Source organism: Serinus canaria, chromosome 1 (assembly GCF_022539315.1).
Source record: "Serinus canaria isolate serCan28SL12 chromosome 1, serCan2020, whole genome shotgun sequence".
NCBI classification, from domain to species: domain Eukaryota; kingdom Metazoa; phylum Chordata; class Aves; order Passeriformes; family Fringillidae; genus Serinus; species Serinus canaria.
The window spans coordinates 39,631,967-39,749,291 of NC_066313.1; the positions used below are offsets into that span (position 1 = coordinate 39,631,967).

Sequence of the window (117,325 nt, forward strand, 5' to 3'; positions counted from 1 at the left end):
CTGTGGTACTCTCAGAACTGATGAGTAAATTGCCCTGCAATATATTTTATTCAAGTAGATATAGTGGCAACATTTTACATGTGAAGTGCAGAAACTGCAGGTGCCTGGAGGAATGTCAATCCGGTTGACAAAAATACTCTGGACATAGGATCCTTTTAAAATCAATGTGTTTGGTCTGATCAGACACTTTCAGGGTATTCACACTGAAGTTCTTGCTAGGTGATTTTTTAGCTTGTCAAATAAACTAGTGCCAAGGTACTACTTCTAGCATGTAATTAATTTGTGGGAAAGAGGTGAATATTATTTTTTATTGCTTCCTCTTCTGTAATAATAAGTAGGCCAAACAAATAGAATAGAGGGTGAGTCATTTTAGGGACCATATAAACATGATGAAAGCACAGCTAACAACTGAAAGATTTACAACAGAAATTAGAGCTAAGAGATAGCAAGGTAATAAAAATTTCAGAATGACAGTGAGCAAAGGTTAGGATTAGTGCATTAAGTGATAGGGATGCTGGATTCCTAAGCACCTTTTTGTTGAAACCCAGTGTTAAACCAGAATATGAAGATGGGCATTGTAATGGGGGGTTGGAATTTGCATGGGCTTTTCTAAAGGTTGTATGAGAGAACATGGAGAAATTATTGAGCTGACCTGGCAAGCAGCTTAGATCTGCACAGCTGGCAGACACTTCCAAATAGGTGGTCTCATTCCTCATTTTGCATACAGGGAGTGTGTACAGAGCGTCCCACATCCACACTTCTGCACTGTAGACATCATATTGTGGGAGCAAATAGCTCAGTGGAAAATACTGATGTTAATTATCTATCCTCTTTTGATGGTGATTTGCAATGTGTATGAACTCTGAGCTGTTGGAACTATGGAAGTAGCCTGATAGTGATATGATACAAACATTCTGCTTCATAGCCATAGCAAACTTGAATAAGAAAAGTGATTTTTCCCCTTGATAATATTTCTTATTATCAGAAAGTATTCTATTCACTGCTAAATTAAAATGATTTATTTTTGAATAAGGACTGGATGATCACCTAATGGTTTGGAAAATTATCTCCAGAAGAACTCTTAGTGGTTTTGTTTTATTTGCAAAGTTAAGGCACACTTAAAAGAATATTGTGCCAAAATTAGAGTAGTGCCAGCATTTTGAATTCTTCTCAAATTACCTAATTTTTTGCTCCCAGGAGGTAAAAGCCTTAATATTTTTATGCAAAGAATCAATCCTCATTCCTATTTCTAGCAATGAAGGTAGGAATGAAGAAAATAACATAACCAGAAAGAACAAGTTAAATTCAGCTCATTATGATTCTTTCCCACCTCTTCTACTGTTCTTTCCATCCATATTTGGAACCCCTAGAAAACAGTGCAAGAATTTTGAGGCAAAAATCTCTCTGCTAAGCCAAATTACCAACAACAGCAGCAGCATTATATACTTTTCTTCTTCAAAGCAGTGTCAGTTCATACTGCATATTCTGCCAAATATTCAAAAATAGAGCAGCATTGGAAGCATTCACTAGGAAATCTTTTTGGGTATTTTGCAATACTTTTCCCTTTCATTCTTATCTGCTGTGAGTTGTTGTAACCATCCTGAGAAAGAAAGGCTCTGTTAGGCATAAATACTATGATTATAATGAGAGTGATTCCCTTTAGGGAAAGATGAGACAGTACTGATTCAGGCTGTTTATGATCCTATGTCCAGGCACAAATGACAAGAACATTGTTCTTGATCTTTTACAAATCTCATTTTTGTAATGCACAAATTGATTTTTAATTGGGGAACCATTCATTTCAGAGTACTGGTTGAACTTGGAGTGAATTAGTTGTCTAAAGTAGTATGCATTCAGGAGCACTACCATGCTGTCCTGTAATTGAAAATAAAAGATATTTAAAATTACAGATTCAGTTTTGCCTTCAGGATTTTTGCACAAACAGCAGTTAATGGAAAGGCATTCCCATGCTCTTGGCATTCCTATGAGTATGGTTACTCATACTGTAGTCTGTAACTCATGCCTGAGCTATGTCCTTTGGTGTTGAATGCAAACTGCTTTTTTGGCACCAAATTACTTTGCTCCTAGATATCTCTGCTTTGAGGCAAGAATTCATCTAGAGAAAGCTCACAGTAGTACCACAGATCCCTTTCAGCCTCATTATGGCCTTTAGAACAGGGTGGTGTGCCTTGCTTTTGGGACAGTGATTCTGTCCCAAGTGATTTCCAAGAAAACTTGAAATCTTGGTAGATAAATAGATCCACGTGATATTCTAATGCAAGGCAGTCACTGAAATGTTAGATGAACTCCTTAACCAGCCTTTGCTTCCTTTTCCCTATAGAAAGTCTTGCAATGTTAGCTCAACTGGGTCAATTTAGATGGATCCTACCTTTGTTATTCAGCAAAACAGTGAGACTCTACTTGCCACCATACCCTCATGCTTAGTAGCTGTTATGCTACAAAAATAGATCTAATCATTCCAAATTCCATTATGAATTTGGGTCACCACTGTCATTGAATACTCTATGTTAATGAATTCCATAAATTCCATAGCTCTCTGGCTTGTGGTGGCTCTTGCTGGAAAAATAGCCAAAACAGATAATATTTTTTCTAGTCCTTTGCTAACATTTTTACTCTAACAGATGAATCCCAAATAATTCCATTGATGTCAATGGTGCTACTACATGGAGGCATTTTTGAGACTGAAAACAGCACAATGATGCCATTAAGAGCATCCTGTTTGAGGCAGGTTTGGTTGAAAAACAAAAAAGAAAAATATATATATTCATATGCTTTAAATTTAAAGATTAAAGATTTGGAATTGCATTTTCAGTTAGCACTGTGAAGAAAAATTCAAGAGGACATCATTGGGGCAGGGCATGCACTTTTTGTAGCTCCTCTGGTCTTTCCCATCACATATCTGTGAACTTTTCATGTGTGACAGCTTTACTAAGCAATGCTAAGGCTGCTGATATCATTAATTTTATTTTTCTGAGTTCTTATTTCCTACTTCTTATTATTTCTTCTTTCTTATTCTTGTGTTTGTTATTTCTTGTTATTTCCCCCACCTTTTCTGTATTATTGAATTTTCTTTCTCTTCACCCTTTATTATGCCTTTTTTTCTGCATTTATCTCCCCATCCCACTGAGGAGGGGGGAGTGAGTTTGGTGCTTGGTTACCAGTCAGGTTAAACAGTGTCAATCCTTTTTGGCACCTACAGGAGGAAGGAAGGATTGAGATAGCAGAAGATCAGACAAGAGCATGTTAAACCAATTTGTTATAAGTATCCACTGCATTAGTTAAATAGTCACTGGTCAGAGTGTATATACATATTCTGTCAGAGGTGTTGTGTGTACTCCAGGTTCCATTGTGTAAACACCACGTTCCCTGCTGTGCTGTGCCACCTCTGGGGGCTGGCTTAAGGTGCTTCCTTGTACTGGGTAACACTGGTTTAGGAGACAGTGAAGATGCTGGCAGTGACACTGAGCTGGTGTTTGTGCTCCTCATCTCTGTGCACAGGGAGCCATCTGTCAGAAACTATTAATAAATACACCTTCTACCTTGCAAAATTTGAAGATTTTTAATGTCCATGGGAGAATCCCTGTGAGATTTTTTCCTTATTTCTTTCTTTCTTTTTTTTAAACTAAATTTAAAAATACGCAAGGGAGTTTGTCTATCACAGAGGACAATGGGAATGCCAGTCCACTGCTTCTCAAACCTGCTTCTCTGGAAAGCCAGGGAGGACATGATGATGAAAAGCTTTTCCCTTTGGGAAAATGTGCCAGGTCATACTGAAGGAAGCACTGTGGAGACCTCTTCTATGTGTGAGCCATATGGGAAGCACACTGATTCTGAGGAGTCAATACTGTGAAGTGGCAGGACATGCATGGGAATTGAAAGCAAGGCACTGATGTAAGAACAAACCCTGTTCTGCTCTGGCATCAGTCAATGCACAGGGTCTTCTTAGGTGTCTATAACCCTACTCACAAAGATACTTGTCTGACTGTCTATCATGCATGCAGGAGTAACTTAATCCCTAAGTGAAATCAGAAGAAAAAAGAAAATCTTAGAAAACACAGTATACTTTTTTTTATTATTATTATTTTTGTTAGGTGAAATAGTGTAAAGTGCAATTAAATCAACATAAAAATTCAGGGTGAGAAAGTGCAGCCCAGGAGTTTAGCATCTTAATTAGCCGGAGGATTAAAATAGTTTTGGAAGACCAAAACAATGAGATGTGAATTCCTTGATCTTCATTAGGCACTTTCTTCAAAAGTTTGATGACTTTTTACCTGTGGAAGAGGAAACATAGGGACCCTACTGAAAATTGTCAGTGCAGATAACAGTGTTAACTTCCCAGTGTTCCTCTAGCATGCCCTGAGTTGTGGGGTGCCTAAAGAAAAGCAAACCTGACAAATTCTTTCCTGTGGGTCAATTCTAGTAATGTTCCCCTGTTGCTGAGGAGTTTCTGCCTTTACTGAACTTGGTGAGTGGCACAGTAGCTCTCCTTTCCTGCCAGGAGCACCACTCACTGGAAGAGCTCATTTGCAGAGCAAGGGCCAAGGAATGCTTGGCAGAATGCAGGTGTGTGGGAGGACAGAGCAGCAGGCCATGCACTTCTGCTTTGTCACCTGTTGGCTGCAGTGGGAACAGGCTACAGAGGCAACATAGTGAGTGGGCAGAGTAAGCAGGAATTGGTTTTCCCAAGTTTGTTCACTTCCTTTCTTTTTGGGAACATGATGAGGCACTTGCAATCAGATAAAATAAAAGCTGTACCCCAGTAGATTTTGTCTAAAAAATCAAAGTAATCATGAGTTTACCATATAACTTCTGAATTCCTCTCCTGTCATCTGCTGGAAGTGTGAAGGTTTGTGGGTTCTGATATGAGTAGAAAGGGTACATCAGAGCTTCAGGGACATTGGAATGAGCAAGTCCCAAAGAATGGCCAAATTCATGAGCAGCAACGAGGAACAAATTGACATCTGCGACACAAAAGCACATAAATGGATATTAAATGTATGGCGTTTCTTTTTGAAATACAAGAGATTTACAATTGACTTTTTACAATTGATTTTCAATTGAGCTTTTACCATTAGTACAATTGTCTTTTTGAAATGTTGTTAATTGAAAGTGCAGAGGAATTTGTATATTTAAGTCCGTCTTGGAATGAGCCCACAGGCTTTTGATCAATTATTGTTGAGCCTTCTTTCATTACTGCAATATTTTATAAAAAATCTACTGATTCCTCGCATTTGCATCTAGAGACCCTGAGTCTCTTTTGGACTCTGCTTTTGGCTGACTGCATTCCTAGAAGCAACTCAATTTGCTTGTTCACAATTTTCGTAGGAATCAAGGGCTCAGAGTCCTCGTTTAGCCTGCAAGAAGTGCTTTAAATGATGGACAGAACAGGCATTCTGTAGGTGCTCATGGTAATGAAGCCCTAGTAGTTAAAAAAGTACATGATAAGGGTAGAAATGTTAGCTCTGAAGTAACACTGAAGGATGAAGAGGAATGGAAATCAGTTCCTGTGGCTGTATTCTTCCAATATGTACAATATTTGCCTTTCCCTTTCATCTACACATGTGAGCTTTACCTTGATTGACATCTGACCATTTTTCATCATCATCAAAATGAGCATCTCCACCAATTCCTCCTCCAGGTGCGAATGCATGGGCAAGCGTGCCACCTCTTCCATCAAAAGGAGATCCATCACCATGCTCTGCGTTTGAAATAAAGCAATGTCATCAGGTGAGATCAGTTGTCATATTTAACTACAACAAGTAGAAGCACGCTGTTGGTTTGTGCTCGTTTTGCTGGCTGCCAATCCATCAAATAATCTTACAATGGCAGCAAGGATGTGAAAATGAGAAATGAGGCTTAAGGAAACACTCTCCAAATTAATGACTGAAGTTCAAATCTTGTCTTTGACAATTTGCTTGGCTGCATGTTTCATGAAGAGCTGAATATTTTTTCCCTCAGCTTTTGTCAGAAGTGTGATCTTGGGGCCACAATCAAGGATGATTTCACAATAAATACTTAATACTTGACAACATTGTTGTTAATGTCTGAATGTGTTTGCTGTTGAAAAGTGCTGGGCAATATTAGTTGTAGACATTCTCACTTGCATGGATTTTAGTGTGGATGGTGATTTTGGATAGATAACCATGTTTCTGTAGAGATAAGGTTATTTATTCCCAGCCTTGAGGTATGGTCTGTTATCTACTCCTGTCATAGTGCAGGTGGAATATTGCTGTTTCCTACCTCGAGAGCAAGAGCTGGATCAGAGTTGAACCAACTTGGAAAATTTCCCTCTCCCTCATAGTGAGTCTCTGACTTTAGTGAGAAATAGCTGGGAAATGAGATGCCATCCTGTGTCCTTTCTCCCAGACCATGTGGATGGCCTAAGGGCACAACTAACACAGGCAGAAGAGATCTAATCCTAGTGTGTGACACAGGATTAAAATCCATTCCAGCTTGCAGGATCATTTCTGCCTTGGACCAGGACATGAGGTCACCTCTTTATGGCACCCTAATGTTCTTGCCATACGTGACACACAGGCTTTGGACATTTTGGTGCTCCTCTGGTTGCAGGCCAGGTGTCTGATTTGCACTGCCAGTCAATGGAGCTCTAGTGATTATTGTCAATGGATCTAGAGAACAAGCCAGAGAAGCTTAAAGGAGGCATTTAGTAAGTCTAAGCTGTCAGTTTACGTGCCAGCCACACATTCTAGGTAGGGCTATGCCCACAGACTCCAGATCACAGAAGGATTTCTGAAGTGACTTCTGCTCACCTCACTTACCACGCTTTGGCTGCTGCTGCAACTTGGTGCAATCTTGGGGTGCAACATACAATTCCTTCTTGGAACAAATCTACCTGAAGATACTTTCTGTGTCCAAACCTAATGCACCCCATCTGCCAAAGGGTATTTATTCTGGGAACCAGATTAGATCTGAGCCTAAGTAAATCTGCCTAAACCTGCAAGAGTGCAGCCTATGGAGGCTGGATTTTCAGAACCTCTTGATTTTCTGTACAGAGCTCTTCTGTGTAGTTTGCACATATTATCAAGGCAAAAAGAGCCTTGATAATAAATGTGAGCCTTGAGCCTCATTCTGGAGCCTAATTCTTTCTTCATTTCACAGCTTTGACATTTAAAGGTTTTTTATAACTCTTGTATATGAGTAAATCTGAAGAATGACAGAGAGTTAGTGGCATGATATAAAGTAGATAAAATTTCTGCAGACTTTGATTTAATTCCCAACTCTTTGTTCTTTCTTAAGCCTATGGCTCTAAAAATGCATGCTTTGAGTAAAATATGGATGTTAAAAGATTAAGGTATTCTCACCACGACGTGCAAACTAATCTTAATGTCTGCATGGCGCCTGTAGACTCTGTGGAAGCGTAGCGGAGTCACATCACTCCATACCTTCAAGGCTCTTCTAATTGCATCATTCACTTTCCATCTGGGTAGGTCACGTGTGTAACTGAGAATCCTGGTAGTGAAGAAAACAGGTTAATTTCATTTAGATTGTGAAGGAAACCCACCTAGTCAAATTCGGAGCCATCCCCTTCCCTAGAAAACCTGAAACATCACTTACTTGTACGTTAAATGTCTCTTTTTCCATCTTGGACTTCCAGGAAATGTTTGGTATTCTGCTACATCAGGCAAACCACATCTGGGCATTTTCATTATTCCTTCAGTTTCTTTGTCTACTTTTCCGGTTACAGTCAGGTGGAAAAACTTCTGCATTTCTTCAATCCTTTCTTCTATGCTTAGTTTTTGTCTTTTTGACAAAATTGGAAAGAATGTATCAAGATATCTCTGGAAGAAGAGAGGGAAACTAAAGATTAATACGAATATCTGTGATATTTTGGAAAGTGCACTTTACATTTGTTTGAATTGTTTCATCATCCTGCATCATCCATGTCTTGTTTTAGTTGTATCTTTCAATTTCAATTTACCAAATTCTGCTTTCTCTGTTATAGAGATCTGCTCTTATATATGTAAAGAATTATAACAGCAATGAAATACGATAAGTAAGAAATCTTTTCAAGTTACTACATTTTACTGAGCATTCAAATCTGCTGCCTTCTAATATAGTACGCTTAAAATTTTGGACTTATTGTAAAATTACATGCTCCCCTTTATTTACCAGATGGAACTTGGTCTCTTTTTAAAGTTAGCCTTAAGAGGTTTAAGTTAGTCAACAAGTTTAAACTGTTTTATATCACATTGGCAAAAACTATTGTAATGTAAGACAAGGACAATATGAACAAGTAGGAAAGGAATGTAGTAATTGAACCTAAAAACAGATTATTCATAATGTAGGTTTTTTTCCCCCCATGTAACATACCTTTAATTTCTCATGGTCTATGGTGCTCCATGCTTCTGGTCTTGATTGTAGTGGAAAAGCAGGAGTCTCAGGCAGGAAGATGAGAGCACAAAGCAGGAGGTAGTGCATGGTGCCCATCTTGATGAGGAGCCTTGCTGCAGCAGAAAGAGTTTGACTTTCTGTCTCCCAAGACCAGAGCTAAAACCCTTATATAGATCCTGACAGTGCCAATAAAGTGTGACTCACTTTTAAAATTCTAGTTATGAATTCGTGGCACCAGTTCCCTTGAATACACTTTCAATGAATTTCAGAGTTTTCTTGCTTCCTACGTAAAAATACATCCTTCTTCTTTTAAAATCTTCTGCAATGTTTCATTGGGATTGTGGGTTTTTTTGAGATGCTAGAAATAGTGACTCTCTCACTTCCCACAGTCCAGCAGCTCAGTCCGATCACTTCCTGTGGCCAAGTAGAAGACTGCTAATAATTTCTGTTTTCCTGATGTGGATAGACTTCCATATTTTTCTATATACCTGAGCAGCCTGCTGCTTCTCTCTATGATTTTTGGTTTATTGTCTTTAAACTTTAGGGCTGACAGAAAACAGTAACAATTTTCACCCCCTAATAATTTTCCTTAGCCTTGTCCAACAAAGAGTGATTACCTGTAGCTCTCTGGCTTGTGGTGGTTCCTGCTGGAAAAATAGCCAAAACAGATAGTATTTTCTCGAGTTCTTTGCTAACATTTTTACACTAACAGATGATTCCCAAATGATTCCACTGATATCAATGGAGCCACTTCATGGAGGCATTTTTGAGACTGAAAACAGCATAATGATGCCATTAAGAATATCCTGTTTGAGGCAGGTTTGGTTGAAGACATAATTTTACAAAAAACAAAAAGAAAAATATATATTCAAAAACTTTTAATTTGAAGATTCAATTTTGCATTAAATTTTCAGTTAGCACTGTGAAGAAAAATCCAAGAGGACATCACTGGGGCAGGGCATACTCTCATTTTTGTGGCTCCTCAGGTCTTTCCCATCACATATATTTGAACTTTTTGTGTGTGACAGCTTTACTAAGCATTGCTAAGGCTGCTGATATCATTACTTTTACTTTTCTGAGATCTTATTCCCTTGTTAATAGCAGGTATAGCAGGTATTGATTTTGCCCTCTCAGAATATCAGTCTGTGTTGATGGAGTGGGCTCAGGGTACCTAAGTGACTGGGTAAGTCCCCATAATAGCTTTTCTAGATAATGCAGGAGTAGAGCTTATCCTTTAAATGTCAAAGGACCCATGAGAAATGTTAACACCTTTGAGAATTCATTTGCTGCTTGTTGCACTATCTGGAAGAGCAAGGATGCATTTAAAGATCGTTTTATTGAAAAGAACAGTAGAAAAAGCAGGTAAGAATTCAAATCCCCAACAGACTAAATATATTGTGGTTTGCCATTTCTTCTTTGGTATGGAAAAGGAGGGAAAGTTGCTATTTGAGCAGCATAAGGTGCGTAGAGGGGTAGTAGAGAGAGCATGTAAAAACTGACACAGAGTGCAGTGGAATAACGGGAAGAAGGAAGAGGCAGGAGCAAGTTGGCCGCATTTGCTGTTGTCTCTGATTTCCCCCAGAGATGGTTTGTGTGGTAGTGCCTGCCCAGCCGTGTGCTTGCAGACGAGGCACACTTTACAACAGGGCACAAAGCCAGTGCAGTTTGCCGAGCTGTGCCACTAGGCGGAGGCAAATGCTGCACAGCTCCCACCTGCTCAGCGGGGTTAGGTGTGCCGATGGCAGCGCTTTTCCCCAAAGGAGAGGTCCCCTATGGGGATGGAAAGGCAATAGGAGCTCAACAGGAAGTAAAATGCTGCTGGCAGCCTCATCAGTGGCTGTGTCTGAGGACAAAATTCCTGGCTTCTATTTTATTTCACTTGCTGTGGTGACGCTAACTTGGTGCTGCTGCCTCTCTTGAGATGGATCCTTCAAGACACAAGGGTGCCTCACTGCCACCTGTGCTGGCCCTGCTGCAAACCATTCACCTCATGTGGTCTCAGGAAGCTGTCTCCCAGATGTGTCCCATTGTCAGGACCCTGTTCCTAGGACTACACTTCTGAGTTCTATTGCATTTTTCTCAATTCATAATAGTACTCTAGACAACAAACCTGCTACTTTCAGTCAAGTATTTCTTCTCCTGGCTTTATTTGATAGATCTCCAGCACTGTCCATGAATTGTTCTGTGTGGCCTTAGGAGTGTTTATTTTCTGCAAGGTCTTTGATAAAGCCTGTCTTCTCTGGCTGTTTTCTCTTTATGAAACTTACCAAGTGACTTGAGCTTGATAAAGAGCATGGTGTGTCACTGTTTCCTGCTTTGCTCTCTGTGGGGACTTCAGCCAAGGGAACAGAGGCTATTTTCTGTCAACATTGCGTCTTTCCAGGACCCCCAGGCCAATCCATTTGCAGTGAGCATCCACAAAGACCGTAGAGCCTTTCTTTGTAGCCTTTAATACAGATTGGATCTGACCCTCCATTCTGGGGCTTCAAGTTTTTTCTCATACCTACCTGAAGACAGTGGTGCCCTCAGAATGATATCCACACTTAGCCCCAGCTACTGCATCTTTGAGCTTTGTGTGGAAGAAATGGCTGGTAACTGATGGGAGCGTTTTCAAACTAACGTTGATATCGCACTGATGCTTTGGTTGTTGCTCAGCAGCCTTTACATTAAGTGAGGACTCCTCAGCTTCTCACAGCAGCCCAGCAGTGAGCAGGCTGGGAGGTATAAGGAGCTGGAAGGGGACACAGCTGGGACCCAAACTGGCCAGAGGGATATTCCATACCACAGGACGTCATATTTGGTGTATAAACTAGAGGGAAAGCTGGCCAGAGGTTTCTGCTTGGGCACTGTGTGGGCATTGATCTGTGGGTGGTGAACAACTGCATTGTGCATCATTGGCTCTGTACATTCCTATTTCTCTTCTTCTTCGTCTTCTTCTTCTTCTTCTTCTTCTTCTTCTTCTTCTTCTTCTCTTCTTCTTTCTCTTCTTCCTCTTCTTCTCCTTCTTATTTTTCTTGTTCTTCTTCCTCTTTATCCTCGTCTTTTCTTTAACTTTCTTTTGCTTTCTTCTTGTTGTATTCATTATTTCTTGTTATTTACTTTCGATTTTCTGTCTTATTGAATTTTCTTTGTTTCCACCCATGTATTTTACCTTTTTCCTGCCTTTCTGTCCCCATCCAACTGAGGGCTGCATAGTAAGTGTGGTGTTTTGTTACCTGTTGGTTGGAAAATTGTCAGTCCTTTTTGCACCAGGCAACAAGAGGCAGGAAGGACTGAGATTAAACCAGATTTGACAAGAGCATGTTAAACCATATTTTTTGTAAGTATCCACTGCATTAGTTAAATAGTCACTGGTCAGAGTGTTGATATATTTTCTGTCAGAGCTGTTGTGTGTTCTCCGGGTTCCATTGTGTAAGCACCACATTCCCTGCTGTGCTGTGTCATCTCTGGGGTCCTTCCTTGTACTGGGTAACACTGGTTTAGGAGACAGTGAAGATGCTGGCAGTGACATTGTGCTGGTTTTTGTGCTCCTCATCTCTGTGCACAGGGAGCCATCTGTCGGAAACTATTAATAAATACACCTTCTACCTTGCAAAATTTGAAGATTTTGAATGTCCTTGTGAGAATCCCTGTGGGGATTTTCCCTTATATCGCTTGTTTCCTTCTTTCTTTCTTTTTTAAAAACTAAGTTTAAAAATACCCCAGTGATCTTGACTATCACAGAGGACAATGGGAATGCCAGTCCACTGCTTCTCAAACCTGCTTCTCTGGAAAGCCAGGGAGGACATGATGATGAAAAGCTTTTCCCTTTGGAAAAACATGCCAGGCCATACTGAAGGAAGCACTGTGGAGACCTCTTCTATGTGTGAGCCATATGGGAAGCACACTGATTCTGAGGAGTCAATACTGTGAAGTGGCAGGACATGCATGGGAATTGAAAGCAAGGCACTGATGTAAGAACAAACCCTGTTCTGTTCTGTTCTGACATAAGTTGATGCACACAGACTCTTTAGGTACCTATAACCCTATTCACAAAGATACTTGTCTGACTGTCTATCATGAAAGCAGGAGTAACTTAATCCCTCAGTGAAATGTCAGAAGAAAAAAGAAAATCTTAGAAAACAGAGCATACTTTTTAATTATTATTATTTTTGTTAGGTGAAATAGTTTGAAGTGCAATTAAATCAACATAAAAATTCAGGGAGAGAAAGTGCAGCCCAGGAGTTTAGCATCTTAATTAGCCGGAGGATCAAAATAGTTTTGGAAGACCAAAACAATGAGATGTGAATTCCTTGATCTTCATTAGGCACTTTCTTCAAGAGTTTGATGGCTTTTTCCCTGTGGAAGAGAAGAAGAAAACATAGAGACCCTACTGAAAATTGTCAATGCAGATTACTGTGTTTTATTCCCAGTGTTCCTCTAGCATGCCCTGAGTTGTGGGGTGCTAAAGAAAAGCAAACCTGACAAATTCTTTCCTGTGGGGTCAATTCTAGTAATGTCCCTCTGTTGCTGAGGAGTTTCTGCCTTTACTGAACTTGGTGAGTGGCACAGTAGCTCTCCTTTCCTGCCAGGAGCACCACTCACTGGAAGAGCTCATTTGCAGAGCAAGGGCCAAGGAATGCTTGGCAGAATGCAGGTGTGTGGGAGGACAGAGCAGCAGGCCATGCACTTCTGCTTTGTCACCTGTTGGCTGCAGTGGGAACAGGCTACAGAGGCAACATAGTGAGTGGGCAGAGTAAGCAGGAATTGGTTTTTCCCAAGTTTGTTCACTTCCTTTCTTTTTGGGAACATGATGAGGCACTTGCAATCAGAGAAAATGAAAGCTGTACCCCAGTAGATTTTGTCTAAAAAATCAAAGTAATCAAGAGTTTACCGTATAACTTCTGAATTCCTCTCCTGTCATCTGCTGGAAGTGTGAAGGTTTGTGGGTTCTGATATGAGTAGAGAGGATACATCAGAGCCCCACGGACATTGGAGTGAGCAAGTCCCAAAGAATGGCCAAATTCATGAGCAGCAACGAGGAACAAATTGACATCTGCAAAATAGAAGCACATAAATGGAAATTAAAGGTATGGCATTTCTTTGTGAAATACAAGAGATTTACAATGACTTTTACAATGATTTCATTGAGCTTTTACCATTAGTACAATTGTCTTTTTGAAATGTTGTTAATTGAAAGTGCAGGAGAATTTGTATATTTCAATCCATCTTGGAAGGCGACTACAGGCTTTTTATCAATTATTGTTGAGCCTTCTTTCATTACTGTAATACTTAATAAAGAAATCTACTATTTCCTTGCATTTGCATCTAGAGACCCTGAGTCTCTTTTGGACTCTGCTTTTGGCTGACTGCATTCCTAGAAGCAACTCAATTTGCTTGTTCACAATTTACGTAGGAATCAAGGGCTCAGAGTCCTCGTTTAGCCTGCAAGAAGTGCTTTAAATGATGGACAGAACAGGCATTCTGTAGGTGCTCATGGTAATGAAGCCCTAGTATTTAAAAAAGTAGATGAAAAGGGTAGAAATGTTAGTACTGAAGAAGCGCTGAAGGATGAAGAGAAATGGAAATCAGTTCCTGTGGCTGTATTCTTCCAATATGTACAATATTTGCCTTTCCCTTTCATCTACACATGTGAGCTTTACCTTGATTGACATCTGACCATTTTTCATCATCATCAAAATGAGCATCTCCACCAATTCCTCCTCCAGGAGGGAATGCATGGGCCAGTGTGCCACCTCTTCCATCAAAAGGAGACCAATCACCATGCCCTGCATTTGAAATAAAGCAATGTCATCAGGTGAGATCAGTTGTCATATTTAACTACAACAAGTAGAAGCACGCTGTTGGTTTGTGCTCGTTTTGCTGGCTGCCAATCCATCAAATAATCTTACAATGGCAGCAAGGATGTGAAAATGAGAAATGAGGCTTAAGGAACACTCTCCAAATTCATCACTTAAGTTCAAGTCTTCTATTTGACAGTTTGCTTGGCTGCATGTTTCATGAAGAGCTGAATATTTTTTCCCTGAGCTATTGTCCGAAGTGTGATCCGTAGGCCACAATGAGGGATGATTCCAGGATAAATACTTAATGCTTGACAATACTGTTGTTAATGTCTGAATGTGTTTGCTGTTGAAAAGTGCTGGGCAATATTAGTTGTAGACATTCTCACTTGCATGGATTTTAGTGTGGATGGTGATTTTGGATAGATAACCATGTTTCTGTAGAGATAAGGTTATTTATTCCCAGCCTTGAGGTATGGTCTGTTATCTACTCCTGTCATAGTGCAGGTGGAATATTGCTGTTTCCTACCTCGAGAGCAAGAGCTGGATAAGAGTTGGAAAATTTCCCACTCCCTCATAGTGAGTCTCTGACTTTAGAGAGGAATAGCTGGGAAATGAGATGCCATCCTGTGTCCTTTCTCCCAGACCATGTGGATGGCCCTAAGCGCATGACTAACACAGGCAGAAGAGATCTAATCCTAGTGTGTGACACAGGATTTAAATCCATTCCAGCTTGCGGGATCATTTCTGCCTTGGACCAGGACATGAGGTCACCTCTTTATGGCACCCTAATGTTCTTGCCATCCGTGACACACAGGCTTTGGACATTTTGGTGCTCCTCTGGTTGCAGGCCAGGTGTCTGATTTGCACTGCCAGTCAATGGAGCTCTAGTGATTATTGTCAATGGATCTAGAGAACAAGCCAGAGAAGCTTAAAGGAGGCATTTAGTAAGTCTAAGCTGTCAGTTTACGTGCCAGCCACATGATCAAGGTACATCCATAGACTACTCCAGATGACAGATGGATTTCTGAAGTGACTTCTGCTCACTCCACTTAACAAGCTTTGGCTGCTGCAACTTGGTGCAATCTTGGGGTGCAACATACAATTCCTTCTGGAAGGAAATCAACCAGCAGACCCTTTCTGTGTCCAAACCTAATGCACCCCAGCTGCCAAAGGGTATTTATTCTGGGAACCAGATTAGATCTGAGCCTAAGTAAATCTGCCTAAACCTGCAAGAGTGCAGCCTATGGAGGCTGGATTTTCAGAACCTCTTGATTTTCTGTACAGAGCTCTTCCCAGTAGTTTGCACATATTATCAAGGCAAAAAGGGCCTTGAACATCTAAATTTAAGTGTCTCATTCTGGAGCTGAATTCTCCCTTCATTTCACAGCTGTGACTCTGAAATGTATTTTTTAACTGTTTTATATGAGTAAAACTAAATGAAATGACAGAGATATTTGGTGGCTTGATATAAAGTAGATAAAATTTATGCAGACTTCGATTTAATTCCCAACTCTTTGTTCTTTCTTAAGCCTATGGCTCTAAAAATGCATGCTTTGAGTAAAATATGGACCATTGGATGTTAAAAGAGTCAGGTATTCTCACCACGACGTGTGAATCTAATTTCAATGTCTGCCCGGCCCGTGTCGACTTTTCGGAAGCTCAGTGGAGTCACATCACTCCATACCATCAAGGCCCTTCTAATTGCATCATCCACTTTCTTTGTGGTTAGGTCACGTGTGTAACTGAGAATCCTGTCAGTGAAGAAAAACAGGTTAATTTCATTTAGATTGTGAAGGAAACCCACCTAGTCAAATTCGGAGCCATCCCCTTCCCTAGAAAACCTGAAACATCACTTACTTGTATGTTAAATGTCTCTTTTTCCATCTTGGACTTCCAGGAAATGTTTGGTATTCTGCTACATCAGGCATACCACATCTGGGCATTTTCATTATTCCTTCAGTTTCTTTGTCTAATTTTCCAGTTACAGTCAGGTGGAAAAACTTCTGCATTTCTTTAATCCTTTCCTCTATGCTTAGTTTTTGTCTTTTTGACAAAATTGGAAAGAATGTATCAAGATATCTCTGGAAGAAGAGAATGAAAATAAAGTTTAATACATATGTCTGTGATATTTTGGAAAGTGCACTTTATATTTGTTTGAATTGTTTCATCATCCTGCATCATCCATGTCTTGTTTTAGTTGTATTTTTCCATTTCAATTTACCAAATTCTACTTTCTCAGTAGTAGAGATCAGCATATATAAAAGGAATTGTAACAGCAATGAAGTACTGTAAGTAAGAAATCCTTTCAAGTTTCCACAGTTTACTGAGCATTCAAATCTGCAGCCTTCTAAAATAGTATGCTTAAAATTTTGGACTTATTGTAAAATTACATGCTCCCCTTTATTTACCAGATGGAACTTGGTGTCTTTTTAAAGTTAGCCTTAAGAGGTTTAAGTTAGTCAACAAGTTTAAACTGTTTTATATCACATCTGCAAAAACTGTTGTTGTAATGTAACAAGGACAATACGAACAGGTAGGAAATGATTGTAGAAATTGATTCAAAATCAGATTATTCCTAATGTAGTTTTGTTTCCCCCCATGTTACATACCTTTACTGTGGCAAGGTCTATGCTGCTCCATGCTTCTGGTCTTGGTTGTAGTGGAAAAGCAGGAGTCTCAGGCAGGAAGATGAGAGCACAAAGCAGGAGGTAGTGCATGGTGCCCATCTTGATGAGGAGCCTTGCTGCAGCAGAAAGAGTTTGACTTTCTGCTCTCAAGACCTGAGCTAAGATCCTTATATAGATCCTGATAGCTCCAAGCAGCAATTGCACATGTGACTCACTTATTGGTTTTGTTAGTGTAATGTCATCAATGCTTTAAGAAGTAAATGAAATCACGTTAAACAAATCTTTCCTGTAACTTCCCTGTTGATGTCACGTCACAGCTAGCAGCCAGCTTTGTCTCTCTCTTTTCATATTATTCCCGTAGTGAAACCACAGGGTCATAGGGAAATTCACTTTCTGTAACTTTATCGGTACAGTTACTGTGTAATCACTTCTGTGCTTTTCCCATGTTCCTTATACACAAAGGCATTTTGCAAGAGCCCTTTGGCTGCCTGCCTGTATCAGTTGATGTAGAGGCAGAGAGGATGGGTGCGAGCAGTGTCTCACTGAAACCACTGACATTACAGCCCAACACTGCCCAGTTCTGTAAACTTTCAGAGTTTCCTGCAGTTCAGGAGACAGCTCTTTAAAAGCACCCAGTAGAACTAGGAGGACATCATGAGCCTTTGTCCCTTTCCTTCCAAATGGGATGACCTATGAGAAGAATTTCTTCACATTTTAGAACTTTTTATAGCATACAAGAGTGGGTGAAAGCTCTCAGGGGAAAGAGTGGCGCTTTTCCTAACAAATATAGAGCTATATTAGACATACTGCTGCACTCGTGCAACCTCAGAAAGCTGCATGAAGCGCTGACAGGGCAGGGCAGCTGTAACCTCCCTGGCCCTCTGATACCAACACTGGTCCCAGCTTCACTCTGCTGAATTCCACTGGATGGGTTTGGGGCTTGGAAACAGCAGTCCATAGACTGATTTATGATTTTTATCTCAGGGTGTGCAGTTTTGTGACTGTTTTACCTCTAATCTGAAAGTAAATGTGCATAAATAGGAAGAGAAGTTTGATATTTCTCACACTAAGAGAGTTCTTTATGGCTATAGCTTAATGTGTATGGAAGTGTTCGTGGGTTATTAGCTTGTATCCAGTGTACTTCTGACTGATGTGATCAGAAAGAATTTCATTTCAGAGAAAGATGATCTGTACCTCACCCAGCTGAATTATGCAGGAGAGGACTACAGGACACAGCAATGTCTGAAACAGCTGCTAAAGGAATGATGCTGTCACCTACTATTGAAAACAGCTTAGTTACTGACACGTGATCATTTCTGTATGTATGAAAATCAACCCATGTCCAAAAGTTAAGGTTTGATTAAAAAAAATCTAAACATTTTATTGCTAGGAGTAGGTTCACCTCCTTCTTCCTCAACAGCTGCCTTATTACCACAGCTGACTGTGGTAATAAAATTGGATCTGGACCAGGTTCTGGGTTACAGGAGATGAGAATGTGTTTAAAACATGTTGAACTCCATGACTCCAGTGTGTGGGACTGGTTATTTCCTCATAGACACAAGAGGAATCTGAGGGCTTCAGAGCTGATGGACTGTTGAGCAACTTACATATATCTATCTTTGACTGGGCTATGAGCAAAACTAAAAAGGAGAGTTTAAACACAAGAGCCTGATGAAAAAGGACAAGCTCTATGCTGTATTTCATTTTCTGCTGTAAGCTTGCCATCTCTGATTTTTTTTTCAAAAAAGTGAGTGAAGAACTTTAGGCTTGAATTTAAAAAATTCAGTGAAAAGAATTTTCATTACTTTGGGCTCAAAATCAGCATGAATAAATCAAATTCTGATAAGCTCAATATCAAAAAGGAACAGATTCTGTTTCTTTAGATTTAGCTGTGTGAATTTTGCAGACTTTATTGCTTTGTCTTGGTCTTCAATAATCAACAATATTATGGGTCAGGAAAAATAATTTTCTGTACAAACATCAAAGTCATTTGACTCATATTCAGCAGAGAACCTTTGTCTGTGTTAGAGAGTATGACCTGTGTAAACAAAGGCCAAGGAGATCCAAAGTAACACTGTAGAGATATTTAATAATAGAAATTGCTGTAAATTCCATTAAGAAGACTTACAACATTGACATGTTGTAATTTTTTCTCCTCATGTTTTTGAGGAGAGTAACCCTGCTATGATCAAGAATGCTTCATAAAACTATGTCCTGTGTGGAACTCATTGATAGACACCAGATCTTTTGAGTTATAGAGAAAAATACTTCAGTATAAAATAATACCAGAGTCTCCTTTGAGCATGACTAGGATGAAAAAGTGAAGTAGAAATGAATGATTCAGTAGTGAGTGATCATTGTCTTGGTCATTTGACTTGGGCAGAAGGCTCAGCTGAATTCTGCCCAATCTGAATGCAGACAAGACTTCATACCAGTCAAGAAGTGTTCAAAAATCTTTATGAGTGTTATGGATCTGTCTGGGATAGATTAAATTTATTGATGGCAGCATGTATGGTACTCTACCCCCATGCTCTGGGTATTGGTGAAGAGTGTTCCCACAATGCGACAACTTTCTCTGCTCACGCTTAGCTCTCACACTGTATGGAAGAGGCTGAGTGGAAAAGTGGCTGGGAAGGGACACTTCCAGGACAATTCACCTGAGTTCTCCAAAGAAATATTCCATATGATAGAACGTCATGTTCATCAATAAAACTGGGCTAGCAGAAGAAGGAGGCGGAGTGAGAGTTGTTTTCCAAGGTGGTTATTGCCTGGAGGCTGGTTGGACATCAATTTGTTTGCAGCAGGTGGTGAGCCTGTACAACACTTCCCTCCACCTCCACCTCATCCTTTCATTTATTAAACTGTCTGCACTTCCTAATTTCTCCCACTGTGCATGGGGAGCGAGCAAGTGGCTGTATGGGTGATTAGATGTTGTCTGTTTTCTACCCACAATGGTGAATATCAAGCAAAAAAGAATTGCCAAAAATTCCTGAGAAATATTTTGTTTGGGTCACTTGTGAATTATGCAATATTATATTTAGAGTCCTACCAAACAGGATAGACCTGTTTTCTTAGGATCTGCAGGACACATGATTGGTTTTGTTCTGTTATCTGGTTATTCAATTTGACTAACTAAAAATAAAATTCAAACACAGTAAATATCTTTGCAGAGCAAATTTTTTTTTTTTTTTTGCATTGCAATTTCTGAAGCTAAGTCCTGCGAGGTGCAGTCTGATTCAGAATCTTCCTGGCTTCTGCAGTCCATTTCCATAGACTTTACCCAAGGGGTCTCTCTGCAAAGGAGTACCTTGGCACCTGTGATACAGGGCTGTGTATCATTTTTGCAAGCTGTGTAATGGCAAAACCCTCCAGTCATTCCTGCCTGAGCGCCAGGGTCGTGCCAGGGCCCCTCGGCATTGCGTCAGCTCGTCTCAGGAGAAAGACAAGCCAGTTCTTCTCTCCTGTTTGGCTAGATCAAGCTGCATTGAGATATTTCTCAGCAAGATCCCACTGCTTTAGGGAAGGAAAGGCCCGAGGAAGGGATTAGATGTTCAGATTCAGCACAAACAATGTGATGACAACTAGCACATCTATGTCACTAATAGTTAAGCAATCAAACTTAACACATCTCAACTTGTGGATTTACCATCTTCTCACAGTGTCTAGAATTGCTTTGCTTTGTTTCTCTAATTACTTTGTATTTACAACAACTTAATTGGGACATCTGGTGGGAAAAGATGCAAGTATAGAGATAAGTTTTTACAATAATAATCTTGAGCAACAAACCACAAGGGAAACAGCTTTCCTGTAAGTGTAACCTACCTTTGTGACCTTCAGACACCCTCAATTCTTTGATTTGTTTTATCCTTTAGTCAATGATAAAGAATCTCTTTCTTCCAGCTAACAGACATGTAGATCTCTCAAAAATGTCTACGTAATAATTGGATTTACTCAATTTAAATATAAGTCATAACCTTTAGATGTATGCTGTCATTCTGTCTTCCAGAAGCAGTGCACAGGACATGGAAAAGGGAAGAGGGCCAGAGGTCAGTCAGCTGCATTTCACTGCAGCATCATTTGAAACCTTCCTGGGTAGGAAAAGTTACATAACCTCCCATAGTCATTTTTCATTCATGAATTCACTTTTTGTAGTTGGCTATCCCCATCCATTTGTATGTCTGTCCCAGTACTTTAAATGACTGAAAGAAGATCTAAACTAGAATACTGCATACATCTTGGCTTGACAAAACCATATTACTTAGTGTAGGAACCCCCTAATTTAGCATTTGCACTAAGGCAAATGTACAGACTGCCTGTAATCCTGCAGCAGAACCCTGTAAATGAGCTGCAGAGTCCCACCTAAAACAGACTGAGCTTGTAGTGGTTTTCTCTGTCTGCAAGGACAGGCAGAGAAGCTGTGACAGCATAGGAGGCATGCTGGGCTCAGGCTGTCCACACTGATGTAACCCAAACTGAAGAGCAGCTGATGTCTGCAGCTCCTCCTGACTCATCCTGATGATCTGCAAGGGTCTGTACATGCTGGGACAGCGTGGTGAGTTTGGGCTTTGGTGGTTGTGGAGAACAGGGTTTGAAAGACAGGATAGACAGTGGAGAACTTGACATATGCTGAGCCTCACAGACTTGTATATCTCTTTGGAAAATGTGCTGGGAGTATAGATGATATCAACCAAAATTTTGCTTTTCGCCTGATTTGAAAAAAATCGTACTTCTATACAAAAATTCAATGGCCCTGAAATACCAAAGAGGTGATACAAGATTTCATTGCAAATTGACATGCAGTAGAGCAATTCCAGAGGAATTACAGGCTTACCTCCATGGTGTTATACTCTAGTATAGAAGGCGTGAGATTGAATTTGAATGTAGTCAATATAAAATCAGTGCAGAAGCTTGATTTATTTCATGTGTATTAGAACTGAGATTTGGCCATGAGGATTGCAAAAGACCACAACCAGATGTATGTGAACACAAGTGACAAAATATGTACACCATTTCTCTGGAAGTTGTCAGTTTCATCATGCTATTGTCACTATTGAAATGATTCCTGATTCCCAGCACTGATTCATGTCTGGAAGCTGCTTGCTACTCACCACTCCAGGTGTGGGACAGGTCATTTTCTGTTGCCCTGTCTAGTTTCCAGTAACCGAGTAAAAAGACAATAACATCACTTTGTAGGTAAAACTGGTTATATTACTGAGGTTCTCTTTCACCAAAAATTTCCTTCCTTGCACAGACTTGCAGCCTCTGTATCCCACAAATCACATTACACTGAGTTTTCCAACATGGTGGATTTTGACTTTGGCACCATTAAAAAGCAATCCAACCATTAAAAAAGCACAGCCAAATAAGGACTGTTAGCACTGGGATGGTGAGGAGTGAGTCACAAAGAAGTCTTGCTGATTTTAGAAAACTTTTTCGTGCAGCTGCTCACTAGCCTGAATGGTTGCTTAACCAAACCCCATTTGAGTAAACCAAAGTCTCTGTCTGTTCCGAGGAGTTTAGTGGCTGTAGAGGGTGAAACAGAGAGTGCTGAGGCCTGTGTGCCTGTGTGGGAGGGGAATGTCCCAGATCAGCTCAGGTCTGGTCCAGCAGGCTGAACATCCTCAGTGGATTGCTCAGGACCATCCCAAGGGAACGCAGTTGGCTCATGCCCAGCTGATCCTGGTGTGAACCCAAGTGCAACAAGTGCAGATGGTTACAAGGCTGGAAACACACACCTGGTCTGGTGTGGAACACTCCTGGAGGCACACCCAGCACCTTGGCCCTTTAAAATTTAACTGACATCATTACATTTTTTCCAGAGGCAATTTTCACTGCCAGGTGACTATGACTGATCACAGGTCAGGAACAATAGGCTTTTGTATATGTTAATCCTTAATTATCCATTACATTAATGTGTAACAACAGGAGATTGCACTTTGCAAGAGAACTCACTCCAGTCCTCATTCTATGTCCCAGAAGTTTACTGTAAATCAAATTTGTGCTTTTACATAATGCAAATTTAAGTTTTTATGAAAGGAGGAAACTAGCCTACTTGCCTATGTTTTTTGGGGGGTGTGTGTGTTAGTTTATTTGGTTTTGGTTTATTTTCTTTTTTTCTTCCTATAAATGAGCAGCACCTTTGCAGGCAAAATTAATTTGCACCAGCCTGCTGCCTTGATCTGGAGGTTGTTGTCAGTTGTTGTTCTGCAGAGGGTGGAAGGAGTTTGACTCCATCACACTAATAACTGATCCATGGCTGTACCATGACAAGGAGGCAGAAAAAAAAGCAAACCCAATGCGCTTTACACAGTTGCAATACAGCTGTTTTTTTTTTGTAGTTTAGTGTTAGTTGAAATTCATCTCTTGTGTACAGCAAAACCAGCAGTGCTGCCCTAGGGATGTGGTCTCTGTCCAGATCAGAGTAGGACGCTGAACTGTATAGGCTGTTTGTACCTGTTGTGCTGTGGATTATGACAGCTTCCCAAATCTTGAGAAGAAATATGTAATAATTTCAAAAATGTGAATGCTTTTGGCAAGTAAGGGTGACTTTTCCCCCACTTAATATAGGCAAAAGTGACAGATTTTTAAAGAGCAATTTCATTATGTGCTTGGTGATACCAGTATTTGTAGATTTAATAGACTTAATTCCTTGCCTTATTATTATTGTTCCTTGTGAAGAAATAAAAATTTCTTACTGTTCGAATTTCACTCAGGACATCTGACCTAAAACACTGAGGGCAGTTACATGAATTGCAAGAGCAGAAGTGGGCTTTTAGAGAGCTCTGCCATGGTTTGCAGCACTTGCCCCCAGGCTTTAAAAAGCCCCTAAACCATACAAGCCAAATCAAAACCTGCAGCTGATCATAAAACAGCTCTAGAGATGCCTAACAAGCCAAAGCTGTGAGCATTGTTGCATGAAAACAAAGTTCACATGCTTGTACCAGAGGTCATTAGGATGCAAATTTGGTTTAATGTTTGAGCAACTGTTTTTATGGTTATTGACCGCTTTTTCTGTTGGACCTGATGTATAGCTGGCCTGTTCTATGGCTTATAGGGTCTTCTTTACCTCTACATAATTTGGTTCTGTTGCAGTCAGCCATTTCCCATGATTCTTAATTTCTATATAATATTTTTATGAATTTTTATGTGCCTTATTTCTTTGCAGCTTTGTCTTGTAATAGGAGCTTGAACTGAGGAGAAACATGTGAAATTAGAAGTCATGGATATTTGCTTATTTTTTTTAGAGTGCATATAGACTAGCAGGCTGTTCACACCACGTAATTCTATAGTGGCACAACCCTAACTTTCAAGCCAAGTGTAAGAGAAAAATACAGAAAGACTTTCTGTCGTTAAGGACTCTATATGTAAGGGCAAATGAAATGGGTAGATTTTAATGCTATGAATGGAAGAAAGTTTTTAATGAGTATACCTCAGTATGGCATTACAGTTTTCATATGGTGAACAAGCAGGAAATGAATATACTGAGCAGGTAAGGGGATATTATGGTACTTGAATGATGAGATTTTATGGTTGGAGTTACACAGAAGGAGAAATTGTGGAGAGAAAAGACCTTAATGTGCCTATATCTAATGAGAAAAATGTTGTGAATTGCGAAAAGGAAAATTTCTGTAATGATGAATCTACTTGAAACCAGTTTCTGTCAACTTCCACTATAAGTTTGCAGCCTCATGCAGCTTTACTGACTTACCAATTGAATTGTGTGAATGCTTCACTTGTTGAGCTATCATGGGATGTAAAGCACCCTTGCAGAGATCAGGAAGCTATCTGCACTTCCTCAGTGAACTAGGAAGGCAACCCACTTGGACATGAGTGTGTATCCTCTTCAGCAGTTTTCTAGCCACTATCAGACAATGACATTGCAGTGCAATTTCTTTGGGGGGGATGGAGGAGTGGTTGACTTATTTCATCTGTACTAGGCAAGTGTACACTCCTGCCACTGACATCTTTTGAGTTTTACCAAAGAGAATAAAATACAGCTTTCATTTCACTGTCATGAATGGGAGAAATTCTTAGACTAAGGTTGATGACTAGATATCAGATGCATATTTCAAGCAGTTAAGGGTGATCTCAAATGTATGAATGAGATGACTTGGTAATTAGTAAAAGTCTGTGGATTTGTAGAAGCAGAATCTGAGAGACCTCAAAAGCACAAATCTGCTCTAGTTTGACAGGGAGCATAGCTGCAGCCTGGTGGTAAGGCAGGAGCAAAACAGGTGTGTTTTTCTAGGATTCATAGCAGTTTGTTTGGGTTTTTTCTAATACAACAATCTGAATATTTATAACCATTTATTCTCAAATTATGTTTACCTTACAAACAGAGGAGGGTTATAGCATGCTTACTGCTGCAGGAGGGGTGAGGATGGACAAGCACTTCAACTGGACTAGATAGGCAAGAGTTGCACTGATGTACTTAGATTGGTCTGGTGTGAACTAGGACTTTAATCAGCTGCTTCACAGATTCCAGCATCTTTCCAACAGCTTCATTAGCTTTTAAAGATTATAGGACATATTTATCTCCGTGGGACTGAAGGAAGAGAATCCTACTGTAGTAGATAGCTGGTATGAAGTCACTGTAACAGGAAATAAGACAATCATGTTGTCAAGTTCTGAACAAAATCAAGCAGAGAATTTTTAAATGAATAATGAATTTTAAATGAATAATTTAATGTGAAGCACAAGTATTATAGTTAGAAACAGTGAAGACTTGAGGAATCTGCTGATGCACTTTAAATCAGTGATACACATTTTAGTTGAAAACCTATCCTTTGACCTCCAAGATCCAGCCAAACAGTGCAGTTTTAAAAGGAATTAAAATCATGTGCTGTGATTGTGGTTAAATATTGCACATCACCAGGCATAATGAGTAACTGGTTAATAGTTGATCGCAAGTTGAATGGGAGTAAAAAGAGTGTTTTGCTCTTTTGAAAAAGGCAAACATTATTCCGGAAGTGAAACAAATGTAGTCATTGTTCTGCCCCAGGAGGTGCTGGTACATCTCTGAGGAGAGTTTCACACCCAGTTATGTGCACCATATATTGAGAAAGGTGGGAACCAGCTGAAGGGGGCAGAGACCTCAGCCACAGGAATGCTATTTTAAACATAACTTCCATGGAAATGATGAAGACAATGGGTTTGCTAGATCTAGATTAGAAAGGGTGGAAGAAAGATGTGATAATCACCCCACAGGTACATGGGTGATACTGGCAAAGGGGAAGGAAGTATCTGCTGTGAATAGATTTGGCTTAGCAGGTAGGGCAAAAGCTCTAACACCAAGATAGTTGAGGTTGCAGCAGATTGCTTGATGAGGCTGCTTGAAAGAAATGCAGGTTAAAAGACATTACTCATTTGTCTACCACTCTCTCTGGAGAACGGGAATTTCATTCCTAAGGGACACTTGTGTTTAAGGCCAACAGATGCAAGATAACCAGAACTACATTGTCTGAATTTTAGATCTGTAATACAAAAGAAAATTAGTGATTTTTTCAGGTACTGTCTTTCTTGACCAAATGTACTTTGCATGCTTCATTTTCTTGCAGTATAAGAGGTGAGAGTATCCTGAAAGAACCTGTGCAAACGACACAAGTCTGCATTTGATGCATTTGATGTCCATTTGATGCCTCTGGACATTAACATCCAGAACTTTTTCTAACAGGCAGAACTTTTTCCTATTTGTAATTGCATGTATGTTCATGAGAGTTGGGAATAAAAAAAAAAAAGAAATCTAGAAAAATCTCTGACCAAACCTTAACTGATTTTTACTTGGTCATAGTTCCTATGTAGAAGGAATTATGTAAGACTATGAGCATTGAACATCTATGAACATAGAATTATGTAAGACTATGAACATTTGTTGAGGTTAAGGAAATAAAGTGTGCTGGACCACGGCCAGCATTGATTTTCTGGACCACAAATCATCATGATGTCAATGTAAATGGCTGCAGAACATCTGCTTTTCCTTCCCTGTGTTCTGTAGCAACGATTGCAGCATGTTAGTAGCCTCAGCTTGTAGTTTTAAGACTCTACAGCCATCATAAAACAACCATGGTTTTGTTCCAAGCACAATGGAAGTAATTTACAGGGGTTACTGACAGTTGACTGATGGAGCCAGTTGGTTTATTCTGCAAAGTGAAGTAAATGTAAAAGTACATGTAAAAAAACTTACACCTTTTCTTTTCTCTCAACATTACATTTGCCAACCACCTCCTCTTTCAAAGCCTGACTTTTCTACTAATCCCAGAGAAAACTTACTATATTTCTTTGAAGTATTTTGTGAATTTCATCAGAACAATGAAATGTCTATATCTAGTTTTGCTTGAGAGAACTGGATCAAAACCTCATGGAAAAAGCTGATTCTGGAAATAAGCAGTCTGTAACTATTCCCATGGTATTTCTTACTAGCAAATCATCCAAGGGATCTTCAAATCATTTGTATTCTTCATTCACATATTACTGGGAGCATTTCTGAAGTGTTAGAGAGTGGCAAGAAGTGCTGGGGGCTTGCTGAGAGTGTTGGTTCACAGATGACCTAAAGAGTGAGGGCCCAGAGGTGTGAAAAACTTTGAAAGAATGATGAAAACACACTGAAAAATCACTGATTTGCCTTAAAAATAAAAAATAATAGGCCAGTTTTCACACATCTCTTTGTAAGCCCAAGACAATTTTACCAAAAGCAGAATAGGGATTTATTATTTTGGATCCAGCTTGTAGAGGTGGCATATTGCTTGTCAACAGTTTATTGAACTATTCCTTCCCAACAATATATAGTAAATATTCTCACCTAAAGGGGAGGTAGAAAAAACAGAAGAAAATAATACTGTGAAGAGGAATATGAACTTAATCTAAAGGTTTTCAGTAAGGTCACTCTGCAAGTAGTCATAGCAGCAAGACTTTTTTTCTTGCTGGAGCAAAAAATAACTGTATATAATTTATTCATTATGCTTCATTCTGGATTTTTGTTCAATCTGTTATATATGTACCAAAATACTTAGATTTGTTCCAGAATGTTATGCAGTGAAAGGTACTCTTGAGCTAATTTTCCAGAGGACATGTAAGTTCTCACTAGGCAAGTTGACTCTTACTAATTTTTTTTCTTAAATGAGGACTAATATTTTTAAAGAACATTCACATGTTCCATTTACCTTTAATTATTATATTACCTCCAGGCTTTAGCATAATATTCATCCATATGTAGATTAGAATAAATGCTGATATACTATGATGTGTTTGAGGGGAAGAGAAGTTTAGCCCTGCACATGGGGAGCATTTCAGTTCAACTTGCCATACAAGACATGCATTCTTGGCACAACAGAAAGGGTAGAATTTCCTCCGTGCTGAAAAATTCCTATATTGTGGACATGACCAAGGAAATGGTCAAATTCATATGTTATTTTAACCCACTGATTCTTTTGAACTGATTGCTCTTCAACCCTTTGGTGCATATTTGCAGTAGAAGACCTGTGGTGGAAAACCCCCAGTTTTGGCTGAAGGTCAGTGTGGACCTACCTGCTGAGTGACAGGTTTGTTGGTTGCTGAACACAAGTGCCTTTGGATTTTCACACTTCCTGGTTTGCCACTTCATCCTTCTGGACAGGATCCAGAGATTATGGAAATCATCAGAAAGGTTTTACTGGTAGGAGGTAGATGACGGAGCTTGTAGGACATAGTCTGTTGTCCAAAGTTTGTCTTCATCTCAGTGAGTATAGTCTCCAGTTCCCTCTCCTTCACATCTTTTTGCATGTGCTAGCACAACAGGACATCCATCAAATGGAAGGTAAAAGTTCTCTTGTTGCTGTCACTTCTTGTACTCAGTTCAACCAGAAACAAGAGTAATTTGAACCTAGAGGATAATAATCCTTGTATTTTAATTCCCTGTTAACTTACTTTCAAATCCCCTGTATGTGCTAAGACCGAAAATAAGTTGTCCTTCCTCAGCAGTGCTTGCATGAGAAGGTGACACTTGATGCCTTGAGAGGCTACCTAGAGCAGAGGCTAGACAGAGTTAAAGGAATAAAGTAGGGATTTATTAAAAAGGCCTTCAAAGGAAATACCTTGGGCAATACAAGAGCCCAGCTGAAGCTATACTCAAGTTGGATGCTGAGTCATGAATTTTCACACTTTTATAAATTTTGGTTCATTTACATATTTGGGTTAATTGTCCAATTAGAGCTTCAGGTTATGCAGTCCAAAATTGCTTCCAGATTGCTCTCCTCAACTCACTGTTGTTTATACTTTCTTGGGCTTGAAGTTGCAATGGTGTCCTTGGTTCTCAGGCTGGAAAAGGATTGTTTTGTCTAACTGAACTCTGAGGAGACCTTTCTAGCACTCTATTTGAAGTTCAGAGTTATCTACTAAAGCAGTACAGAATATGGAAAATATGAAAGCTAAAACTTAAGGCATCATAGCATGAAGATTCTCATCACTTCTCTAGGAAGAAAACCTTCTCTTTGAAAGCTGATACACAAAAGAAAAACCCCAACAAAACAAAACCAAAACCTGAGAACCAAACAACAAAAACAAACCACCAACACAGAGAAATCAAATATCTTTAGAAAGTGAGATATTGGTGTCCTCACTTTGCAGTTATAAGGAGTTTAGAGGTGTCACATCACTTGAGTTCCTTAGAGTTCCTTTTGTCTCTTTGTCACCTCTTCCATCTGTATCATTGTACATAAGGAAAGTTAAAAAATGTCTATAATGATGTACAAATATTTTATTATCCAGTCTAGGAAGTTCTGCTGTTTAAAGCCTCATATAAATAGCACTAAGTACGTCCAAAGCTGTTGACATTGCAATTTCCCTTTGTGTGGGGAAAATTGTCTGCTGATATAAGGAAGCCACAGGTGCTCATCACATCCTGAAGAGTTAGTGTAATGTACCTTTAGGTATTGTTTAAAGAGAATGAAACAAAATGTGTCCTCTTAAATATATTAAATCTTACATGTGTCCTCTTATAATATTTAAATTTATTTTAATATGCATTTATTAGTCTGAAGGTAATGCTGCATTACAACCTAAAATCAAGGTGACAAAGATATAGAGCATGCTCAAAGCCTACACCTATCATAAAGGAAAGGTTGAAATCTGATAATAGGCTAAAAAAATTGGCTTTTGGCCACATGCTTTGAAATCCTGTTTCTGTTCTCTAGTGACCATAAAATGGAGTGTATTAAAACAGCATTGCCTAATGGTCTAATTTCTCAGAGCAATGAAGGTTGACCCAGAATGAATTTTGACTGACTATGTGGCTTCAGGAAGCAGATTTTAAAAAAAAGTCAGAAGCTTTTTTTTCCCTAAAAATCCTCAACATCTCTATCTTTTACTATCCTTTCTGTCAAAGCAAAATTCTTAGTTAAATTTATTTCAAATATTTATTTTGGATGATAATAACAGCATTACCCTAGCTAGCAGAGCAAAAGGGTATGAAGGGTTGAATTATATGCAGTGGTATTTTATTGTTCAGACAATTCTGGGAAGATGTCTATATCGCTTTATGGACGTTTGGGGTAATGTCATCATCTTATGCTTTCAGAATAACAAAGTAAACAGAGATGTTGCTAGAGTGTCACCATCTCCCTTCCGACCAGCACTTTTGAGGGTTAAAACATATTTTCAAATATTAAATGCTAATAGGAATATGTGCTTTTGCAATGAAGGACCAGGAAGTGATGCTCAGATTGATTCCTAAGAAAAAAGTTCAGGGAGAAGGAAAAGTGCTGGGGAATGAGAGAGGTCCTAGCAGAGAGCTCTCTCACTGTGCTGCTCTCAGAGCAGCACAGCGATGGCATCACAGCATGAAACTGCTGACAGACACACTGCATAGTGCTCAGCTGGGCACCATGGTTATTCTTTCCTTTCTCACTTCCATTATTTAATGTGCATGTATGGTTTGACCATGTATTAGTTCATATTTCTTTGACATTTCAAAATAGGTAGTGTTATGTGAGTGTGACTATGGCAATCACGCTGACAGTGCAGAAGGCCGATCATACTCAATTTGTTGAATAGATTCTTTTGTTTCTAAAATTTTTACTCAATTAAGTTTTCATCAGTGTAAATCATTCCAGGTATTACCAAAAGAAGACACCTTTCTACTGTGTTACAATTCTACAACTCTAAAGCAGTACAGCCAGTATTAGCTCTGTAGCCAGTGTGTAAGGATGACAAAGAACAAGCTGTCACATTCATATGAAACCAAGAAGAGGGAGAAAATTGTTATGTGTCCACATCAGGAATTCCACATTGAGACTGTTTATCTTTGTGACTTTCTGAGCATCCAACTTTCCAGGGATATGAAACTGAAAGAAAGTTTGCATTAATTTGGTTGTATTTCTGACACACTGAACATAGCTCTTATCTCTCCCTGAAGAACTATCTATAAACCTATGGCAGATATTGCTGTTTGAAAACAGCAGGTTCAGAGGTTGTTTGTGGCAGGAACTAGATAGTCAAAACAAGAGGCAATACGTCTAGCCTCTGAAATAAATCCTAAGAATGATGATATTTTAGGCAAAAAATTCAAATGCAAATTCAGAAGCAAATTTATAGGTTTCATAGTTTCTATTTTCCATTAACACTGACTGAGTAGTGGTGAATAAGGAAGGCATCATGAGTGAAACTGCTATCAACACAGGCTGAGGAACAGAGGAAACCTCATGCCCAGACCACACATTTGCTACTCCAACCTACATCTCAGGCTGTCCTGTTGAAAGACACGAAGCCATTTCTGGATGTGAGTTGTTGTTCCCAATGAGCTTTGGAGGGAGCTGAAGGATACTGCAAGTACAGCAGGGAACTGACAGGAGCCAGTCTGCCTGAAAGGAGGCACGTGTCAGGGTCAGAGGACACAGAAGTCAGTCATTAAGAGAAAACCCTACCTGACTTATAGAATCATAGAGTGGTTGGGGTTGCAAGATACCTTAAAGATCATGTAGTTCCAGCCCACCTTGCCATGGCCAGGGACACCTTCCATCCAACCAGGATGCTCAGAGCCCCATCTAGCCTGGCCTTGAATACTTCCAGGGATGGGACATCCACTACTTTGAGTAACCTCTTCCATTGTTTCACTTCCGCATAGCAAAGAAGTTTTTCCTTATATCTAATCGAAACCTCCTCCCTTTCAGTTTAAAGCCATTCCTAAATGTCCCATCACTATGTGGCCTTGCAGGAAGTCCCCTTCCACCTCTCTTGTAGACCCCTGTAGGTACTTGATGGTGTCTCTCAGGTCTCCCAGGAGCCTTCTCCTCCCCAGCTTGAACAGCCCCAACTCTCTCAGGCCTGCTCCAGCCCTCTGACCATTCTCATGGCTGTCTCCTGGACTCCATCAGGTCTACATCCTTCTCCAGGTGGCTTTTTATGAGAGCACAGGGGAATGGGAGAATCACGTCCCTTGTCCTGCTGGCTACTCTGCTTTTGATGCAGCTGAGGATACTATAGTATCTAAGGTAATTCTTGAAAATAAAATTACATAGTGTATATCCATGGTTATTCCAAAATCAAACATCCAAAAGGATGATTAGAAACACTGTAGTACTACAGTCTGACAGTGATGCACATGTTGTTCTGCTTTTTCATGTCTGTAACATAACCACAGACTTTGACTTATGAGAGCCTCAGCTGTTTTGTGAATCAACTTGAAGTAACCCTTTGAGTCAAATCAATTCCTGGGAGCAAATTCACTACTCTTCATCTACTGTAGGCCTATTCACCTTCTGTCTGTAAAGAGATGGTCTGCCTGAGTAAGGAATATGGCACTGCATCATAGATATCATCAGCTCTTGTTGATAGCAAGTAACTTCTTTCTCTGCCCTTTTCCGCTAGCTTGGCTAGGGCTGTTTGCAGTCCTGCAGCTTAGCCAGGGCAATGAGATCAGGATCTGGCCCACAAAATCTGCAGCAGTCCTCAGAGCCTCACATAGCACTTGTGGGACCTAAAGATCCTGCCTTCTTTATTTTGGTGCCTTCCAGGCTGTGAAAGAGTTTGCTTCTCCTTTTGCTGAGGAAAATCATATTAAGTTATTCCTTCAGGTTTGTGTTGCAAGGTTAATCAAAACTACAGTCCAGAGTTTAACAAAATGAGGAAAACTGAACTACTGGCTTTTTATCTTCTGACAGATCTTCCTTCTCACAACCAGTTTCCCCCCACTGTCTTTCTCTGGCTCTATAGATGTGATTCAATCTTCCTGTAAATGATTTATGTCTACTTATATTTTGTGTAAGCTGGAGTCCACTTCTGAGCCCAAGACTATTATGGAGATGGCAGTATGACAATAGATGGATCAAATAGTTTAGGAATGAAGTTGTTGTGAGTATACTCAAAGACTGAAGAAAAATGCACTTCTCCATAACTGGTGATAAATAGCTCCAAGCAAAGATTCTGTCTAGTCAAATTTACACTTTGTCTTTCGTCACTAACAACTGGTAATGCCTGGATACACCTTGTGCAAATGTACCTGCAGTGCAGAAACAGAGGAGGGTGCATTTTGCTAAAATGTTTCAAATCACAGCAGGAACAGAATGGACTGAACTCTTCCAAAGAAATGAGACATCTCTTAAAACAATGCACTTTCATGTTCCATAGAACAGTTTCTGACCTCAGCCCCAATTCATTAAATAATTTCAGCCCTTCCCAAATATTTGGCTATTTTGCATCTTTGAGATAAAATAGTTTTATGTTACTCATGATATTTCAAAGCTATGGTATCTAATATTTTAAAAGAAGCAAATAAAAGACCAGCAGACCTACAAAAGTGGTTTTTTGAGTATTGACTGAAACCAGTTTGTCTGTAATCTGATGTCCAAGTGCAAAGTCTGTTAATGAGAGACTTCAGGTGAGATATATTGCTCCAAACACCTAGTGTTGATCACCCTATCTGGTAATCTTACTACTAATGTAGCTATCCTGACTGTAAATATTTGTGAGATTTGATTCCTGGACATTTGTATATTTGTGTTGGAATAAAGATGTACCTTCAAATATCTTCTTATGTTTGGAAAAGGAAAGTACACAATTTTTCTAAGGAGATCTGATTGAGACAATAGATATTTTGGCTGGAAACTGAGGTTTGTATAACCAGTTCCTTGTCTTTGAAATGAGATAAGGTGAATGTCAAAACTTCAAGTGGCTACGTCAAAACATGGCTTGAATGCTTAACTCCTTGTGATCTTATAGAGTCATTCCTGTGCATTAACAGGATGTACCCCTGGCATTGTCTTAAACCATTAGGAAGGATAGTTAGTGCAAGACTAACACCACAGGAAAGGGCAGTTTTTGGACAGTCAGCCTTAACTTGTACTCTCTGCAGTCTGGTGTAGTGGATGCACTGACACCAACACCTTTTCTCTTCTATAGCAATTTCTTTTGCAATATTTGTATTTACCATTTGTACTGGATGAACTTAATGCGGCTCAATGTGTTTCATGGCAAACAAGTGTTTTTGTTTGTGTTCCTCTACTCAGCCGACCCAGAACAATCCTATTCCTATTTTCTGGGTTGTCGCCAGGAGAACGTAATCTACAGAAACTGGGACACATCAATTTAGTGCGTTTAAATTCAAATTTAGTGGAAGAGTAACAATCCTTTCATTTTCTACTCTTCCTAAAAAGCCTAGTTAGGAGGAAACAAAAATAATTATATAGCAAAGAGTTGTTCATTAAAATCCAGTCCAGAAAATTCAATAGATGTGCAGCTATGTGTGTTACATGAAACAGTGAAGCAAGCACTTCCTCCAATTAGAACGTAATAATGCAAAACTCTGTTCCCTCCTGAGAAGTCCCATGACTACTTAAGTTAACCAGCATTTGGTGAGGATGCCAGCCTTCTGTAGTTGAAATGATAGATTTCTGCGTTGCATTTCCCACTGAATCTCTTCACATTCTCAAATCAATTTTTCCAGCCCAGTTCCTCAACTCTAGATTTGACAAGAGTTGCAGAAACATGAGGCTAGGGAGTTCTAAACGACCTTGTTATGGAAATGATCTCTATACAAACCTGCAGTGTACTTAGGCTCAACCATTAGATTGCTAATGAATGCATTCATTCTTCCTAGCTTGTTGAAGACTAGGTTGCAAACTATGTTTGCTTCAAAACTGTTTACTTTGACTAATCTGAGTTTGTCAAGTGTGATTTGTCTCACCCTCACAGTGCATGAGCTGTGCTTCCTGGCTTGGCAGTGAAATTTTGCATAACACAGGGATCCAATTATGCTGAGTTTTGTGTTCTAAGATGCAGAAGCTTAATTATGTGGAGTGTCTGATAAGCTGACCTCAAAGGCAATGAAGACAGGCACTTTTGTGTTCTCTGATTCACCATGAAAAATAACATTATTTTACTTTTCAGGTGTGCGCTCTTGTTTGTGTGAGGTGAACATTTGTATAATGGACAGCAATTAGTCCTTGAGCATTTACTGGAAGGAAGGATCAAGTAAGTAATCAGAAATGCTAATTACAGTGATTATCAAAACCTACAGCTTTTGATAAATTTCTAACAATGAACCGGAGATTACCAATTTCTCTCTAAACCCATTGTTTCTCATTTATGGCAAATTACCATGACCTCATCTGAGATCTACAGGGTCACTGATCTTCACATTCTCTGTCTTGTCGAACCTACTTACAAAACAACATAGAAATGTCTTTCTTCCCACTCTATACTATTCAATGAAATGAGCCAAAGAGTATTGCCCCTTAGTCCTGTGTGATTTATGCCACACCTCTATTTCTAGCAGCTCATCTTTACTCTTCTCCTGGAACTTTGATTCAGTTGTTCATGGGCAGTGTCTGAGATCCTTACAAGACACAAATTCAGATTCAGAAATTTCTAGAATGTTAAAGTTTTCCCAGTGGTACCTCCATGGGGTGGTTTGTGGTTTTTTTTTTTTTTTTTTTTTTTTTTTTTTTTTTTTGTCTTTTTGTTTGTTTTTGTTTGGGGTTTTGTTTATTTGGGATTTTGCTGTGTATTTTGTTTTGTTTTGTGTTTTTTTTCTTTTTTTTGTTTGTTTGTTTGTTTGTTTATATTCTTTCGTGGATGCATTAGAGGATAAGTGGGCAGATGAGTATGAATCAGTTGGCTGGGAAACTTCTCCCTGTCTGATTGCTACATCAGTGTCTACAAGTTCATGAGCAAGGTAGCCCTCTAATGCTGACTGGTGACATATGCTTTCTCTATGGAAAAGAATGACAAACAAGCATGACTAGGAAATTATTTATCCTGTCCTAAAATAGGCGATAGAAAGTGCTTCAGTCAGCTGAAAAAAAACTGTAGAAAATATTAAATCCTGGGTCCTTCCTTCTTCCATAATGAGGATTATATAATCCATTTCTGATCCTTAGTTCAGAAATTTTTCCAAGATTGTGACAGCTTCTACTTTCAGCTTCTACTACTGGAGTTACACTTTGACAGAGCAAAGTGTTTAATAACTACATTATTTTTTTTAAAAGAAAAAAGTTGCTTATTTTCAAGGGAGTTCCATGCCTTTGTAGAATCATTTAGGTTGGAAAAGATCATAAAATACGACTATTAACTCAGCACTGCTCTGTTCACCACTAAACCATGACTTCAAGGACCATGTCCATATATCTTTTAAATACCTCCACCGCTTCCCTGGGCAGACTGTTCCAAAGATTCACAATCATTTCTGTGAAAAAAAAATCTTCCCAATATCCAGACCTCCCTTGGTGCAACTTAAGGCCATTTCCCCACATGCTCTTACTTGTAGCCTGGGAGAAGAGAGCAACTCCTGCCTGCCCACCAGGCAGTTGCAGAGAGTGATGAGGTTCCCCCTGAGCCTCCTTGTCTCCAGGCTGAACACCCCCAGCTCCCTCAGCTGCTGCTCACAGGACTTGTGCTCCAGACCCTTCCCCAGCTCCGTTGCCCTTCCCTGGACACGCTCCAGCCCCTCAATGTCTCTCTTGCAGTGAGGGGCCCAGAACTGAGCACAGGATTGGAGCTGTGGCCTCAGCAGTGCTGAGCACAGGGGGACGGTCACTGCCCTGCTCCTGCTGGCCACACCCTGGCTGATCCAGGCCAGGATGTCATTGGCCTCCTTGGTCAACTGGGCACATGCTGGCTTCTGTAAGCTGCTATTGACCAATACCAGTTCCTTTTTTGCCTGGCAACTTCCCAGTCACTCTTCCCCAAGTCTCTAACTTGGGGAAGCTTGAGACATACCCATTTGGTGGTTTTGATTCCATTACCCTTCACGAGAAACTACTGCCAGATGATATTTCACCAATCTTAATCCATCTCGCATCAACCTCTTCTATTTTAAAGCTTACCATCCATTCCTTCTCCCCTTCTCTTCCTACAAGTTCTTTAGGAATTGCCACACTAGCCACAGGCTCCTTAAATAGATAGATGCTCTCTTCAAGTTTCCCATCCTCTTTATCTGCGTGTTCTGATAGCTTAAACATTGACATTGTTAATGGGCAATGAAGTAAAGGAGAAGGAATGTCTTCAGATGCAACATTCTGTTGTAGTTAAAACATTTCTCCATGGAAATTAAAATTAACAATAGTAGTCAAAATGATAAATTGACCTAGCACTTGAATTTTTAGTTTTGATTCTTTGCTAGTAGTGGAGGAAAGCACACATGAAATACTTAAATGATGTATTTTACGTAAATCACTTGTTTTTTCCTTTAACAGGGCATTTTGGAAACTTTTGCGTTTCTTGATAATTTCTGTTCTACAAGTGTTACATAAGGTGAGGTAGAACCCTTGTATTAAAAAATGTACTTTAATATGTTACATGTTCTGTAAGTTTCTCAATATAGCATGCTGAAGATCATTCTTAACAGACAGTTATTTACGATTTAAACAATAGATTATCTCTGTTTATTTAAAGTCTCAGGTAAGAAGAAATAAAACTACATCCTTTTCCTTTTGTCTATTTTGGACACAGATGAATATGAAAACCTTCAGTGGCTGATGAAAGTCATAGAACTTTATTCAGATCAGATAAACTTCTTAAAAACCTTCATCAGATACAAATGTACATAACTTAGCATTGAAGAGGTATCCTGTAGCCTTCTCTTGGGTGTAGGATTCTGTGTTCAGGGGAAAGTTCAAAGCAGGAGAAGGAAATTGCTTCTCCTTCATGCTCAGCTAGAGATTGCCTTTTCTTCCTTGTTACAGGTACAAATGAATCAGAATGTCCTGTTTCTGTTGTAATTAAAAAATTTTTCTTTCTGCTTTCCAGAATGAATGGTATAATATTTACTACACCCATTTTTGAAGAATGCAACACTTTTCTCCCACACTACTAACAGGATCAAGGTTAGTTTTACCTACAGACTTGGATTGATCATCTCTAAGTGATGCAAAATAGATGAAATCTTGAACATATTTTTCCAAACACTAAAGTTATTTGCCAGGACAGGGCCTATTGTTGACATGTTTTTCCTTGTACTTTCCAGTGGCTGTCTCTGGCTGTCACAGAGACCTTGAATCACATCAACTAAGGTACTGTCATTTGTATCTTAAAGTCAGTGTCAGTTTTGCTGGAGATTTTCAGTAGGCCTGGATTTCAACGCAAGAAAGATTTGATTTCTTATGGGATCTATCAAGAAAGAAGAAAAAGATTTCTTGAAGACACATTTCCTGTTGACTTAGCACAGCAGTCAGGAAGGGTAGGGGATGTCTGTTATGCTAATGTTATATAAATTGTGTTGTGTTTGCATCCTGAGGTGTTGTACAGAGGATCTATGGTGCATAGAATCTTGGGAAGAAACTATCTATTGAATTTGACATTTGTGTCCACTGTTCTGAGGGTGGATTTTATTCTTTTGGTCACTTTCACCTGTTTTATTTTAATTCCAGAGGGTATGCATGAAATTTACAGTGCCATGAACAGAGGGAGAATTAAGACAGTGTTTAAAAGAAAGTCTGTGTTCTTCACATTTCTTTGTGCTTGCTTAGCTTTGCACACTAAAGTATTTCCAGGAAAAACAGCGAGATGGCTCTGACTAAGCATGTTTTCTCTGTGAGTGAGCATTTGCAGAACTGAAGTCTAAGAAAGAGCACTCCCCTGCTTGAGAATGCAGCTATAAAGAGGTGTGTATAAGGAGGGATTTGCTGGGTTTGGCAGTCTCTATGGCTTCCTCAAATTTCACATTTGCTTTCAGAATGAAACCCTTGGGTTCACAAACATTAGCTTTGTAATCATGTTCCATCCACCCCCTAATGCATCCTCGCATTTCCGTATTAACACCTGGTGATGCTGCTGGCAGCAGGCCCTGTTGGGTAATGTGAAACATGCTCTAGTGCACGGAGTGCAGAACTGTGAAATGGAATTGATTCATTCATGCACGTAGATTCACATCATCAGAGAATGGTTGGGGCTGGAAAGGACCTTAAAGAACATCCAGTTCTGACTCCCTGCCATGGACAGAGACACGTTTTACTAGACCAGCTTTCAAACAACCTGGCCTTGAACATTTCCAGGGATGGGGCATCCACAGCTTCTCTGTGCAACCTGTTCCAGTGTCTCATCACCATAACAGTAAAGAATTTCTTCCTAATATCTAATTTAAAACTACTTCCTTCAGTTTAAAGCCATTCCCCCTTTTTCTATCACTACATGCCCCTGTGAAAAGCCCCTCTCCAGCTCACTTGCAGGTCCTCTATAGGTACTGGAAAGCAGCTATAGTGCATCCCTGAAGCCTTCTCCAGGCTGTACAACCCCAAGTCTCACAGCCTGTCTTCACATCCTCAAGGGAAAGTGGCAGCCAAGAAATGTTGTGATTTTGGTATGTGGGTGCTTCAGAGGCACTTGTTTTTGAATGGGGAAGTCAGAGTAGCACAACTCATGAGCAACAACAAAGTGCAAGTTCACCCCTGGATTTATCAGTTTCAAAAGTTGAGGTAAGAGTGAATCACAGGGGTGTAGAACATGGCTATGATCAGGAAGAAATATGAAGCAGTATATATCTGCAGTGTGTGTCTAGAAAGAAATTAATGCAAAATTCAATAAGTTTAAAGAGTGAGGACAAAATTATGCTATCCCCTTAAATACCTTTGAATGACTTTTCCTTTCAAAGCTTATCACTGTAGCAACTTGCATGGTATGGTATTATCTGTGGGGTAAAATTACTCAAAACTCTCAAAGCTGATGAAATGAAGTGTTATACAGTATATTTATCCATACCTTGTAGAAAATAAGACAAATATATAGAAGACAAAGGAATCTAGAAGTTTAGATGAAACAGTAAAAAAATCATTAAGAAGTTGAAGTTTTGGTTAAAGGAAGACATGGCCCTAATGCTAGTGATATCTTCATGCACATTAGTGACAGTTAAAATACACATTGCTGTAATTAAAAACTGTAGCCTACAGATATTTATATGCCCAAGTTTGCTGGTAGTCAAAGATGATTAATCTACAATGTGTTGCAAAGTACCTGATAACTGCATTGTTTTAACACAGCTATGCCTTAATTCCACAGATGTCCATCATATCTTAAGCTGGACTTCACCAGTTTCTTTCACTGTCATAATTACTGGTGTCAGAAGAGCTAAATCTGCTGAATTTTGATAAAACAGGTTTCTTGCTTTCTGCTCTGGAACAATTCTGTGTGTAAAAAAACTATGTAATGAGAGAGCAGCTGTTAACTTCACAGCTGAAGTCCAAAGTGCTGACAGTTGACAGCAGTAATTTGCATCTTTGCAATGAAGAGGGGACATGAATATTTAATTCCAGTAAATATCAGGGATGAAGTTGGAGGGAAGACAATTGAATTTACAGGATATAGAAATTTCTGTGGAAAAAAACCCAGAGAATTGCCAGGCAGGTTTCTAATCACCAGAGGAATGAAGCTCTGAAGCAGCTCTCTTGTGAGAAGAGGAGTAATTGGAGAGTCTTCAAAAGGGAGCTTGGTAAATCTTTGCAGGGGACTGCTCAATGTGTTTTCCAGACAGCTCTGAACTCAGTGAACCAGAATGTCTTTGACATGGGCCCTCTCCTTTAAGTTCTTCCTTGCTGGGTGTGCTCAGGTTACTTTGGAAATTCTTCATTTTCAGCATTTATCTTTCTCATTTGTGACAAGGTACTAGAGCAATAAAAAATGGGGGTGACAGCTGTGACAAAGACGTTGTCCCAAAATAGACCTTTCACTGTTATGTGGCAACATGAGTTCAGCACCCTCATTGTGCTTTGGTTTTCTAGAAAGGAGTGTGCTGTGCTGCAGCTCAGCTAGAGAGAGAGAGGAAATACTGAAGGGAGGGCCAACACCAAGTGCCAGGGCTCAGCTGGGACAGTGCAGAGCCTTTTTGCAGTACCTGAGTAGAGGTAGATTGCACAGGGCTCACTTTAATTTTCTCCGAGTTATGCAACTTTGTACTTTGCACAAATAACAGAGGAGCCATTATTGTAAACCACAGGTAATGAGAAACTTCAAAACAAGGAAAATACATCCATAATAGATTTATTGTGCTGTAATTGGGTTACATAAGCATGGTACGATGCCTTTCAAGTTACTATAAATCATGTGTGGGAGTAAGGTTTTGGTATCCTGGATTCCACAAGCCTTAAGTCTTGGGGTAAACCTCTGACCCCTTGAGGCCAATGATAAAAATCACTGATTTCAGTCTGGCCTGCATTTCCCTTCAAATCTCTTTACCCCGTTCTCACCAGCTGCCACTGTGTCACAACCCATAGAGAAAGAAGGTCAAGAACTGTTTCATTGTGACCTTTCCATAAATCACCTTTCATTTCACTATGGAAAAAATGTAACTCAAGAAGCCTGTCACAGTCTGTTTTGGTTTTTTTACTCCACAGAAATTGAGAGTACTTAAAAGAACACATTATGTTTTTTCAACAACACAATTAGGAATAGCATTTTTTTTTTTTTTTCAATAAGTAAGAATCCATTATTTTGCTGAAAACAGGTCTGATGGATGGGACCCTTTCTCAGACTGAAACGGTAAAGAAATTTCACCTCTCTAGACAATCTAGCTAATGCTTCAAAAGATTTTCATTGATAACATTAAATAAACTTACTGCTATTTTCATAAATCATGCTTATTAAAAACCAGAACATTTTCCATGCTTCTTCCAAAACAAAGTACCAGGGAAAAATGTATTCCTATTGTGCAAGTCTGAGTGTTTTGCTGTCTTTTTCTTGATTTAAATATTTTAATGTGAAAAAAATGGAGAATCATTGTGTCTGGATGCTTCAGATCTAATATGTAATGCTAAAGTTCACAAAGTTGCACTGAAAACCCCAACAAGAAACATTACATAACAAAAAAATAGATAGCCTCTAATACCCTATTTAACTTAAAAATTAGAAAAATTGCCATTTTTAATGGAGCATTAAAATTCAGTTAGTTCTCAAGTTTCTTGGTATATTTACAAGTCCATGCAAAAACATTTAACTACTACAATTTAAATGCTATGATTCTATGAAATACAAGAAGTATAGACGTTAACTAAATGTTTACTTATAAGTGCACAAATAAATAGATTTTGTACTGTGATAATAATGTCACTTAGAAAATGCATTTTGATTATTTGCAATTATAACACACATTTTTATTTATTTTGGTTTTTTTTTTTGGTGGTTTAAATTTTTTTTATTCAATGACCTAGAATGTGTACAAAAATCTAATCAATTATTGAGTGCATATGATCCCAGAAGTAGTTTTATTTTCCTCCACAGAGTAATTATTCCTCTCCTTTCTCTATCCACAAGGCCAAAATGTGATCAAGTGTACTGTTTCCTTTGTCTGACGGGATTCTGTTCTGGTGGACAGATGGTGGTATGGCTTCTCCAAATTTTCATCTAAGAGGTGTATTGCTGAAAATAATCAGACTCCCAATCACAGATCTTGATGTCACAGAGAATTCATCTATTAAAATGGCACCTGCTTTTCTTATCTTGGGAAAAGCAGTCTGCCTTTATCTTAGCCAGTCTGTTATGGATGCTGATGCACAGAGGTACTGTACTTGCTTATAGATTTGTGCCTTTTAACATGTCTCTTAAACTCTTGACACCTGCTTCCTTGTGTGTTTATCCTGATTTTCTGGATTGCTCACTGATGTCTGCTAAATTCAGTAACAGCAATAGATGTTTCCTTTTATCAGCATGTTTGACAAATTGTGTTTTCACTTTTTTGCTCTAAAAGCAAGAGATGAAAAAGATTTTGTTTTTCACTGATCGAAGTAGAAAATAAAGGGATATGCATGCAGGACACTCATTTGGATGTTCAAAACTGGAGGCTATGTGAAGCAGGGACAAATTTGTCCAAGTTTTGTATCATAGCTTTTTTCCTCTTGGTTTTGTTCTGAAGTAGATAGAAAAGGAGGATCCATTCACAAGAATTAGGGCAAAAGACTAAAAATCATTCAAGGACTTACAGATACTAGACATGAAATGTGTTTGTCTTCTGCATAGGTTCCACAGTTCTGAGGGAAGACATAATAGCTTTATAATCCATGTATACCTAGGTCTCAGGCTCTCCTGGGGGTCAAAATGGCTTATTCCATCTATTAGTAAAAGGAATAGAGGCAGAAATGCTCTTGCTTAAATTGCTTTGGGTGCAAGTGTCTTACACATTTGCAGGTTCTCTGCAACACAGATCCATTGGCCTGTCTTCTGGGTGTCATCTGAAGTGTCTTGGATGAAACAGTTTCTAGAAGAGAAAATTTGTGATTGGCCTAAAGAAGGTACAAAGGAAGGAGTACAAAACCTAAATATGTTTAAATACATATAATTTTTTTTTGCACCATGCAAACAACTGTGACAACAGAACAGAACAACAACAAAAGGCACCAGACTTCATTCATATCCATGCTTTAAACTATGACTCCTCAGTGTTTTAATGAGTGACATGCAAATCCTCTACCTCTGTTTTCAGCTAAATAATTGTGCAGTTACTGTGTTAGGTCCCATTCATAAGATCACACAGTAAGTTCTTTCAAAATAAAAATGGAAAGGTGGTGAGTCGTTTCTGCTCTGTCATCACCTTCTCCTTGATGAAACCAGATTGTATTGATAAAAGCAGAGGCTGAAGAGGCTGTAGATTGAATTCCAAAAATAGATACTGGATGGGAGTGAATATTTGTTTCTTTGCTCATCTGTCTTGCATAGGATCACTTAAATGACAAGATGGTTCTTCCTCCTGAGAGCTGTACTCTATAATATTTTTCTGGTTCTTTTGGGAAAGGAGAATGCCTTCTTCAATGGTTTCCCTTTTTGTCACCCTGTTCCCTGGAAATGCAGTTCTTTGATAAGAGGCTGGAAATTTTTTCTCATTGAAATGCATTAGAATAGATTTTATGTAAAAGAGAAGTAAAAATATTCTGTTTCCAGGAGTTTCTGAGGTGAGACTGAAGTGCTTCAGAATGCCAACACTGATTAAATGAAGATGTATTTATTGGAATAATGTTATATTGCTAGTTTTGGGATTCCTCATTGTGCCCTGTGTTTACATAAAAGGAAAAACCTTAGAAAAGGACCAAACCTGTTTCTGGATCTCATGGTCTAGTCTTCTACCTCCATCTGATGTTCTGGTGAATGCTGACATAGTAACCACTCTAGGAACTGGTTTTCATAATATTAGTCACATTTTCCTCCTCTCTGCATATTTATAGGGCTTTGGACCAGAAAAAAAAGTAAGAAAACCCTTAAAAATGAGGAAAATTGAAAAAAGGAAAAATTACTTGTTCATTAGAGGAACTGCAAATCTAGACTCTTCTTGGAGTCCTTCACCTAATCTTAGCCTGTTTGTAGATGATATGTTTCAAACAGAACAGACAAATTCAATCTCACGTACTTTTAATTTACTGTCACGAAGAAAAAATCTTGGTGAAGAATTTCTGGGATTGAGCTTCATACTTGCCACATCCTGTCTGCATTCATTAAATTCCCCCACTGCCCTCTCTAGGCTAACATGTCTGTTGGCAGAACCATGTGATTGGTGTTGAGTCACTGGGAGGAGTTTCGTAATCACCTCTAGACAGAGCTCCCAGAAGCAGTTCTTCTGTGGAAGGGTGTGAGATGTGAGTCCCAGTGAACACCATCAGCTGTTGACTGATACCACTGAACATCTGCAGAACTTGTCTTGTGCTGAACCCATGTCAGTAGCTAGTGCTGCCTGCCACAGGAAAAAACTGTTTGCCTGACTGTCACCAGCCTCTTTTCAGCTTTCTCATGCTCTAGAAAAGTTATTTACATTTTGAATAAAAGATAATGAACTGTTAGATAATTAACAATTGAATCACTAAATTAATCTTCTGAAACAAAAAAGTTTTCTGTATTTTATAGAGGTTTCTTTACCTATTTAGAATCATTAAGGTTAGAAAACACCTGTATGGTGATCCAGTCCAACCTTTAACCCAGCACTCCTGCATTTACCACTAAATCACGTTTTTATGCTCTGTATCTAAATGTCTGTTTAAAAATCTTCAGGGATGGTGATTGCATCACTTCCCTAGACAGCCTGCTCCAGTGCTTAATATCACCTTTTCCATGAACAAAATGTTCCTCCGATCCATAGAAACCTCACCTGGCAAAACCTGAGGCCTTTTTCTCTTGTCTTATCACTTGTGACTTGGTTGGGACCTTTGGTTGGGAGAAGAGACCAAGCCCCAACTTGCTATGACCTCCTTTTTGTATTGCAGTGGTGCTCTCCCCTCATCAGGATGCCTCAGAGACTAAGTTTGCATCATGAGCCAGCACTGAAATCTGTGTTACCCCAACTCCAGCTTTAGCAATACCTGAGCTGTTGACACACAGCGCCCAAAGGCAGCACAGACTTGGCTATCTGGGCTGCACTACGTGTAGAACCTCCATACATTCACTGCCAAACAAACCAAATTGATTGTCAAATCAATTCTAAAATACTGATGTCAGTACAGAACTAACATCCTTACTTGCTCTTGACATTCTTGGGGTCAGCATGAACTACTCACCTCTTCGTTATGGTAGGTTTTATGTAAAAATAAACATGGAATAAACTAGATTAGGCTAGATTAGAATAGTTCAGTTGGAGGGGTCTTACAGTGCTCATCCAGCTCAAGTGCCTGACCACTTTGTGGCTGACCAATAGTTAAAACTTGTTACTAATGGCATTGTCCAAATGCCTCTGAAACACTGACAGATTTGGGACATCCACCACCTCTCTAGGAAGTTACAGTGTTTGACCACACTGTCATAAAGAAATGCATCCTAATGTCCACTCTGAACATCTTCTGGTGCAGTTTTGAACTGTTCCCCTGTGTCCTGTCAGCAGATCACAGGGAGAAGAGCATAATTATATACTGGGATTTGAAATAATTAGATGATTACATGGCTTGGATATGGAGCTGATACATTTCAGAATGTTTGTTATAGCAGCTGGTAAAGAAATCCCATTCAGCTTAATCACAGAAATAAATCAATAAATGTGCTATTTTTGGAAACAGACAATGTGCTTATATTAACTTCCTTACCTCCACAAAGCACAGGCTGACTGGAAACAGAGTCTGTTTGCTGCAAGGATAAATACTCACCCTTTATTTTCAGTGTTACATCTACTTTGCTACTGATTCCTCTGAAGTCTTTATGAATACTATTTGGATGACTCTTTCCCATATTTCTTCAACTTTTTAAAATCATGCATTTGGAAGAAAAACAGATAATGCTGTATTTTTCATATTTTTGAAAATATATTTGAAATGGCAAGATTTCTTCACTGCAACCATATGATCATGGGGCCATAGAATGGTTTGGGTTGGAAGGGACCTTAAAGATCATCTAGGTCCAAGCACCCTGCCACGGACTGGGAGAAGTGAGATCTAAATAGTGCCTTTGCTAGAGAACTTTGAACATGTGATATCAGAAAATGGGCAGAGGCAGGTCTGTTTAGCCTGCTGGTGGTGTGTGAGGAGCAGTGAGATAATAAAAAATCCCCTCCTTCCTCTTCCTGTGGTTTCCCCCTCAGGAAAGCATGCAACTCAAACACTCTTACACTCCCAGCAGCCCTGCTGTGGCTGACTAACCTTGAGTCCTCATCTACACAATGGGGCTCAGACAATGTCACTTTGCTGTACAGTTTGCATAATATAATCTGCAGGGATTCAGCTAGACATTCTCATACCTTAAAAAAATAGAATGAATAAGCCACAAAACAAAATATTTGCGGATTTTGGTGTAATGTGTTAAGTAGAAAATCTATAGGGAGGCATATAAAACTGTTTGGTGTAAAAAGAAACCTGAAGAAACTGCAAGTAGAAACATCATTAGGAAATGAGGGAAGTTTCTAGGATTGGTAGAAAAGGCTCATGAACACCAACCCATGGCTGCTTTTCTCTAAGGTTAATATCCACTGAAAAGAAGATCTGAACAATCAGATTTAAATATTTGATGATACTTTTAGTGCTAGCCTTCAAGGAAAGTCAAATGTTCTCCACAGTGCCTTTGCTGAGTCCTAGCTGCAGTAGCACAGGCCTTTGGTTTAGTTCTGTATGTGTTTATTTTATTACCCACACCTTTGCCAGAAAACACACAATTCCTCTATTCACCAAGCCAAATGAATTCAATACCTCCTATGAAGATTTTATAGCTTTTTCAAGTGTGGTTTCTTTAGAATGAACCAATGTGTTTGCTTAGTGGTTGGAGCAGCTGTAATAACATTGTATTCACTGTGCAACCTTATTTAATTTGCTTAGTAAATGTGAGCTGATTTTAAGATAGGTGGGTCAGAATTTTCCAGGAAAGATTTCTTGTAAAAGTCATGGAGATTTTTTTTTTTAAAGTAACTGCCTCTTTCTTCAATTTTCACATAACAATATCTTTTCCTGTTTCATTAGGAGAAGAAAAGAGAACAAATTAAAATTAGTTAGATGAATCAGGAACAAGAAGTATGATAGATAAGAGACATAAATTATCAAAATTGATTGGGAGGGAAAAGGTGTGAAAACAACTCACTGCTTTTCCACTGATTCTTTTATAATTTTACCCATTTTAAGGTATTTTTATTATTTACGTCCTTAATTCATGTAAATATTTCATCTTTCACTTCTGTGTAGACAAAATGAGAGATTTTAAGAATTATTCTGGAGAGAGGATGAGCTGTAATGATGGTGGAAAATATATTCTAGGTGAGAAGGTATCTGCTACATGTATTTAATACCTTGTCTGCAGATTTAGTTCCTCAGACTTAAGATACCTCTGTGACAGCTGTTGTTTTCATCTGGTGTGGTTTGGGGGATATCTCTGTGTTGTCCTTTTCTCTATTCTTCTGTGTTTACAGATCTTTCAGATCTTTATCGGAACAGTTCAGATCTTTATCTGAACAGTTTATTTCAGGACTAGTTTGTGCCTTGTACTACGTGAAAGAATATGTAATAAATATTTTTTGATCTTCTAGACACTGTTACCTCTAAAACTGCAGGAGCCATGATTTGATGAACCATGCCTGTGCTTTATGTTTAACCCTGGCTTGAGTGTAGATCTCACCTTGGCTATGAAATTGGCAGCCTTGGGGAGGCTGGAGAGATAGCAGAGCAATTTTTGGCTGTCTTTAGCTTTGTTCAGTGGAGGTATCCACTAAATTACTGTCCAGAGATTGGAGTAATTCACAGGTCTGGACTGAGTATAATGATGCTTTGATGAATGGCACATGGCAGTGGCTTCCTTGACAGCTTCAGCTTTGTGCTCCCTTTAAACAGGGAGATTAAGAACACCTGTCAGAACTGTACCACTGGGCTAGCAGCAGAGGGAACACTGATGTAGGTTATGTATAAAGAAGCTGCCAAAAAGAGGTGATAGAAAATCTGCACTGGATTTGCTGCAACAAGGACTGCTGCCTTGGTCATGGTGAACCCAAAGTCACCTTGATGGAGGTTGTGTGGGGTGGGAGATGGAGCAGAAGAGAGTCAAAGGGCTACAGATCAGCCAAATTTAGCGTGCCCGTGTACAGTTACCACTCACAGAGCATCTCTGCAGTATGTTGCCTGAATTCTCCTAAAAGTTATGTAAGTACACACACACACACACACACACACACACACACACACACACACACACACACGTGTATGTGCTTTTGCTTGTGTATCTGAAAAGATTCTGTGCTATTTTACTGGGCCAGCTCTCCAGCATAGTCTTCTCTTTGTTCATCTGTTCATCCTGCCACTAGACCAATGGGCTTCACATCTGTTTTGAAGGAGCAATAGCAGTCTCCAAAGGATATCCTACTTTATTATTTCTTCCCATTTTATAATTGTGGTGTGGTGGCTGCTTACAAGTCACTGCTATGATGCCTCTTGTGAAATAGTTGCAGCAGCTGCAGCTCTGATTCAAATTCTTGTGAAAGTCATCTGAATGGTCTTGTCAGACATAAATTGCCCTGTCAGGCATAAAATTAAATGGAAACAAACAAAGCTGGGATAAAAATTCAAAGGAAATACTCCACAAAATATTTTGCCAATAAACCTCACTGAAAACTGCAGCACCAGCATCTGTGAGCCTGATGTTCAATGGACTTTGAGAGAGATGGAATAATGCTGAGGCTATGGTTGGTGTTGGTACATTTTGTGGTATTGAAAAACATTCCCAGGCACTAGATCTCAATCCTCTTTCCTGCTGAATTGCTGAAATGTCTCTTGCACGTCTTCATTTCACACCAACCCTCTGGATGGTTCCCAGGCGCTATTCAGGACACGTCATCTGTCGGGGACAATTCCCAAATAACCTGTTTGGAAGTAGACAAACTACCTGAGAGATTAAGAGCATTTAGCAGCCTGAGTGTGAGCTGCTTCACGTCTCTTGGACACCATGTCTGTGAATGGTGCCAATTGTATTCCATCTCCTGCTGGAGACATAGCCTTAGGCTTTAGGCTCCATTTTAAATGCTTCACTCTTGCCTCAGTCCTATGATTTCTTTTTGATCTGGTCATATCACTTATATCTACAGCTGGAGATCAATCCCCAGCACTGATTAAAGTATTAGCTGAGCTACAATCATGTCACCTCTGGTCTGTCAGACATTTTTGCAGGTGGTACTGTACACTGTGAGCCTCAGAATGATAGACTGAGTGGTAATAAAATTAGTCTTGTAACAGATCTAGGAGATGACTCACATGCCAGAAAGAATAGGGCAACCAGTTTATGAAACATTTTCTGGGGCTTTTTCTGATGAAAAATAAAAATCGCATAAATTGCATATTTTTTCAGGAAGTTTATTTTCCAAAGAATTTCTCAGAATTAGTTATTTTTGGCCAAGTGCTATAAAGGTACAAGTCCAGTGAAATCCTGTGTGACTTTCTACCAGCTTGTGGGAAGCTGTGGTGAAGGGTGGCTGCAGTATATGGGATTTCACTGGACTGTTGCTCCAAAATGGTATAAACAGGCTGACTGCTCCAAGTCTAGAAAGCCCAGCAGAAACAGTGATTGTCACAGCTTTAAGCACAGTGCTGATTGATTCTTGTCTGAAAGAACTTTCCATTTTTCACAGAAGAGATTCTCGTTTCCTAGGTCTTAGGTTTCACAGTAACTGAAGTGGCAGGCCAGTAAAGATCAGTGGAAGAATTAGGGTTTGGGATTTCTGCTGTAAACTTGGGCTGAAACAGAGCCAAACAAACATTGTCTGCCCTCTTCTAAGTGACAATTTGATTCATGCTCTTGCAGAAATAGTGTGCATCCATCTTCACCATCTCTAGCTGCTGAAGCATTTTCTTAGGGGGTAACAAGTCACGTGGGTCAGACATCTATGGCTAGAGTTGGACCTCTCTGGTAAATCTGGAGAAAGGATGTTGGATTTGGTTCCTAAATTATTCAGATGACTGTCTATATGGATGTTGAAATAAAACAGATGAAAGATAAGCTCCAGGGAAGATTAGAAAAAAGGTAATCTAGAGCATTGTGGAGCCTGAGGTTTGGCAGAGAGATCTGCAGTCAATGGCTTATCAGATGCCTTGGACATGGTTAAAGTTGGTTGTCTTTTGACTAAAGACCTTTTGACTAAAGTGGCACACTGATGAAATACTTTAGTGTTAACTCTGCCTTGTGGAGAAGGATGTTATGGAGTGTAGTTGGACAAACAGCAGACATTGAACAGGACCTCCCAATGGCATTAGATTGCAGTGGCACCATGAAGCAAACCCACCCAAACAGACTGAGATAATTGAAAGGATATGCTCTTAAAAAACTTGAAAACCAAGCCACAAAAACATGTTATGAAACAGTGGAATATTTAGGGGAAAAAGAGGCTTTTGCAATTTTTACAGGGTTCTAAGGCTGGACCTATGATTTTTATCTAACATTCAGATTTATTTTCCTTACCATCTCTCAAAATAAAGGCTACTAAAACTTGGATATGCTATCAGAGCACCCTGAAGGGAAAATAGGAGTAAGACCCAGCTGCATGACAGATGACTAGCTAGGAAGAAAGTGGGGTGATATAGACAAGAAAGCAGGCTTGGGTATGCTATGCTTATCCACATGAGTGTGGCAAGCCATCAAAGGTGCAAGGAGGACACACTGACTCTTGTTCTGCTATTCAAAAACAATAGGACTGAAACTACTCTCTTCTTATCTAAAGCCATCTATCAAAGCAGGGCAGATACATAAAGATTGCTTGATTTCTTCAGGGAAGTCTCTGCACTCTAGTGACTCCTGAAACACATTCAAATGCAAGTTTGTGCAGGACAAAATTATGCCAGGAATAAACATATTAATTTAACAGTATAAAGCATTAATTCTCTGCTGCTAGTCATTTTACTTCCCTGAAGACAAGGAACCAGTATTTCAGGATCTTTCTCCTCAACACTACAAGTTGACAAATGTTCCAGTCCTGATCTTGCAAAGCTCTTCAGGATGTGATTAGCATTAAAGGAGCAATTCCTCATGGTAAGGTCCTACAGCCTCTTCTCCTCACACAACAGGGAAACTGTTATCCTATAGCTCCTTATAGAAAACCACAACAAAAAAACAACATTATAAATTTATGTTAATGTTCATGTTGCTTCTTACTGGCCAGCACTAAAAGCTGTGACTTGTGGATTTTATTAAAATAATTTTTGCAGGCAATGATGGATTAAATTTTGTTCTTCCACCTCCTGTTTCACGATGATATGTCAGAAATAACTTCCTCAGAATTTATTGAGTCAGTCCAGTTTTGAAAGAGTAACGTTAGATCCATTCCTTTATAATTGTTTGAATTAGTTTGTTTGGGATTAAGGCTTATCAGTCTGTTCATTTAGTATTCACTTTCTAAACTGACCTCAAATTTATCCCCTAATGTAGGATTTTGTATTTCACACTTCCACATTTTAAAGTGTTCTCATGTCCCACATTGTTATGCTGTTCCTCTCCAGGTAGCTCAGGAATAGACTGATTTCTCAAAGCAAATTTCAAGAGTTGGTTCCAGGTAATCCTTGAATTTGCAAAGTTTATAAGCTATTTTCCACATACCATTTTTTTCCCACAGTCTATTCCTCTGTGGTGGCAGAATTATTGTCCCCTTCTAACCCTTCACTGGGGCAGAAGCACGTGCCAGGGTCCCACAGGGGCTATCAAAAGGGAGTGAGTCACAATGATGTAGCAAAATAACAGGAGAGGGAAGAGGAAGGGCACCCTGACACAGCATTCCAGAAACTCTATTTCTAACGAATAACTGAGGCACTTCTTTCCTGAAAGGAAAGATAACCCAGCATAAGCCTTGGAGGAAGATAAGAAGAGCAGGTGCCTTTTCACAGCTGTGACCATGAACAGTGACTAAAACACTGCGTGGAAATCAATCATTTAGTCACTTCAGGGAAGGAAATCAGATCTAGGAAAAAATGTTATGTTTCCACTAGTGCAAATACAATGCTTTGTGCTCACTTAGAGTATTCAACTGAAGGGTTAAGCTATAATATAGTGCTACAGCACCATTCTAAAGCAATTTAAACTCATCCCAAGTAATTGAATTCAACACTATGTGCATTATGTCCCATGGATTTCCCTCTCTAGCTGGGAAGGCATAAATCTGTCATCAGCTTTGGTTTTAGTATAATTCACTGTGACCAAAATCCCTTTGCATCATTCCACTTTATACAAGGTACTAGAAGAAAATGAAGTTCTCTGAAGCACATTTTTTCCTGGATAGAGAAACCAGATTAAACTACTGTAGTCACAGAATACAGAACTTGGCCTGTATGCTGATAAAAGTGGGAAGCTTTTTTCTTATGTTCTATGCAGAACATTGCCTTTTCCCTGTCCCTAACCTTTCTAGCTCTTGTCCTGGGAAGTTTTGATCATGATGGCATTCATGGTCCCAGGCTGGTGCTTCTGCTGTGTACCAGGATACGGTCCAGGGTTGTCTTCCTAGCTTGGATCTTTGCAAAAATTCCCTTAAACTACAATGGAGAGTAGTCATTAAGTGTGTATGTCATCAACTCCATGACACAACACAGAGGATGTACCAAGTCTCCTTTCCTTTACAGTGTCCAGTTTGAAAACTTCCTTGGGTGTAAATATGTTCACCACCAAACCCCAGAGTTATAGTGATTTAGCTGTGAGAGTGGGGCTGAAGGGCAAGGCCATGGAGCCAGCTGAGATGAAAATACAGGCAAATCTATACTGACTGAAGGAATTAGAACTGATAATTTATTTTTCTTTATCTCACTTTAATTTTCATTGAGTAAGCTCTGAGTCTCATTTTTCCATTTCTGTTTACTGTTTTCATTGTGATAATGCTGAAGAACTCCTGTAATGAATCGGGGTTCATTTTGAAAAATGCTCTAAAAGCAGTGTAACAGCCCAGAGAAAGAAGGTCACTTCAGGAGTTCTCCTGTGTTCTTGGGTGTCACAGCAGTGCAATTTGTCCTAGAAAACCTATAATTTAATACTACCAACGCTAAAAATCAATAGCTACCTATTTTAACATTGTGATTCCTCTTGCTCTGTGCAACACTTTTTTCCAGTTCATCTGCTGAGCAGACTCACTTGTGAGTCCAGTGGGACCCTTTCACCATCTGACATCTAGTGGCAGTGCTGTGCAGTAGGGACGAGGTCAAAAAGAAAGCTGGGGATGTCACACCAGGGAAAATTCAGGCCCTTCATGATCTCATATCGTGGGATCATTTAATTTCCTGATAGCCAACCTACCTTTTTAAATTTGCAGTCTTCTTAATGTAATGCTATGCATTTAGTGGTGCAGTGACAAGTGTGTGCTTCTCACTAAAGCAGCTGAAACATTTTGCATTTGAGCTTGCAGTGTGCCCTTTTATAATACAGTCTTCCTTAAATTTTAAGTACTTGCTATTTATGGAAAAAAATCTTAGAGACTTATCACAAAGTCTTTGCTGGGCTTATAACAGAGGTAAAAGGTTTGAAATACAAAATGAAGGCAACATTGACAAAAATTAAAAAGCCAAAGGTCCTTTTAAATAATCCAAATGATGCCTACTCATTTCCAAAGCCAGAAATTCCACAACTCACCACCTGTGTGTTCATGTATTCCTTACCCATTTAAGCTCTCCTGAAAAGACCTAGGACTTTGCTATGTCAGGAACACCACACCACGGTCTCTGAGTCCTTCATGCTCATAGTGCTGTAGCCCACATTTCTGGTCACCTGAAAAGCTAGGAATGCCTACATGACCTTAAGATTTCTTGTCATGCTGCTGCAGCCATCTTCACAAACCTATGCCCTATCTTTTGGATATAATACACATGAAAGAAATCCTAAAAAAACAGAAAAAATCAAGAAAATTTTGCTTATTGACCTGTTAATATTTTGATTGACAAAAATTGATTATTTTCCAATACAAAATTTGCAAATTTTAATGTATGAAATTGTGATTAAAAATAATCTAGATGAACATATGATTATTAGAAAAGTCTGGCAAAGCAAGCTGAGGTATTAGTTTATTAGTATGAGGACAGTATAATTATAGGTGTAATTATACTGAAATCTTAGATCTTATGTTGATTGAGGCTTGATTCAGAATGAAAAGAAATTATAATTTTGGTATTTTCTGTGATATCAAACATTCAGGTTTTGATGATTTTATGGTATTTGCATCAGCTTTCTCTAAGGCAAATAGAAATACGGCAAAGAAATCTAAAAAACAACTTCACTGCAATATGTAAAGGGTATATTATTTTGTAGATGGTTAGTGCTCAGCTTTTCTATTTTGAATAAACAGATTGTGCTGTAACATCAGGTATGACTTGTACAGGCCTTTGTCTAGCGTTAGCACCAGAAAAATACTATTATTTCCACTATTTTTTTCAAGAGAGAGAAGTAAAATTACTACTCTGCATGGAGATAAACTTACTCAGTGTATGTGGTAATGAAACAAGACCTGTGTCTCTTTGTCAGATACCACACACTGCTGATAATTCCAGCTGCTAGCCAAGGACTAGGGTACCATTGCTGGAGGAAGAAAATTGTATTTGGAGTAAGAGGAAGGATGGGAATCCCTCTGTCTTGCAAACCAGTGGCTCATACCTGTGCCATGTTACACAGATTCACACTTTGTTTTCTTCAGTGTGCCAAAAAAAGCCCCAGCAGCCCCTTATTTCTCTTACAGTGTCAGCCCAGCCTTAGTGATCAACAGTAGGTGCAGAGACCAAGATTTTAGGTAGTCCATGCTTCACTGAGAATGGTTCCTGGCCCCATGCTGAAGGAGGAAAAGGGTCTCGGAAGTTTCCTTCAGGAGATTACCAGATGCCTTTTTTTGCTAGATGTTGCAGAAAAACTTTCCCTGAGATCTATATCCATCTTTTCCTTAAGTCTCTGTTGTCAGCCACAAGAAAAGCACTCAGTAGCTGACTTGGACTGACTTCTGGTGCTAAAACACTTGCCTTTGGCTACTTTGTTTGAACGTGCCCAAAGGACCATTCGCTGCTCCGAGCTCAGATGTCTCCATTAGGCATTTGGACAGCTCTTACCAGGATTTTGGTTTTTGTGGCCACAAAGTGCTCTACAAACAAAAACCAAGCTAGGCAAGTGAATATAATGAAGAAATTGGCTTCAAAATTATTCTCATGTTAAAGTCCATAATTCATTTGTCTTTTCCCCAGATAGATGCTCTAAGAGATGAAATCTTTATTCCTGCCTGTTGGCAGTATGTTCTCTAAGCTCAGAATCATTATTTTTTCACAAGCATTTCATTTCACCCTCACTTTAAAGCTTTAAGAATGACACAATGATGGTCAATTTTGTCCCAAATTGTCCCAACCAGACACAAGGATATATGTGGAAATCACATACTTACATACCTAGAACTTGGCCCTCACAGTGTACCCAAATTCTTACAGAAAGTCTATGTCTGCAAAATATCTCACAGTATATTCAGGAATGAAAGGAAGACCTCTGTATCTCCCATTATACAATTTGCATTTTGTGTAGACCTCTGCCTTTTGGTATCACTGATTCCCAAAATGATGGCCTCCAATAATCTGTACCTGAAAATAAACTTTGCAAAACCAGAAGCAGAAGCAGAAAGTTTTGCAAGGTGGGGGTGAAGCTCTGGGAAGGAGAGTCAAGGGGCCTGCAAGGGGAAGGAACATGATGGGGTCCATTCTCATTTACACACAGATCACTTTAAACGTACTGTGTGCTGTGAATGCACATTTCTTCAGCCAAGTGTTTGAGGAGTGGCCATGCTTTGTGTGAACTTTACTGGGATGGTGCATTTTCATGCGCTTAATGAGCACAGATGTCCCATTAGGGCTATGACTGCACAAAGGATTTCAAAAGTAGTGTTACTTAAATACATGTTGGAATTTTGGCATGAGCTTGAAGGCTTTGCTGAATCAGCACCTTCTTCTCTAATTAAATCCTGTCCTCTGGCTCACAATGTGCACAGGCTGTACTGTGTTCCTGGAAATGAGGGAAGAGTTTATCACACTTAGAAATCAAAAAGACATCTTTACTAGTAGTCATTCTTCTTCCATACTCTGTACATCTCCATAAACAAACAGCTGTTGACTTGCAGAATTTTACTCCAGAACACACCTGTACCTGTTTGGTCTCCTCCTGAGATCAGTGTAAACTTTCCTTACTTCCTTACACCAAGTGTATTTGTTTTACACTAAAAGCCTGGTCTGTTGACAGTAATCCCGTTTGCAGTAGTGGGAAGTGATAAATGTGCTGTTCAGCTGCTTGGAAAATTATAACCAAAGTTGAAATTGCATCAGGATTTAAAGAGTTCATATATTTATCGTAAATCATGTCCTGTATAATCTTTGGTGAAAATCAAAAGTGGTAGTTATAAAAGTAATAGTAAGGCCTGAAGCATAGCTAAAGTTAAATATATGAATATATATTTGCATTATATGCACACACAGACATTCGAAAAATGCTTTTCCTTGTTTTTTGTAAACTATGTATTTTTCATCTTTATTACCAAGTTGTTCTGTTTAACAATGACATTTCCATATGTCTCTAAGTATTTATTTAATGAAAATACTTGCATTTTTAAGTATCAATTTTTCATCCTAACCACTGTAACCCTTTCAGTTTAGGGCAAAACAGCTTTTACCAGTTCCTATAATAGTTACTGATAATTTAGGGGACTCAGTCCTTCAGAACATAGTTTCTAGTACCCTCTTAGTGCTTTTCTTTATGTTTTCCTTTTGGTGACTTTGAATCACCACCAACATGGCAAACACACAGTTCAGCTTATTCAGTTTAAATAACCCTATTAATATATTTAACAAAGCATTTTTTTGTTGTTTTTAAATCTGAGTGTTTCTCCTCACATACTTTTCTCTCTATAAAACACCTTTATGCAAACTTTTGTTTAGAAAATTCTGAGCCGCGCAACTGATATGAAACATCTGAAGAGCTGAGCTGCCGGGAGCCAACCTGGAGCAGATGCTGGGGCGGCTGTGAGCGCGGGGTGCCAGATGTGACTGAGTGCCAGCTGTGAGCGCGAGGTGCCAGCTGTGAGCGCTAGGTGGCAGCGGTGACCGCACGGTGGCAGCGGTGACCCAGGGCGACAGTTGTGACCTTGGGGCCGCAGTGCTGAGCCCCCACCCCCTGACCCGGGGACCCGAAGCAGGGGCAGTGGGCAGTGCTGGCGGGTTCCTGCGGGCTGAGAATTGCTGGGATCGGCAAGGTGAAGCTCTTAACTCCAATCTCTTGCAAGAAGCAGCACTTTCTTTGAGAGCCTGTGCTAACCTCCCATAGCAAATGCTCCAAAAAAAATCACCACCTTCATCAGTCCAAGGCCAAACAGACACAATATCCAGAAGCTGAGTTACCCACCCCAGACCCGGACCTAGTCTTTAGGAGACTATGTTGGATTTTTATCTGATAGTTTGGAACCTTGTCCTGCTCATTAATAATGAGATTGTATGGCCCTTGGTTCCACCAGCAGCATTTGTTCCTATCACACAGAGAAGGCATTTCAACACCTTCCCTGCTCCTTTAGCTCCTGCAGGCTGCAGAGCCCCACAGAGCCTGTGCAGACCCACATGCACCCATATGGGGACAAGGTACTTTAAGGAGCACACAAACACACACATGGATCTATGTCCACTAACTTATCTGAAGTTAGCAAGATACAGTGCTTACAGACCATAAAACACATGAAGCCTGGGATGCCTGAGGAAAAATCCAACAGACATTCCTTATCCCAAGTTGATTTTATCAATGAATGCAGACAGACCATGAAAAAGTCTGATTTACAGCCAGAATCACAGAACACATATGTAAGATCTCTAGATCTTTTCTGCAAAGTACATGTGCAAGGTACACTCAGTAAGATCACTGAGATGGCTCCCACTAAAAGGGTTCACCCTGCAAGGCTCTCTGCCTGGGTGTGTAAAATTCAGAAGAGTGCTCTCCCTGTTTTGGCCAGGCCCCTCACCTGCACTGTGCCACTCGCCCTCAGTTCTTGTTGATGTCCTGTTTCAGCACCTGCAATGTCTGTAGTGGGTTTCAGTTCTCTGCTTTGGGTGTGGCTCTGGTATGTCTGATGAAAAAGGTTCAAACTTCATAAGCTGTTCAAAGAGCATGTTGGCTATCAGCACTTAAACACAACCTTGCACCTTCCTTTCCTGTTATTGGGATATCTGCAATTTGCAGCAAGGGGCATGGAGTTAGGAGAGAGTGCAGGGAAGAATGGTTACGTACAGCCAGGCACTAACAAGCTCTTTCTTTATATGTTAGCTCCCATGCTTGTCTTTCTATTTCCTTTAAGGCGCAAAACCCTTAAAAAAATTCAGTATCAGTTTCTCAGGGCTTCTGGTGTATCTGTCTGTCACCTGAGAGCAAAGGGGAGAATTGCTCACTTGAAAGGGTAAGATGTGGCTTTTCAGCTCTGCTCTAGCAAATATTTAATCATACACAGCTCCTGCCTCACTCTGTTAGCTGAAACACTCCCTCGCCAGTGTCAGGAGACTGGGTTCCTGTAGGCAAAGAAGTGAGCAGGACTTTTCAGGAAAATCTACCAGGAATGCTGTAGTTTGTGTGCCCCAGGAATACATTACATTAGGATGTTTAATTTCCTCATTTCAGTTCAGGCTCATCTTCTTAGGACCTTATTCATTTGAAAAGCAGCTGTAGAAAACCATGAATTGGATGAGAAGCAAATGACCATTTTTCTTGATGACAGGAAACAACTGGAAAGACAAATGTGGATTAGCTGTCTCCTTGGTTTTATATGTAATTTCTGCCTTTCCTTGTCTGCCCTCTCAAACTCCTCTTGTCAACAGTAGGGGGAATACAATATTATAAAACTGAATGGAAATCTGGAGTGGAAAGCAAGAAGAATGTTTAGTTAAACACTAAGAACATTATTTCAGCTTTACCACATGGGATCCTGGTTTTTGTGTGTCCATCTGGTTCCACAGCAACTGGAAGTACTGGCCAATTTTTCCAAGCCAAACTGAAGTTCCACAGTTCTTCCTGGTTTTATGGAAAATAGCAGCTGGCTAGAGGAGAAAAACCCCTTTTGATGGGAAGACAGATTATTCATCCCTGGGCCAGGCTGTGGGGCTGGTGACTGGTCACCCCACGGGTAACTGGTAATGCACAGGATTTCCCAGCTAAATACCTAAATATAGTATGGGGAGCTCCTAAATATAGTATAGGAGTATACCTAAATATAGCATTATGAGGAGCTATAGGAGGCATAAGAGAGGGGGAGAGGTACTGGGAACTCTCTGGGGCTGTGGGAGGATACAGTGAGCTGCAAGACATAATCCCATGTTGTCCAGAGATGGAAGGATAGGATCACCAGTAAGCCCTCTTCTGTTCTGGCACTCCTATTCTGGTTCCTACTCCTCCAAAGAAATGACAATCAGAGAGGGAAAACTGACTGACCAAGCTGTTACCACTAATCAGAAATCAAGTCTTTCTGTGTTGGGAATGACCTTTTAGGCCTTCATTGCTAATAAAGGAAAAGCAATACTGTTTGCTTTATTTATTTTCACAGGTGACCTGTGAACATGAGCCCCTCACTGGTTTAACAGAATGCCAGAGCTGCCAGTCAGAAAACTTCATTAACTACATTCCACTGTTAAAGATTAACTTGCCTTAAAACCAGGGATTTTTTTATAAATTATGAAACAATGTTTCACCTAAGAAAAGAAGGAGCACAGGATAATGTGATGTTTGTTTATATATCTGAAGACAGGGGGACTTGCCTAGTTATTGTAAAGAACTGAATAATCTCCTCTATGACTCAATGATTAAACGTTTCTTGAAGTTAAATTTACAATCATATTACACACTGAGCAGACAGTGTGTTAAAGAGTAATCTTGCTATGAGTATAAACACCTGGGTGTAACTTGGCAGCTTCTGTGACTGTGCTGTTAAACTGTGCTTTCTACTACACAGCCATCAATTTAATTGAATGCTGGAGAAGTGTTTAAGGAACATGAAAAGACAGAAATAGCTAAGGAATTGTCGCTGTTCCACCTGCCTCCAGCATGTTCTGCTCTTTTTGTGTGGGCTATCACAAGTGCAAGCAGGTGCCTTCAGACAACGTTATCACTGGCTTGTGGTGATAAGCTGCTGTTGTAACTTACATACAAAAAAAGCAAATATCACAGAGGAGAAATGTAGGATGTCCCATTCTGAATAAAAACTGAGAGATACCCATCAAAGATACTATTAATTCCATCCAGCCTTATCTGTCTGAAAGGCAGCTACTCTAAGCAAGTTGGGTAGTGTTCTCCTGCAAAGAGATGTTTTCTCTGGAGGCTGAAGACACTAGTTTGCCCCAGCATAGTCTTTGAATGAAATAGATGAGATGAGATGACATGAGATGAGATGAGATGACATGAGATGAGATGAGATGAGATGAGATGAGATGAGATGAGATGAGATGAGATGAGATGAGATGAGATGAGAATGAGGTGAGATGAGATGAGAATGAGGTGAGTAATGTTGTGAAAAATTTCCTCCTCTTTTTTCAGAAGAGGGATCTTCCCTAACTCATCTAGACAGAAAGCTAAAGCAGCCAGATGAATCTCCCTCAAATGTCTGCTGTACCACCCTACTTTAGGCTTACATTTTCTTAGGGATCTAAATGGTGATGGTGTTCCCCATGATTAGACTTGCAGATTAGTGAAACATCACATTCGATCCTTTACTTTGATTTCCTGGTGGGAACAAAGCCAGTGGGTTTCTCACAGCAATAGCAGCAACACGGTGGTACTGCTGCTGTTTACAGCAAGTCAGGTAGGCAAGGTTCATGCTGGGGTCATTGCAGACAGACCATGAAAAAGTCAGACCATGAAAATACACAGCAAAAAGAAATATTTTACTAAATCATGGGACAGGTGTGTAAAACAGTCAAATATGTGAGAACTGGGGAACAGCAGGACAAACCAGCATTGAGAACAGATTCCCAGGTATCCCCAGCCATGCACACAGTATGGCCAACAATTTCACAGTGTGTCCTGGGCCTGTTTACAGAACTAAAAGTAGAAGAAGTACCTGGAGATGATGTAACTGTGACTCTACAGATTTTGTGTGATTTGGTGAAGAGTTTGCATGGCAACAGGCAATAAATGTCAGATGTATGTAAAGCACATACATCTTTGTATGTTTGTATCAGCAGAGCAAAGGTTGTGCTCCATGACAGGGTAGTTGAATCTGTTCTTGAACAGGGCAGGGCTGATGTGTGAAGGATGTAATTCATAGCTTCAGACAAAGTGGAAACTGATGAAATGTTAATTGTTATGCTATAAAGACTGATCAGGGTGATTATCTGGTGAGATAATTTATTCAGACATTGGGACTTCAGGGTGATTTTGGTGTCAAAGTACTGTTGTGATGTGAAAGGAACAAGGCTGCAACAGCCAAAGAAGAGCAGGAAAAGATGCAGGAAAATGGATCTTCTGCAGAATGCAGAAAAGCAAGTGGCTAATGAAAGCTTGTATCTTGCAGATGGAGAGAAAAGAAGCTTGCTCTTTGGAGAGAAAAGAGGCAAAGTACAAAAATTGTATGCTGCAGGGATAATAGAATGTCAACCTGCAGCCTTTCACACCTCAGAAATGTAGAATGCTTTCAACAGATGAAGCAGAAAACAGATGCCATCAACCTAAAACTCTTTATTGCCATAATATTAAAAAAATCCCCAAACCATCTGGAGAATAAAGTAATAACTTATTTTGTATAATTTCCACTTATGGGAAAAATGCAATTTTGTTCTAGTCTTTGAAAATGAAATTTAAGCTGACATGTTTATTTAATAAAATACATGAAAAGTATTTTTGAAAACTAGTCCTGTTGTATATTCTGTAGAGCGGCATACATGCAAACAATTTCTGAGATCTCTGGAATGGTAGCTATTGTCTTGCTGAATGTAAGAAAGTTTAATGATGCTAACAGTGAAACCAGCTGTTACTCTTCATTTCTCTGACAACTTTTTTAGCAATAGGGTCATACTCCCGCTGTTTTGGTCCATGAAAGAAGTAGAATAATCCTGGAAATGAAAAAGCAAAACATTATGTTTTGGATACAAGAAACAACTTCATTCTGACAAATCCCCTTCATACACACAGGAGAGCATCTCTTAATTTCTGTCTTTTGCAGGATGCAGCAATAACGACATTCATCATAGTTTCAGAACTTCTGATCTTTAGAACTAAACTGATTTTACATAAAAGCTTATTTCATTTACCTTTCTGTTGAAAAACAGCATCAACCCTCTGACTAATTCCTGGAAATTCATCCACTGTCACTCTAGGATAACCCTTCTCCATGGACTGCCTCTTTTCATCAAACCTAAATCATATGAAGGGAGACATGCAATTTTCCAGAGTTGACTTAAATTCTGCTCAGAGTTTAGCAGCTTTAAAAATATGCCCACCCATCTGCAATATAGTTGGTTTCACTGGGGTTGCAAGAGAAAGTTGTGTTATTTACTTGCACAAATGGCTGCAAGATGCTGGCCATTGTGTTTTCCATGAGGTTGTTTTTTGTTTGCTGATAAAGGTAAACAGCTCCAAAGAAGCATCAGAAGCATGCATTAGAAGCATTTCTAAGTGAGAAAAACTGAAGTAAGATGCACATTTTTGACTCCAAGGATGGGATTTCCCTCCTCTGATGATAACAGAGTGACAGACAGTGCATGGACACTGGAGAGATTAATTCCTGGTATAGCACATATTTATAGCATGAATTTTGACTCCTCTCAGACTTTGATATGATATTGTACATAGTCCTCTACTAGCTGGACAGATTTAGATGGAGGCAAGGAAGCTGGCTTATTTCTAATACATCAAGTTCTTCCTATGTGAGCCAGGACAATTTTTATGAGATAGGGCTAAATTAAGGGGACCTGAAATGTTCTTCCAGATTTGAGGAACCCTCTCAGGGGAAAAAAAAAAAAAAAAAAAAACCCAAAACAAACCAAGCAAACAAAGCATTTGTTTCACTTCTCCTTGGATACAAGAAATATTTTTCACAGGCATCTGAGGCTGGGAGAATGAGTTACTAAGTAAGAAATGCGTGTTGCGGTTTACTTGCATGCTGTTGTCTTGTGACCAAGGCAGTAAAATAACAATGCAAGATACTGTAAATACTCTAGCCTAATTAATCAAAATCAAAAAACAGGAAACCACAGGAATCTCAAAATCCAGATGACACTGTATGTATCACTGAGGAACCCCACAGTTAGTCACAATAAAATCTGAGTGAACCATGCTTACCCTGGTTGCCTGAGGAAGACCTTTGCAGCCACTGTGCTTGCACACAGAAGGAATCTTGCAGTTTCCCAAAGCTGACTTCTTTCTTCCCCTGTCTGCTCTTTGGGTATCAAGACTCACTCATGTCAGTTTGGGAACAGGATTTGGAGGGAACCTACAGTTACCTAGAAGGTCTGCTGTCTCTTTTATAATGTTCACTTTAATTTTTATTCAGATTATATTGGAGTTATTAATAGGAAAACATTTGTCAATTCTTCTTACCTCCAGTACTTGTCACCTATGAAAAAGTCTGTCTTCCCTGTATTTTTATTACAAACAGCTGCATCAACTTTCTTGACACCTTTAGGGAAGCCCAGTGTGTTGATGTTCTTTGGATAACCAAGCAGCACCTGATATCCACTGATAACCCAGAATTTGTTGCCTGTTAAGACAAATTAAAATATTTAGTTTTGCCAGTCATTTTCAGACAGTAAATTATAAAATGTTCCTTTATTGTAGGTTGTAGGTAAAATAGATGAAATATTCTGAGTTTTTATTTTACCTATTTGAAAAGTGTATTTTATGCACACGTTCCTTCTGCCCACATAATTAAATTAAGAAAAAAATTAGAGAAAATCTCATACTTCACCTTTGAAAAGTAGGATCTGATCTTTTGTGTTCTCATATGCAGCTTCAATACCAGGAGGCAGATTTGGCCAGAAGGCAGAAATTAACTCACGTTCAGCCTCTGAGTTATCAGGATATACCCGCCACAAGTGCCTGATTTAAATATGAAACAGGTTTGTAGTATATAACAAACCACAGAAACTTCTGTGTGTGCAAAAGAATGTGAGCAACAATGTGACTTACAAGCTCTTTCTTGTCAGTGGAGTTACCTGGCTTGATGTGTCAGAAAGGAAATAAATCCCTGCACTGGGATGTGTCTGGTTTTTTATTCTATCTTCATTCTGGCTTTTCATTGATACTGATTGATAAATGATCAGTTATGAGCTGCTGAATATTTCAAGTAGTTCCTGTACTGTATAGTGAGAGGGTTATAGGAGCCTAGGTAGGACTTACAGTAACCTCTTCAGCAGATGAATTCCACAGATGATTTTGGGCTTGCAGAGGGGATTGGAGGAGAGATTGGCACAACTGTATGGTCAAATGTACTTATTTCTTAGTTCGTTAGCAACTTAGATTAGTAATTAAATGTTCAAGGCCAGGTTGGATGGGAGTCTGAGCAACGTGGACTAGTAGGAAGTGTCCCTGCTTGGAACTAGGTGATCTTCAAGGTACCTTCCAAACCAAACCTTTATGTGATTGTCTGGAAATACTGCATCATTAGGTCAAGTCACTACTCAGTGTAACCATCTATATATTTTGGAACAAGGTCTCATTGGGATTGAGGTTTTTTCTGGAAGAAAATGAAGCATTTTTTTCAGGAGATCCTGTAAAATATTAATACAACTAATATCTGCTAAAACTTTTATTTCCGTGAATTGAAATCCATTTGTCTCGTAAATCTTTGTAGACATGTAACATGTTTGCATTGTAAGCAGGTAAACCACAAAAGTATTCAGTCTTTGTATAGAGAAAAATTAAACCCCATGCAGACTAATGTCCCATCAGTATTTACCTGCCCTTTAGAAAAATGACTTCTTGTCGGAGTGTAGTTACAGCATCAAAAGAAATCTGGGAGCCACAGATTTCAGATGAGGTAGGGGTGGTTGGCCTTTTATCTGGGGCATTTGGTGGGGATCCTGAGAGAGAAATTTTGGAAAGAATACACCAAATTGTAGAAATATTAAGTTTTCCACACCTTGCTCTTTTTTTAATAGTATGTGAATGTTATTAAGTTTATGGTGAAACTTTGTGAGAGAGATTATTTCTCCTCTGCTTACCTTTTTTTTACTAAGCCACGGATTTTACTCACCATAAATGGACTGAATGCCACTTATATCATCTGGAGGGAGGGGAGATTCACTGGGTCTGATATACGCATAATTGGGGAACATGAGAGCCCTCTGATCATTAGAATGGGAGAGACCCAGGGCATGGCCAAACTCATGAGCAGCAACAAGGAACAAGTTGAACCCTTATGAAATGGATAGAGAGAAGAGACCAGTCAAATTTCCCTCAGTAAATGGCTGATATGATCACAGCATCAGGCTATTGCTCAGCCACAGTTTTCATACAATATATTGATGTTCACTAGGAATGCATCTAGGTGAACATATTTTTGTATAGGACAAGATTGTGGTCTTCCCCCACTAGAAGGGAAAGACTTTTAACGCTCTTGCTTTCTGTTAGCTACTGGAAGTGTGTGTTTGTCATGAGTAGATATCTGGGGGTGAGTGTGGGTGCAGCTCTTTGGAATGTCCTGGCAGGGTTTCCTGGCTGAGGTAGAACAGATTAGATAGTGAGTCAGATCAAACTAACAGCTCTCCAGGGCAAGGCAGGAGGACACACTCTGTGCTCACCACAAAGTGTCACTCTGTGTGTCGCTCTCCCTCCTATACACCTGAGAAAAAAAGGTGAGGTCATGAATAGACAAGGAAAAATGAAACATTAGCAGAACGCTTTGCCTTTCTACCATTGGGACTTTACTGTTTCTTTAGAGATTTATGCAACAAAATAAAATTTTAATATATTATGCTTCTGCATACTTATTCCCAGTGAAATATGTTAACACAAGAAAGAAATAAAAATGGAATTTCCTTCAACATGCGATCCTCCAAGTAACATGCCTTTCTGAATTAGGGAAGAATGATCATCTGTCCTGCAGACCAAGACCCAGAAATGTCAACAGATTTAATGAAGATCACAAGTCTGTGGCAGAGGAGAGGACTGGTCATCGATTGCCCAAGAAAGGCTGGCTGAAGCCAAGACATTCATTTCTCAAAAACCCAAACAAAATAAAGCCTCATTTTTTCCACACATATTTCCAGTCAGTCCTCCCCTCTCACGATTCTTCCGAGCGCTCCAAGTTCTGCAATGTCTGGCTGCTGGAGCTATGCTGCTGAGGAACAGCAGAAAGCTGTGGTTGACCCATTCAGTCCCAGTATGGGAAACATCACATTTAATCATGTGACATGTCCAGCACTCATCCCTCTCTTTTTTTTCCCACCACAATAAACCACAGTCTCCTCCTTGTGCAGTGGTTTTACAGCACTTTTCTGTTCATTAGCTCCTTGCTCTTCCTGACCTCAGTTCTCTCTTGTTGCAGCTTTCCATCTCAAAAAGTGGATGAGAAGAGGGTCTAAAGTAGCGGAGGGTAATGTGCCTGTGTGCTGACAGACCTGTCAGAGGCAGTATGTGCTGTACGGCCAGCCTGGAGGCTGAGCGGAGCAGACATTCCCCGACAGATTGAGCCTGGGCACTCAGTGTTCCCCTCTCTGCTGCCTATTGTTGAACCTACCCTGGAATTTTTAGTGAAGACTCTTCATTATCCCTGGTGGCTGTATTGATTTTTAGGTGGTGGGGGTATCCTCTGAGGGCTGCTGCAAAGCACGGCCATGGTAGTGCCAGGCCTGGTGTGCATCAGGAGGGGAAAAGAGAAAGGTTTTATCAAGGCTTGTGAAACTCTGGGCCACCACCAGCCCACAGGTAAGAGTGGCTGTGTCTCTGGCATTCCTACCTGGAAAGGATTTTCCTGTTGGTATTTTTATCAGGGCTAATTAAGGACTAGAGTAGACCAAGGTGTTTATGTCTATGTTGTTGTAAGTATCCCTCTTGGAGGACAGCCTGAAATATCCTCAAACTGCTCTTATAGTTAGTGAAGTGTTTAATATCAGTCTCTTCCTTCTCTTAAATAAAATCAGAATGAAATTTATTCATCTGCATAACACTTTATAAACCTTGTTAGCACCTACCAGCTGAGCCTGTGGTCCAGTCTTCATCCTCATCAAAGTGCACATCACCGCCTAAGCCATTGCCAGGTGGAAAGGCGTGAGCGAGAACTCCAAGGGGGCCATCAAAATAGCGAGGGCAATGTCCATGGACTAAATAACATGAAGTTGATACAACACTAAGCTTAAGTTATGACTATTGAAAAATATATTAATTAATTTTATCATTGAGTGCAGTATTCATTTTACCTTTGGTCCCAAAAGCAATCATTATATCTGCTATTCCCTTATGAATGCGAGTGAAAATCAGCGGGGTGACAGCACTCCACACTTTAAATGCCTTCTCAACTGCTTTATCCACATCCTCTTTGCTCATATCTGGTGTATAGTTCACAATTCTACAGTTATGAGAATTCAAGCATAATATTTAGTATTTGCAGAAAAAAGAAAATCCCTAATATGGTTAAGAAGATGAACAGAATACATAAGAAACAATGTAACCTGTAAACAAATAGTTCCCAAGATTCATCGTGGGCTGAGTGAGTTTGATATGTGAAAACTGACTGTGTTTGAGTATGTGATTACTGTCCAATGTGTCTTTTTCATAATAGTTGTGTACACATTATGGTTTTTTTTTTCTTAAAATGGGCCTTAGCCAGGAGGTTGCCCCTTGAGCATGAGGAAAGTTACCTCCTCAGGTTTCTGTGACTACCACAATGTTGTCTCAGCAAATGTCAATGAAGCTTGTACAGGGGGTGCAGTTGACATTTCTGTTTGGCTTACAGAATATTTGTCAGGAGTGATACATGGCAGGCAAAAACTGTGGTTGAACCAGTAAATGTAAAATATCCAGCTGGATTTTCAGAAATTCCTCTCAGAAGCATGCATAGCTAACAGCTGTGGTGAGAGAAACATTTTTGTATTCCCAACTGGAAACAATTGCTATAGAATTTTATTTATATATAACAAATTTGGATACCCACAAATCTAAAATTTAAACTCAAAAAGTATTATACTACCTGTATGTCAGTTTGGTTTTTTTCCATCCAGGCAGGGTAAAGCCATAGAGACCCACATCGGGAACTCCACACCTGGGTTTCTTCATCATTTCCAATGTCTCATTATCCAGTTTTCCTGTCACTTTCAAACCAAAAAATTGTTGCATTTTCTGAAGTTTTTCAGCTGCAGATTCAGCATTTATTTTCCATCCAAGCTGATTTGGATCTGGCTCAACAGCATAGAATTTATTCAAGTAGTTCTAGTAAAAAAAAAAGCGACATGTTTCATATTTTGATCTGTTTCTTGAACAAATAAATACCTTAGGAGTGATGTTGTTTGTGTAGGTTGCTGGCAAAACCTTCCTGTGATTTTGTAGCACAACAAATGTTTTCATGAGGATCATAGCTAAACAGAAACAGACAACATTGTCCTGACTCTTATTAACTTGACATTTACGGCTTGTACAGATTTATCCTACTTTAATAAAATTCGAGCAGCAGAGTTCTATGCAATAGCATTCTCAGAAATGCAGCCAGCTGCTGTGCAACTGGAACACACAGAATAGGTCTAAAAATAGATAGCCCAATAGATCCCAGACATGGACAATGCAGTTACCTGTACAAGCTTTGCATCTTCTTCATTGTCTTTCTCTGGGTGGAAGGGAAGAGCGCTAGAAACAGCTGTGCATGTCACAAGCCAAAGTGAAAGAGCCTTCATTTTTACTCTCTTCCCTGTCCTGGTAGGAGAGCTGTCTGCCTTCTGCTCCATGTGCCTCCTTTCTCATGTCCCAGTTCGTATGGTTATGGGGTGCTTTGGAGAGACAGCTGTAGACTGACTCAGAGCTCATCATGCTCTGATTCCCCCCACACAAGTTATAACACTGTGCAGACTAACACAATAAAACTTAATTGAATCCATGCAACTTCACAGTCATCTGAAACAGAGGGGATTTGAATCTGTCTAACCAGCTTGGCTACCCTTTTAAAACTGGCACTCAATTTCAGTTATTTTACACTGACTTTGACAAACCTGGGCAATTTCATGCCAGATTAAGTGGTGGACAAATTCAAAACCTTGTAATATGTTCCAAAACACCCCTGTGAAGTGGGACCATCAAATGTCAGGCTACTCTACATTCTCCACCTAGAAAATGGGAATTGTGCAGGAGGTATGAATCCCATAAAAAAGAAAAAACCCCAGACTTTGGGAGAAATGAATGTAAGCAGAATATTTTCTTTTCAAATTGATTTATGATGGAAAATGCCAATTCCTTACCCACCTCTTTCTGGCAATTTTTTAAAGCAGTGTGTTTCTTTTAAATTCTTCTGGTGGAATCCAAGATATACATAAATGAGATTGATTTTACCTTATAAATTGAGCCTAAAGAATGTGAATAATCTTATATCTCTATCTATCTATCTATCTATCTATCTATCTATCTATCTATCTATCTATCTATCTATCTATCTATCTATCTATCTGCCTTTTCATCACTAAAGGCTTTTTTCAGTTTAACCACATTAGCCACAGGGCAGATGATTATTTCCTGTCTTAAGTAATTCAGAATAAGGGAAGTTTCGAGAGTCACACAAGCTATGACAAATTATGGGATTTCACCCTGTTCCAGCCAAGCGCCTTCCTCTTCCACTGGCAGCAAAGAGAGATGAAGGTGTTTAGCACCTCAGTGGAGCTCTCACAGTGCATATTCATCTTTTACAATACTGTTGAAAGCAATGCCTTCATGTTGGACCATGGCTTTTTCTGAAGTCCATGCTTCTGGTTTTTGGCTTTTTTGCTGTGCCTTCCAGCTAATTTTTCTCCAGCTGGAGGCATTAATGGTGAATTGTTAATCCCGATATCCTCCTTGTTAAACTTGTTAAAGGCATTTCTCAGCTACTTAAAAAAAACCCAACAAACCCTTCTCTTGATTATTATCATTGTGTTGTATGGGTCCCATTCAGTTCTGTATGTGTTTGACTGTATTGATTAGATTTTTGCTGATATAATGCATGTTTAGACAGCTACCTATCAGACACCCATGTTGTGATCAGTTAAGAATGTTGAGTCCCTCTGTTATAGGGTTAAGGTCATGACCATGCTGCAACACTATTCCTGGTTCCTGGGATGCTCTGTGTAACATCATCAGTACTACTGATGTGGTAGGCAGTCAACTTTCTCAGTTAAAACTGGGGTCATGTTGCTGCTGCCTTCTAAGAGGAGAAAAGAAGTCATGGGATAGTTCAACATCCACCAGCTCTAATAAATGACAAAGATAAGCATTAGGAAACCATAACCAGAAGCTGCTTGTACAGCTTCTTCTTTTCCCAGACCCCAATTCCAGCTATAGATGAGCTTGTGAAACATCACTTGTGAACCTCTTCCGGTCTCTCTCCCTTGGGCGGTGGGAACTGGCTGCTGAGTTGTGTAGATGGCCGTGTTACAAAATCCTGGTAGTGTTTTCTGTGATGTAGATCTCCATCATTTGTCACTCAAATGTCTTCTGAGCAAACACAATGTTAGCTGAAACTAAAAATGTCATCTAAATTAGAGATTTCAACTTGTCTAGATTGTATGAAGCCACTGTAGAGGTCAGATGACCGTATTTTAAGTTAGTTGGTTGAATCACTCTCCAGAGTTAAGTATTTCTCTGTTTTCTGTGGAAGTAAGCTTAATTAATAAATGCATAAAGTTAGATGCAGCTGATCTTAACCTAGCTGCTCTTATTGTCTCTATCCTGCACTGCTACATGGCAGACAGCTGAGGGGATCTGATAGCCAGCCACAGTGGGAAGCAAGAAAAACACTTCTCCCAGTTCCTATTAAATCTGCCCATAGTTCTTGATTTTTCTATAAAATTGCATTCATATCAGCTGAAACATGTTTTCCAAAAATGTATTCTAGTGCTGTGGGAAAATATGTTTGGTGCAAAAGCCCTGAACAGCATTTGTCTTTTGTGACATATGCATGAACATAATCAGACTGTAGCACCTCTCGCTTTGAAATGTTTGAGACAAACACATATATCCATTTAAAAACATAAGACAGATCTCTAAAAAGAAAGCCACACTGATGGCTGGGATCCAGAACCTAGGGGGAACCTGTGGCTTCTAGATGTAGTTGGAAGTCAGCTGGAAACCTTTAGGCACCTTAATGGCACTAGAGAGCTGTTCAGGCAGAAAAGTTGTGCCACTGCTCTTCAGGCTCAGTCTTTTCACAGAGCCAATGAAACTGAATTGGTACTCAGCCTGAGTGAAAAACATGGGGCAAAGGTCCCCATGCTGTCTTTGACTCTTGATGGACTTTTAACAGACTGCAGCGTGTGAGGGCAAGACCCAACCATGCCAACACGGGTCCCTAGGGACAGTGTAGTCTCTGTGGGCCTTTGGGAAGGGATGGGCTCCCAGGAGTCCTGTTCCATGCCTGCATGGGTTACTAGGAGACCTTACAGAACTGCAAGTGCACTAAACACATTTAGGGAATGGAATTCCTGGCTGGGCAAATCTGTTTTACTGATGATATGGGCAACAATCACACAGCACACCTGTAGCAAGGCCCTGGGCAGGGGTACAGTACTTTAACATAGTACAGTAATTGGCAAATAGAGGTAAACTTTTCAAAAGGGAAAAAGAAAAAGACAAGCAATTTTATGGACAAAGCACCCTAATTCCTAATTCTGGAAAGCCTGCTTTGTGCCTGAAGGAGGACAAGAGTGGCTGGCACCAGAGGGCTGTGCTCTCCTCCTCATAGTGTGGCTTGGATGGAGCAATCCCTGCGCTCCCACAGCAGAGGAAATGTGCTCTCACATAAGCACGGGGCAGATTTCTCACAAAGGAATCACTTCATGTTGAGCTCTCATCTTCCTGCTCATGGGAAATTCACAAAGTGAATTTTAAAACTGCATGTGGCAACTAAAATTTGGACAGGGTATGAAAAGGCACGGACTAAAAATATTGCATTAGAAACTTCATCCTATTTTTAACTTCTTCCATGGTCTGTAAATCACCCTTTATCTCTCTTTCCTCTAAAACATAACCACCTCCTTACTGTTCATCTCCCATTCGACTTTTTCACTGCTCCTTGAGTACTCACCACTATTTGCTTCTAGAGAGGGACTAGCATTCTGCTCTAAATCTGAGAAGCTCTTTTGACATCACCTTGAGATTCTGTGCTTTTACTTCCTATGTGCAGGGAGAATATGCCCCCCTTTTTTATTTTTAATATAAATTGTTCTAGTAAGAAATATTATCTTTGCTTGTAAATCTCGTGTTATATTTGTAGACAATTTCTGCTAAAAAGCAGAACACAACACAAACAATTTAGATTCATATAGTTCTAAAACAATTTTTGGTCTAATTGTCATTCAGTAGCACTGGCTTACACAAGAAAATCCGATTCAACAGTATTGTTGGTGAGGTTAGATATTAAAGAACAAGTACCTAAACCACCTTGTGAGAATTGGATTCACATAAATTAACTTCTTAATGAAAGCTTTTGATTTGCTGCAATTTATTTTTATGATCTTGTAATATTTTCTTAGGTTTTATAAAGTGAATGAACAAATTAATTTTCAGTTATACAATTTCTTATCTTTGAATAATATTGAGACTGATCTATACTGAATTTAATAAAAATAAGAACTGCTAACTCTTTTCTGTATATATGAAAGATAAAATTTAATAGCCTTCTAATACAGGCAGATAAGTAATGAAAAAAATGAAACAGATATGTTTTTATGAGACTACACAATATTTCCTCAAAATATAGTTTATTACCCTAACCTTAAACCTTCCTCTGAAGCCTGTTGAATTATGCAGATATAAAATATAATAAATTTTGTTCTGTTCATATGGCTTCTAATGATATCAGCTGAGCTATATAGACTGAAGAGAATGTGAATAATTCTTCAAACACCATTTTAATTGAGGGCTTTTGCAGAAAATGTGGTTAAGCTGGAAATCAATTTGTCCTTTTTATGAATCTTTGTATCAGTGGTATTTTTGGCCAAGAATTGTAATCTTTTAAGCAAACTGCTTGATTCTCTAACCCACTGGAATGAGGTGGGATTTAGTAACTACTAGAGTAGTAAGAGAGTAGAAAGAGCCTTGATTAAAGAAGTTTATCTGTTTATTATATGATGTGGCTACCTTTGAGAGCAAGTGACTTGTTTCTTGTCTCAGAGGTCCTTTTTAATCTACATTTCTGCATTTCTGGACTTGAAACTAGTTCTTAAACCTAAAAACATGAGAATATTCCTTCTTCCCTGCCCCCTGCCTTCTCCCCACAGTTGTAAAGATGAACACCCTAGAGAGAAGTCTAAGAAGGGAAGTAGGGGAAAGAGGAACAGAAAGTGGAAGTAGAGCTGTACAGTGATGATAGTGAACTAGTTGACCATCATATTTTCACCAGGGTTTGTGAGGAGTAGGGGGTTCATAGACAAGTGTGTCCTCCTTTCTCTGTCTTTGTGAAAAAACCTCACATTTTCCTGCCAGAATACATTTTTTAGTGTTTGAAAGCTAGACTTGGCTCTTGAGCATCAGGGCAAAAATGACATATGGAACAAAATTATATGTGAAATATAATTTATTAGAAAACTTGACCATAACAGGAGAAGTTGTGATAAATTATATAAATTTATTTGGCTTAAAATAAATAATTATTAAGACTATACTGTCATAGAATTTGAACAGAAATCCGTTCTGACCTGAGAATCATGAAATGCTGAAAAATACAGCAGATAAAAATATACAGTGTGCACATGGGAAAACATTGCAATTAACAACTAAACCAGCTGGTGCTCTTCATTTTTCGAACAATCCGTTTGGCACGAGGATCAAACTGGAACTGGGTTGTTCCATGGAAGAAATACACATAGCCTAGAAGTAAAATTTAATCCAATTATATTTCATTTGAAAAAAAAAAAATCCCCATTATAGACAGTCCATGTATACCAGGTATTTTTAATTCCTTTTCATTAAAGTTATAACAGCATTTTGAAAAAGATTATTCTATCTGTAGAAGCCCAAATACACACATAAACAGATTAAAGGTAAGTTTCTCTCACCATCTTTCTGGAAAGCAGCATCAACCCTGCCAATGTTTCCAAAGTCAGAGACAATTTTCCTGGGATACCCATGATCCATGGATTTTTTCTTTTCATCATATCTTAGAAGAAGAAATGTCATTACAATTTATGAGGAAGCAGACATTATTTTGCAAGTCAAAAGCAAATTCTTACATGTAACTCTACTGTTCCTAAGAAGTCTCATAGAGATTTATTTAGTAGCTTTTGATTCTTATTAAATTTCTCTTGGAGATTTCTCTGAGATTTGAAAATTTTACCTATGTTAAAGTTTGTCACAATGTTCCCAGGGACCTGGGAAACACGGCTCAGAAATTTATTTATGTATTTCTGGACTAGCAGAGCCTTGGCCATCTGTTGCACATAAAATGAATTTCTATTTCAAGGAAATCCATTCAAACATAAAAACAGAACATAAAACTTCAAAGAAGACAATTGCACAGTCCTGAACCATAGTTGAATTAGTGTCACTGATGGACTTCTTGAACAAAATTGCTCTCTGAAATTTGTCATGAGCTTCAATTAGAAACACAAGCAACATTAAAATTGGAGAATACTTATAATTACTTCATAGAGGAATTAAATTACAGCACTTTGCACTGATTCATTTTGTTTGGAAAGTGAATTAGAAGTGGATGCTATCACAGCATAGCACAAAAAAGCAGCACTGTTGTGGAGCAAAAGTGAGTAATCTACTAGAAAATTACTCTTTTTTATTAGGTAGCTTTTCAATCAGATGGAAGTACTTATAATCCTGCTACAGGAGTCTAATGTTTGGGGGAAAAAATCCTGATGAAAGGGTGATATTTTCTAGGAAATTCCTATTTTTTTTTTTTTTTGTTTAAATCCAAAGAAACACATTTAAATTTCTGGATTTTGCCTGATTTAAACATTGACCCACTCAAATTGTATAGTAATACATCAGACCCCAGGCAAATGAAAACTCATCTTCTGCTAAATGAACATTAAATCTTACCTCCAGTATCTGTCAGCTACAAAGAAGAATGTTTTCCCTGTGGCTTCATCGTTGTAAGCTGCATTAACCCTTTTGACAGTCTTTGGGAGCCCAAAGCGATAGATTGGTTTGGGATAGCCAGGCAGAACATCATATCCCCTGATGACCCAATATTTATCCTCTGAAAAATAGGAGCAAGTTTCATTTGGTTTTGTTATTTATAAAAATATTTACTTGTGTTTTAGATGTCTGGTAAACAATGTGTCTAGATGTCAGTATTTTTCCTTTCAGCTTACTACTTTAGAAAATGTTTCTAATTCTTACACTGGGACTACATAATGAAGACAGTAGAAATGGCTTTTCTTTTTATTAATAAAACATTGGAATAATGAGGTGGGTTGGATAGAGCTTTTCCCAGAATTTAAAAAAATGAATATAAGGTATTTTTCAGGAAAACAACTTGGTGAGGCTGGAGGTTGATGAGTTAAACCATTGACCTTGGATTAGGATATTGAATTTGGTAAATTCCTGTAATTTGCTCTTTGATTATAGAGCTATGTAATGTTTTGAAAACTAGGCAATGTGCATCAAATTAAACTATTAAGGAAAGCATATGTCTAATCAAAATGCTTTGGCAATTTTAGATGCAATGAACATATGGTAATAGGTAATGAATATGGTAATAGGTCATGTAGTATAGCAATTGCATACTGAATTCATCTGAGGTAGGTAAAGGGTATTTGAGACCTTGAAAAAGAAAGACTGATTGTTAGTTCAGTGAACAATTTTCCTCTCACAGTACAATTTTCCACCAACATATTTTTTTTCTTTTTTTTCCAAACAACAACAAATACTAATAAATATATCAGTAACTGTAACATAAAAATGCCTGGATTTGACAAATGAGTTCAGTAAAAATCCTTCTGCACAAAATGAAGTGCTGTTACCTGAAGAGAACTAGATCTGAAGAAGGGCAGCTCTTTTCATAACTTGTTTTTTCAGGGCATTAACTATAACAGAGGGGAAATTTTTCTAGATTTTGACGTCTGGAGATCTGTTACAGCAATATGATCCTCGGGTAATTATTTTCAGAATTGTAAGATTATCTGTTCAACTTCCTTAAAAACACTTTAACTTCTGTAACTGCATAGTTTATAAGAAGCAGGAAGTAAAAGGTCAGAAAAGTGGAGAGTGGAGACCTTCTGATTAAATTACCTTTGAAAATTGTAATTTCATCTGTCTCAACGTTTTCATAAGCAGCTTGAATTCCTGATGGTAACCTTGGCCAGAACAGTGAGATAAAATTGAGCTCTGTCTCTGTCCTTTCGGGATGCTTGCGCAGCATGTATCTGTTTAAAATAAAATTTACGTCATAAATAATTCCACTCCTATCAAAAATTCAAAATAATTATTATAGCATCTGGAGTGTAACAGAGAAATGTGAATACCCCTGTCCACTGAGTGTAAAAGAAATCTAGAGCAATGACATTGGTAATTTTAGCACCTCAGTTATGTGCTTAAAGTTTAGCGAATTGAATATAAGACCTTCTACTTCTCTGTAGGGCAGTAAGGCTCAGACATCCTTCTCCCTGGCAGTGCTTTCACTTCTGTCCCTGCTCCTGTACTGAGGATGAGTGTGGGACCTATGGGTACACTGATAACAGATACATGAGTGCTCTTGCTTTGCTGTTTATTTGAATAAATTTCAGAGATAAGTGTGTGACAGTGGTGGGTGCAGTGATAGAATAGTTGGTAAACAACCTACAAGCTCCTGTCACCTTCCCTGCTCATGTCAAATAGGGCTCTTCTGATTAATGATCTGAGAAGGATCTTCTAGTATTCTTCTCTTTGTATTACATTCCAAAAGGACAGTTTTCACTCATGGATTTTTTCAAACTACTGAATATTTTAAAGAAATAATGTGTATGCTGATTGCTGTTACCTGCCCTTGAAGAAGAATATTTCTCCACGTAGGGTAGTAATAGAATCAAATGTCAAATTTGGGTCACAAGCTTCTGGAGTCACGGGTCCTGTTGGCTGCACAGCAGTATTAGACCGTCCTGTAGGATGAAGAGTTTTCTTTTAGAGTGGAGAAGTATGAGAAGACTGTTCAAAAGCTCTCTGAGGACCCAGAAAACATGTTTTATACAGAAAGAAAAAAGATATAATTTCAAAGTAAGAGTCTGTCATTAAATGCAGAATTCTAATTTTGATAAAGCCAGTTGTGTTCATCTTTTCAAAATGAGATTTTTGCAGAACTGGACTTCAGCTGAAGCTAGCTTCCAGGAATTTTCTCCCTTTTGTTATCAATTTTTCAGAAACTAATAAACTCATTTTGGTAGAATGCTAAATACCTTCATTTTACCATTTACCAGCCTCCCAAGTAGAAATATTAAATAAAAGTATTATTTCTTACCATAGATGGCCTGAATTCCATCAATGTCATCCTGAGGAAGACGGAATTCATTGGGGTCAGTGTAGGAGTAAGTTGGATACATCAGTGCTCCAGGATCATTTGAATGAGACAGGCCCAATGAATGGCCAAGCTCATGGGCAAGAACAATGAACAAATTGTAGCCTGCAGGATGAAAACCATAGGAAATACCATAAAACCTGTTTCAATACTTGGCACGACTGACTAAATGGGAAACTAATACACACTAGAGATACAAGAGCGACTGTAAGTAATTCTATCATCATAAAACACACACACGTAGTTACATAAGACCTGTATGAATATGTAGAGTGTGTCTGGCCTTAATTGTGTTCTCATTGTCATTTCTTTAGTGTCCTTTTGTCTTAAGCATGAGTTGTTTTCCCTGTTGTCACATAAACTGTTCACATCAAGGATCACGCCCATGATGAGGGATTGTTGGCAGTGATCCAACAGAAAAAAGAACTTAAAAACAGTGGGATTATAGTTTCCGTGGTAATTGGAACACCCTAGTTAGCACTAAACTTTGAAGTGTTATAAGAAAAAAAAAAGAATTTGCTTTCAGAAGTCTATCAACAGATTTCCCAGTATCCAAATTCTAACCTTCCTCATTTAAAGTGCTGACCTCAAAACCATTATAAAACATTATGATGTAAATATTTATATGACATTATAAATGCCACTATGATCTAAAAATAAAACTTCTGCCTAAAAGAAGTTCATGCCTAAAAGTGGCAGTAAAAAACAACATCAAAGGACAAGCAATTATAAATTAAAAGCTATGTCCCTTTTGCTCACTTTTCTGCCTGTAGCCAGGCTCCTTAAATAGTAAACGGCATGTGAGGTAAGACCGTATGAGGTTAAAACTATATAGATTCAGCTACAAAACTGACCTGTTCCATCTTTTGTCCAAGCTTCCTCCTCATCCATATGCACATCTCCACCAATACCTTCACCAGGCTGGAATGCATGAGCCAGCTGTCCATTGGGACCATCAAAAGGAGAATTGTCGCGGTGGTCTAAAGTGAAGAGGAGAAAAAATTACTTAAATCCTGAATTACTTCCATAACTTCAGATGGGTATTTAATTTGCTGCATTATCATTGTTACCTCTATAAGCAAAAGAGATCATTATATCTGCTACTTTGTCCTCAACCCTTTGGAATGTCAACGGTGTCACGTTGCTCCAGACATTGAGAGCTTTTCTGATTGCTTCATCTACATCAGCTCGTCTCATCTTTGGGGTGTAATTCAAAATCCTTCAAAGAAAACCCAACACATAATACATTGCTTAGAAAATATTTGAAATGTCAGCATTTTAGCTGAAATATAATTACTTGTGAAAAACTAAAAAATCTTGGACATTATCTTTCATGAATGAAAATTAATAAAGGCTTTGTTTTAGATACTGCCTTCTAAAGTATCTGTTTTCTTCCAGAAATCACTAAATCACTCCATATGTCCATATATGGCGTAATATGATTCCTTCAGATGCCCCCACCCCAAAGTCGATGTGCTAGATTTACACCTTTTTGGACAAGATTAGGAAGGATTACCTGTATGTAAGATTATTTCTTTTCCATTTGGGATTCCCTGGTGTGAATGCATATCGCTGCACATCAGGTACACCACATCTGGGTTTTTGCATCATCTCCAATGTGTCAAGATCAGGTTTTCCAGTCACTTCTAATCCAAAGAATGACTGCATTTCCTTGAGCTTTGCAGCAAGGGGGTTTTCACCACCACTTCTTAAATGGGGGTGGTGATCCTTTTGAAGGTCATAGAAATTCTGTAGATAACTCTGAATCAGAGTTAAAAAAAAAAAAAAAGAAGAGAGCATTGTGATTTATCAGTACTGTCTTTGGCCACACTTAAAATTTACTAGGTAATCTTAAACTATTCCTATATTGACATGCCCTGTATTTACCAGGACCAACAAAAACCTCTTTTCTTCAGTACAGTTTTCCTATGGTTTTCTGAATTTGTTGTTTCACTGATGAAATATATCAAGAAGTGTCTTGAAAAATCTAATATTTACTTTTTTATCAATAACTAATTCTACATTATTTACACTGATCAATTACTCTAACAACAAAGCTTATAAGGAAGCTTATAACTGGTCTCATGGAAGGAAATTAAGGCTGGCAGTGAGACTCCACACATCTGGGACTCCCACCGAAGCAGCTGAATACTGCTAGAGTCAGACTTGGTGAATCATGCCTTTTATTTTTAGCTACAGAATATGATACTAGAAACTCATGCCTTCCTACTGAATTTCAAGAATTTTGTCTACAACAAATTATGTTGTGTCTGCGTGAGTTCCCTTTTCCCAAAATATTCTGCAAGAGATCTCTTCAGCCAAAACACAGAAAAACATGCCTGCTTCAAGCAAGTTTCCTTCCTTATATTATTAAGACCAGTGATATCACAAGTTTCAAAGCACATTCTGAAATGTAAATTGCTGCTGAATTTGACTGTTCTTGCTAGAACTCGCACCTCAGTAGTTTTGTTATTACTTTACTGGCAACACCAAAAATGGAGCATATAATATTCAGATGACTTGTGGGTGAATAGGTTCCACGTAATTTTCACATATTTTCTAGGCTGATAGGAAAAAGCAAAATGGCACATCTTTAGTTTCCACCCATATTCTGTGAATTGCAATTATAGTTATCTCTCAGAATACCTTATATGTTTCACTTAGATATGCACTGAAAAAATACTTACCTCTACAAGCTGTAGGGTTTTTCCCTCATCTTCTGCTTCTGGAGCTGCAGGAAACGCAGAGGAGACGGCCACATATAGTGACAGGAGAATTGCAAAGGTCTTCATCCTCATCTAAGGCTGTCTGCCTCAGTTTCACTCTTGAGCTACTGAGCACTCTTCTCAGCTGTGTTTATATAGCTGATAGTAAATCAGTGACAGCCTGACTCATGCTGTATAATATCCTCTGATTAGTAAAAATGATGCATAGCAGTTTCATCATCAGGTAGTGATGCAAGGTGTTTAACTAATATTTCTATCCTTATTTTGCCCAAGTCTTCTGGTTTGTGTAATTTTATAGCATATTTAGCAAACAAGGAAATGTTTTTCAGGTAAAATGTTGAGCTACATTTCATGGGTTTTTTGAATCATGAATTTAGACTATTTATGGCACAAGGTTTTGACAAACTGGAGAAGTAATGAGAAATAAGATTTAAGAGCAACATAACAAATTGTATGATAATCAAATCATGCTACATATGCTACATATGATTTAATCTTTAACAGACTATATAATATTATGTAGCAATACGTAATATCAAGATAAAAATGACAGTATAAAGAACCAATCTTTTTTATGGAATAACCAGCAGCATAACTCCAGGAGGACTGTCATCTAACAGTTATCTAGCAGTTCTATCTAAAGCAATCTTATGATATTAGCAGAAGTGAGTGCTAAAACGATTCAATGACTTTTTACCAATATTAACAATTTTGGTCGTATTACTGGAATGTTTAATCTAGGTTCCCATTTGCATGGTAAATAACATAGTAGAACTCTTGCCAGCATGGATAAGGTCTCTGCTGCAATAATGTGTTTTGATTTGGGCAGAGCGAGATGATAGAAAAGACACCATGAAAGTCAACAGGAACTTACATCAGTGTGGAAAAAGAAGATTAAAGTAACCATTTTTACCCTGTGATCACTGTTTCATGGAAGTAAGACTGAGATGAGCCATGATAAAAGATGGAAAGTATAAGGAAGTATTTAAAAAAAAATTAGCAGTCTATGATCTCTAAGACCCTAGTGTGGTCTTAAACGAGAGTGATTAAGTTTAGATATGGGGTTTGGGATTCAGCTGCCTGAACATTAGTGTTATTTGAAATTCTCTAGGGAATCACAAATGATCAGCATTTGCCCTGGAAGGATGCAGGTCTCCGTAGCTCCTGTGCCATGGCAGCCACCCCTGGGTGGTGTCTGAAGTACAGGCAAATGAGTAATGAGGAGGAATTTGCTTTAAGTGTTTTGTTGTGTTGATGTCTGTAAGTTATTAAGGTCTCTGAGTTCCCATTTTAGACCACGAATTCTAGAGTGATTCAACTGACCAATGACATGGACTTCTAGAGGAGAAGAATTGCTCTTCGTACTACATTGACTGTGTTGGCCAGGTCCCTAACAGTGGTAAGAAAAGTTTAAATATCCTGGACAGTGTAGACTCCTAAACTGAGGAAAACATTCCTAACTGCAAGCATTAGTGTAATTGGCCTGAAGAGGATGTGTGTTTGCTAACCCTGCAGGCTGTCAGGCACAGGCTGAACATCTTTCAGGATGGTTTTGATGTTTCTGTCCTTATTGGAGATAAAGACCTTGAAAGAGAAACAGTAAATGTTAGTGTGAGAGGGAGAAATACAAATAAATGTCATTATTTTAATTATGCTGGGAAATTCTTCACTTGATTTCCCAAATATAATGAAAAAGAATCTATTTCATATGAGATGCTACACTCACTGTAGTGTATCACCCCCTAATTACATCTAGGTTCAGCAGAGCTTAAACCACTCCTGGGAAAAGTAAATTGTCTTATACCTTCCAGTGTGAGTCACATAGCTGGCCTGGAGTGACTGATTGAAGCTAATACAGGACACTTCAAAAGCAGAAGCTGGGATTTTAAATGACTAGGAAAAGAATTCCTCAAAGGGTGCAGCTGTTGTAGACTAAAGAAATTCAACTTCATGGTTCATAGTCCAAGAAGATTTAATTACTGTTGTTCTTACTCCATCTGGATTCAGACATGTAGGAAAAGAATTTTGTGTGTTGGATCTTTCTCCAAAGACTTGGCTACAACTCAAAGGATTTTGGAATTTGTGAAATGCTGCTTAACTTCTCTAACTCTCTTTCTAAACTAGTCCTATGACCCTGTAAATTTTTCTTGTTCCTGTGTTTCTTTAGGATGGTTAATATAGTTCCTGATTCAATATCTTCACTTCTTATTTTTTCCCATAAGAAGAAGAGGTTAGCTTCTTGTTTCTTTTATCTTTTTGTTTTCTGAAGCCATCATAGACATGTTCAGACAGACACATACAAACAAGGGAAGCGCATTAATCATATGCATCTTGTGGCTGAGACAGGAACATAAAAAAATCCTGTACTGTGGCTTTCACAGAGACTTTCTTCTGCTTTGCAGATTTCTGTGCAGGGTCTGTGGCCATATTTTAATGTGATCAAGAGGATACTGAGCTGAGCAGAGGGTCAGAGAGGACTCCTAGATTTTTTTTTTTTTTTGACACTTTAAATAAATTACTTTCCAAGGCACCCAGTGGGAGGACTAGAAAATCCTGGGCTCCAGCACTAGCTGTGGGAGCTCTTTGTGCATTTGAGGAGTAAAAAACTGTAAGCAGCATCAGGAAAAGGAAACAGAAGCAGTGGGGTCCCCCTGTCTTGGGAATTTCCATGGTCACGGGTTACAAAGTCATCTCCCATTTCACCATCTGCTTTGACTTCCTACTGCGTGTCCTTCGGCACAGCTCCCTCAAGGGAAGGACGGGTTTCAGTCATCTGCTTTCCCGTGGTGTGGCAGCTAGCACAACACCACCTTCTCCTTCTCCAGCACTTGTCTTCAGACAAAGGCTCAACTCCCAAGAGAAGAAAACTAAGGAGACCAAAAATGAAAGCCAAAATGAAATTGAGACCTCCTCAGAGGATGAAGTCTCATGAGAGTTGTTACTGAGTGCCAATTGGGATCTACACAGTTCCTCATTTTTCTCACAGGACCATTGTGTTGCACCTGCATTCGACTGGCACTGTCCTGGCCTCTCACTAAACCCCATTTCAGATTATTCTTCTGTGTGAGGGGCTCTATCATGTCTGGGGGATGTCAGTGAGAGCCTCTGGGGTGGGGCTGTGACTGCAAACACACCAAGGTGCACACAAGTCCATTGGGTACGTATATACATGTGTATGTACCTGTTGGGATACAGGCACCACCTCACTGCTGCACCTGGGGTCAGGGAGCTGCAGCAGCCTTAAGTATATCAGGGTACCAGATCTGGACAACCCCCAACCCACTGTCCCTGCTTGGAATTTTTTTAAAATCACAGAAATTTAGAATCATGGAATGGCTTGAATTGGAAGAAATTTTAATAGCCATATTGTTGCAACCCCTTTACTACGGGGATTGGGACACCTTCCACTAGACCAGGTTACTCAAAGCCCCATCCAACCTGGTCTTGAGGACTTCCAAGGATGGGACATTCAGAACTTCTGTGGCAACTGTTCCAGTGCCTCACCACACTCCAAGCAGAGAACCTCTTCCCAAGATTTTATCTAAATCTCTCATATTTGATTTGAAACCATTTGCCCTTGTCCTTTCTATCCCTATCTACCTCTGTAAACAGTCCCTAAACTCTTTGTCATAATTCCTTCTTAACTACTGGAAGTTAGTAGTTACTAACACATTGATGTGTTCCTGAAGCCTTCTCTTCCCAGCTCTCTCAGCCTGTCTTCATAGCAGAGCTCTTCCAGATGTGCTTTCATGGAAAGTCTCCATGCAATCAAAGGAGAGAGGGAAGCTTTACACTTACCTATCCCCAAAAGTTCTCGCCCTGAATCACCCTGCTAGGTCTGGTGCCCATCTGCTAAGCCACTGCTAAGGAAGAGGAGGTGGCACAGATGTTAAGCCAGTGCATTCAAGGGTTTTTCCAGTGTACACCCAAGCAGTACAGATTTGTGTCTGCCTGTATTAGCAATAATTCTGCTTTATTTTTCACTTCCTCAGCAAAATGGCATCCTTGTTCCTTGTGTTGAGACAAGAGACCTCAAAATGTCCCTTTTCTAGGTGCACTACTGACTGCTCCTCACTCTCTAGGTCATGACAGAAATGTAAATATTGCTAGAGTTCTACCCAGAATTGTTTCCCTTTTCAGCATTAACTGAAAAAGACATTTAGGCAGAGGCATTAAGAGGAGACATATTTCCCCAGAAGAATTTTCCTGCTTTGAACAAGCTTCTCTCTCAGTGATTTCGATTTACTTTGTACCTCACTTACCCGGGGCTTGGATTTGACTCTTGATGCTATTTCTCCTTTACCCCATCTATCTCTGGTAGCATGTTCTAATGACTTCCACACACACCCCTGACTGAACAATGCAAAAATAAATTCACAGCGTGAATCATCGTGGGGTTTCCCTAAATCAAGTCTCTCACTGCAAAACTACTGTAGAAAAGGGAACATTGTTTGGTGGTTATGTAATTTTAATGTTACAAAAACGAGAAAACAGGTACCTCATAATTCAAAGAATTGTTTACTGTTACAATTTGTCACAATGAAGTTAGCAACTGCTTTCTCAATAGCAGGTGGCACTACAAAATAATCATCATTCCCACAGGAAGTATTTTCTTCCCATTCTGTGCTCTTAGTATATCCTAATCTTCTAACGTCTTTCCAATCTATTTTGAAACAACGAAAATCTTTCTGAAAACCTAGACTATTATCCTGAAACAAGCTATTTTCCTTGGAGGATGTCACTTTTCATATGAAGTCTAATGTGTCAAAATGTAAGTGGTGTCACTGTGCAGCAATATTCTACTGATTGCCAGATATTAGCTTGAAGTTAGAGGGTTCATGAGGAGTTTACCCTGAATGAACCAAGTACATTTTAATAGTGAGATGAAACAGCCAAAGGCAAGCCTCCAAATCAGCTGTCTTGAAGTTTGCACAAGCTCATGGCTTCACATCACTGAGTGTTAAACATTTCCTTTATAGAACTGCTGTTGGCACTGCTCCAAGGGAATGATCCAAGGGAATGATCAGTCACTCGGTTTACAAACCAGGGTGCAGTGCTGGGCAGTGTTAGGAGCACAATTCTATAGTTCAAACCACTCAGAAGGCCAAAGGCCACTGTGATAGGGCTTAGGATGACAGGTGCTGAATCAGTTCTAATTATCCCATGTAGAAAAGCAATTCAGTGTGACCAATCCCACAGTGGGACAGCACCTGTGTTACACCTCAGTGACTGGCACAGTCTCAGACATGGCATCATCAATGATTTCAGTAAAAGGAGAAGGGAAGGAGTGCCACTTTCCATGCCAAGCACCTGTTTCCTGAACACAGGGAAATCAAATTACATTTTTCATCTTTGCAACTGGGCTGTTACCTGGGGTGGGAATCTGGGCTGTTGTGTTCAAGTCTTGATTTCCCTGATGGCAGATAGGCCTTGGGATGCCCTGCAGAACCAGCATTACCAACTTGAAGTCCTTTGCCTCTAAACTTAGTGGTTATCACACAAGCTGTGCAGATGTAAACCTTGTCCTGAAAGACTCAGCAAGAAGAAATCAATGTGTCCACACTGATCTACAAACTAAATCTGCATATTTCCTGGGGATCTGCACCATTTGGGACATACTGGAGCTCCTATAGGCTCACAGTCCCCCAGTTGGATACATGGCACAAATGCCAAAACACTCCACCAGGCAGCTACTGCTTGCGAGCCTGCAAAGGCAGCTTTCTTCTGCCAGAGAATAATCTAGAAACAAAGCCTGCTCCTTTTCAATTTTAAAGTATTTTCTCTGTAATATCAATGGCACCTAAGACATGCATCGTTGCAGCTCTGGGCTGTCTTAAACACTCCTGAACCTACAAATCTGCATGTTTTGCTACTGAGAAAGGTTTCCCTACCCCCCAGCATTTCCATTAACCAAACTAAACATCTCACTAGGAACAAGTTCCTGCAGACAATATTTGAATGGACTTGTTTTAATCTTACTCTGCTCTGCCAGGCCTTATCAGTTACCTTAGTTTGGTTTACTGAGGTGTTAAACTCTCTGCTCTTAGTCTGTGTGTTTAAATCACTACACAATGGCTTTCAGTTCAGGTCAGCACTACAGACCTACCTTGTTTGATCATGTATTTGTAAACCTGCCAAGAACAATATCAAAGGTCATTCGTCCCTTGGAGGCGGGATGAGTGTGTGAAACCAAAGAAAACCAATAAATAGTGAGAAAAAGAACTTGTGAGCCAAACAGTTTTTTCCCTTGGATAGTGTTGGGACTTCTACATTGGACCCTCTGGATTGTGTATGATGGTCATGCTATGGGGTCCTTGAAAAGCAAAAGGCAAATATGTAGGCAAAATGTCCTCCAAGACAAGATGGTGAAAACTACAACAAATGAGACCAGTATATATAAAACACAGAAGAAAACAGAGAAATTCTTGTGATCTGAATTCTAGAGTCACGTGTTCCTTGTGAGAGATACTTTTGTCTTCACCCAAGTTTCTATGCACACAGGGTAGAATTTGGCTAGAACATGGAAAATCTGATGTGTTTAGAAGATGAGAAAACTATAACTGGAATGCCTGGACTAAATGTACCACAGACAAAGAATGTATTTATCTCTGAGCCTAGGTCTCAAAAGGTGTTTTAGAAGAGCCCAGGATACTGAATACAGGTCAATCACCTTCAGTTCAAAAGCCTGTATTCACTCAAATGGTCAGGCTGTCTGGTTAGTGATTCCAGAGATTTTTAAAGTAGGAATTGTGAAGAAACAATGATATCAACTAAACCAGCTAAACTGTACTGAGACAGACAGTACTGAAGTCAGCTAAGCTCTACTTCTGCCATAGATCTAAGACTTCATATTCACAATTGGTAGGACTATCTGTGGGCACAGAAATAGGTAAGGAAGGAGCTCCAGCTAATGAAAAATCTAAAACTCCCCAAAGAAGAACTAGTTGGATAAATATGTGACAGTCAGAAAACTACCAGACAATCATGAAAGGTCATGAAGCTCCCTCCCCAACACCCTTAGGGGCTCCCAGTTCCCCTTAGTTCTATGACCAACCAGCTCTGTTCTGAGAGCTGTAATCTCATCTGAAAGACAATATTTCCTAAAGAAAGTTGGATAGACAAGCACTGGAAGAGATTATCCCATTTAAAAGAACATGGTTTTCATGAAGCTATCCGCAATGGAAGTGATGTGCAAGGCACAGACACCATAGAAGAACATTAACAGTAGGAACAACAGAAGAAAACTATTCAAACCAGGACAGCTGGAAACTTCCTGAAGGAACTAAAACAAACAAACAAACAAAACCCAAAACCAAACCCAAAACAAGCAACAACCCCCCCCAAAAACCCCAAACAAACAAACAAACACTGTAAAGTGTGAGCCAAGCTGTTCATGCATCTTTTTAACTTTCACTGTTTTAGCTGAGACCATGGACTGATTAGGACTTGCAGCTGCAAGACCAATCAAAAAGCCATACCAGAAACATGAAGGAAATACAGAATTAGGATCATTACAAGGAGACTAATAAAAAAGACATAAACAAACAACACAGAAATATTTCCTGCTAAATTCAATAGAAACTTTCAAGTTACAAGGCTTGAACCTAATTCTCTGACCTCAACAATGTCAGACACTGACCAGAGCTACTAATTTCCTTTTTCTGAGGTGTTGTGATTAAAATGAATCATTTTACCTTTAGTTCTGCTTGGACAGCAAAGCCTTGTTTGCCACCTCTACAGCAGGTGTGGCAGCAGTATTTGTCTTGCAAATCTGACAATGCCGTTATACGTTTTTGACCCTGATAAAATTCAGATAAAGATTCCTCAGTCACCGGAGTGCTCCATTTGAGCAGCCCTGCTACCAGGGGTTTTAAAAATGCATCAGAAAAAAGGTTACATCAAGTGTGTTGAAATATCTCATTGCAATCTTACAGTACAATTGTATGCGTAAATAGAATACAATCACTTTATCCCAGCAGGACTGGAGACAATGGGCACAAACTGAACCCCTCCAGTGAGGTGGTGGAGTCTCCCCTTTGAGCAAAAGCAGTATCCCCTAAAGCCACCTAGAGACTCAGAACCCCACTCTAGGTGGGTTTGAGCAGAGAAGATTGAGATAAATTCCAGAGGGCAAACTAACCTCAGTCATTCAGTGATTCTGTGATTCGTGGAGAAGCAGAACCAAATAGAATATTTCTTCTCAGTTTTTCACCTTTTTGGAGGGATGTTATTTAGTGAGGAGGAGACCTTGGGTGCTGGGAGAGGTATTTTTACATGCCTGAAAGAGAGGATACCTCTCTAATACCTTGCATCTTGCTAGCTGTCCATGTGAATAATTGTGCGCCCCAAGCAATGTCTGGCTTCAGCATCAGGTAGGTGATATCAGCAGTATTGAAGTGGCAGCTGGTTCATGTCTGCCCCTGGGCCCAGAGAGCTGTGAGACTGGCCACAGAGACCATCACAGACAGAAACCATGGAGCACTTGGGCAAACATGAACAGGAGTTGTGGCTCCAGCCCACTGCTCGCTTCCCCCTGATGAGAACTGTCCCACGGTGAAGCACTGACATGGAAATACCAAAGAGTGTGGAGCCCTCAGGAGCTGCTTTTAGACACACAGCCCTCCCAGGAGAGCAGCTGGCCTTGCACCTCCTGCATCCCCAGGAGCATTCATGTCCCTGTTGCTTGCAGCCACGCTCCAGCTGCTGGTGTTCAGCTTTCTTAAGCTTCTCAGCAGCCAGTCCAGCTTGAAGCTCACCCAAACTCACACAGAAAGAGATCATCCACACATAAGGCGTGATTTACTGAGAAGGACCAAACATGCAAGGCATGGCCAAAGAAGCAGCTGACTGCAGTCTGTTTGCACACATCCAATCCCTTTTATGAACTCATCCCCCTGTTTTCCCTTTCTTCCCCAATCTATCTTGATCCTGGCATTTCCTTGCCTTTGTTCTTTCCAATAATCAACTCACAATAAATTTTGAGCATTCTCATAGTCCTCTTTGAACATGAAAAAATAAATTATATGAAATGCACCAATACTCTTACCTGGGATATTGATCCCTATCCCCCCACCCCCTAAGGTGAGGTGATGGGAACCTTCTCACTGACACATGATGGGTGTCCCCCAGACAATGGGGACTCCCCAGGGAAAGCTGGAGAGGAGCAGAGACATGTCAGTGCTGTCTGGGTTTGCCCTACATGCCAGGGTGCCCCTCTGCTCCTTAGTCTGTGGAAATGAGCCTTTGCTCACAGAATGGATAAGGTTGGGAGGGACAACAGTAGGGTCATCTGGTCCAACCTCCCTGAGAGCACACTGCACAGGAAATGACATCTTTCAATAAATAGTTTAGGGTAGAATTCATTACACTTTAATTAAGCCTTCTATAGTCAGGTGTGCAACATAAACTGCCTTTCCAGCCACTGTAAAAAAGAACTTCCACCTCTCAACACCCCTCAGTCTGGGAGGGGTTGCTCTCTGGGAACCCTGTATGTCTCACTGTAACTACAAGCACTAGCTAAGTCTTCTTGCTTAGCTCTGAAATATCTAAAACAGGCTGAAAGCAATCCTGGCTTTAGGAAGAGAGATGCTCTTCCTCATGGACTCCTGGCTCCATGGCAGGGCTCTGCACAGGGTGATGTATGGTAGGAAGAGTGAAAATAAGATGGCAGAAATAATAAAATCAACCACAATTTTATATCAAAAGTAGAAACTGCATTGTTGTTTGGTGGTAAGCTAGCCAGCCTGATGTTAACTACAGATGTATGTACACATCAATATGTTAAATACTGTTCTGTTATTTAAAGAAACAGGTGCTGAGGGACTGATATCTGCTGTCTGGTGCTGAAGTACCTTTACATTCTACATATTTATAAATGAAAATCTTTTCTAGCACAAGAGCAGTACATTCTTTCCAACACCATTACAGATTTCATTTTATTAGCATGGAAACCAAAAGTTTGTCTTTAGGAGGCGTGTAACTCTCTTCTTATTAAGGTCAAACTCAAGTTGCTTTCTTCCACTGAAGAAATAAAGGAAGTCTAGAAAAAAAAAACGAACAATAAAAATCCAAACCCAGATGAATTATGATATTGCAGATATAAAGGTTTGTACAATTTAACAACATCCTCAAAGAGCTCACAGCAACCTTTGGATACAATTATGCTGCCAACAGCATCTACTCCCAGGTGTAACCACTGCAGCACATGACCCAGCAGCATGGGGACACGCTCCACAGCAAACCAGCCATGCATGTGCTGCACTGTGTGCTTGATGAACCCCACAAGGTCACTCTGCAGAGGATGCTTCCTGTGTGTTTCTTTGGTTTAAAATATCTGCTCTTACACTCCAGCTGTGCTGAGCCCCCCAGCAGGGTGCATTTCTAGCCACCTGTGGGTAGGTATTGCACAGACCAGAGTGTGGCACAGAGCACATCAAGGTGTGAGCAGGTACTTGCTTGATGGGTGCTGCCAGATGCCATGCAGGGAAAGAGAGGTCCAGCCTGGGCTAGTCACATCCACACTGCCCTCTTGGGAGTGAGGTGTCTCAGCACCACGTGCAAGACTCATTTAGGATTAGGAAGTAAGATTTGCTGTGAAACACTTAACTTGCATGGTTTCAATGAGCAGCAGATGAGGAGCAAGGAGGCAACTGCGAAGCTGTGACGTGTGGCAGTGTGAACGTACCCCCAAGTCTAGTCCAGCATTTCCATGTCTAAGTAATGCTCACCCTCCTGCAGGAGAAGCTGATGCAGACTGTTTTATGTCAGAGGGACAGGTTGTGAGAGGTACACCTTATGTTGTTGGGATGTCACTGTGTTTGTTGAGTGTTGATCTTCATGGTGTGATGCGCCCATCAGCGTGAATACAGATATATCTCTCCCTTGGAGCAGGCCTTTCCAGATGTGCTGCTGTCACCAGAGGTGTACTGTCCCCATTTTTCAAGGGGGTAAAGTGAAGCATGGGAGTGTTATGTGACTGCTTCAGGGTCTTGTTGGTCATCCTGTGGGATCTGAGCAGCATGTAGAAGTACCTGTCTCTGCCCAAGCACTCTCAGCCCTATCATATTGAGCATTTCTTATAGGTTTTAGCAAGAATAGTTACTCACTTTCATGTTGAAAAACAGCATCAAGCTTCCCATTAATTCCTGGAAAGGCATCTCTTATCAGTGATGACTTCCTATCCACAGACTGACTTCTTTCATCATAACTGAGAAAAATTATAAACAAACAGGAGTCAGTGAAACCTGCAAACAACTCATTAATAATTCCTCTCAGCTCATTATCTTCTACTTATCAACAGATAACCAAGTTCATTAAAGATTTTCAGTGTCATTTGGTACTGTAGAAAGACACTATTTGCCCTAAACTAATTATTACTTTATTAGCTGCAATGGGTGAATTGGTTCTCTTCACTCCACTTAAGAATGCCTAATACTGGAACCATCATCATGAATCTTTTTTTTTTTTATTTTTCTAAGAGACCATGCCCAAAGGAGTGACAATAGATTATAAAAAGATTTCTTTGACATTGTATTTCTGTAAGAAAGGTTTATCAGGAAAAAGTCTGTGCTTTTTCTGAAGTTATAATATATTTTAAGTCAATTTACTGAAGTTACTAACAGCAAGATATTACATTTTTGGTGAAGTGAAGTTTATCTATCAATACTGGAATAAGAAGGCTTGTGAAAGCTTTTCCCTTCTGTAATTTCCTTAACAGGAGATTTAATGATCAAACTTTTAAACTTACAAGAGTTTGAACTAAAATATGGGAATCTTATCTTCTGCTCAAAAGTACACATATGTGGCTGAATAATTCTCTAGAGTGAACTTTGTATATACAATTATTTGGACATTGTTGTGGAAGGTAAGAGAAGCTTTGTTGTTCATCTAAAATAATTTGGGTTATTTACTGCTTCCATTACAGGAGCACCTCCTTTGGCTGTTAGAAATTTCTGTCCTGTAAGACAAACTTGAGCAGGAGGGATGGGATTGAAAAGAAAAAGATAATAACCATGCACAGCAGATAATTCTTTGCAGCACATGGCATCTATCAACAACTTTATGAAACTATCTGTTGGTAAATGGAAAGTGGGTGACATTCTCCTTCTTACTCCACAGAAACATATTGGATATGTAAATAGTGAACTTCTGCCTGATTTCCTGAGATGACTTGTGGAGCTGTACAATGACCAAGACAGCTAAATAAAAACAAACAAAGAAATAAACAAACAAACTGTTAAATTAACTAAAAGGAAAACTAAAAGCTCTGTTCTGCCTCCTTTCAAATATTTTTCCACAGACAGTTGTGACACTGAAAGAGAACACCAAAAGTGTCTGACTAATGCATCCTAAATCATGACAGGATATTGATCATGTGATTATGTTTGTTTCTATTCAGAAAAGTACCACAGGAAATATTACCTCCAAAATTTGTCTGCTATGAAGTAATATGTTTTCCCCTCCATTTCATTATGAAAAGCAGCATCAATTTTGGAAACATCCTTTGAAAAGCCCAGGGTGTAAAGTTTTTTGGGGTATCCAGGAAGTATGGTATCTCCTCTCACAACCCAGAATTCATTCCCTATTAACAAAAGTTGATAGCAACATGTTGTGAGAACCTTCTTCTGAGAATGACACAATCTTTTTCATGAAAGCTGATGGTTACTTGAAAATGACCATTGAATTTGAAAATAACTGGAAATATTTCTGTCAAAACAAATGCAATAGTTCTCCACATTACTTTTTTTGAAAACTGAAATTTCAGTCTTTCTTCACACTAATGCTAGTATCATTCTTAAATTCAATAGAAAATTTCCCAGAAGAAAAAGAATGAAATTTATTTTGGCAGGGAAAATTTGCAATGTGGATATTAAAAAATAAGATAAAAGTTATTTACTTTGGACAATAATTTTATTATTTCTGTGATTGAAACACACCAATTTATTGGACTAAATTCAAGATTGCAGAATCCCACAGAAAGAACTGAAGTGGTTCTGAAGCCAGATGCAAACTCTCTAGGCTACTTGGGAAGACAATATGGGAAAATAAAAAGACAACATTTTACCTTTAAAAATGACCATTTCATCTTTTTCAGGAATTTCATATGCAGCATCAACACCAGGTGGCAGCCGTGGCCAGAATGAAGATATCAACTCCAAATCAGCTGTTCTGACTGCTGGATGTTTGCGCCAAATATGCCTTGTGTAAGTACAGAACAGAATTTTATTTATTGTGTAAATAAAATTGGATGTTCACACTCACTAATGCATGAAACCACACCATGGCAACCAGGGCAGTATTTATCTGATTAAACCCAGCCATGTACCCAAGTTAATCCCACTACATCCCCTGTAAACTTAACGTAAAGGCAGTTATTTCCATAGCGGGATTGCTCTCTTCTTGATGCAGACATCTAAAATAGGTCAGATGAACTGTTTTGTCAGAACATTTATTTCCCCTTATGCAGAAGTGGAGCTTAGAGAGACCTGTTTCACGAGGCTCATGCCTGGTTAGACTTTGGTAACAAAAGCCCAATTTCCCTTTCCTTAAATTAGTGTACTAAATCCTCACTTCAGGGACTCTTCGAGTAGGTATTTTGCCAGGGCTGGGAAGCCCTCAGCTCCCTCAAAGCAAGGACAACAAAGAGGCTGAGAAGTGTTCCAGAGTTTGTGGTGTGTTTTGCTAAAGCTGAACTCTCCCAAATACTGAACATTTGGGACTTGCTTACAGCCTGAAGAGAAAACAGCACGTGCTTGCAGAGGAGCCGTTTTCCCTCACCTTATTCACAGCATCCCCTGTTCCAAAGGTCATCCTCCTCCTTACACCTATCCCTCTTCATTTCTCCACCAACCTCCTTGTTTTTGTTTTCCATCTCTTTTTCTGATTCCTTGTCTTGTTTGCCTGTCTATATTCTAAATAAAGTTATTTTTCTGTGCTGTGGGGCATAATTTGAAAAGTGACACTCAGGTATTTTTCTTTCAGAAGCTGACTTACTTGTCTTTAAAGAACATTAATTCTCCACGGAAAGTGGTGACAGCATCAAATGTCAAATTGGAGCTGCAGCTGTTTGGCAGTGCAGGATCTTTTGACTCAGTTGGGTTTTTTACCTCAGTAGATTCCGTTTGATCGTTGTTTGTGTTGGGAGATGGTCCTAAAAGAAGCAGTTTATGGAAGAAATTATGAGTGTGAACTCATTGAGGAATATCCACAACACGAAACTGTCACTGAAAAGTATCTGAAGTCTTTGAAATTATAAGCAGTAGTTGATGAAAAATTCTGAATTACCATAGAGGTACTGTATGCCAGTGATATCATCCTGATGAAGAAGGAGTACTGAGGGGTCAAATTTCCTGTAAACTGGATACATCAGAGCATTGGGGTCTTTGGAATGGGAAAGTCCCAGTGAATGGCCAAACTCATGGGCAGCAACATAAAACAGGTTTGTGCCTGAAAACATCAAACAAAGCACATTAGAGGAGAGCTGTGTCTTTGTATTTGTCCTGAATGACCTGAAGGGCATAAGGTACCTCAGAAGCTTTCAGATCTGCTTGTCCAAGCAAATTAAATCCTTATGGGAAATTTGGTTGGAGATGAAATCATGGTCAGAAGTAAAAATAATGGAATCATTAAAGGGGAGTACAAAGAGATAGCCTGTAGATCCTGCAGAATTCAGTATAGAAGAAGGACCCTGGGCCAGTGCAAGTGAGGTAACTGTGCAGGAAGAGGTTTGAGGAGTGGGAAGAAGTGGGCCACCCTTACAAATAAAGCTCCCCCCAGTACATGGCAGAAGCTGAACTGGGGCCTTAACTTAAAGCAGAGACTCAGAGGCTTTTTAGAACTATGCAAACCATAAGCTCCTTCAAATCAGACAGACACTGCACCCTTGATTCCATGTGCAACTTGCTTCAGGAAGGGCTTGGAGAACTTAATTACCTACCCTCTGTGCTTTTGGTCCATGTTTCATCCTCATCAAAGTGAGCATCTCCACCAAAGTCCTTGCCAGGTGCATAGGCATGGGCCAGGGAGCCTCCTGGGCCATCAAAGGGGATGAAGTCATTGTGACCTGAGGAGCAGACCCCAAACACATCTGACTGGGGGGTCATACACACACTGAGCAGCACACAGCAGGTATAGATCCAATGAACTACTGGCAGGTCCCTAAATATTTTTCCTCTTTCTCTTCATTTGCCTCTATGCCTTCCCCCAAAGCCTGTCAAGAGTTGTAACCATAGCACCTTGAGCAAGAACTGTATTTTTCTGTCTGCTTGTTCAACTGGGCACTGACCTCCACATGTGCTCTGTATGGGAGAAATCATTCCAGGTCAAGTGCTCCATGTAGGCAGTAACTTGGCAATAACTCATAATGGTTACATGGAGATTTACCTCTGGCTGCAAAGGAGATCATTATGTCTGCATCACCTCTGTCCTTCTGGATGAACCTCAGCGGGGTCACACTGCTCCAGACACGGAGCGCTTTCCTGATGGCTGCGTTGACCTCCACTGGACGCAGGTCTGGAGTGTAGTTTACTATTCTTTAAAACACAGGAGAGAACAAGCTGTGTTGCTGCCACTCACCCTGTGCTTCACACTGTCCTGACATGAAGAATTCCATTGTGATTACCTGTATGTCAGGACATGTTTTGTCCATTTTGGCTCTCCTGCAAAGGTGGAGAACCCGGCTACATCAGGGAATCCACAGCGGCGTTTCTGTACCAAGTCCAAAGTGCCAGAATCCAGTTCCCCTGTCACCTCCAGCCCAAAGAATTCCTGCATTTCTTTTAGTTTTTGGGTCATTGCATTATTACTTTTCCAAACATAAGGTTCTCCATCTTTCTTAAAGCCATAGTAATTTTCCAGGTACTTCTAATGAAAAAAAAACCAAACCCAAAGCTTAGAACAATCAATGATGTTTGCTTTTGAAGCTTACAAGGTAGTTAACAAACACCAGTCAGTCATGTAGCCTTTGCTACTTTTCTTTCTGTTCTATGGCAGCATGGATAATAGTTTATTAAAGCCTGCATGAATATTTTTCTCTTAATGCTAACTTTTTCCATTGTACCATCACTATAAATATTTTGTAGCCATTGAAATGCATTTAAAATTAGCATTTTTTTAATAGATTATTTTTGGATAATGTGGCCTCCACTTACCCTGCCCCCCAAGGTGTCCTAGAGTCCTTTAGAAGAAGTAATTTGAAATACATCACTGAATATAAAATTTTGGTAGTTGTATCCTGTTTCCCCACATTTTAGACAGTAATAGTTCAGAAAAATATACTATACTTACTTCATGAGGAGTTATGCTTCATCATATCACAAGTCAAATAAATAGCCACATTTCCACCCAAACTACAAACCAACCCTAGACTGATGCAGAAGTTTAATTATTTTTAAAATTAACACAGAGTGAATGCATCATCAAATTAAATCAGTCTCTAAAGAAAAGTAAAATAAGATGGTGCTGAACTAGCCTTTCTCATCACACACCTATTTGAGAAATAGTCAATCAGTTATTTATTCTACTTTCTGTTTGGCTGCTCTGTGCTAGTTACACAGACTGCTGTGGATACTCAACAGTAGCTTAACATCTCCCCAGAGCTCTACCTTCCTCACCTGGATAAGTTGCATGCCTTCTTCCTTTGTCTGCCTTGTATTTGCAGGAAAAGCACAAGAAAGTGCTGCACATAATAATAAGAGAAATGAGAGATTTCCCTCTCTCATTTCCACCAGCCTTTATAGAAGTCTTTTTTGTAGTCTGCCACACACCTGCTGCACCTTAATATAGTTTTTTTTTGCTTTATAAAGCTTTCCAATCCCTGACTCACTGATTCTCACAATGCCTAGGTAGCAACAGAACATGCAAAACAAGAGTTTTACCATAAAACAGATCAGTGCTGTCTTTCATCCGGTTCCACCCTTGTGCAGGTTTTGCAACATGGAAATATGATTAATGAGAAGATAATAGACCTGTAATTATTTTTAATGAATTTATTAACCTGTTAATTGTTAAAACGTAGCCTTACTCTCCAAAACTTAAGGCATATCTCTTTAATGTTTTCTATTCAAAGGTAATATTGATTTCAGAAGGGTGGTTAAAGTACCTAAAGGGACAAATAATCAGAGAATGTTACACGACTGTAGACTACAAACTGAAAATCAATCTTCTAGGGTTTTTTTCAGGGGGTTTTATACTTTTTGGTTTTTGAAGGCTGTTATAGTGCCACTGTCTTTCCCTTTCGTAGAGTTCTGTGAGTGCTCTAACTCCTTGCTTGATGAAGCAATATTTTGTTTATGCAGTTTTTTGAAAACAGTTTGCACATGGATGAAATGATCTTTTTTTCTGCAGGAAAATGTTAAATTAACACAAATAAATGAAAACACTTTTCCCAGCATATATAAAAATTATAAAGAGCCAAGAGGTTTTCATGCTACTTTTATTCAGCAGTTTTTCCAGTGTTCTCAGAGAATTGCCCAAAGACTTTATTTCACATTCTCCTTCTTTGATACTTACTATAAGATCCTAAAAATCACTGAGGTTTTCTGGATCAAACTGTTTGGTGGTTGTCCTTGTCAGAGAGAGGTTCCTCTGTTCTCCCTTTCTGCCATTGGTGCAGGAACTGCTGAGACTCAACAGCAGGCCCACTCTAGACTGGGTCAATTTTTCCTCCATGCCCAATCACACCCTCCATGCACTACCACAGATGAGGACAAAGCAGTGGGGATGGGAGTCCTCAAGAGAGATGTTCAGTCTTAAATATCCCAGACTTCTGTGTGGGGCTGACACAGGATTTTGGGTAAGCCTGCAGCACTGAGGAGCAGGTGAGACTTTGAATGTGCAGAGAGATAAACTCCCTCCCACAGAGCTGCTGGGATAATAGAGATGTGAAAGGAGAGTTTATAAATGTATCATACACTTGAGGTGTTTGCTGGAATTATTTCCTGCTGAAGAGCACTGTGTTGGTACCAGAAGGATCCCCAGAGCACAGCATGCCTGTGGCCATCCACAGGCAGGAGTTGAGGGATGGCTGGGTCTGGGCAGCTGAAGCAGCAAGACAAGGCTGGTGGGACTCCACAAGGGTTATCTGGTCACTGAGGACTGGATTCCTACCCTAGGAGCAGACATCTACCCCAGGCATTTCCATTAGGGAGAGAACCCCTGCCTAGTCCTGGAAGGAGATGGACAGGCTCAGGGAATGACCCAGAAACAGACCAGCTGAGTCAAGGGGAAAAAATCCCCAGAGGGAACTTTTGGTAATGACTCCACTCACACAGATATGTGAGGTGTACCAGAGTGGGTGAGATGAATCCAAAACTTGGTGCAGAGCTCTCCTGTGCAGCTTACACACTGACAGTACTTCTCTGCAGAAATAGCTTCTGGAACTTACAGCCCCCTACAGCCTTACAACTCTTTTTTCTCCTCCCTCACTGTCTCCATGTGTACTAGAAGGAAGAAGTAACTTTCCAGCCTGTAGTAATTAAATTTTCATCACTCATCTTTCTCTCTAATGAGAGGGCTACTAAAAGGCAGCAAAACCCTCTAGGAAGGTATGAATGAAATTTATATAGTTTTCTGATTATCAGCTTTCCCAAGCTTCTGCTACTCTGTCAGCCCTCTTTCTCACTTTTCTGGATACTATTCCTTATTTCTCTCAAGAGATCAATCACCTAGAATATGCTGTATAAAGAAAATTCCATAATCACAAAGACTTTCTTTGATGTCTGTCACCTCTTTGAGGTGACTTTACCTAGAAGTAGCACAATATATGATGTCAGTCTCTGGTTTTAACTTAAAGAAGTCAGTGTGAAAATTACTATGCTCTCCTTTATACAACCTGTAAAATTGTCTGGATAAGCTCCTAGGATTGCCCTCCCTCTTCTGGACTTAATCTTCTGCCGTGGATGCATTCCCATGGTCCCATCCTAAGACATATAACACAATATGTTTGTTGTTATTATTATTAACCTTAACAGAAAAGTTACTGCTAATTCACAGTTTATATATCTTAAAACTAACAATGTAGTATAGACAAAAGAAAATATCCTCTCATAGAGCCTCAATAAGATGAAACTAAGTTGTGTTGTTGTGCAAAGACAAGGGCTTAATTACTCAGAGCTTGAAATGGCTCCTCTCTGCTGCCTTGTGTACCCTCAGTGTCCTGGCCAGGCTGAACTCTGGTAGCAGTGTAGGACTCCTGGCCAAGCCCTGGGAGAGCAGGTCTGTGCAGGGGAAGCTTCTGAGCTGTAAAACTGCAGCTTCAGCCTGAGCTGCCACCAGCATTGCCTAACACAGTGCCTTTGGCACCTCCTTCCTGGCTGTGCTGCAAACCCTCAGACCTGGCAGCACAAACCTGGCCTCAAAAATCTCTTATTGCTGACAAAGTGTGACCTACTTCTGGCTTTTATATAACAGTTGTGGGTCCCCAGCATGGCAATGCTGATTCCCTGGCAGCATTCAGTGCTCCAGTTCCAGTCAACTTGCACATGGGTCACCCTCGCTCTCTGTCAGTGAAGTCATTCAGGGATTTTTGAGATTTCATGTGCAAGAGGTTTGGTCTAGGTCAACTGTTGTCGCAATCAAGAATTTTAGATGTAACAGGTTGTATTTTGGGACTCTAATTTGCATGCCTGCTCTTGGATTCCAAGCAAAGTTCCTATTCATACAGGACAAGTACTTGAAATTACGTTTGTGGATAAATTTCCCCTGCTGGCACCCAAGAGGTCTTTAATTCTAGCAATAATTTATGAGTTATGACAAAATCATGGTTACAAGAAATATTCTCTTTTTCCCTGCTCCAGCTTTCCTGCTTCCGATGTTTCCAACATCATCTGAGCTACATCTTCCATTTACCAGGAATTTCATGGCTTTTCCCAAATTGAAAGTAGTGCTGTTTCATTTCAAAGTTTAAGACATTAGCAAAGCAAAAATACAGACAGAAATTCCATGACTGACACATCTCACTAGTCCCCTTGTCTACGTGAAACCCATGGCATGTGTTCATCCGTTTCTGCTCCGGGCTACATTTTTCTTCACAGCTAAGTAAATATCACTCATTTTTCAGATATTGTGAGTTTAAGCCACTTAATACTCAAAGGTGGAGGGAGTATTTTAATTTTGCTGTTTCCTGGATGTCATTACTAACCTTATGCAGGAGAAATACTTTAATCTAATGTGAGTCAGTGTAAACACCAACAATGTTCTGCTTTACTGCTGCTGAAATGTTTCTTTTGGTTCCTCCCAAACGACTTTCAAGTCTCAGACAGCAACCAGAGCCTAAAGGCCTGATTTCTGAAGGTAGCCTTCACATACAAGAAGGCATCTATTTAGGATATCAAAGTATGGAGGCGTTTTTATAAACAAAAGGAATTAAGCCCGTTAATTATGCACAAAATGAACTCACAAGCACCCTGCCTAAGCCTGGAGGCATCTAAAGTCCTTGGAATGAAGTTTGTTCAGGATAGGCTATGTACAGAGCAAGAGCTGTTGGGAAAGACACTGGGAGATGTTGGGGCAACACCAGTTTTCCTGTGTCTCTGCCCTGCCTGGACTGCTGCCAGGTGAGCTCAGCCACTTTTCAGTCCCTGACTCTGCCATGGTGATCTGCTGCCCTTGTGGCAATGCTGAACTCTTGTGTCCCTGCTCGACACAACAGTAGGGACTGTTGTTAATAGTTGTTAAAAGCAACTTTTAAGTCATGGACTGATTATTAATGTAGGTTGGTTTTAAACCTGGCTTTAGAAGTACTTAGAGCATATCTAGCATGGCACAAAACATGCATGGGGTGACATGCCAGAGATGAGATATTCCAAGATCATAAAATTATAGAATTTTTAGGGCAGAAAGGACTTTAAGGATAATCTCGTTCCAGCCCACCTGTGACAGGCTGGGACACCTTCCACTAGACCAAGTTGCTCAAAGGTCCCTCCAGCCCAGCATCATTTCTCCTGCCTTTCTTTGATCTTGTCTGTGAGCACAGTGGGTCTGTGGGTGCCCTGGGACACACATGGCTTCACTGGCCCACATGGATGGGGGACAGGTGGTAGTATGTCTTTGATCAGATGTCTGAGACAACTGCCCTGTGCAGGGCAGGAGCAAATTTTGCCTCTGCCTAATGGGGTTTGAGCTGTGGCAATTGGAATACTGTCCTTGTCAGATGTTCCCAGCCTCTCTTTCTGCCTTTGCCAATTTTGTAGGAGAAAGATTAATAGCCAATTGACTTCCTTGCACAATCACATCATCATATCAGTGTTGTAAGAGATGGGATCAAATCCCTTCACAGAGAGGATGGACTACAGCCAAGCTCTCTTAAAGCCCAAGGAGTGTTTAAAATAATTGAGCTATTGCCCTGTAAGCAGGACCCAAACAAGGAGGAAGCAGGTGTGTCTCACCACTCATCCTCTGGAGTATTCATCTGTGGTAGTTACATAAAAATCTTTAGGTTTTTTCCTTATTATTTTGGCTTGTGTGCCTGGAAAATGATTCTTGTTTCTGGTTTGCTGTCAAGCATTGTGAGGTGGACTGCCAGCCCTGTCTCCATTTCCATGGCACATGGTTACAGCTCAGGAGGGCTAATCCACTGACTACCTGTGACCCTGTGATCATATCTCCATCACTTCCCACCCTGCCTGCATGCTACTTCCATCCCCAAACTGGACACTTACCCTTCTTTCTGGTTGTTCATATCCTGCTGTACCAATGACTCTGTCCATTAAAACCACCCCCAGTGGCACTGGTGCACTGGTCCTCTCAGCCCATGTTCCCATCCACCTGTCCCCACCCTGCCTTGATCCCTTTGTCCCTGTGCCAAGGCTCATGGCATGCCGCAGACTCCAGTCTCTCCCTTCACACACTCTTGTGTAGGATCTCCTCTTACCTTTTATGCCTCCCCCACATTGTACCTGAGCACCTTGTTTCCCCCCTTTGTCACCTGGGCAATTTCTAATTGCCTGCCAGAGCTGCCCTTCCACTTCTTTTTAACTTTCCTCCCACAGGCACTGAGCTCTGCTGAAAATGCTGATGGAACCTGGTGCCATTCAGCTTGTGTGTGGTTGGTCAGATGCCTTGTCTCCAGTGGACTGAATCAGGACACAAGAACCGCTGAACTCAAGCAAAATACTTTATTTCTCAAAAACAACTTGATTAATAAATAGTTGGAGAGCTAAAATAAATTAAAACTGTACATTAGGTTTTACATTTTAAAGGTTTTAAATTAGAATTGCCAAAGGCCATTTCAGACTCAGGTGCACAGGAATGGCTGAATAACACTGTTTAAAATCAAGAAACATGAAAAGCTCTTTCTGGTACAAATATCTGTACCATCACTTAACATTTCTAGCAATTAAACCAGCTGTTGCTTTTCATTATACGGATGAGTTTCTTCCTCTTGATGTCAACCTCATACTGGTTCGATCCATGGAAAAAGTAGAAATATCCTAGAATTGGAAGGAAAAAATATTGAAAAAATTAATATTTCATTTTTGTATAGCTATTGTTATATGCTTACTATTTTCTTGTGTGACTTAAAAAATCATACCAGAAATTTAATATATGCATTGAAACTTTTTTTTTTTTGCTTTCGGCAGGTGATATTTGGGTTTTTTAAAATTACATTTTAATTTATTTACCATTTTTCTGAAGGGCAGCATCAATTGGATGGCCAATCCCTTGGAAGTCAGCAGCTATTTTTCTTGGATAGCCTCTTTCCATTGATTGGTTATTTTCATTGAAACTAAATAAAGAAAGTGCATGGAGATAAGAAAATAAGCATGTGACATTCAAAGTTGAAACCAGATGGATTTTTTACAAAATGTGCTTACTGTCAGCTGAAAATCCATCACCTGCAAATCTATGACCAGGATTAATATAAGTCCTGGCTGTGTGAATATTTACATCTTTAGTACCCAAGGTAAGTCTTTTTTCAGAATATCAGATTAGAACATTTACTTTCATTCCCTGAGACTGACAATAAGGCTGAACGGGGCTTATAGTGAGTAGTAATCTTAAATAATTAATCAAACATAATTCTTTAATTTTACAGCACACAATCTATGCAGTGACCCCATAAGAGAAATGCAAACTTCAGGTGTAATAACACCCTTTCAAGATAGTATTACAGACTAATCATTAGGCTGATTACCACTTAGCCAAACTGTTTCTTAGGAAGTAAATATTTTAATCTCTTTCTATAACTTTCTTGATTTGTCATTTATAAATTTCGCAGAGCACTTCTGCTACTTAGTAACTACTGAATGAATACCTGGCATGATGACAAAGTCCACTCAATTTATATTTTTATACTTATTATAATACATTGTATTTTTATACTAGCTTACGCTGCTTCTTAGTGAATAAACAAAATTCATTTGCCCCTTAATTACAGCCTGATAAGAGTAAGTGAACACTCAGGTGTAACAGACTTTGTTTTATAAAACACCTGAGTTTCAGCTTGAATCAGCTGAGAAGGCTGACAAAAAGAGGACATGAACATCCTATAGAAATACTCACCTCACTTGATTCAAAAAGCTGTTTTGATTGTCTCCTGTACAGAAGAGAGAAGAACCTTACCTCCAGTACTTGTTGCCCACAAAGAAATAGGTTCTCTTGGTACTTTGGTCATGAACGGCTGCATCGATTTTCCTGACGCTGCTGGGGAAGCCCAGGTTCTGAATGGGCTTGGGGAACCCTGGCTCTATTCTGTAGCCACTGACAGCCCAGTACTGGCCATCTACAGGGTTGAAAGCAGAAAAAGTTGTAAGGATTCTTGAGGAGTCTGATCTCCTTCTTGCCAAAGCCCCAGGGCTTTCTGTGTATTAAATGCCACCAAACAGCGCAGATGTCCTGCTGAAAACATTACCCACTTAGGGCTCACAGAAGTTTGAATACCTCACAGCTGCTGGATTTTCTATTTTTTTATAGTCATTAAGATTATTATATACTCAATAATTAAAAGTCAATATATTTTTAGGTGTGTTTTTAGGTCAATAAAAATGTATTTAGATAATGTAATGTAGCAATAAATTTTGTATCAGCTATGATCTTTGCTCTCACTGGCCAAAGGAAGTCTATGTAGAACCATTGTGAAGCAACATTAGTTACTGCCAGTAACATAGTTTGCAAAATTTAAATGGATTTAAATATTAAGAATGCCCTCCATTAGTGGTAGCACTAGTATTAGAGTTAATATGAATATTAGCATAATATACCTTCCATTCTGATTAAATAACATTAGTGGTATTGCTATAACTTCACATATGCATTAAAAAATCATGAAAATGTAAGAGAAGTACCTTTAAAAAATAGCACTCGATCCTTCTTGTCAACCTCATATGCAGCATCAAAGCCAGCTATCAGTGATGGCCAGAAGGAGAAGATGGTGTCGTGCTCAATTTCTGAGAAATATGGACTTTTGCGCCAGACAAAGCTGTTGGAAACAAAACCAGCAGTGCTTCATTGTCTGTACTTCATTAGGAGATCAAGGGCCCAGAAATGTACTTGAAATCCTACTGGATTTCCAGTCTGGGTGCTGGAACCAGTGTTCCCCATGAGACAGAGATTTCCTCTTTTGGGATGAAGTCCTTCACTCTGCCCTGCTCCCCATAGACCTGTGCCCTTTGCTACAGGTTGTTACGAGTTCACAGAATGGTTGAGGTTGGAAGGAACCTCTGAAGCTCATCTTGTCCAACCCCTTGGCTCAACCAGGGTCACCTACAGCTGGTGGCCCTGTGGACTTCTGCATTTGCACCATAATGGTTTGTCCAGGACAACTTGGAATATCTGTGGCAGTGCTGACAATTGCAGCTTTCTCTTCACCATGACCCACGTAGTTAGACACAGGTAATTTCAATTTGGTTGCAAAGGTTAAATAAAAATTCTTGAGAAACATGTTAAAAACCAGTTTTAAGTGTGATTTAAGGGTGATTTGCTCTTTCCCTCTCCTCCTTGAAAACTATTAAGCTACAATTCTTCATATGTTTTAGAAGGAAAATAAGACCCACATCATCAAAGGAAGCTTGTTCAATCAAAACACAACTACCAAGCCAAGAAGGGGATGAAGCCCTGACCCTGACCTGCTGTTGCTCTCGTCAGGCTGGATGTGCCCAGCCTGCAACTCACTACAGTGAGTGCCAGACCATGCCTGAAACAAGGCCACCCTGTAACAGCAGGGACTCTCTGTAGACATTCCTGGTCTAGTGCAAAATCCTAGGTCAGAGTGACACTAAAAATCACCAGTGATGTTTTCCACAGCTCCCTGGCCCACACACAGGACGGTGTGAGGAGGACACTGCTGCATGCAAAGCAACTGCAGGCTGAGGAGTGGCACTGGAATTATTCAGCCTTGCACAATTTTAACAGACATGGACAATGATGTATGATGGATTAAAACATTGTACTCATTTGTTAGTAAACCATGTTACTCACCCAGCACAGGTGTGCAAGTAAAATTTTTCAAAGCTGCCTTAACACTTACAGAAAGAAATATTTTCCTTTATAACCAAGGGAGGATAAATTCCTTGAACTGAACTTTATACATTGCCTTTGTGAGTCTCACGAAAAGATGTTGCTGGAAATAAAAGCGCTTACCCATCTTTGAAGAACAGTGTTTCCCCACGGAGAGTAGTGACAGCATCAAAAGTCAGATGAGGGTCACAGTCATCTGGTCTTTGGGGTGGCTTGGAGGGTGTCGTTTCTGTTGGTTCTTCCCTGGGAAACATTGGAGTTGGTGCTTCTGCAGGTACCATTTCCGTTGGTTCTTGCGGGGGAAAAGCTTCTGTTGGAAGTGCAGGAGATTCCTTTGGGGATCCTTTGGAAAATAAATAAGTGTGGAATTGGAAGGTGGATCAGAGCAGTTCATGTCACAGAATTTCAGGCTGTACCATGTGAAGCCAAGTGTATGGGCAGCTGTGCACATAAGCACCCTTCTGTGGAAGATAAGAAGGTTTCATGCTACAGATGTGGGCTGTTCCTCTGGTATCATTGGGAAAAGGCTCTTGGATCTTTTGACTAACCAGAATGAATACGGTCTACAGATTCCATTTTTCAGTGTAGACTGTTAGCCACAAAAACCCCAAGAGACTGGCCCAAAAATAATAACAGTATTTTTCTTCTAGTAGGAAGTTCAGTACATTTTATCTGTTGGGTAAAATTAATTATAAATTGTTATCCATCATTCACAAGAAAATGATGCTTCTTGCTTACCATAGAGGGCTTGAATGCCATTAATGTCATCCTGATGAAGTTGGTAGTTCCTCGTATCCACAGCCATATATACAGGATACATCAAAGCACCAAAAACATTGGAATGACTGAGACCTAGTGAGTGGCCCAGCTCATGAGCAGCAACAAGAAATAAGTTGTATCCTACAAAAGATCCACACAAAGAACAAACACCAAATAAATTTTTTACTTGACAGCAGGATACAGGTGATTTTCTCTCATTGAGATAAATCATTCACAGTCTTAAAAAAATGGCAAAATCTAACTATGCCCAAGTAAGAGCTCTCTGGCTTCCAGGAGAAGAAATGAGTTTTAAATCATAGCCATTGATTTCTCACTGGAAAACCACTCTGGGAACAGTTTTTTCCCATGCTGCAGAAATTTTCCAACAAAGAATCAAAGTTTCTTTAATATTAATAACAATTTAAAAGCAGGTGAGAAGGTTTTAGTCACCTGATCAGATTTTGGGAATAGTAAATGACATGGAATTTTCCTGGTAACTACCTCACAAAACCAGTAACGTGTAACATAATCCCTGGACATTGCTGGAAACAATAATTCACTGCTGTATTAAATTTTATTCACCAATAAATTCAAGATGTTTTTTCCTTTCTAGAAGTTAGACATGACTTTAAATCAGAAAAAAACCCAAACTGAAGCAAACAAACAAATGTGAGATGTTATATTGTTACTTTTAAGGTCATTATCTGAGGGTGAAAATTCCTTGTCTTTTGAAGTCACAATTACCCAACATTGCTATGCAAACTTAATTTTCTTCACTGGAGCTGTAACTGCAGTCTGCATTAACTTCAAGGGACTGTTGTGGTTACATCCCAGATCAAAATATGCAGAACTGTTTTACTAAATTTTGCTGATATTTTAAATCTCAGTAAATACTGGAACAACTGCCATGGGATATGGGAATTTACAGCATCTTCAAGATAACACTTTCTAATAAAATAACAGTCAACACAATATTTAAGTTTGCCTACCACCATAGGTTGTAAATTTGGTCCAGTTTTCATCTTCATCAAAATGGGCATCTCCTCCTATCCCACTGCCAGGGGCGTAGGCATGAGCCAGAGTTCCTCCTGGACCATCGAAGGAATAGAAGTCACCATGAACTAAAAATAAGGGGGGAAAAAAGGGATGCTTTTCATTATCTTGCTAAGAAAAAGGGACAAGTACTAGGATTTCCTGAAAACAGAGTTTCCTTACATCCAGCTGCAAAGGAAATCATTATATCTGCTTGACCTCCATAGATCCTGGTGAACCTCAGAGGGGTGACGCTGCTCCAGAGCTGGAAGGCTCTTGCAATTGCCTCGTCCACATCAGCTTGCAGCATGTCTGGAGTGTAGTTCAGAATCCTGTGAATTAAAGACAAAAGGAATTTAAAGCAACCAGATCACATGTGATTGGGACACATGGTATCAAGGTCAAATATTTTAATCTGTTGTTACAATTATTTATGTGTCTCAAGCAGTTTATTTTCAAAATATTTGCTTACATAAAAGATAAAGATTTCAGTTTTCTTTTATACCTTTCAGAAACCCTAACGTTTATGCTCAGCTGTATTCCTTCTATCCACTGAGTATATTATTCAGTAGGCTATTAGCTAAGTACTGTAAACTCCTATTTTGGTATTTGCATCGCTATTTGGTAGCCTGAAGAGTTCCCACATTCCTGTCCCTTTCATCCTGAATGGAGCTTTTATATGGAGAAATACAGAAATAAACAGTAAAGAACCTGTTTACATTACTTCTGGCTGGCATTCCCAAAGCTTCCCAGAGGTGTGGAGAAAAACCTGCTCTAATGTATGTTACCGATATGTCACATCTTCTTTCGTCCACGTGGGGCTGTGTGGGAAGGCGCTGTAGGAACGGATGTCTGGTATTCCACATCTAGGCTGCTTCATCATCTCCAGTGTCTTCTGATTCAGCTCCCCAGTCACCTCTAGCCCAAAGAATGACTGCATCTCTCGTATTTTGTCAGCCATGTGGTTGAGGTCCTTTGCTTTAAACAGAGAGTGTTTCTCTTCTTTAAAATCATAGAAGTTTTCAAGATATTTCTGATAGGGAAGAAAAAGCAACAGTTTAGCATATAAAATTTTCTTTACAAGTGCAGAGATCTGATAAAATAAAATACTCTACATTGCTAATGCATCACTATGTTCATTTTCTCAGTTCTGTCCATAGTCCTTACCTTGGCAAATTGCATATCTTCTTTTTCTTTTTCTGGAGCCACTGGAAAAGCAGAGGAGCATATAAAATATAATAACTCAAGGAAAAGAAGGATCTTTGTCTTCATCTTTGTCTCCCTGTCCTACCAGCCCTTGCTAGAAGATCTCTCAATTTCTTTGTCCTCTGTCTAGGACGCACCAGTGTTTCACTATTTATATCAGTGCTGTGCTTGCTAAAGTCAATAATGGCATGACTCAGCCTATAACATCCTCTGATTTTCCACACAAACGCAGAAAACAAATTTGGGTTTAGAAGCAAGGAAACGCATGACAGTTTACCTTGCCCAAAACCCCCTGATTTCGCAATCATATTATTGGACAGTATGTTGTTTTTTTCTTCATTCCTAAATTGGTCTGGTCAAAAACTACCCCGTTTTTCAGAGGTGCTGGAGTGACCTGGCTCTTTGTGAGGGTCAAAAATCTGTAATTCTTCACAGTGCTTGAGAAGGGACCTCCAGAAACTGCCTTCAGTTTTCTCGAAGTGGCTTGCATTCAGGACCTCAACATGCCAGGGAAAAAACCCTTCCTTTAGCCCATCTTGTACCTGATAATTTTTGTGACATAGCCAATTATACAAAAAACTCATTTTTTTTTTCTCGGACTTGACATCCCAGCATTGTTACAGAACCATTATTTGTGCTGCTATCTGGTTCATGTAACCATGGATCTATGGCCTCATCCCCTTTCTCCCTCACACCACAAAGTAGAAGTCTCAGGAGAGTACCCCAGACAATATATCCTGGTCTACATGGCCTATTAGCCAAGGGTAGTTTCACAACGAAAGAAGAAATGGCAGAAATCTCCCTACAGAACTACAGGCAGCTTTGGGATAAAGGGTCTTCAGCAGAACCTTTTAATAAACTTCTCCAACATCAGATGGAAGGTGATGAGTATTTGTGCCATACTTTCCACGCTTCCCATTTTGCCAGAAGTCCTACATTCAGTTCCTCTGCCCTTTTCTGTACCTGGTGCACTGCACCCTGTGGGGGGATTGCAGAACCACTGTCTCTTGGTGACTGACACTCGGTGACTATTGGCCATCATTTCTGAGACATCCATCTTTGGAAACAGAATTCTCCTGTGTTGACTTAATACCCACATGCAAGTTCAAAAGAAGAAACATGAGCTAAAAATAGTCCACTTCTCTTTGAACAGGAGAAAAATAAGAGAAAAGGAACCACTTCTCCAGTGAGAAAAAACATATTGGAGACTTCATGAAAACAACCCTAGCACCACAGCAGCTGAGCTCTGCAGTCTGCAAAGCGGCCTGGGGAAGGGCATGGCCTCCTTCCAAAGGAAACTGGAGTTGAACAGCCTGGCTGGAGTCAGGTCACATTGTGTGTGACCCAGGTCAGAGCCCAGGTTCCTAAACCACTTAGTGAAGTGGTACAAATGTTTATGTCTAAAGCTGAAGTAGGATGAGCCCGGCTTTGCCAATAGCCCAGTTTTGTTGTAACTGGGTCCTCCTGCTCCTCCCAGCCTGGCCAGTGCTCTTGCTGTTTACCTGTGCCCATCTGATACCAAGTGTGTCCTCAATAAACCAATTCAGAGGGCTGAAGCTACAGGAAACAACCCAGAAAAATAACCCCCGTCCCACTAAAAATAGTTTGATATTGAAGTTAGCAAATGCACTATCACTCTAAGGGGTGAGAAGAGTCTCCATGAAGGAGGGGTAGGATATCATGGATGGGAACAGTGGTGCAGAAAGGCAGCCAGGAAGGCTGAGAAGCTAGGGGAGAGAGGGTTTCTCTCTGCTGGTTGTGGAAGAGCATCCCAAGCTGCAATTTTTGGGTATGATGTTTGCATTTCCACATAGAACTCCAGACACAGAGCAGGAACAATTTAAGTCCTGTGTGTATCTCTGTGCCTGGCAGCCACAGCTTGCATATGGCACTTATCCTCGGCTGTCAGCAGAATGTTTTGTAAACACCCTGTTTGCTGTGTCCAGGGGCGAACCAGTCAGAGCATGAGATGCAGCACACCCAGTTGGCAAACATTTCAGGGAGCCTTTTTGGATGTTTAGGAAGATCATCTTTCTCTGTGACTTTTGCATGGCTGCCGATAGACATGTTGCATCTCCAGCTGTTGGTTTCCCCTTCCAGATCCTGTTGCCTGCATGCTCAAGCTGACATTTATGGAGTGGCTGGTGAGTGTCGGGAAGAAGAGCTGTATCTTGCCTTGGGTTTGGCAGCACAAGTAATGCAAATTCACTGCTGAGAAGTCTGCATGGCTCTGAGATGTGTGAGCAAGTGTGATATTTACACATGGATCCAAGAGATGACTTGCCTTCTTACGCTGAACCCTAAGATAGCAGTCTTAGTGTTCAAACAAATGTGGGTATTCAGTCCTGGGTTTAAGTATTGCAGGATAAAAACAGGAGCTGTATTGTGGCTTTAATCAGAAGTTTAAAGCGTTTGAAAATTGCAGTGAAGTTTTACTGGCAAAGACACAGCTCGAATTTGAATGGAGTGAGCTGAGCTGATATCTCACATGGCACTCTTGCCTTACCTACAGGTCAATTAGTTGAGAAGTTCTGCTTCAGTGGTGCCCAAAATCACTTAACACGTGACAAGGCATGGAGCAGGTCAGCTGCCTGTTTCATGCCTTGGTCCCATAGGTAAAGAGATGCTGCTATTCCCATCCCAGTCCTGTGAAACTGATCCCTCCTTTGCCCTGAAGTCACTGTTGTCCTTCTGCTGGGTTGGAGACCATGTAGATGTCAGGGGTGACTTGCCAGCTTGTGCAGCCAGAATGGGTCCAGGAATACTGCTCACTTCTTCCCTCAGCTCATCAGCACTCAGACTCATTTGTCCCATATTGCCAGCAGCTAACCACCCACTAAGGGACAAGAGTGGGTGCTTTCCCAGGACGACCCCTGCAGTAGAACAGAGCATTTCGCCAAAAGCCTGCCAACATCAAGGCTAATATTCTTCCACCACAGAACTCTTTGTCCTCTGGCAGGGCAATTTGTATTATCCTGCAGGGTCTAATCCAAGTGCCAGGGTTTTTAGAGGATTTGTCAAACTTCTACCTGGAAATTTTGCCATTTCTTTTTTTTTTTTTTTTTTTTTTTTTTATTGAGACTTCATCCAGAAGTGTCATTCCAGTTCTGCTTGGCACTTTTGACTTATGGAAAGAAGTGGGAGGATACATAACACAGTTGTATAAACAATTGTCATTAACCCTATAAACAACAGCAAATTAAGTCAAAAGAAGCTTGAACTAACAACATACACACACACGCTATGATTTCATCTCCTAAACTTTTTAGAAGGATTTGTAGATGTCTTCTTTTCCACCTCCCCTTCACTCATGCTGTTTCTAAACTCTCCCTCTTTAACCTACTTGTGCCAAAGAAGCAGGATGTTTTATAAAGGTCTTGGACATGCCTGGACATGGAAGAAGCTGCTGGTTTCTTTCACTTAAATGAAATTTATACAAAGAAATTCTGAGACTTGAGGAACAATAACTGAATAGAAAAAAGACACAAGCCCTTTACATTATGAGGCAGTCTTTAATAAATAACAGCTGGATCATAGCATGTAAGTGGTTGGGGGAAGTAGGCAAGCAGAAAATTTGTGACATGGAAAAAGGAAGGTCTGCTATTAAAAGACTCAGAAAAACCAGAGAATATTTACTGAAAATGAAACTTTCAATCTCTTTCTACAAGACAGTATTTTGAGAGTATTAAAACTGAGCCTGAAAAAGGTATTGACTTGAATTTAATGATTTTTCTTGTATACTTCTACATATTTCCATATACTTCCATTTTTCAGTGGAATCTCTTCATCCTGCTTTTCTAACTCACAGCTTTTAATATTAATAATATCTGTCACTTTTCTACTTCATCTAAGCATTTTGTCCAAGTTCCGTAGCAAACTAAGAGATGGCATGGAGGGGGAGACTCAAGAGCTGATCTTAATTACACAGGAATTTAGAGATTTTTGATGTCTGTATCCTTGAGTATTAGCAATAACAAAGGTGAAATCACTTCCGTATTTGTATTTTGTATATAAACAAGTTTCTTAAGCTGCATGTCATTTCCTCTCAGCAATGTCTGACTTGGTAGCTTAGAAGGCAAGGTCACAGAATGATTGCATTGGTGTTATATTATCCATCAGTATATAAGAGGTGTGACAGAACCCAATGCCCAAGAACTCTGGGGTTTGCAGGAACTAAACTGGAATATGAAAGTTGGACATAGTAGCACCCTTATTTCATATGTGGCAAAGTATTGGGGTCATACTCTGAATATGGACATGGTCTGAGCAGTGGGCGTGACAGGAAGCGCTGTGGTTGTGATACACAATTAATTCACTGTTTCCTCTTTGCCGTTCTGGCCCCTGAGAGTCAGGCTGTCACACCAAACCACTGAGGTACCTGAAATGTGGGCAGGATCCTGCCTTTCCTTCTGAAGGGGATGGCCAGTAAAATGTTACACTTCTCTTTCCTCCTATGCACATTCTTTTATGGTCAAGGACCTGTGTGATTCTTATTCTCGTATAAAGGATATGAATAAGCTGCCAGGTCTCTAGTTGTTAATTAGGGTGATGTGTTTTTAGACTCAAGAAGATTTACTGTAGTATTTTGGTTGTGTAGAGCAGAAGACAAGTCCACAGAAGATGATTTCTGATGTGTGGTTGGTCATCTCATCTCTTCAAAACTGCTTAAACACTTGGCTTTGTTAAGTCCATCAGCCATATTGTTATTATATTACATGCCAATGTTATATTAACTTCACTGCAATGCTTTGAACTAAATATTAGGAAGAGGTAGGGAACTTTGCCATGTAAAGAATCTCCTAACTTTTCTGGAATTTCTTTTGATGATGTGGACTGGAAAAAGCTGATAGCTTTTATAATTTGACTTGGCAGCCCTTAGGTACTTAGCCAGCTCACCATCATGAAACAAAAGACACCACCTTGAGAAGCCAGAGTTCTCTGTCCAAAAACTGACCTGAGGAAGAAGAGTAAGGAAGCACTCTAGGAAACAGTCTGCCATCCTGCTCTCATATGTCATGGTCATAATTTGAAAATTATGTAATCAACTACTGGCAGTCATTTTATATAGAGATCTACATTGATCCTTAAGTAGCTGCCAGTGGAACAGGAGTACCAAACATAAACTTTACCTCCATTACTTATCTTCTTTATCTGGAGACCAACATCATTTGTGCAATCAATCCTTTCTATATTTTGATGTATAAAGTGGCCATACCCACCTTAGAGCCGCATCTGCTCAGAGGAAACCTGCACCCACAAAGGTTTCACTTAGCAGAAGAAGGTCTTTGAACAATGTGATGAATAGGGAGATCTTTAGATGCTAGCATAGAAAAACAAGTTGTAATTTATCAGCTTTGTAATAAAATTGACAATTGAATGTTTTAGTGATGTTCTAAGACAAAAAGACACAAAGCAGAGGGCAATTGCCAAATATAAGAACCAAAAGAATTGTATACTAATTGTACATCTAAAAGATGAAAAATATTTATTGAGTTTAAACTCTTGTAAATAAAAAGGCTAGTCAACATCTCAAACCACTCCTTTAAAGATGCTGACTGGTGAAGTTGCCGTTATTGTGCATTTGTGGAAATGCTAAGTTAAAAGTAAGTAATTTACTTTTTACATCTCTTTTACTCCTGCATACCAAAGAATATTCTTATTTTGAATACTAGCTCAAGTAATCAAATACCACAGTTAACACAATAAACTGCCTTAGAACATAACTTCAAAATGTTTTTGACTTAAAAAAAGATGCATTTTAATAAATATCACAAGTATTAAATTCACAATCCATTTAATTTATATGGAAAAATTTACCTTGGACATATGATTCTAGTAGTTAACAGAGAACCACTTGTGATCTCAAGAATGCAGAGCCAGGACAAAGCACAGATATGAAATTCCTAACTAATATGTTAGTAAGACACTTTCCAGCAGTGGCTTCCTCCAGCTCACCACTATGTGCCTGCACAGGGATTGCGGAATATCTAGCTAAGGTATTCAAATGAATTCATGTTACCTCGTCCATGATAAGTTGAATTGTAAAACCTTTAAAACTTTAATTGCTAATTAAATGCAAGTGATCTGAGTGAAGTGTGTCAGGGAGGGATGGGCTCTGCTGAGGAGCAGAGGAAGAGGCTTCTGGGCAGCAGTTTCTCCAGCTGTCACTGCTGAGGATGGCACATGGGCCAAGCTTGCATGTGCAGTCATGAACATGGACAGGGATTAGGTTTCAGATAATAAATTAAATTACTTTTTCATGCTCACAATGTTCTCAAGGAATTGGACTCACATGACTTAATTGGAAATGATTATCCAGTGGCCTCCAGCTAATTAAAAAACACAAGACAGGCTCATCAGGATGTTGCTTCACTACAGTTTTGTAAGACTTGATCACAGCCTTTTCTCTCCAAAATGCCTTAGGATATTACTTCACATGCTAAAGACATGCTAAACTGTTCCCAGATCTAAGAGAAGTTCTTCAGGTGTATGTGAGCAGAAGGAAGTGCTGTGGGTTATCATGGAGTTTGAGGAATGAAGTAATAGGCAGCTAATTCAGAATGACTGATTTTTCCCTAGATCATGCATTTACAAGACACACAGGGCTTGTCAGTGCATCTCCTCTGCCCTTCCTGTAAACACTTCATCACAAACCCAGTATGATTTCCAGACCATAGGTGAACTTCTTGCAGAGGAAGGCAGTTCATCCTTCCTGTGCCATGTACTCTCTCAGGAGCTGGCTGGGGTAAATTAAGGGAAGCTTACACAAGGTCTTTGACAGATGTGTTGGACACCAAATCACACGGCTGTGCTCAATACCAAAACCCTTAACACACACACAATTAGGGCACATCATGCCCTCCCAGTCACTATCACTGGTCAAAACTTGTCTTTTTTTTTCCCAGCAATAACTATAATATTATTTATTTTCCCAGGGAAATTTTCGTTTGCCTTACCTGTATCTTAGGAGCAGTTTGCTCAGCCCCACGTATGGCAACCATCTTTCTCTACAGACATTACGTAATACACCAGTGGCTAAACTATAAAACAATAATTTCATATTGCATTTTATTCTAAAGTCATCTGCTTCTCTTTCAAACCTACAAAAATTATTTTTACTGGCATGAACATTTTGCTATCTAGTAAGGGTTTCTTTTATCTACGCAATTTAGTAAATAGATACCTGCAACATCAAAAATTAGGAGATTCAGTTTGATTAATAGGTCAAATGTCAAAAGGCTGTGGGTTATTGAATATACTTTACAATATTTTTTTCATAATTTATTTTCCTAAAGTGGTTACTCATCTTTGGACTTGCACTGCAAAATACAGACTTAGAATTGTCCAAGGTGACACAGCATTATTCTTTCAAACACTGTAATTCTCAAAGGACCTACACTATAGGGAATTTGTCTTTGCAGTATCCAAATTTTATTTTTTCAGGTCTGGGATGCTGCATAAAATGGATCATTAGTTCATTTCTCTAACATCTGTGTCATATAGTCTCTCCTTATTCTACTTGAGAACACAAATGATATTTGTGAAGCAATGAAAAAGGCAACAAAATAGACAGAGATATTATCATTCTATTCACAGAACATGGAAAAAGAATAGAGGGAATAATTGTTTTTGTTGTCCAGGTATTATTAATGTTAATTGAAGACCTCCAGTGAAAGGAAAGCAGGAACATTTTAAACCTTGATTTCTTTTTAATCTGAAACCCCTCCTTCTTATGACCTGTCAACATTCACCAACTGACCAGGTTATCTTCCTTTATATTCCAGGAAAATGTAAAGAAATTTGTTCAGAAAACAGTTCATCCCAATACATCTGAAACCATCTTCTAATACAACATCTAGCAATTATTTCGATAGTTTATTTCTTCTGAAAAGAAGTATTGTGTATAGTTTGTTCCCAAGTAATGCAAAGGAAGGACTT

General features: G+C 39.6%; 5 protein-coding genes across 6 annotated transcripts; all 5 read right to left on the reverse strand.

Annotated features, from left to right (window-relative positions):
* Positions 1-12,487: 12,487 nt before the first annotated feature.
* Positions 12,488-17,113, reverse strand: MMP7 (matrix metallopeptidase 7). Its single transcript, XM_050980089.1, has 6 exons — positions 16,766-17,113; positions 16,014-16,237; positions 15,759-15,907; positions 14,016-14,141; positions 13,247-13,408; positions 12,488-12,711 (listed from the first exon to the last, which is right to left on the reverse strand). Exons 1-6 carry the CDS (start codon positions 16,880-16,882, stop codon positions 12,689-12,691), a joined length of 801 nt encoding a protein of 266 aa, XP_050836046.1. The 5' UTR covers positions 16,883-17,113; the 3' UTR covers positions 12,488-12,688.
* Positions 17,114-62,258: 45,145 nt separating this feature from the next.
* LOC103827283 (matrix metalloproteinase-27-like) lies at positions 62,259-69,573 on the reverse strand. Of its 2 annotated transcripts, XM_009102779.4 has the most exons (10): positions 69,322-69,573; positions 68,727-68,965; positions 67,957-68,105; positions 67,732-67,860; positions 65,793-65,954; positions 65,496-65,619; positions 64,506-64,636; positions 64,139-64,298; positions 62,851-62,954; positions 62,259-62,652 (listed from the first exon to the last, which is right to left on the reverse strand). In XM_009102779.4, the coding sequence occupies exons 1-10, from the start codon at positions 69,472-69,474 to the stop codon at positions 62,552-62,554; spliced, it is 1,452 nt and encodes a 483-aa protein (XP_009101027.3). In that variant the 5' UTR covers positions 69,475-69,573; the 3' UTR covers positions 62,259-62,551. The 2 variants fall into 2 exon arrangements, with proteins under 2 accessions (XP_009101027.3, XP_018763982.2); XM_018908437.3 differs by lacking the exon at positions 65,793-65,954.
* Positions 69,574-74,362: 4,789 nt separating this feature from the next.
* On the reverse strand, positions 74,363-81,019 carry LOC103827284 (interstitial collagenase-like). Its single transcript, XM_009102780.4, has 10 exons — positions 80,900-81,019; positions 79,729-79,973; positions 79,283-79,431; positions 79,067-79,192; positions 78,156-78,317; positions 77,682-77,799; positions 76,955-77,088; positions 75,761-75,920; positions 74,767-74,867; positions 74,363-74,578 (listed from the first exon to the last, which is right to left on the reverse strand). The coding sequence occupies exons 1-10, from the start codon at positions 81,008-81,010 to the stop codon at positions 74,478-74,480; spliced, it is 1,407 nt and encodes a 468-aa protein (XP_009101028.1). The 5' UTR covers positions 81,011-81,019; the 3' UTR covers positions 74,363-74,477.
* An 8,144-nt stretch (positions 81,020-89,163) lies between these two features.
* LOC103812522 (stromelysin-1-like) lies at positions 89,164-97,758 on the reverse strand. The gene is made up of 10 exons (XM_009085594.4): positions 97,549-97,758; positions 96,558-96,799; positions 96,320-96,468; positions 95,874-95,999; positions 95,222-95,383; positions 94,931-95,087; positions 94,002-94,135; positions 93,359-93,518; positions 92,044-92,144; positions 89,164-90,977 (listed from the first exon to the last, which is right to left on the reverse strand). The coding sequence occupies exons 1-10, from the start codon at positions 97,654-97,656 to the stop codon at positions 90,877-90,879; spliced, it is 1,440 nt and encodes a 479-aa protein (XP_009083842.2). The 5' UTR covers positions 97,657-97,758; the 3' UTR covers positions 89,164-90,876.
* A 5,329-nt stretch (positions 97,759-103,087) lies between these two features.
* LOC103827285 (stromelysin-1-like) lies at positions 103,088-109,472 on the reverse strand. Its single transcript, XM_009102782.4, has 10 exons — positions 109,349-109,472; positions 108,970-109,214; positions 108,365-108,513; positions 108,139-108,270; positions 107,129-107,290; positions 106,514-106,733; positions 105,220-105,353; positions 104,498-104,657; positions 103,558-103,661; positions 103,088-103,365 (listed from the first exon to the last, which is right to left on the reverse strand). The coding sequence occupies exons 1-10, from the start codon at positions 109,451-109,453 to the stop codon at positions 103,265-103,267; spliced, it is 1,512 nt and encodes a 503-aa protein (XP_009101030.3). The 5' UTR covers positions 109,454-109,472; the 3' UTR covers positions 103,088-103,264.
* Positions 109,473-117,325: the final 7,853 nt, after the last annotated feature.

Bases quoted from the DNA above. Each gene is read 5' to 3' on its own strand.
- MMP7 (XM_050980089.1), bottom strand. From the start codon at position 16,882: ATGGGCACCATGCACTACCTCCTGCTTTGTGCTCTCATCTTCCTGCCT. The intron at 16,238-16,765 runs GTATGTAACATG...CTCTTCTTCCAG, and splicing joins TAGACCTTGCCACAGTAAAG to AGATATCTTGATACATTCTT. The intron at 14,142-15,758 runs GTGAGAATACCT...TTTCAAATGCAG, and splicing joins AATTAGATTCACACGTCGTG to GGCATGGTGATTGGTCTCCT.
- LOC103827283 (XM_009102779.4), bottom strand. From the start codon at position 69,474: ATGGAGCAGAAGGCAGACAGCTCTCCTACCAGGACAGGGAAGAGAGTA. The intron at 68,966-69,321 runs GTAACTGCATTG...TTTTTTTACTAG, and splicing joins AAGATGCAAAGCTTGTACAG to AACTACTTGAATAAATTCTA. The intron at 64,637-65,495 runs GTAAATACTGAT...TATTTAAATCAG, and splicing joins GTCATTTTTCTAAAGGGCAG to GCACTTGTGGCGGGTATATC.
- LOC103827284 (XM_009102780.4), bottom strand. From the start codon at position 81,010: ATGAGGATGAAGACCTTTGCAATTCTCCTGTCACTATATGTGGCCGTC. The intron at 79,974-80,899 runs GTAAGTATTTTT...ACTCTGATTCAG, and splicing joins AAACCCTACAGCTTGTAGAG to AGTTATCTACAGAATTTCTA. The intron at 77,089-77,681 runs GTAACAGCAATC...TATTTTAAACAG, and splicing joins ATATTCTTCTTCAAGGGCAG to ATACATGCTGCGCAAGCATC.
- LOC103812522 (XM_009085594.4), bottom strand. From the start codon at position 97,656: ATGAGAGAGGGAAATCTCTCATTTCTCTTATTATTATGTGCAGCACTT. The intron at 95,384-95,873 runs GTAGGTAATTAA...TGATGTTTTCAG, and splicing joins ATGGACCAAAAGCACAGAGG to GCACAAACCTGTTTTATGTT. The intron at 94,136-94,930 runs GTAAGTCAGCTT...TACTTACACAAG, and splicing joins TTAATGTTCTTTAAAGACAA to GCATATTTGGCGCAAACATC.
- LOC103827285 (XM_009102782.4), bottom strand. From the start codon at position 109,453: ATGAAGACAAAGATCCTTCTTTTCCTTGAGTTATTATATTTTATATGC. The intron at 107,291-108,138 runs GTAGGCAAACTT...GATCTTTTGTAG, and splicing joins CAAATTTACAACCTATGGTG to GATACAACTTATTTCTTGTT. The intron at 103,366-103,557 runs GTAAATAAATTA...TTCCAATTCTAG, and splicing joins TGCTGCCCTTCAGAAAAATG to GATATTTCTACTTTTTCCAT.